The following is a 144,179-nucleotide window of genomic DNA, read 5'->3' as shown; positions in this document are numbered from 1 at the left end:
CCAGAAACTCCAGGCCAATCAAATCCCAGCAGGCCTTGAAGTCACCACCAATCAGCTGCTGACGTCAAGCCCCATTTTCAGCAGGGATTGGCTCTACTTGGGATCAAGCCCAGCAGGTCTTATACTGGGTGCCAACTTTAATAGGCACTGAAAAGGAGCCCTGCTTGCCGAGGAACAAATAAGAGTGCATTTTAAGGTGACCATTTCTTGGTAACTGTGTCTTTACCTCCATTACCTGGTGGGATATAAAATGGAAATGGCTTGGGGAAAACAGTCTCGTGGTGGTCTAAATCAGTGTTTCCCAACCTTTTTTGGGCAAAGGCACACTTGTTTCATGAAAAAAATCTCGAGGCACACCACCATTACAGCCCCGTGACGTCAGCGCGCAGCGTCACGCCGGGAGGGATGCAGGAAAGTGTAAGATTCAATTTTTTCCCCTCCCCCTTGCCTTCCTTCTGTGCCAACCGCCAAAAAGCCAAGAATCGCGGGACCGCCGGCGGAGGGGGGGAGGGCGAGCGGAGGCAGCGGCGAGCCCCGTTCCTCCCCATCCGCCCCATTCCGTGCAAGGAGCGCGAACAGGTGTGAGAAGGGGGTCAAACCTGCGGGTCGGCGCCGGGGAACCTCCAAGCTTTGGGGGTGGGGGGGAGGAGGCAGCAAAGCGAGGCAGGAAGGAGAGCGCGGCTTGGCGAAGTACTCGGCGGCGAAGGCCAGCAGGTCCGGCGGCCGGTGCCGCAGCACCTCCACCGTGTAGCCCTGCAGCAGCTCAGTCAGACCCGGTGGGATCTCGATGCTCATCTTGTAGCCGAGGCGCGTGGGAGACTCAACGGACGGGCCCGGGAGAGAGAGAGAGACAGAGAGAGACACACGACGGAGAGAGAGCGGGAGTCCCTGCTCGCCGTCGCCACCGCTACAACTACTGTGGCGGTTGGTCGTGGTCGTCGCCGCTGCCGCCGCCGCCCACCTCTATCTATCTCTCCCCCTCAGCTTTCTACGCGGGCCTCGAGCCGGAGGTGGGGGGTGGCCGCCGCCGCTTTCTCCGCCTCCACGTCCTGCCTCCTCCTCCTCGAGCCCTCCGTCAGCCCTGAGGGAACCGCCGCGCTCGCGCCGCCGCTCTCTGACACGCGAGAAAGAGAAAGGAACGGAGCGGCGGGGTAGTCGGGGGAAGGAGGGGCCGGAATGGAAGCGCAAGGCGAGCTGCGCATGCCCAGCAGGAAGCGGCGGAGAACGCCACAGAGAGAGAGAGAGAAGCAAGGGAGGGTGGGGAGTGGGCGGGAACACGCTTCATGCGTCACAATAACGGACAAGAGGCGCTCGAGGGATAGATTAGGACCTAATTTGACTTTTACAAAAAAAAAAAAAAATCTTTCGAATTTTCCCCGCGGCACACCAGGCAACGTCTCGCGGCACACTGGTGTGCCGCGGAACACCGGTTGGGAAACACTGGTCTAAATTAGGACTCCTGTCCTAGCCCAATTTGGCATGTGGGCCAGAGAATCCACGCCGCTGAATTATGAGGTGGGGGTGGGAGCTCAAAAATATAAAGAATGAAACAGAGTGAACTGAAGGCATACCACTAATCTTATTTCTCCACTGCCATCAATATTTCTACAAACAAAAATACCAGAAAATTATGCCCCTCCAAAAGCTATCAAATCCGCTTAGAAAGCATGAAATTGCTTAGTACTGTAGAATGTTCACAAACTCCTTGCAAACTAGTTTCCAGAAGTCTTGCATGCATAAAATGCATTGACAGGTCTTTAATTCAGGGACATTTTATTAAAGTCGTTACTTATGCCTTGCTGAAAAAGTGGAAATTTAATTACCCCCCCCCCCAAAGAGAACCAACTGAGGACAAAGATGTGCATAGAACCTTTGTATGATAATTTCTATGTCTAGATGCAAATTTAGCAATAATATTTATTTATTGAGAGCATTTGGACCATACTCTTCGGCCTCAAAAGGCTCCCAGAGTGGCTTACCATCTAAAAAGTCCCCATGCACACAAGAACGGAAATGGAGGGAAGGGGGGGATTAAACTCAGGCACCATCTGGCACAGTTGAGGGGGTAGGAGATGCTTGATGGAGTTGGGCTTTCAGCAAAGCTGAGGCATTTTTAAAAAATACATTGAATTTTCCATAAGGCTCATCATTGCCATCTAGTGTCACATTGTATATTACATTTAAAACACACTTAAAACGTTTTAATTGGAGCTGTATAGCTGAGTCCCATAATAGCAGACTTGTCTTACTACTCAGTCTGATGTACAGCTGCTAATTGTTGACAGACAGCTTCAAGCCTACTGCTTCCCATTCTTAGACTTTAATAACTCTAATAACTGGATCTGGTCTAGGGAGCTCTTTTCATGGAGAACTTTCCCTGTAAAGCAGTACATATGGCCACCTCATATCTTGTGCTGAATTATTTATGCATAAACATCTGCAATAACAAATAGTCTGTTCCTGTTACTGTGGGCAGGTTCACACACAATGCTAAACCATACTTTAAAGCAAACTTTTTGCTTGCAAGGTTTTCTTTCGTTGTTACTAGAATTCCACAGTCTGCCAAGTGGAGTCAGGTGTGAAAAACATGCTTTCAGAATTAATTGAGAGTCAATCAGTTCTGAGCGCAGGAATACATTTTGAATCCCAGAACTGAGCTGTTACAATTTACAAAATTTACAAATTTTAATGAAAACTTAGCAAAAGAATAATAAAATAAAACCAGCAATTAAAAACTAAATAAATTAAAATGGCATTTTAAAACACATGCTGAATTTCATGTCTGGGTAGGCTTGCCTACACAAAAATTTTTTTAGCAGGCACCAAACACAGTGAAGTTCCAAACGTTTCCCTCTTCCCCCAGCGTAAGAAAAAGACCATATATTTGGTAAATTAAAAAGTGGTTTACTTTCAAACTCTCCAAAGGTTGCACAGTAAAACTTGGTTTAGTTACCAAGTGGTGAAAGCTGCTAAATTATTGGTAGAGGAACTCAAAAGTGGCTTGTGAGAGACATGCTGTTTTAGCTGGGGCAGCTAGCTCAAAACCTCTTCACAAACTCAGCTTCCCAGGTAGACTGGAGAACAATAGGCTTGATTACTCATTTAATCCCAAGGTAAGCTAAGCCTGGCAGGACAGCTTACTCTATCATATTAACCCCTTCATGTCTTCATTAAACTTAAACTTGTTGGTCATATGAGGCTGGCTGTCCCACAGTTTTCTGAGCAATGCTATCAGTTTAGAGTGCTTGCAATCTGCAACTTCAGACACACTTTTAAACTGCATTCCTAACCCCAATTACCCTGAGAGCAAGCCCCATTGAATTCAACAAGGCTTACTTCTGCACAGGCTTGCACTATTTGTCATTGCTATGAATAAAGAAAACTTGCAAACATAAATTGTTACACTTGGCAGAGAAAGTTTATTTTGAAGCCTGGGCAGCTAAGAGGTTCATGGGAATCAGAAAATAAGGAACCAAACTGCTACGTCCCCCCCTTTCCCCCTCCCCTCAAAGAGCAGCATCTGTTTTCCTTCTTTTGTGAAACCCCAAATGGGAAAATCCCAACCATGGCAAACATTTGTCTGTTTCAATAGAGCTTTCAGCTGACGTGAGGCACCCCTGATGACCATTGCAAATGGGAGTTGCATGGCAGCAAATGGCTGACAAATCTGTGCTTGTTTCAGTGTCATGCTAATGAGAAAACAGCAGAGCTTACCACAGAGCTGAGCGGACAAAAGGATGCTACTCAGCGATTGACACTTTAACCTCCCCCCCCGCCCTATAATCTAGTAAAACAACCCAGGTTCTGCGCTGGTGCCTCTGAATGTTCATATATAGAATGTATTCCAGCTTTGCCAGAGCTGGCAGCATAACCGTCTCCTGGGAAACAATAGCAACATTGACCAAATAAAAAGGGAGCGGTTATGTAAGCCCATGGACAGGCTGGTTGTCCTATTTGTCTTTCTCCACTTCTCCCTCCCGTAATATTTTGGATTGCAAAGAGCAGATTTATAGGACCATCTCTATTGCTTTCATTATGCTTAGCTTGTTCTCTCTCTCACTCACTCACTCACTCACTCACTCACACACACACACAGACACACATTTTTGCAAAATCTGAAATAGGGATGGATAAACCTGTCAATTTCAGTTTCTCTGGTTTCCCCCCCATTTTTCCTGTCTTCAGTTCAGTTCTCCACATTTCCACATCACTTTGCAAATCATTTTTTTTCAAAAGTCCTCATGAAAATCCATCAGTGTCTAAGTACAGATTTCTCCTAATAAATACATTTTTTGTATGCAGTTTTGTCTAATATAGACATTTTTGCAAAACAATTTCCTGTAGTATAATGCATTTTGTATGTTATTTTACTAATAGATGTGCTTTACTTTACACTACTTATGCATTTTAGTGCACATTACTTGGTTGGAGACCTGCATTGCATGATTCAGAGCAGTTTTGAAGGATCGCCTTGCGCTGGCTGACGTATTGTTTTGAAAAAATGTTAATTTGGTAGGTTCCTTTATATAAGAACTTAATTTCTCCTCCACAACCTACTCTGAAATGAATAGTATACATGGACTAACTCACATGGTGTAGGATGATTGTATACAATGTTTTCAGCAGCAAAACTACATAATACACATGTGTCAGGCTATCTCCATACAATAAATACACTAAACAAACAAAACTAGAGTGAGTCTAACATATCAGATACATCTGGTGACTGAGTGATGGTGAAGCCTAGACAGACCTGGCTTCTGATAAACCTGTGTTCCAGGCCTACCACTCCATAGTTTCTCATTGGTTAGAACTGCTGCCCATCTGAAGGAGAATTACATGCAAATGATGTATAGGTGGTATATCACACGAGTAAAATTGGCAAAAATGTATAAAACAGAACAAAAGAACTGTTGGAGGTGTAAAGAAGGGGAAGGTACATTTTATCATATGTGGTGGGATTGCAAGATTATCAAAAAAATTGGGAAATGATATACAATGAACTGAAAAGAATGTTTAAAATAACATTTGTTGAAAAACCAGAAGCTTTTTTGTTAGGTGTTTTAGGACAAGAGCTGCTGAAAGAAAAACAGACATTATTTATCTATGCAACAACAGCAGCAAGAATTCTAATAGCACAAAATTGGAAGACTGGAGAAGTACCATCTAAAGAACAATGGCAAGAAAAATGGATGAACTATGCAGAGTTAGCAAAGTTAACGGACAAACTGCGAGAAAAGGACAACAGGGACTTTGAAAAAGAATGGGAACCTTTTACAATATATTTGCAGAAACACCAAAAAAATGGACTCGGCAGGATTTAAATAAACATTTACAATTTTATTTACATAAAACAAGGACTATAACATGGTGATAACATAGTATTGTATATAAACAGCAGAACATATCATTTTATGTAATAAACCAGAAATGGAAGCTGAGGGAAGTCAACGGGGAGGGGGGGGGAAATGAAAAACTAATGTTTAGTATTGATATTGGATATTTGTTTTGAAAATGGAAAATCAATAAAACCTTTAACAAAAAAAAAAGAACTGCGGCCCATCTACGGCAGGGGTGGGGAATCACTTTTGTCTGGTGGGCTGGATCAAACAGTGGCCATTCCTCTGCAGGCTACTTTTGGCAGGTGGAAGGGTCTCTCCATCTATCCATCACTTGGTATCCTACAATGTGAGTTGTATCTAAGGTGGCTAGACAGCAGCTGAGCTTGCCTTTGGTGCTGAATTTAAACAGTGTCTGGTGCAAGCCCCATTGCAAAGGAACAACTGGGAATGTGAATCTGAGCTGTGCATTTGCAATTGTTCCTGGGCAGTGGGGCTTAGCATTTGGTGCTGTTCAACTTCAGCACCAAAGGCAAGTCCTGCTGCTTTTGGCAAGGATTGGCTCCAGTTGGGAGCTCTGAATGGGAGCTTCTGAGTGAAACCAGTTCCAGCAGTTTACAATTAACTTCACACTGCATTTACCTTAAGTAAGCCAACATGCCAGGGTTGTCATACACTATTTAACTATGTCCCTCCACTGCCCACCCACCTGCAAAATGGGTATAGCAACACTAGGTTCTCTTGGGTTTTAGAAGGGCTAAATAATATGAATAATAATCATATTATTATGATTATTTTTAAAATCAGCTGGAGTACCTGATAACTTTTCTTACAACTTTTCTTTGAACTCCAATCAATTTTAATGAAAGTTCTAGATCTCATGGCTGTATTAATGGTGAGAAGACGCTGAAGCAATGTAGACAGCTTCTCCTAAAGGCTTTGCAACCAAAGCAGTTTCAAAGGGACACTTTAGAACCCCCAGAGCAGTGAGAAAGTGGGGTGTATTCACTTCACGGAGCCCCTTCTCACCTTCTATTCCTTGTTCTCAGTATTCTATGAGTTACAGGAGTCCTCTGCAATTTATTACCAAAAGAAAACTGCTTTGGAAAACATACTGCCAATTGTGAAATTATCCCCAGTCTGTACAAAGTACAGTAAATTGATAAAATTTGAAGAATGCATTCAACTTGCAGAAACAGTGTTTCATGAAGGGCTGGTCCTGCTATTGGGCAGAATGTGGTAGTTACTTCAGACAACAGATAATATTGCGGGGGTGGGGTGGAGTGAGGCATGGACAGTAGCCACACCAGTCATTCCTTCTAAGTCCAGTCAGCCAGTCCCCTTGGAAGGAAGACAGAGCTGTCCTAAGCTAGTCTGCAGTCTTCATGTGTGATGAGGATCACTGCATCGTCACCAATGCTGAAATTAGATTCAAATGCCACTCCAGGCAATTTCTGTATAGGGATTTTGAGGGGCACCATCTTCTCCTCTGGTTTATTCAACTATTCTGGTTGCCAAGCCTTTAGTAGAAATGGTCTATAGGACTTCACCTTGTAGCAAACTATGTGGAGCCAGCCTCGGTTTTGAAATCATGTTTAAATACACAAATTGAGAATTTTGGCTCAAGGAATCTCTGTAGGGGCAACATACAAAAATTGTGGCCAATACACTTCTCTCAGCTGTTTGAACCAAAGGAGTTTTACCCTGAGGAAAAAATGTTTCTGAATGGACCGCAGAGACTGGAATGCTACTTACTTAAGATGGTAGGGTGGTGACATTTCAACACAGAGCTAAGTATCCAAATCAATATTGGATAGTGATGTGTTGTGTTAGCAGTTGATATCCCATGCTCCTCCCTGTATAAGTCATGCATATTTTTAACAGAGAAAATGTAGAACAAAATGTTCTAAAGTACAACGTGATAACCGTTCATCAAAATCATGCTTCCAAATGAGAAAACTAATCTTCCAAGTAGATTGTGATCTTTGTATTGTGTTGTTGCCATTAGCAACCTGCTACTGCTCTTTTACTGTTTTAAACAGGCTAGTTTGTACTGCTACCAGTATTTTAAAATTGAATGACTTTTGAATTAACTTGAAAGTTTAGTTTTCTTCCCATGATATATATCATACTATGCGGCAAGTAAGAACCCGCAGTTTGGGGATATGGAATATTCCACAATAAAATGTTTATACCCCTTAATTGCCTTTCATTGTTCCAGATTTCCTTCACTCTCTAATAATTGTTAAAGTCAATAATGCTTCCCCATGCTAGTTTATCAAAGTCCTTCCATTCACATACCTACAATCTAGAACAGCCTTTGCAAATCCAGTGACTTCCATATGTTTTGAATTACTGTATATCCCATCAATCCTAGCCAGCTGGCTGGTGCTGATGGGAATTGTAATCCAAAACATCTAGAGGGCAGCAGGTTAGTAAAGACTGATCTTCTAATAGGCAGAATTAGGCAAAATATACTTTGGCCACCTCATGAGAAGAGAAGATTCCCTGATGTTGGGAAAGATGGAGGGCACAAAGAGAAGGGGACGACAGAGGACGAGATGGTTGGACAGTGTTCTCGAAGCTACGGACATGAGTTTGACCAAACTGTGAGAGGCAGTAGAAGACAGGAGTGCCTGGCGTGCTCTGGTCCATGGGGTCACGAAGAGTCGGACACGACTCAACAACTAAACAACAACAAAGATATTGTTCAAGATGCAAAACACCTGAGAAGGGTACATGTATATTGAGAATCCAGTTCATACTGTTCTTCAACCAATGAAATCCTTGAAAAATATTAGGATGAGCTGGAATACAGAACAAACTTAAAACAGGCTAAGGCAGGTATGCAGGTGATGGAGGAACCTGTGGTTCACATGCATGCATGCTTATCACGATGATTGTAGTTTGTCAGCTAGAAGAGTTCACACATTCAAGAGCTGCAAGTCATCAAGCATTGTGGGCAGAAGTTATGCATCTATAGATAGCTTTTAGGGATGGGGGGGGATTGTTCACACTTCCTGAAGCCATCTATAAGCCAAGCACACAAAACACACATACCATCAGTAGGAGCCTATATGTGCCCCGGCCACTGCTGGGCAATAATCTGCTGGGCAATAATCACTTGGTATCAGTCTGAAGAAAGCCAATAGCTTTACCTGCAAGGGGCTCCCTTTAGACTGATGCTGACTGCACTTCAGCTAGGTTTTGTGTGCATGGGTGAAGCTAGGATTTTTGTTAGAGGCAGGAGCAGGCTTTTGTTAGGGGGGCAGAACGTCAAATTTTTATTGATTTAGGGAGGCAGCTGCCCTCTGCGCTCTGTGTGTGTGTGTCTGGCATGTGCGCCATTGTCTAAATGATGGGGCTGGCCAGGTATATTCTAGAGAGTTCCTTCACAAGTTTGGTACCCACAGATGCTGTGGGCATAGCTTATCACAGACCCAAGTCCACAGACAGAACTTTCACATCACCATTCCACACATTCAACTGCAAGTCGTCAAGAAATGTACCCCCCCAACCAGTTCATGAATTATCAAAACAATCTCACAAGAGGAATAAAACATTTGCCACTTGGATCATTCTTCCTGCTGTACATGCATGTGTAAGGCCTTTGAGGAAGTGAAACACCCAGATCCTACACTGAAAGTGATGCAACATAAAGATAATTCCCCTTCATGAAGTTATTCAGCTCAGTTATTAAAGCTGAGAGGCAAACACTAGTGTTCGTGAGCTTAATAGCATTGGGAATTGTGCCTTACAACTTCTCAAGTTCTTGCAAGCTTTGTCTGACCTCACAGGATTGCATAAGTGGCGAGACTTCTTTTGAAAACGGGCTGGCGAAAGAGTGGCAATATAAAGTGCAGATTCTCCAGATCTTGAAAAACAAATGTGATGGGGTTTCAAGCTCACCTGCATGTTTTTCCTTTACCTTATTCAATTAACCAAATAACATGATTGTTTGTGCGCACATCCACATGTGTGCATGCACATATATGCTTTCCAACAAAGGATAATAACACAGCCTATTAAGTTATGTAGAGCCATTTCCCCCAATATGCTTTCCCTGCTTCTTAAATATTGACTGAGTTTGTGTAACCACAGCACAAAAACATTTGCTTGTTCAAAAACAGTTTCCAGTCATATGTTTCCTTTTAAAGAGGAATCTTGGCTTCACCTTTCCTTTCATTTATCAGATGAATAAATGAAATTGAGATCATTCTCTGTGAGAAAGACAGCTTACGAACTGAGCCTTATTTGGTCTCATCTTGAAACTTCCCATAATAAGGACCTTTTGCTTGGTGATCCGGAACCTTAAGTAGCATTTGGGAGATCCTTTTCTTCTAAATAAAATAAAACATCATTTAAAAGGTGACTTACGTGTCAGTTCCAGTTTTCATCTTAGAACTCGCATGGCTTTGTGACCGTGACGTTACATTTATTTGAACCCGTCGAATCTGTGTATGCCTTAGCTGCAACATTACAGTATCATTCAAAGCAGAGAATGGCAGTTGACAAGGGTAGACAAATCAGTTTTGGAGGCAGGGAACACCTCTGCTGTCTAGCTATGCATTGTTGGCTTCATGTGTTGGGAGGCAAGCCCTACATCAAGCATGCAGGGTGGAGCCATATTGTATTATGAAGAGGGTTGTAGCAACTTCCTAACCCTCCAGAGGGCTGTCAGATATGATAATGTCACAAAATGACCTCATCATGTATGTTATTATAATTATAATTATATATTTATTTATACCCTGAGGTCCAGCTCCGTGGGCCTTCTGGCGGTTCCCTCACTGTGAGAAGTGAAGTTGTGGTGCCCGCCCTGTGGAACGCCCTCCCATCAGATGTCAAGGAAATAAACAACTATCTGACTTTTAGAAGACATCTGAAGGCAGCCCTGTTTAGGGAAGCTTTTAATGTCTGGTGTTTTATTGTTCTTTTAATATTTTGTTGGAAGCTGCCCAGAGTAACTGGGGAAACCCAGCCAGATGGGTGGGGTATAAATAAATTATTATTATTATTATCACTCCACCTTTTTCCCTTACAGGACTCAAGGCAACTAACAAATAAAAGCAAGAATAATTAAAAACAAAACAAAAAATCATTAAGAAATAATTAAGCAATGACAGAATGAAAACTATATACATATATGAAGCTATATACATATATAAAATCTGTTTAAAACATACAGATAATTACAGCACCAGTCCTTTCATTAAAAGCAGTCAATTCCTAAAAGCCTGTTGGAAGAAGAAGGGATTCACCCGCTGGCGGAAGGACAACAGAGAGGGAGCCAGTCTAACTTCTCAGGGGTGGGGGTGGGGAGTTCCAAAGAATGGGAGAACCCACTGAGAAGGTCTTCTCCCAAATGTACCTGTGAGGGTGGCAGGACTGAGAGAAAGGTCTTCCCTGAAGATCTCAAAGCCCAAGGAGATTCATATGAGAGAATGCGGTCTTTCAGATAGCTTGGACCTAAGCTGTGTAGGACTTTATGGGTCATAAGCAGCACTTCTAATTGTGCCTGAAAACAGACAGGTAGCCAGTGGAGCTGTTGTAGCCAGGGAGTTATATGCTCCCAGACCCGGTCAGCAAACAAAGGCTGCAGCTCTTTGAGGCAGTTGAATTTCCTGAACACTTTTCAAAGGCAGCTCCATGTAGAGCACATTACAATAATCCAAACGGGATTGTAATGAAGGCATGTGTCACTGGCCAAACCAGACAGCTCAAGGAACAGGCTTTGAAGGAAGATTAGACAAATTCATTGAGGAAACCATTTAAAAATGAGGTCTTTTCCCCTGCTTCATATGTTACATATTCCAGACCCTTAAACAAAAGGATCTGCTGCCCTCTCGCTTAAGACTGGAACTCTGTATTTGAGTACATGGCAAGACCTGTTTCTTACTGACTAGATCTACTCTCTGTCCATTGATATACATCTGAGATAGCCAATTTGGTGGCCACCAGATGTTGTTGTTGGACTACGGTCATGGGTGAGAACAATCAACAACTGGCTGGCTACCCCTGAAATAGATAATGGATGCAGTGGATGACATAGTCCTGTTGAAATTTGTGAGCATGACTAAGTTAGACCCATCCACCCAGTGTTTTGGGAAGTAAAAAAAAAACATGGAAAAAAGCTAAGTTTCATTTTACTAGAATGCTTCAGCAATTAGAGGAAGGTAACAAAATATCAACTGTCTGTGTGACAGTTGGGACAAAGAGGAAGAGTGACTGGCCTGCGTAACTTTGGTCCGGTGACTGTGGGTTTGACTTTGTGTCTTGTCATGAGTTGCTAAACTAAAGGACAATGGGGGCTTCCTCAGAACTACTATTGTTTTATAGAGAAAAAGTGGCAACGGTTCATACACACACAGCATAATTATAATATGGAATTTGCTCCCATGAGAAGTAGTGATGGCTACCAACTTGGTTTTAAAAGACGAATAGACACATTTATGAGGGATGGGGCTACTAGTGACTGCAAGCCATGATAGCTACGGTATGTTCTGCCCCCACTGTAAGATGAAGTATGCCTCTGAATTCCAGTTTCTGGGAGTCAGAAGGGGAATTGGATGGGTCTCACATCTCCAGTGCCAAAGAGGTCTTCAGCATTGCTGAAAACTGTATAGTGAAGTTGTCAGAAGCATCTCTGTGAGAAGGGAGCTCCACAACATTGGGACAGATACTGAGTATACTTTCATTCTCCAGCTTTGTCCTGGACTGATATAAAGTTTGGTTAGTTCAGAGTTTGACAGGTGGAAGGAGGGAAAAAGCAATTCTTGACAAAACCCAATCCTAGAAATTAACTTACTAAGAAATGCATGCTTGTTCTATAAAGCCAAAAGACTAATGGAATCACATGACCAGTCTGGAGAACTTGGCGTTTTGGCCTTATTTGGTGGTTTCTTGTGGAAGCGTGTACGGCATTTTCTAACAGCCAAGATGAACTCTTCAACTTTTAATCATGCATTGTGAAGAAGCAGCTTTCAAAATTGTCTATGTGGTGTTTCTAAACAGAGTATGCGCCAATTATTCTTTGTTCTGTTCTGACATAGCTTCTGGTTGGCTCTAACAATTTTTAGAAAATTATAAAGGTTCTAGACCCTAGATAAAAGGTTATAATACATGTGTGTAAACAGTGTTAAGCCTCAGGGTACTGAGCTTGCGGCCCAGGCCTGGAGCCTCTGGACTTCTGGGCCTGGGTAGTGTTCCTTCAGCACTTGTAATTGGGCACTGCTAGCAGTAGGATCTGCAGGTGTAGATTTCATAAACATGTGAAAATGAGAGGGGTTGCCTGGAAGTAACAGCCAGAGTGGTGTGCAAATTATTATGATGAAAGTGTTGGAGTTGCAAAAGTGATCATTTAGTTTGTAACTCAAGGCTTAATTCTGTTATCAGTATGTCAGTTTTGCTAACCAAGAGGGTTGAGGACATATTGTTTAGCAACCAGGCAAAGTGGCATGATATATGCTGAGGTAAGCACCTGCCTAATTGGCTGTGTAGTTCTAAGGGGTTTCTCCCCCTGTATGCTTAGTTGGATGTCTCCTTGCTATGTACAAGGTCTAGGCTAAGAAAGACAAAAGCTCTCTGTTCATTTCTCCTCAAAGTATACATTGTTTATGTTCAGTTTTCCCTCAGTAAAAAGTTATCTGGATTTCTGCCTGGATTCCATCAACATTATTTAAGTGATTTTGCTAACTGGATTCAGACCGGGGAGCAGAGGTGGAGCTAGCTGCTCCGGCACCCGGAGCGGTGCACATGCTGTGCACCTGAGGGCGGAGCCATGGGGGCAGGGCGAGCATCCCAGGGGGGTGCGAGTGTCCTGGAGGGTGCCACTCGCGGTGAGTGTTTCAGGGGGCGAGACACCCAGGGGGTGGAGCGAGCCACCCATGGGGGGTGGAGTGAGCCATGGCTGGCTGTTTCCTGGGCAGGGGGGGGGGAGCTGTGCCCCTTTGCCAGCAGCCTTCCTCCCTTTTTCTTTTGACAGCTCGGGGGAGGCTCCCCCCCCCAGGAAGCAGCCCAGGATCGGGGGGGGCAATGGCGCACCACCCACCCGTGACTCCCAAGCCTCCCCCAAGGTGTCAAAATGAAAGGGGAAGGCCACCAGCAAGGCGGCGCAGTTCCACCCCTTCCCCTGACGGCTCGGGGTAGGCTTGGGAGTCATGGGCAGGCAGTGTACCGATTGTCACCCCCTCCGTAATGACACCCCGGGCAAACAGCCCCCGCCCGCCCCTTCCTCTGCCCTTGCCAGGGAGACCTAGCTATAGATGCCTGCTCAGCCAACTAACTCATTGGGTGATCTTGGGTCAGTTGTTATCTCAGAGAAACCAACTTTGTAGGGTTCTTTTGAGGGTAAAGGGTGGAGGGGAACAACCACACATGCCACCCTAAGCTATTTGAAGAAAAGGGTAGACATGTTCTGCTGCTCGAGGTACAAAGAGACACCAGCAGTGAGGAGTGGCAATTTTTTGATTTGCTTAGAGCAGCAGAAAACCTTGGACTGGCTCTGCTCAAACGTTTGCTTTTAAGCATTCTCAACACTAGTCAGTCAAGGAAGGTATTGATCCTTGTGCTATGAAACTAAAGCAGTTATTTTGGCCAAAGTCACACCAGTTGCTTTAACTGCAGTTTTCTCATATCACAACAATTTTCCTTACACCTGATTGTTTAAATATACTCAGAATTGTTTAAATACACTCAGAGTGAAACAGAAAAACTCTGAATGAAACCTGAGCGATCCATCTTGTGAAAGCAAGTCTGTCTGTTTGTTGGAACTTCCCATTTCTGGCAATTTTAGACACAGCAGAGACACATTCTTTCTTACAGTATTTTGGAACTTTTTCTAACTTCAGCTGAAAGGAAGGACTGAACAAGAACAATAATTTACTAGGGAACCTATTAGGGGAATAAACCCCACTGAACTCACTCAACTCATTTTCACCCATTTCTGAGTCGCAATGGGTGAATTTAACAATTTCAGATGCTCATTTTTCCAAACTTAAATTCAGTTCTTCACATTTCTATATCAGTTTGCAATTAAAAAAGAAATTCTAAATATCCACCAACATTTTAGTGCATTCTTATGATAGACACATTTCTCTATGCCATTTTACCTAATACACAATGTACATTTGGATGTTACTTTCACTAATATGCATTTTTGTACAAATTGCTTGGCTGGAGAATTGCTTAATTCAAAGAGCAAATCTTGAATAGTACAGTGGTACCTCGGGTTACAAACACTTCAGGTTACAAACTCCGCTAACCCGGAAGTAGTACCTCGGGTTGAGAACTTTGCCCCAGGATGAGAATGGAAATTGTGCGGTGGCAGTGCGGTGGCAGCGGGAGGCCCCATTAGCGAAAGTGCACCTCAGGTTAAGAACAGTTTCAGGTTAAGAACGGACCTTCGGAATGAATTAAATTCGTAACCCAAGGTACCACTGTACTTATGTTTCAATTTGCTTATTATTTTGGAAAGTGTGATTTAGGTAGATTCGTCTTTAAATGTGAACTAAATCACATTTCTAACCCCATCCCTGCCACTGAGTAAACATGATTAGGATTGCCCAGTTAGTTTTTGAATGTTGATGCCTTCGTGAGTCGCACCTTTAATCATCTGTAAAACAACAATGACATCTCTTTCACCTCAGACGAGTGTGATTGAATCTGCCTTAGGATATTCACTTTCCTGGGAGAAAAAACATTGAATGCAATGGGACCTATTTCTGAGCAGACAGGTATAAGGAAGCCCAGGAGCTGTAAATTTAAGCATATGGCTCTTGTGTCATGTAACATGGGAAACAGCCAGATTTAATTTGAATACTAGCCTAGAGGCTAGTGTAGCTGGTAAATAAGCATCTTCTTGCATCTGTGAAAATGCACATTCTAAAAAAAGTACATTTTGTTTATTTATATTTTTGCCCTAGAGAAACATGCCATCTGGGGACTCCATATAGGGCATGAACTCTCCCACACTGGTATATTTAGATGCATAAAACAGTTCTATTTGAATATTAAGGTCAGATTGTGTGACATCATCAAGCAGATGTGGATCCTTCCAATAGCTATTTAAGTGCCTCTTGTTTAAACAGCCAAAGGAGAACTAGGTGTGTGGGGAAGCCCGACAAGCACCAGAAACACAAATCCACACACCTTAAATACCTTATATAATGGAAATCTCCTCAAACTAAGGCTAAAAAATATATCACAATCAGGAATGGCCCTCACCCCATTTGATGTACAGAAGCTGGCCAGATTGGCAGCTAAATCTTATGTCTACATTTGTGAGGAGATGGCATTCTTCACCAGACCTGAACGCAGCTGGCTAGCCATAGGAGCATATGTCAGACCATGTAGCACACACAGTTCTATCCTGCAAGAGAGGAGAGTGTCTGGGGAAAGGGAGCCAGCGTGGTGTAGTGGTTAGGAGCGGTGGACTCGTAATCTGGTGAACCGGGTTTGCTTCCTCGTTCCTATACATGCAGCTGCTGGGTGACCTTGGGCTAGTCACACTTCTCTGAAGTCTCTCAGCCTCACTCACCTCACAGAGTGTTTGTTGTGGGGGGGAGGGAGGGAAAGGAGACTGTTAGCCACTTTGAGACTCCTTAGGGTAGTGATAAAGCGGGATATCAAGTCCAAACTCCTCCTCCTCTTCTTCTTCTCTGCCGGCACATTTGCACCGTGCCACCCTTACTGCAGTCTCACCTTTATGCCTCTTCATCCTGGTATGCAGCGGTGATACAACTATAGGGAGTTAAGGTGAATGGTGCAGCCCAGCACGTCACCTGCTACTGGTCTGGGGAAGGTGCAGAATAAATGTGGTGTGTGTGTTGCCACTGCATCCCAGCATCAGCCACCTAAGGTGGCTGCCTCACTTTGTCTAATGGCAGGGCAGGTTCTACACAGTCATTAAAAAGAAAAGACAGCAGCTAAAAGTTAATCCCTGCTTTGACCCTCCCTCAGCCTTAAGCAAGCAACTCTCTCTCACCCTCAACAACTTTCTGCAATAAAAATATAATACGATCGGCCTACATTCTACGCTGTAACGGTTACAAGATTGTTATATCTGCTGCATTTTTTGCACAGACTTAAGTATTACAGTGGTACCTCGGGTTAAGTACTTAATTCATTCTGGAGGTCTGTTCTTAACCTGAAACTGTTCTTAACCTGAAGCACCACTTTAGCTAATGGGGCCTCCTCCTCCTGCTGCTGCGCCGCCAGAGCACGATTTCTGTTCTCATCCTGAAGCAAAGTTCTTAACCTGAGGTACTATTTCTGGGTTAGCGGAGTCTGTAACCTGAAGCGTATGTAACCCGAGGCACCACTGTATATAAATGTTACTTCTCCTCAGGGAAGAGAGGCCATAGATACATCAACAGATCTAGCTGGTGGGGCAGTGAAAGGGGGAATGTGTCCTGGGTGGCAAGTTAAGGGAGTGGCAAACAGCCATCAAAGGTGAGAGACCAACCCCAGGTGTGGAAAGCTGGGGAGCGGGCGGCAGTACAAACTTTTCTCCTCTACAGCAAAGTTTGTAGATACCACACTTGAAAAAATTGCTTTAGTTCTCAGTGCCTGCCGTAATATTTCAGTAGGTTTGTCACACTAAAATTAATAGTAGTGATGGGAAACAAATCTCACAATTACTTTTGCAAATACTGAAATCAAGGCTGATTCAGAAAGCTGTTGGTTAGAGCTGTTATTTCCAAAGCATTGAAATGTGATTAAAAAAAGCTTTAATATGAGTAATGCATGAAGTTGTGTTTTTCTGAAGACAACCATTAGAAGAATGTAGGAGGGAAGCTAAAGGTCAACAACAAATTGATGGTTCCCCCACCACTGGCACTACGTGGTACCTACTTGAACAGGCTTAGGGTGTGTTTTTGGAGGAGGAGAAGTTGCTGGGAAGATGAACATTTTGGGGAGTTTTATTTTTGTGCTTGCCGTATAGGATGATAAGAAGAAAAATAGAATTGCTCTCTTGAATTTTCAGAAATACTATGGGTTATGTCTGAAAGCAGATATTTTGTTGCTTCTCTCTCTCTCTCTCTCTCTCTCTCTCTCTCTCTCTCTCTCTCTCTCTGTGTGTGTGTGTGTGTGTGTGTGGTTGTGGTGTTGGTGGCAGCGGCTTACACTGTGAGCACAAGACACAATGGTTCTTGAAAAGGAAGATCCCCGTCAGTAAAATTTCCTTATAGACTGTTGGAAAACTTATTCCCAGTGCACCAATTCATGTCACAGCGACATCATCCAAGTGCAAGAAAGAAGGTCTCAAAACAGATTCTGGAATTTACTTCTGGTTTAATGCAGTTTAACCCACATTATGTGTCATGAATGATTTCATCTGTGCTTGACTTAGGACTGGTTCTCAGTTCAATAATCCTATGACAACTATAACAATGTTCCTGTTAAGTTGTGGGCGAACATATCAGACGACACAGCGATTCTTCAAACAGCTCTTGTTTATTCAGAGGCAGAACAGAACTGAACTGAAGAGCTCAGTCAGCCTGCTTATATAGAGCTCCAGTACAACAGTTACTAAACTTTCTAAAACTATCCAATCACTGAACGTCACTTTCAATCCTTCATTTGCATAACTATAGTATGCTGGCCCAGGGTGAGAACTTCAATACATAACAGTTCCTATAATGAAAAATAGTCAGGACAAACTCGTTCCTACAGGAAAAACTTGACTTTGACAGAGATGTGTTATATTGCTCTAATTATGGATTAGAAAAGGTGGTGAACAGCCATGAAGATTAGAACACTATGCAAAATCTAAATGCCAAATTCATCTCATTCTGTAGATGGGATTTTGTCCTGTTCCCTAAGATAGCAGTGTTATCAGTGCTTTTTTGTGACACTACTAACTAGTACAGAGTACTGACATCTCTCTTTTTTTAATGTACATGACAGCCATTTTGTGCTGGCACCCACAGTTCAAGATATGAGTACTGGCACCTCATTTTTGACACACACATGAGTGTTATACTGTAGTATGGACTCTTGCCTTTTCATCTAAAGCAAATACCGGTACATTAATTGTCTAAGATCATCCGTCCTTTAAGATTAGGGTGAAAAATATGCAGTGGTATTTACTGGGGTCAAACAAATCTGACAGACCTTGAGTTATATACACTGCTTAGTCTACTAATCTGCTTTAGATGCTGAGGCTCCAGTGAATACACAGAATTCTACTACCCACAAGGATCTCTAATTTAAATTCAAGAGGGTCAATTTCTGGACACAAAGTGGATGGGTTAAGTTATCCCAGTTATTTGAGTACATGGGGCAGCTTTCTCACACAGGAGCTAAGTGGAGGTAGAACATAACCGTTGTGGTGAGTAACTGCTGATAGCCTAATACTCTTTTTAAAGCCACCCAGCTCCATGTCTCCAATGAAGCACACGTGAAGATCTGAGCCAAAATAGCTAGGTGTTACCTGCATACAGAGGGACGTGGGTGGCGCTGTGGGTTAAACCACAGAGCCTAGGAGTGGCCGATCAGAAGGTTGGCGGTTCGAATCCCTGCGATGGGGTGAGCTCCAGTTGCTCGGTCCCTGCTCCTGCCAACCCAGCAGTTTGAAAGCATGTCAAAGTGCAAGTAGATAAATAGGTACCGCTCCGGCGGGAAGATAAACGGCATTTCCGTGCGCTGCTCTGGTTCGCCAGAAGCGGCTTAGTCATGCTGGCCACATGACCTGGAAGCTGGACGCCGGGTCCCTCGGCCAATAAAGCGAGATGAGTGCCGCAACCCCAGAGTCGATCATGACTGAACCTAATGGTCAGGGGTCCCTTTACCTTTACCTTACCTGCATACAAGTAGTTAATCGCAAGGAAACATTGTAGCCAAAGTCAGCATAAAAAGATCAGGGCAGCAGTTTACCTTGTTCAAAACAAACCTCTGCATTCAACCTCTGCTTTTTCCATGGGTAATTAAAGCTGAGATGAAATTACTCATAGATGCTTAAAAAATTTTTTTTGGCAGGGCTAAAAAATAAAAATAAGAATCCTCCCCTTCTTTTTGCATTCCATCAAAAAATGCTGACTTACACACTGCGCTGAGCCAAATCCAATTCGCTATTTAGCGTTCACAGTATTATCTCTGATTGGGTGGAATCACCCATGTGACTAATCCAGACTGGATGAAGAAGCTGCCAAAGGAAAAAAAGACAGTAGCAGCTAAGAGAAGCAATGGCACTGAACAGAAGAGAGAAAAGGTGACTATCAACACATTTTAATCATTTCCAGAGGTGTGGGGATCCTACCCCAATGAAACGACAATTTCTACCCCAAATAAAAACCAGTGAATATTCTGTGTAGCAATAACACAAGGTTTCTCTTACTTGTTTCAGCTATGTTCAGGCGCAGGAAATGAGCAAAAACATCTTTGTGTGATTCATTCACACTGTTCCAAATAAAGCAGCAGAAAGTTTCATTTTCAGTTTGACCTTTCTACATCCCTCGAGTGTCAGAACTTTGAGAAAGCCCCCAGAGAGCTTGGTTACAGTTGATTAAGGACAGAATTTCCCCAAATTCTGTTTACAACCAACTGGGGAAATTTGACTTTAAACATATATGAAACAGGTGTGCTATTTGGGGGTTTTCTCTTAGAAATATGATTGTAGGAAACAGGAGCACAATATCAAGAGTCAACATAGTATTTTGAATGACACCAATGCACTGATGGCACTATGTCTGGCAACATTTAGCAAAGGGCTCTGATTTAGGACTTTGTTTTATTATGATTATCAAAGACATAAGTCAGTAACGCCAAATTTAGTTTGTTTTTTTAATATAGCTTTTATTGGGTTTTACAGAAAAAATGCAAATACAAATACAAATAAGCAAACCATGACGCCCTAGCATCATTCATACATGCACAGGATGAAACATGTTAGGTTCGCTATACCTTTACAAATGTTTGGTTCATTATCTGTAGCTAGTGCATTAATATTAATTTAGAAACAGAATTAAAATAAAGAGAACAAAATCAATGGTTAACATTCAACATTATACAGCCAGATGTCCTTGATGTTTCTGATTAATATAATATCTCAACCGGATCAGGTAAGCAACAGTAGCCCTTTCCCTTTTGTGTTGCGGGTTCAAAGTGGAGTATGGAGCAATGTGGATTGGGTGTGTGTGAGAGAGACCATCTATTTAATTCAACCGAATTGAACTAAAGGCTGATGGTGAAGATTGTTTTCTGGAGTGCTGACATATATTATAACATCAAAGCACACCTGGGGTAAAGACATTCTGGATCTGTTCAGACGGCAATAATAATGAATTGGTTAATTACTCTAAAAGCACCATTTCCTAGACTGTTATAGCTTTGAAAATGATTTTCATATTTTTTGGGGGGAGGGAACCCAGCTAGCAGAGTATAAATTATTTAAATCAATGAGGACTATAATATCAGGAAGGACCTCCCATTTCTGCAAGGCATGACATCAACAGATCCATTAATGCGCATGGGCTGCTGCAATCAGCGACTTAAATAATTAAGCCAAGGAAAATGCTACAGAAGAAGGAACAAGCAGTAAGCAAGTGGTTCTAGAGCAGCATAATCAAGCGCCACCAGAGGCCACATGCTACATATGAGAACATGCTTTGATTCTGGGCAATTTTTAAAAATCTGTCCTCTATGCATTTGGGCACCTCTTAAGATATTGTAACCAAAATTTGCATGATAGTTCCTGGAATCATGGGTATCTTCTTGAATCAAGATGGCAGACTGAACATTTCAAAACGGCACTGGTTTTTTTGTTTCTTTCCAAGCCATGTCAGATACAAGGCTGTTTGTGCTATAAAAACCAAACATGCTGCAATTACAATGAGCTGGATTCAGAGGAACTTAGTCATGAATTAGTCCCACTGAAATGAACTGGACAAGTTTAGCCATGACTAACTTGTCTCCCATTCATTTCAGTGGGACTAATGGGTGACTTAATTCCCTCTGTTTCCACCACAATACTAAGAAAATACGAAGAGGTTAGCAGTAGGAATTACAACTTGACAGCTCCAGGCTTAGCTCTATGTGCTCTTTGAAATAAAAAGGTTTCCTACACCAACGTTGAAAGGAAGTAGCAAAAATACATTCCTGCATGGCCCTCAGGGCAAGTGAAGACAAAACCCTGCTTTGCATTTTGATTTTTCTTCTTATGGAAATCCCACATAGAGCTGTCCAAAAAAGATCTTAAGATTACTTGTCCAATCATAACCTTGTGAGTTCCTACCATCTCCTAAGATGCTTGAAGATACAAGGTATGAAAATGCCAAATCTGGACATCTGTGATTGTCAAGCATCCAGAAATGGTTCTGCTGGATCTTCCACATTTCTCCCCATTACTCGCAAAATGTATAATTACAGTGGTACCTCGGGTTACATACGCTTCAGGTTACATACACTTCAGATTACAGACTCCGCTAACCCAGAAATAGTACCTCGGGTTAAGAACTTTGCTTCAGGATGAGAACAGAAATCGTGTGGCGGCAGCGGGAGGCCCCATTAGCTAAAGAGGTACCTCAGGTTAAGAACAGTTTCAGGTTAAGAACGGACCTCTGGAACGGATTTAGTTCTTAACGTGAGGTACCACTGTACATTATCATTCTAATGAAGAAGCAGGTTCCTTCCTGGGAAGTCAGTTTCATTTTATAGAAACAATTTGGGTGCTGATTTCACCAATAAAAAATTCTTCCGTTTTAACTTTACGTTAATTTGATCCTTGTTTTGTTGGCTTCCCTGAACGCAACAGCTCAGTTCTTAGTCAGGAGTTAGCACTCAGTTCTTGACGTTGACTAAGTCAATGACGAAAGGAAAAAAAACTTACACCAAAGTACCATTTGCTTATCAGGCAATTTGCCTACCCAGCCAATGCAGTTCCATTTTATTTGCATGAGCCATGCATGAGATTTCAGTATACAATGGAGGAGGCAGCACTTTCACAAAAACAGAACAACTAAAGCAGAGCCTTTGCTGGATCAGGTCATAAGCCTAGTCCATCATTCTGTTGTTACAGAATAGTAGGATTGCTATATGTCCTCTTTTCCCAGGACACACCCTCTTTTTCATGGGCAGAGTGGTCATAGCGATCCATAGTTAAAAGTAGAAGTCGGCAAATGTGTCCTCTTTTTTGCTCTTCAAAATAAAGCAACCCTAAATAGCCAAGCAGATGCGTCTTGTGCAGGCAGGACACGAGAGCAATAGCTTCCGCTGTTATTTTTCAGCAACTAGTATCGTATTTTTTGCTCTATAAGACTCACTTTTTCCCTCCTAAAAAGTAAGGGGAAATGTGTGTGCGTCTTTTGGAGTGAATGTAGGCTGTGCAGCTATCCCAGAAGCCAGAACAGCAAGAGGGATTGCTGTTCTGTTCCCTCTTGCTGTTCTGGCTTCTGAGATTCAGAATATTTTTTTTCTTTTTTTCCTCCTCCAAAAACTAGGTGCGTCTTGTGGTCTGGTGCGTCTTACAGAGCGAAAAATACAGTAATTTGGGCTATTGGCTTGAAGGGTAGCTAGGCTGCTTCTCCTCACTGTGTTTCAAGATGCTTTATTAAATTATTGTATGCACTGGGGTGGGGAATCTCCCCCCCCCCCAGATGCCCATCACCTGATTTATTTTCTCATGCTGAACTCCAGTTCACTGAAGCTGTCATCTGTGCATGCACTAACATCAGAGCATGCGCAACAGCTGTCTGGAATGTACACATCTCAGCTTCACAAACAGCTTTTATTCTCAAATTGGATGGAACCTGGTCTGAGGGAAAGTGCATCAGACAGGTGTATTTCTCAAAAAGCTGCAGGATGCAGATGGTTTGTAGCTAGCACCATGTGGACTTGGCTTCAAACACCAGAGGTGGGAGTGGGCTGGAGCCAGAATAAAATGGCAATGTGTACACAGCCTCATAATGTAATCCTAGGCAGATGTATTTGGGAGTAAGACCCATTGAACATAATGAGACTTACATCCAAGCAAACATGTATAGCAGGCACCCCCAAACTCAGCCCTCCAGACGTTTTGGGACTACGGTTCCCATCATCCCTGACCACTGGTCTTGTTAGCTAGGGATGATGGGAGTTGTAGTCCCAAAACATCTAGAGGGCCGAGTTTGGGGATGTCTGATGTATAGGATTACACCATCAGAGGCATACTTCCTATGAACTTGGAGCTAGCACATTACCATCATGACTTTTATAGACACTTACAGCCATCATGACTTATAGTCATCCTCCATGAATTCATTCAATTCCCTTTCAAAACCATGCAAGTCAGTGGTTATCAGTCCCCACATATTGTGGCAGTGAATATTATAAGTCAGGAAGTACTTTCCTTGTTTGCCCTGAAACTCTAGCCGATTAGTTCTGCAGCATGGGATCAGATCAGAGCAGATTCTAGTATTATGAGAGAGGGAGAAAACATTTTCAAATTTATCCACATCATGTAAAATTTTAGGCACCTCTGTCACTTCACTTTTTTTTTCTAAACTAAAAAGCCCCACACTTCCAGTTTAGCTAAAAAAATCCCCAAAGCCTTTCCTCTCAGTGAAGAAACTCTAGCTGTTTGGGTCACCCTTTTCTATATTAAGCTTCACCCTTTTTAAAAATAGAGTGGCTGGTATATAAATTTTAAAAATTATATATGCAAACATGGTTCCCAAATTAAAACTTGGTTGTGCCTAGAGTAAATTTCACAAAGTAAAAGACAATTAGTGAAGATATCCTATATAAAGAGAAGGTTGAAGGTATATTAGAAATAGTACTAAAGAAAATGAAAGAAAGAGAGAAGATGAAGCTGTTAAGAGGTAGGGGAAAGTCAGTCATTGTATGAGCATGTATAGAAGAATTAAAAAAAAAAAGACGAAGAAGTAGACTATGTATGTAAATGTAAAGGAAAAGATGCTGTTTACCTATAAATTTGAAATTGCAATAATAAGAAATAAAAAAAATAAAAATAGAGTCGCTGGCTCCAGATCTTCACTGTATGATTTTTAAGTGTATTTCTTCACTGTATGATTTTAAAGTGCATTTTTAAAGATAAACCATGGAAACACATGAATGAAGTACATGAAGCTATTTGGGAACCCCTAGCCTAGAGTGGAAAACCAGAGATAGGCAGGGACCATCTGGAAACAAGGGTGGTCCAGAGAGTAAGATGACTTATTGAAATGAATGCATAGTATTATGTGTATCCTTGCATATACCCTGGACCTGACAAACTTTCTCAGGCCCTACCCACCTGATGAAAAAGAGTTCCTCCAGCCTTTTGGCTTGGAGCCTCCTCTCTGTTATCTATCACTGGGTGCACTGCCTGTAGTGATGAGCAGGATTTCAGATGAGGCTGCTGACGCTTGCTGGGGCATCCGCATTAGGGATCTCTGCCTTAGGAGGTACTTGATGGACTCAGGCTTGATGATTCTTTGCTTCTCTGGCCTGTGTTACTGGCCATTCTGTCTCATCTGGATCCTCTCTCTTTGAGTCATTGTCCAAGACACTGCTGGGAATCTGGGTCACACTCAACAAGTTTCTATCCTAGATACTTGTAAATGTGTCAAATACTGTAATACAGAAGCCTGTGCAAATAAGGATTAAGGTATAGTGGTATTTGATTTTTCAGTAAATGAGAGCCCTGAGGGGTTTTTCTGGGTGTAGGGGGTGTTATTGACTCATGTGTCAGAGCTAAAGTCGCCCACATGGCTTCGTTTCACGACAGAGTGGGCAGATTGCAAGGACTTTTTCTTAATTTGATTAGTAACTTGTATTAAAGAACATATATTTTTGGACCTTGTCTGCTCTGAGATTCTAGTAGCTGTGCCTGTGTGAAGGCAGAACACGACAAACATATGTTGCTCTGCTGCATCTTGACTGATGTAATGCATCCCTATACATATTAGTTATCACTACTACTATCTTCTAGAGGACTTTGCATTGGCCAAGGTCTCTTAGGAGGCTGAAACTTCCTATACAAACCAAGTAGTTTGTTGTTGTTGTATTTGTTTTACAAATATTTACAAATATTACAAATTAAGGCTGTCAGGTGATTAATGCCTGTATCAATTCATTACTTCTAACCAAGTCATTAACCAACAATTCCATTAAGGAACTATGTGGGAAAATCTCAGACTTACTGGTTATTACTATGTTTCAGAATTGGTCATGTGTAAACTCACAGGTTGACAGAATATCAGCTTTTAGAGGTTAAGTTAGGCCTTACTGTGATCATCCTTTAGCCAGGTGAAGTAGGACTTGTGCTTCTTGCTGCATATGTTGCTGAACGTTTTAATAAATTTGTATTGTATTCCATCATTCTAATTTGGCTTTTAAGTTATTTTATTTGTTTGCATTTGTTGTTGCTGCTAAGTCACTTTGAGACATTTGTTTATTGTATAAAGTGACGAAAAATGCTAATGATGCCAATAACAATAACAATAGAGTTTTAAAAGTCAAATAGAATCCTCTGTGAAATGAAGAAGTGGAGCTGTAACATAACATTTGATGAAGAGACGGGCCTTGAGTGACACACAAGAAAGAAGAAGAAGAAGAAGAAGAAGAAGAAGAAGAAGAAGAAGAAGAAGAGGAGGAGGAGGAGTTTGGATTTGATATCCCGCCTTTCACTCCCTTTTTAAGGAGTCTCAAAGCGGCTAACATTCTCCTTTCGCTTCCTCCCCCACAACAAACACTCTGTGAGGTGAGTGGGGCTGAGAGACTTCAAAGAAGTGTGATTGGCCCAAGGTCACCCAGCAGCTGCATGTGGAGGAGCGGAGACGCGAACCCGGTTCCCCAGATTACAAGACTACAGTACCGCTCTTAACCACTACACCACACTGGCTCTCCAGAGAACCAAAAGTAGAGATATAAGACAATTGCCCACACATTTGTCACTTCACGAACCATTCTGACCTTTAACACCCACAAGTCAGTGCAGGCTCAACTAGGGGCTCACCAGATTCATAGCAAGGTTAATGAGGGCTTCTGGGAAACCGCCACTCAGGACCAGGGATGGGCAATAAATTTGATTCTGTTTGCATTTAAAGGGGAATGTCAGGAGGGTTGGAGAGAAGGAACAGAGGACTAGCGAGGAGGAAGAAAGTGCTGTTTTGAATGTGTGGCATATGTCTGGCAAGGGGAGACTGTGATCAAGTGCTGGAAGGGGCTGTGTAAGAAAGAGATGGAAAGGGGCAGCATGAGAGTTGCACCACCTCATGCAACACCCTGATCATCACGTGCAAGACTTGACTGGGGGGGGGGAAAGGACGGCAGCATTCCTTCACAATGCAAGAAATTTTGCAGCCTTCTAAGGGCATCAGATGCTGGAGGAAATTTATACCTTCCCTCAGGGGCGGGGAAGGATTTCCATCATAATTATGGGAGGTGAGCTGTAAAATGTTCTGCTCCTTGACATTCCCTTGATGCTGCCCAGCTGACAGGGGAATAGCTAAAAGTGGGCTTCCCTGCTTGGAGATAGAGCAGAACTGTTGGTAGGATGTGAGCCTTGGGTAACAGATAATGCCAACTGCTGATGCTGTCTCCTCACCTGAGGTTTATGAATCCTTTGGGGAGAGAGATTAAGGGGGAGAGAGGGGGGCAATTGCTGTAAGCTGCCTTGAGCCCAGGGGTAAGGTATAAATATAATAAGCAGATGAAATGGTCCAGCTGAAGAATGGACTACTATTGAAAATAACTCCTTTTAATGGACTGCCTATGCAGTAGAGATGCATCTCTGATGAACAAGGGAAGAGTTAAATGCATTTTCCCTGGTGTTCTTTCCCAGTGGAGCATGTGGCTCATTCATCTCTTGAAACGTGTCTTTTGTCACAGATGCATGCAGTACAACAAACCTATTCATTCCTCACCCTGGCAGCAAAAGAGCTTGTCCTCTCCAATGAACCTCATCTTCTGATTCCCCACAAGGTACCAATCTCCTTTCATTACCCCTGCATTGGTGCTCATGGAAAGACTTCAGAAGAAAATGTACTGACCTCTAGCCAATATGTGTGCCTCTAGCTTCCTTGTTTTTTGCCAGTTCCGGGCCTCATTTACTGGTGAAGAAAAAAGAGGTCAGGAAATTTGCACTAAATGGTTACATCTGAGAAGCAGGAACATTAGGCTGCAATCCTCATGTTGGAGTAAATTCCACGGAATTAAATATGCCTTGCATCTAAGCGGACGTGTTTAGGATCACACTGTTTATGGTCTGTGCTGGTGCCTCCCATTGGGCAGTGAAGATCTGGTGTATCACTGAAAAAGAGACTATTCATCACCCACCAAAAAATAGGGCACAGATCTTTCACGAGCTAATTCTTATGTAGAGATGCAAATTTAGAAATAATTTCTGTAATTGAAATAGAAAAACAACACATCTGGCCATAGTGAGGAAGACGGTGAACAGGTGATCAGGTTGTCAGCCTGCATCCCCAGCGCTAAAGGTTGAGGGGTAACTTTGAGGCCCGTGTTGTTCTTCCTTCCTTTGATACTTTTAGCTTTGAAGCAGACCTGGACCAGCCCTTCAAATAGAGGAATATATCTTGACAGCCCTTGAAACAGACGAGCGTCTGCTGTAAAATAGGGCACATGACCACTCAAAGTGTAGATGCTTCTGCCCCCTGCTATGGATGGCTCCTAGCACTGTGGTACAGCCCACTCCTTCACCACCAGTGAAATCTTTCATAATGCAGGATGGCAAATCAAATTGATGGACTATGCCGAAAAGGCAAAACTAACTGGGAAGCTCAGGAATCAAGAAGACAATAAATTTTAAAAAGAATGGGAAATGTTTATAATGCATATACAAAACCATTGTAAGCAGGTCAAAACATTAGCAGGATTTTAAATACACTTGTAATGTAACAGAACGTATAGATAATTTAAGAAGATGAAAAACTGGAGAAGTACTGATATGCAGTTGAAAATAGAATCAAAAGGACCCATGGATGGAATTGGAGAAAGTCAGGAGATTCAGAGTAATCTGATATTTGGATTTTGTATTGTTTTATGTTGTATGTTTATATTCTTGAAAATAAATTAAAAAGATTATTTTTAAAAAAAACCCATAATGCCTTTGAGCCAGGACCTCCTATCTATGGTGGCGTGTGCACATTTTGCAGTAATCCAGAGGGGGAAAACTGCTTGGCAGAAATAAAAGTTCTCACACTCAGATCTCGTTTGGCTCCCATATTTTGTCTTTTCAAACTGTGTTTGCGCACAAAGAAGCATGCAGTAGCAAAGGAGTATCAAGCCTGATGGAATCTGTGTTTCTTGACAGCAAATCATTACTTAATAGCCACATGACACTTCCTATAATACGTTGGTTTTAAAAGCTACCTGTTGGTTTTTCCTCCGGCTAAAATCCCATGAGACAAGATGCACAAAGGGGTAAGCACCGGAGCCTACAATTCAATGTAGCTATATAATAAGAAAGATGGGGAAAATTGCACCTCTTCATTCGCATTGCAGCAAGTGCAAATGCCAGAAAGACAGGGGATTATCAGCTCATTTATGAGAGTTTGCCTCTGGTGACACATGGGCAAGAGTTCTTACACCATTCTGCACATTGCCTTGGAGTAAAACATGACACCCACAACAATACATTTGAGTGGAAGATGTTTTTCCTGTGTCTGAGCTAAAATGTGGCTTCCTTTCCATATATCCCTTCCCCATTTTGGTGATTGATCACGAATGGGGGTAAAAAAAGGGACCACTTGCCAGACCCATAGAAATTAGTGAACCTAAGTTGAGGTTCATCCACACTTCCATTTGCCCCATGTTCTCTAGGTGTGGGTCTGAGAGGTTTTTCTTTTGTCCTGCCACTTCTTGCTGCTTACTCCTGAATCGGCACAAACATCAATTGGGTCTTGGATGCCTGCAGATTGATGTTTGTTCTGATTCAGCAGTAAACAGTGAGTTTTCCTGGGGAAAGGGGCAGGACAAAATAAATAAGAGGAGAATTGAAAATGTAGATGAGTCCTCAGTCTTATCCATTAACTTAAATGGGTCTACTCTGAGTAGGGCTAGCACTGGACCCTTTGATTAAATGAAATCTGATTACATGAATCAAACTGCAGCGGCATATGATGTAACTCTGACTGCAAAATATAAAAGCAGGTTTTGCAGAGCCCTGGTTGCCTGTATCTCCTGATTCAGGTGAAAAGGTTGTGTTTGAGGAACAATTAGCCATGCAAGATGCTTAACAAAGCAGATCTACCACAAAGTTTCCTGTTTAAAACTAATTGGAATGAAAAAGAAAGTATCACTTTCTTGGACTGAAAAATCTGATGGAATAGACAAATAGACAATTTTTTTAACACAGATGCTTGTGTACTCATTGGTTATTTGTTATTTGTTTTTATATTGCCACCAAAGCTTCCCCTCCACACTTCACTCCGAAACAGTGGATTAGACATAGCTCTGGTGATCTGTGTGAGGAGTCCCATCTTACATGGAAAGCAGTAGCGGGGGTGGGGGTTAACCAACGCCAATCCAAGAGCATTAGCACCAGCAGGTCCAGAATCAGGTAGTTGGTCAATAAAAGAGCCCATGTCTGAGAGCCCATTGGATACAAATTTCCTTTGTATGGTGATGAAGTTCAGTGGTACCTCGGGTTACAGACACTTCAGATTACAGACTCTACTAAACAAGAAATAGTGCATTGGGTTAAGAACTTTGCTTCAGGATGAGAACAGAAATCTTGTGATGGTGGCTCAGCAGCAGCAGCAGCTAAAGTGGTATCTCAGGTTAAGAACGGTTTCAGGTTAAGAACAGACCTCCAGAATGAATTAAGTTCTTAACCCAAGGTACCACTGTAGAAGCGGATTCTGCTGAATTTCTGCATGCAATACATACCGTATTTTTCGCCCTATAGGACGCACTTTTTCCCCTCCAAAAATGAAGGGGAAATGTGTGTGCGTCCTATGGGGTGAATGCAGGCTTTCGCTAGCGCCTGGAGAGCGAGAGGGATCGATGCGCACCGACCCCTCTCGCTCTCCAGGCTTCGCACACCTCTCCGCTGCTTGCGGAAAGTTTTATGCATGCTGAAGCCTGTGCGCGCTGAGCTCAGGCTTTGCGCACCTCTCAGCAAGCAGCGGGAGCCAGCGCTGGGCTCCCATGGCTTGCAGAGAGCTGCCGGGGGAAAAAATAATAATTTCCCCCCTTTATCCCCCCCCCCAAAACTAGGTGCGTCTTATGGGACGAAAATAGGATGAAAATAGTCTTATAGGGCAAAAAATACGGTATTTAAGAAAAGGAGTGCATTCCAGAAAATGTTCGGAACTTCATTTTGATCTTCTTATTAACCATCTTATGTCTGAAGGGCTACAAAAAGGTTGACAATATCCTAGAGGTGCACTGAATATTGGCTATGAGTAAGAAGCAAGTCTCAAGTCCTTAACAGCATGAAAGAAGATCAAGCGATCATCAAAAGCACATTTTTTGCTTTCATTTCTGACACTCTGCTGTTGTTCCAGCTGGAGAAGGGCTGTGCTCCAGGCTAATGTCATAAGAAGGTAGCAACTTGACAAGTCTGCTTCTAATTTTAGAGCCTGAATGGTAAACATACCTCATGTACACTCCCAATTGGAATGGCAGAAAAAAAGGATAAAACTGCTAAGCTTTGACTATGTGGATGCCCTTGCCAAAGATTTGTTGAACTTCAGTTTATTGGCTCTCATCCAGTCCATTGCTGAGGCAAGACAAGGCAGATGTAAATGTTCTGCCTTGGTCAGACCACACCTGGAGTCCTGTATCCAGTTCTGGTCGTTGCAATTTAAGAAGGACATTGACAAGCTGGAATGAGTGCAGAGGAGGGTGAGCAAGATGGTCAAGGCAAGGGTCTGGATACCAAGCCTTTTGAGGAATGGTTGAAGGAGTTGAATATGTTTAGCCTGGAAAAGAGAAGACTAAGAGGAGATATGATAGCCATCTCTAAATATCTCAAGGGCTGTCACATGGAAGCTGGAGCAAGCTTGTTTTCTCCTGCTGCAGAAGGTAGGACCTGAACCAATGGCTTCCAAGTTACCAGAAGGGAGATTACAACTAAACATCAGGAAGAGCTTTCTGATGGTAAGAGCTGTTTGACAGTAGAACAGACTCCCTTCAAAGATGGTAGACTCTCCTTCCATGGAGGTTTTTAAGCAGAGGTTGGATGGCCATCTGTCTTGGATGCTTTAGTTGGGATTCCTGCGTTGGACACTAGGTGATCCTCAGGTTCCCTTCCAACTCTACAATTCTATGATTGTCCTTTTAATGTGTAAATTGTAGCCGCAACAAGAAAACCAGCAGCAGATATCAAAATGTTATTGCTGGAAGATAGAAGAAGACTGTTGCCCATCCCTCTCCAGAGAGTCTGTTATGTCAGTCGCTATCCAGCTGGAAGAGACTGTGCCCCATTATACTATTAAAGCTGCTACTATGAATCCATCCCTGAAGTTGGGAGCAAAAACTCTGATGTCGCTCTAGTAGGTTGCTCTACCTTCTCACCTTTCAAGCATTGCCACCCCCACCCCCTGCCTCAAGAAGACTTGAAAGCGCTGTGTAATATAGATGAATTCCCACTGCTATGTATGAGAGCTATTCTGACAGCTTTTGTGGTTAAGCGAGGCTGACACACACTTCAGAGCTCTCTTGGTGTGCTGGGCACACTTAGGGTTACTGAAATAAAGTGCCCCCAGCACTCCAAGAGCTAAAGATCAATGGGCAGACTGCTTGGAACATGTTAATTTGCTTCCTGGGACAAAGTCTAAATCACTTTCAGACAAAAACAAATAGTCACACGAGGTGTGTTTGCTGTACGCCCTGCCGAGCCCAGGGCAAAGATGTTTTGAAGCCTGTGCCAAGCATCATTTGAGCCTTCCATTGCTTCCTTTGCATCTGGGTTAATTCTGCTGATTCCAGTGTTTCCCAACCTTGTGCCTCCAGCTGTTTTTGGACTACAGTTCCCATCATCCCTTGCCACTGGTCTTGCTAGTCAGGGATGATGGGAGTTGTAGTTCAAAAACAGCTGGAGGCACAAGGTTGGGAAACACTGGATTAAACTATACAATTGAGCCTTGGCTGCCAGCCTTTCCCCTTGATGGAACAATAACACAGCACTGTGGCAAATTCCCCTGAATGGCTCCTGTATTTTAACTGAGGCATGTATGGCTGACCAAATGGACTCCATGACTAGTTAGGAAGGTGCGGTATCAGTTATAACACTGTCACCACCAACCACCACTGGCCTTTCAGACTCAATCAGGCCAAAGCCATCCAAAATAAATAAAAGCGAAACCCAACTGCATGTGCTGTATCCAATTGTTTCTCACTTGTACCAATTGCACGGTACAAGTTAGAAATATGGGACAATAACAAGATTGGTTCAAGTCTATTTGTTTTAGGTTACAAGGCAGAACAAAAACAGAAGTGTGCCCCCAGCTATGAATGAGTCACAGCCTCACTGTTTGTGTCTCGTATCAGATTTGAATCCAGTCCTATAGTCTTCTGTGATCTGCATAGAATTTATTACTTTGATTTATTTACTGAATTTCTCTGCTGCCCTCCATCTGAGGATCACAGGGCGGTTTGCAATATAAAAAAACAAAAGCACAGTACTATGGCCTGCAAACTGCTGCCTCTTGCATTGCTTGATCTTTTGGCCTTCCTTTGTTCATTTTTTCTCTGTAATCAGAGGATATATGCCTAAGCACTTAAGTGGGCACTTCATGCATCTGGTGAAATGGTCCATGAAAGCATATGGCACCATAGGAATCTGGAAAGCTGGCCAATACCAAGTCAGGGTATTTGTCCATGTAGCCTAGTATTGTTAATTTGACTGACAGGAGCTTTTTATCCAAGTTTTTAAGCTTGCACAAGACTTTGGTATTAGGGTTTATTTATGCTGCAGTTTAATAAGAGGTGGTTCCTGCATGCCCTACCAATAATACTATGATTCAACTTTGCTGCCAACTTTGCTGCCACATACACCCAGACAACACCATTACTGGCCCCAACAACATCACACATACCATCTCGGGACTATTTAATTGCTCATCGTCTAACATTGTGTATGCCATCAAATGCCAACAGTGTCCTTCAGCTCTCTATATTGGACAAACAGGCCAGACCTTACGCCAAAGAATAAACGGACATAAATCGGACATCAGGAATCACAAGACAGAGAAACCAGTAGGAGAACACTTCAATCTCCCAGGACATTCTATACAAGATCTCAAAGTAGCTGTTTTACTACAAAGGAATTTCAGAAATAGACTGGAAAGAGAAGCTGCTGAATTGCAACTTATCACCAAACTTAAAACCATGGAGAAACCTGGTCTGAACAAAGACATTGGATTCTTATCTCATTATACATGACAAAGCCACTTTTCACCTTCTCACCCCTTGCTTTTTCCTGTAATACCTATTGCAGTCGTTAAGAGTCGTCAACAGGCTCATCACAGCTATCTGCCCATCACCCATTCCCACCACCCTTCTGAGTAATACCCCTCCCCACCTTCTCACTATATAGAAGGGTCTGGAAACTTCTGTTTCAGTGTATCTGAAGAAGTGTGCATGCACACGAAAGCTCATACCAAGAACTAACTTAGTTGGTCTTTAAGGTGCTACTGGAAGAAAAAAAAATTTGTTTTGACTATGGCAGACCAACACGGCTACCTATCTGTAAATAATACTATGGTCATTGCAGCAGCACCCTAGGAAACAGCATGCAAACTGGGGATCTCCGGTGCCTATCTGTTTTTCCCATGCCTATATATTTCTCTCTCTCTAGGGAATCAGAGGCACACCACAGCTGTAAGGCCAACACTAAGATATTGTTTTGCTTAAAGCAATTGCACTATATTTGTATTTCAATCAATTCTGTCAGTGTGTCAGCTCAGATCATTTGCTTTGTAAACCACACACCACTTTCTGCTTTTACCTTCTGAAGAAGCACCTTGCAATACTCAAAGGCTTGAAGGCTGCTTCACTAGAACACATCAGTCCAATAAAACATATTACTGTAATGTCTTCCTTAGATAGCATGGCCACTGTTCTTCCCACTGCAGTTTTTTATACTTTAGGTCTAGAATTCTTGTGGGCTGTGCTGCCCCCCAGTGACTGAAATGTTGACTTACTCGTTTTGATTTCTTTCAGATACATGTCAGGCAGCTTCTAGCTGCAAGAAGCATTCCAAACTTAAAAATGGAAAGCATAATGCTGGTGGTCAACAAAAGAGGTTTAAAGACTGTCTCAAGGCAAACCTAAAAAAATGTAGTATAAACACTGACAACTGGGAAACACTGGCCTGTGAGCGCTCCAGTTGGAAAACAGCCTTTACCAAAGGTGTCATAGGCTTTGAAGTCACTCGAACTCAGGACGCAAGGGAGAACATGCTAAGAGGAAGGCACGCTTGGCAAATCCACACTGTGATCAACTCCTGCCTGGAAACTAATGTCCCCAGTGTGGAAGGACGTGTGGATCCAGAATTGGCCTCCACAGTCACTTATGGACTCATTGTTAAATGAGTGATCGCCAAAGAAGAAAGAAGACACAGAAAGAGAAATGTGAAAAATACTGAAAATTATTCCTAGTAGGAATAAAGTTATCGCTGTGTGGGAGGATCTCAACGATAAAGATGAGCGTACTGCCAAAATTGCTATTTTTGTTTCAGACAATTCCAATAATCAAAGGGACTGTGACCTTTAAAGAATGGCAAAGAGTAATTTCAAGGTATATCTGGCAGGGTAAGAAGCCAAGAATTCAATTTAAGTTACTAACAGATGCTAAAGAAAGAGGAGGCTTCGCCCTACCAGACGTGAAATTATATTATGAAGCTTCATGTCTCTGTTGGTTAAAGGAATGGGTAAAATTAGAAAATACAGAGTTGTTAGATATAGAAGGATTTGATAATAGATTTGGGTGGCACGCATATTTATGGTCTGAAAAGAAGAAAATCCATAAAGGCTTTGAGAACCACATTTTCCGAAGATTGTTGATAGAAATATGGGGTAGGTATAAAAGCCTACTTGAACCAAAAACTCCGCACTGGTTGTCTCCATTAGAGGTTATGAGTGTTAAAAAAATCAATATGAGAAGGAATTGGATTACATATGGGAATTTGATTGTTAAGGAAGGGAAATGAAACCCTATGAAGAAGTAAAAGAGTTTGTATATGACTGGTTGCATTATTTTCAAATAAACGAAATGTTTAAAAAAGATCTTAAGGAATATGGATTCGTAGAGAAAGATTCAAAATTTCAAATAGAAATAATAAATAATGAATATAAAATTCTATCTAAAATGTATAAGATATTGCTGGAATGGCATACAAAGGATCAAGAAGTTAAATCTGTTATGATACAATGGGCCAGAGATTTTGGTTATAATATACAACTTGATTGGATTAAATTATGATTGGATTGGATTAAATTATGGATTAAATTATGGAACGAAATTGGATTAAATGATTGGATTAAATTATGGAACGAAAACATTAAATTTACTGCATGTACTGCATTAAAGGAAAATGTTATGAGAATGATTTACAGATGGTATATTACACTGGTAAAACTTGCAAAAATGTATAAAACATGCAAGAAATGTTGGAAATGTAAAGAAAAGGATGGTACTTTCTATCATATGTGGTGGGAATGTAAGAAAGTGAAGAGCTTCTGGGAACTGATATATAATGAATTGAAAAAAATGTTGAAATATACATTTGTTAAGAAACCAGAGGCCTTTCTCTTAAGAATTACAGGAAATGAAATAAATAGAAAGGATTGTAAACTTTTCCAATATGCAGTAACAGCGGCTAGAATATTACTGGCCCAGAAATGGAAACAAAAACAAGTACCAACATTGGAGGAGTGGAGAATGAAGCTGATGGACTATGCAGAACTTGATAAACTGACAGGGAAGATTAGATATCTACGAGATCAAAAGTTCATCGAGGACTGGGGAAAGTTAGTAGAGTATTGGGAATGTATAAGTGATAATGAAATAACATTAGTGGCATTTAAAGAAGCTCTGGAAAAACCTAAGAAATATTGCAAAAAAGAAAAACAGATGTGGAAGGGTACGTTAAAAGGCAATAGCAAATTTAGGAAATGTGTAATTAAAAAGTTTAATTCGGGTGATTATCAGAGAGGCTGAAGGAAGTCCAAAAATGAGAAAAAATTTTAAAGTTGTAATGTGGTGCGATATGTATTTTTCTTGATGAAAACCAATAAAAAATATTATTAAAAAAAGAAAATTATTCCTAGTGGGCCACCTGAGGGAAGCTAAGTTGTCACAAAAGGGGATATTAAAGTGGATACAGCTTTTTATCCACAGGAGGGCACAGAGGGGAACCTACCTCCTCAATTTTATTTAGTCATTCATTTCAATGATTCTATTATTGATTCCTGTGATTTCAATGAAAATTGTTTGTCCCTGCTTTTCTCCAAAGGAAATCAAGGTATCTAACAGACGATAATGAAAACAGAGTGAGCAAAACACCAATATATATATTCAAATTAATAAATTAATAATATCCAACCTATTTAACAAATTCCAGTAGCACAAAAGTAGCATAACTGAGCCAGCAAAAATTACACAATGAATAAATGCTTTTTTTTTTAAAGTCAGACCTTCGCCAGTCACCTGAACAGCATAGTGATGAGGCCTGACAGACCTCATTCAGCAAAGTATTCCATAGAATTGGTGCCATCACATAAAATACCGTGTCCAATGTAGTGTCCCTGGGGTGTGTGTGTGTGTACATACACACTACTTTATTTTCATTTCTTACTTTAAAAATTAATTTAAAACCCAAGAGAAAGGCAGGCTACTTTTTCTGCTCACCTTAATAATCACACTACAAATAGTAGACCAGAGACCATTTTTAAAGGTTTTTTTTAAAAAACAGATCTAGGAAAGACTTGGATCACACTGAAGACAACATAAATGAACTCTTAGTAGCACGTCTTCTCGGAAAGAACACCACAGAATTCAATGGGACTTACTCCCAGGTAGGGATGGAAGGATCTTTCCATTTTGATTCTCCCAGTTTCTCATTTCTCAAATCTTAAATTCAGTTCCCTACATTTTTCAGGAGTCTGTGGGTTTTAAAATAAGAATCCTCATGAAAATTCATCGACATCTTAGTGCCAATTTCTCTCAATAAACAGATTTTTACCTGCAGTTTTGACTAATGTACACATTTCTGAAAGCAGTTTCCTCTAATATAATGTATGTTTGTATGTTATTTTCACCAATATATTTGTTTTTATACACACTGTTTCCTAATGCATGCCTTTTTTTTAAAAAAAAGTAAACATTGGCTAGAGAATTACATCACAAAACTCAAGTGTACAAATTTTGAAGGATCTTTGTGTTGTGGTTTGCATAATGTTTTGGAATGTGCAAATTTTATAGAGTCAGCTATTAATGCCTACTGAATCAAATTTCTCCTCTATCCCCACCCTTGGGCATATAGGACTGGCACCTAAAATATCACATCTCTGAGCATTAGTGACTGCTTGTAATGTGCTCTAAAAAGCCATTTATCACATGGAAAGTTGAGTTAGTTCAGAACTCTGGATTTCTGCAGGGATGAATGAATAAAGGAGGGAGAGAGAAGACAGAGCAAACAGGCCTGTGGAAACTCAGTAATATTTTATTTGGAAAATGCATAAGGTTGACAACAGGGCAAGTGAGAAAGGAATGTGAGGAGCATGTTACCAAAAACATTAAGACAAACAATACATATGTCTTGAAGTATATCAAAAGCAGGAAACCAGCCAGAAGGACTTTGGAAGATGTTAGATACATACCCAGTTTTGAAATGCTTTATTTGGGAAGGACCACTGATGGAACTAGTGAAACAGAGAAGGCAAGAGGTGGATTAGTCATGAAAATGTTCAGCTTGTCCCTAAAATCAGCCTTCTTATTGGAGGATTGTAAAGTAGCCAATGCAATGCTTCATAGTGTTTCATAGTGGTTAGAGTGTCAGACTAGGACTTGGGAGACCATGGTTCAGGTTCCCAGACATGAAACTCAGGGACGGCTTTGAGTCTCTCGCTGCTGCTCAGCCTAACCTACCTCACAAGGTTGTTGTGGGGATTAAATGAGGAGGGGGAGTACCATGTATGCCTCCTTGGATTCTGTGGAGGGAAGCTGGGATACAAAGGCAACAAATAAATACAAATAAATAAATAGATATGTTTGGGGTAAATGTGCAGAAATCATTAGTTTTTAAGAGAACAAGCACTGCTGGGAATATCAGAATGGCTTCTGTAAGCCTAAACCCAAGTCCCGCTTTTCCAATATTTTAGAGTTCTTTGAAATTTTCAACAAGCATCTGTTCAGTAGATATTACATATTTGGACTTCCAGAAAGCTTTTGGCAAAGTCCATCACTAAAGATTCCTTAGCAATTATGGATTTGAAAAAGAGGAAGCAGAGAGCCATTCTTTCTGCCTCTATAGTCATTTGCCCAGGTCTAGAAGCTACTCAGAAAAGCAATAACAAACCTAGACAGCATCTTAAAAAGCAGACACATCACCTTGCAAAGATCTGTATAGTTAAAGCTATGGTTTTCCCAGTAGTATGGAAGTGAGAGTTGGACCATAAAGAAGGCTGATCGCCGAAGAATTGATGCTTTTGAATTATGGTGCTGGAGGAGACTCTTGGGAGTCCCATGGACTGCAAGAAGATCAAACCTATCCATTCTTAAGGAAATCAGCCTTGAATGCTCACTGGAAGGACAGATACTGAAACTAAGGCTCCAATACTTTGGCTACCTCATGAGAAGAGAAGACTCTCTGGAAAAGACCCTGATGTTGGGAAAGATAGAGGGCAAAAGGAGAAGGGGGCGATAGAGGATGAGATAGTTGGACAGTGTTCTTGAAGCTGCCAGCATGAATTTGACTAAACTGCGGGAGGCAGTGGAAGACAGGAGTGCCTGGCATGCTCTGGGGTCATGAGGGTCATGGGGTCATGAAGAGTCGGACACAACTAAACGACTAAACAACAACGAGACTCTACTCAAGAAAGACTGGATGCCAGGGTAAATATGCACCAGCCATGGTGTGTCCAGGAAATAGGAAACAAGAATCTGTATCCCCCCCCCAAAAAATCTAGTGGTATCTGCTGGCCATTTTCAGAAGTATTACATTCATGAACATGTTCTTTTTTTCTCCTCAACCCTTCAGCCATACTGCCATGGTACATGGCTTTCCTTTATTGCCTGCCAACTCTAAGAACAAAACATGGATTTATGTGGCATGGATAAATAGTTTGATTAAAGAATCTGTAGTCCTTTTCAGTTCAGCAAATTGCAAACTTCCTGTTGGCATTCAGTTGCTGGTGGAAGAAATGAGTTCTTCTGATCATTCTCTGGAAGCAGAAGGATATGGGTAATGATTCTAACCTCTTGGTCAACTCCATCAAAGACCATTTAGAGCACAGCTATGTTTATCAACCTCCTTTACAAGGACAATGACCTCATTATCATTGCACAAGATAACCAGTTATTTTGTGCTACACACTGCCTTGCTGTTGAGTTGTGCATTTTACCCTTTGACAGCTTAGTTTTAAGCTGTGGCAGATCATTTTCTCAAGAACTAGCAATGGATCGCAGGGCTATTTTCCAAAAGGAGGCCTACCTGACAACGCCATCTTTCCCTGCATGCCACCTCTGTTTATTTCTTTTTAATAAAACTTGAACAAAGAAGCCACATTCTTTTAGCATTAGTACACTGACCCGATTGCTTTCCACATCACTTTCAGGGAACAACTGGTTTGTATCATTCACTCAGAAGAAGAGTAATTTATGGAAGACTCGGAATCAAGCGGAATTCTGTTGTTGTTGCTTGAGCTTGGCAAAAGCTGCAAATGTGAACCATGCATTTGGACTGCAGACCTTCCAAAAAACGATTCCCTTTACACCCTCAGTGGAGTTAATGTAAACACCAGGCAGGCTATTGATGGGATATTTAAATCATTGGCCACTGAGAAGCCATCCATCTTTCTAACCCTGCATTACCAGGGGGTCTGAAATGTATGCTGAGAGATGAAATCCCCATTATCTCAACAGGTTGGAGTTGCCATCTCTACTCTCCAGAGGAAGGGGGAGAAGGAGCAGGTCATTTTTCATTTGCATGTACAGTGGTACCTCAGGTTAAGAACTTAATTTGTTCTGGAGGTCCGTTCTTAACTTGAAACTGTTCTTAACCTGAGGTACCACTTTAGCTAATGGGGCCTCCTCCTGTTGTTGCCACCGCGCAATTTCTGTTCTCATCTGAAGCAAAGTTCTTAACCCAAGGTACTATTTCTGGGTTAGCAGAGTCTGTATCCTGAAGCATCTGTAACCTGAAGTGTCTGTAACCTGAGGTACCACTGTATTAATCCATTCAGGTGATTTTAACAATGTCCTTTCCCTAGTACTGGGATAGAGCATACTTTTCTCTCTCCCCCAAATTAGAAACATACACAACTTTGACAGATTCACTTCAGAAGTTAGGTCACTTCTGATAGCTGGAAGGGAGCTCACCACACAGATAGCACTTCTGTTGAGCTACCATAATTATAATTGTGTGAGGAATAACCCTCATGAGGTGGAGCCATAGCTCAGTAGGGCAAAACATGCTGGGCCTTTAATAGGCCCTGGGCTCAGTTGCTGGTTGCTGACTGCTGAGAGAGATGGGCAAGATTTCTTTCTGCAATGCTGGAGAGGCGCTGCCAGTTAGTGTAGACAGCACTGAGATAGGTGGACCAGTGTGATGCTGTCCTCCAGATGCTGTGGACTACAACTCCCATGATCCCTGACCACTGACCATGCTGATGGGAATTGGCCTGTAATATCTGGAGGTCATCACACAGCAATGGAGATTGTCCCCTTCTCTTGCCTGAACATGTGGACAATGGCACATCAGAAAACCATCTGAATAGGAGCTTCACCCACACTTCCCATTAAAAACAGTGGCAGAATTTTCACTGGCTGTAAAAGGCAGGCAAAATTTGGATAGATGATTGACTTATTTCTTACGTGGTGACAATAATTTTTGCAGCTCTAGCAATGCCAACCATCAGTTCCAATCTGAGGTTTGGGCATGCCTCTTCTTTCTGAATGCTGTGTCTGTTTCTGATGAGCCTTTTAAATTATGGGTGTGCTTTGACACTCCACCCTCCATTACACACCCCACTACTGGCCTAACTAAGGTAACTGAGCAAAACAAATTCCATATAACCATGGAGACAAGCTGGTGCTTATTGAAACGTGGCACCCAGGCAGAGTTCCATTCTGTGAGGAATTCCATTTGTCATCCCCCCACCCAGCCTTCCTTCAGATCTTCTCCGAGGGTAAAAGTTTGTAAAGGTAGACAGGTTCAAAGGTAGACAGCTGTCAGGGAGACTGATCCTTCCACTCCTTTGCTCCACCATTCTTGCACTAGATAGGCTAGCTGTCTCCACAGAGATATATTAAGGAAACGACCACACAGTAATTTTTAGGAATGCCAGCTGATTCTAGAATGCTTATTAACTGCATGCCTTTTAACTGTTTAAGTGCTACAATGTAAATAGCTCTGCACATTGCCAAAACATCAATACACCATAGATTTAAAGAGCACAATTTCCCCCAAAGAATCACGGGAACTGTAATTTAATCCCTCACAGAGCTCTTGACAAATTGCAGTTCCCAGACACATGCATGTCTCCTCTGATTTGAATGCAACAAAATACACATGTGCTGTCATCACTTATGATGTTCTACATACAAGTTTTCATACCTTTCTCCGCTATGTGGAAGTGCTTTCTATATAGGGAAAGTGCAGCATGTGTACAACTTTGAGGATTTTAATGTTTTTGTCAATTTGGCTGTGTCTTTTACTGCTGCCTGGCACAGGACGACACACAGGAGGTGTGGAGTACTGTTATTGTTAGGATTAGCTGAATTTAGCATTGCTAAACTTTGCAATGTTTAGTTTGAGGGGCACTTTTATCTGAGATATGCATTAACAGCTACGCATTGTGTCACTGGATAAAGAGTGATGACCTGTTTCCTGCAGATAACTGTACAGTCTGGTATCCAACTGGATAGGTGCACTGCAAAAAGGATTAAGAAGACCATTAACATTAAAATAATTTTTGGAATGCATCAAATTCAGGAGGGGAGCAGGGAGTAAACAAATCTGCACCTTGAACTTCCTTTTGTTTCATCCATCATTGTGTTGCCCAGAAATATGACAAGGGCATTCCAGGAAGGAAAGGGGGAGAGAAAGAATTCAGTGGGCTTCATCAGGTACATCTTAGGAGAGATTCTGAAAGGAAATAAAGACCTGCCAGGCTAGGGAACCATCACTGTATGTTTTGTGCTTCTTTACTTGACTCTGAGGAACCAGTGGCCCTCAAGATGTTGCTGAACTCCAACTCCCATCAACCCCAGCCATCATGGTCTATGGTCAGGGATGATGGGAGTTGTAGTTCCAGAAACTTCTGGAGGTTCACAGGTCCCACCCCACAGGCCCACCACTTTAGGAGGTGTAGATATCATAAGACAGAGCTGGCACAAACAGTCTTCAGGCTTGCAGGATCCAATTGTGGTCTTTCAATGGAAGCCTGGAGGCAATCAGATAGAGTCAGTTGCAAAGTTGTGACTTGGAGGGCAGAGCCAATTGCCTACTGAGCCCCTGAGTCTTATGCTGGACTGACCAATACCTTACTGGGATGGATCCAGACTTAGTATGCTTTGAGTCAACCCACTGAAATCAAAGGGACTTAACAGTGCAGCCCTAACCATGCCTATGCAGAAATCAATCCTATTGAATTAATTGGACCTGACAGAGGAAGCTGCCTTATGCTGAGTTAGACCTACTGGTCCATCTAGATCACTACTCTCTACACTGTATGGCAGCAGCCCTCCAGGGTTTTCATAGAATTATGAATTACGAGTTGGAAGGGAACTTGAGGGCCATCTAGTCCTACCTCCTGCAGTGCAGGATTCTTTTGCCCAGTGAGGGCCTCAAACCCTTGACCCGACTGGAGATGCTGGGAATTGAACCTGGGATGTTTTGCATGCAAGGCAGATGCTCTACCACTGAGCTACGGAGTTAAGAGTGCAGCCTTAGTCACAACTCATGGTAACAACTTAAGGCCAATTAATTGGATCCATCTTGCTGTGCTACTCCAGACCACCTGTTTTTAATTAGCACCCATCCAGATTTACTTGCACAAAGCTGACACAGAGGTCTGACTATATTCGGTCTTTATTGAGCACTCGTTCTGATGTGTTGGTTGAGTACGGCTGCCATATGTCCGGATTTTCCTGTTAATGGGACTTCAAAGGCACAGTTGACATCTGGGGGGGGGGGGAGATTTCCAAAAGGTGACACTTTATCCTGGATCTTAGGCAAGTCAAAATCACTCCTTTTGGGGGGCATTTTTGTACAAAAACGCTCAACAATGTTGGGGTCTTCCTTAAAAAAAGTTCAACAACTTTCAACAACTTTCCCTTTTGATATACGGCAACCCTATTGGTGGGGAGGTTATACAGCAATAAGTGTCCACCCCACATTTACTCTGGGTGCTTGCTGGGTACATCTTCCTAGTCATCAGTAGTTCACCCCACACTTTTCAGTGCATTTCCCTATGACTTTCCAAACCACAATAAGTTTAAAAAGAAGTAGATTTGTTGTGCTAGGGAGACAGAGTTTTTTTAATATGCTTTAATTGTGCAGGAATACATTTATGGAATGCACATGAATGACACACTGGAAACCACCTGGGTGATATAGCAGTGGCAGAGGTGAGATCGGGAAACCGTAGTTTCAAATCCCTGCTCCCTCCTGCTCACTTGCTAACCTTGTGTCAGCATTTGAGAGTGGGGGAAGGCATTATTATTATTAATAATAATTGAATTTATATACCGCCCCTATACTCGGAGGTCTCAGGGCGGCTCAGCCCTCTTCCGATATACTTCTTTACCAAATGCAAGGCGTCTGTTTGTTCGCTTATTTATTTTTCCACGAGGAACACTCCAGCCTATCCTCTCCTCCCTTGCGGCCTGAGTTGGTACAGCCCAGAATCCTACGACCACCTAGCGGTAATCTTGCTCTTGGCCGCCGCTGCCGTCGTGCTGGCAATATCGCCGTCGGCCAGTAGGGGGAGACATGGGCGCGGGGAGAGCGAGCGCAAGGCAGAGACCCGCGGGAGGCAGCGCAGCCGCGGGAAGGGCGAACTTTCGGGAGATGCAGCAATGAAGAGAAGCGGCGAGCGGCGACGGCGGCACCGACGGAGCGTGCCTTGATCGCTGCCGCTGGGACCCGAGGGGAACTGCGCAGCCATTTCGGCGCGGGCTTGGCACTGCGGAGCCCCCTCCCCGCGCACCCCGGACCCATGGCTGCTGCCGCCGCCGCCGCCGGCCCGGCTCCGCGGATCCTCCTGCTGTCGTCGTGGGCGCTGCTCCTGCTCCTGGCTGCTCTGCTCCACTCCGCCGCACCAGGTACGGCCCCCTCCCATCCCACTTATTTCTCCCCAGTGAGGGGGTCTCCCTCCTCGAAAAGGGGGCGATGAGGGTGCTCTCTGCGTTTTAATGCCAGGGACAGCCCTCCCCATATCCAGCATCAATGGAGAACTTTACCCCCCCCCCGTCTCTATATTTTTTTATCTACTCTCCACCATTGATTTCCCCTTTCCAGATATTGTGAAGCCCTCGGGGCAGGGATCCCCGTCTATATTTCTTCTATCTACTTTCCATCTTCGATTCCCCCTCTTCTGATATTGTGAAGCCCTCGGGGCAGGGATCGCCAACTATATTTCTTTTATCTGCTTTCCATCTTCGATTATTTTCCCTCCTGATATTGGGAAGTCCTCGGGGCAGGGATCCCCGTCTAGCCTGGGCTCCCTGTAAAAGCACCTCGGTGGCGGAGGGGGAAAGGGTTCAGCCGTCGCGCTTGTCTGTGTATTCCGGGAAAGGGGATCTAGTCAGAGCTTCAATTCTCCAGGAAAATATTTTCATTTACAAAACGTGGGGAATGCTGTTGAAAGTCAACCACAGCTTCAGCGCAAAACCAAACGTCCCGCTGGCGAGGCATTTTTCACTCTTGAACCTCAGCCCCACCTGCGCCTCAGATCCCTCCTGCTCCTCTTTAGGGTTCGGGGTTCCCCGCAGCCGCTGATCGCCCAGTGACACAATTAACAAAAACGCTAACTGGAATCTGCTACAGTTTAGCCTTTGCCAAGCTGGCGCCCTCCTGAGGCTTCGGACTACAACTCCCATCAGGGCTGGGGCAGCCCAGTCAGATGGCTGGCATATAAATAATAAAATTATTAATATTATTATTAAAGCGTTTCGGGGGTGGGTGGGTGCCAGGTTCGCAAAGGCTACCGCAGAGCATCCCAGCCTTTCGTCTGGGAAGAGAACTGCCTTGTCCTGGAATGCAAAGATTGCAGTTCTTCGAGAGCAGTTCCCTTTGAGCTCTGGGGAAGGAGCAGGCAGACGACCAGGCAGGCAACGTGGAGCTCAGTGCTGTGGCCTGCAGAAGGTCCCAGGTGGCATGTCCAGGCAGGGCTGGAAGAGAACCCTGCCTGAAATCCCAGAGAAGCGTTGCCCGCGCGTGTAGGGGATGCTGGGCTTGATGCACCAGTGGCGTGACTCTGTAGAAACTCCTGCGTAAACTCACTTTCCCTGCGTTGGCTTCTGTTTGTGTTTGTAATGTGGTTCCTTCCCTCTGTTCCCCGGTACTTTCTCTTCTCCCGGGTCTGCGCATTCTGCTCCCCCACCTTCCTGCCTTACAGGAATGGGAGAAGTAAGCTGTATGTGTTGCTACAAGTTCCACATGCAGCCAAGTGCAGGAATTCCGAGCTCCAAACTTGCCCACGGGGCCAGTAGTTCCTTGACGGCAGGCGTTGATGGTAATTGCAAAGACAAGGGGGCTGAACCTGAAGCCGTGATTACTTGCTTGGAAGCAAGTTTCATCGAAGCACCGAGACATATTCTCAAGAAAATAAGCGCAGGCTCATTATGTCTATGTCAGGAAAGCGGGCGGCGGGGGGGGGGGGGGAGGAACCACCCCAGTTAATTTGCAGGCTTTTCCTCCCTTGCTTTTAATGAACAATAATTCAACGATGCTAACATAATGAGTTACGTGATCTGCACCATGGCTGATTTCCTAAGGCAGAAGTTTGTGTGATTGGCTAGTATTGCTTTCTTTTGACACAATATCCTAAATCATAATGGACCGAATAAATGTGGCAAGGAAAAAAAACCCTCCACAACCTTTCCCTGTGCATTTTTTCAATTCCTTGAGAACTGTTTCTTTTGGAAGTGAGCAACAGGACATTGGTTTCCAGGGAGAGGAGCGCTGGAGAGCCATAATATAATATGGAATGTCCTGTTTGGGGAGCCTATGGCTAAAACACCTGTAACCCTTTCGAAGATATTTTCTTCCTCCCTCCAGGCTCTTGCTGCCTTTCTGGAATCAGGGTTGTTTGCTGTGGCTTGCAAGCTTCTGTTGGGCTTCCCACTGGTGTATCCTCCCCTTTGCCCCTCCCATTCACCCCGTAGCCTATAAATCACTCCAGAGATTGATGGAATGTTTTAGCTGGAGAGCTCTAGCCTGAGAGTCTTGCGCTGAGGCTCAGATCCACCACATTAACACAGGATTTGCAGCGTATGGATGGGCAGATCAAAGATAAAATACTTTTGGATAAACCGGTGGGATTAGCAAGGTGGTGGAGGTGGGGGGAGTGCTCTCCCTTTGCTTTGGATGGATTTAGGAGTCTGATTAATCTGTTCTGTGTAAAATATTTGCTTGCTTCCCAGAACTTTCTGTTCATCCATCAGGCTTGGGAGGTGAATTCAGCTCTGAAGCAAGCAGCCCTTTGCTCTGGTTGGAAAGATGGGCAATTTAGCATTCTCTGCAAAGCAACATGCATGAATCACTGACTTTTATATATTACTGCCTGTTGTATTGGGTGCCTTCCTGGGTAGTCTTGATTGTTCTCAAGGCTGATGTCATATGTTATAATGGATGATGGCTTAAGTGTTTAACAGTACAATTCTATGCATGTCTACTCAGGAGTACATCCCATTGAGTTCAATGTGTATGGAGGGGTCTTTCCAAGTAAATGTCTATAGGTTTGCAACTTTAGCCTCCTTTACTGCAGACCAGCAGTGTTGGGTCCAGAAACACTGAAGGGCCAACTCATAGGATCCGCTCAGCTATGTCATCCTAGAGCTGGCATAATGAAAAATTATAAGAAATTGCAGCCTCATCTTCTACCCAGGCTGGTGCCATGCTGCTCTTTCCTGACCCCACTTAGGATTGCACTGCCTGGTTCCATTCCTTTGCACACTTACTCGGAAGTGCCGGTGTGGCGTAATGGTTAGAGTGTTGGACCAGGACCTGGGAGACCAGGGTTCAAATCCCCACTCAGCCCTGAAGCTCACTGGGTGACCTTGGGCCAGTCACCCTTTCTTAGCCTAACCTACCTCACAGGGTTGTTGTGAGGACGAAATGGGAAGGAGGAGAACCATGGACTCTGCCTTGAGATTATGGGATGATAAAGGTGGTATAGAAATGTATTACATTAAACAATCAAATAAATAAGCTCCATTAAACTTAGTCAAACTTACTTCTGAGCAGATATGCATAGGATCGTGCTGCTAAGTTTGCTCAGCTGGAAGTTAGGTTGTGCCCTTTGCTCACATGCAAACAGCAGATTTTCAGAGCACTGCTTTGCTCATGCAGAGAGTAATTCTTATTATTACGTAACCTCAGTTAATTTATGTAACCCTCCTTCTGCCTAAAATGTTAAAATCTGTAGTTCCTCACACACGGCATTCAAAGCATTTGAGTCGATTCTTACACTAGAACACTTTGCTTTGTGGGGAGGGTTATTGTTTGTTTGTTAAACACTCATGTTGCAATCGTATAATTACAAATTCCCAGATCTCTGCAGAAGTTTCCCTTCTGTGTTGCAGTGCTATAGCTATGGAATTCCTTGCTTGTCTCAGTTCAGGGTTCCTCAGGATGAGGGACAAGAGCTGGAGGCCTGAAGTGAGTGGAAGGATATCCCAGGGGGAAAAGTGTGCACATGTCTTATATATGTAAAGGTCTTGGGTTGGGGAGAAAAGTTCCACTCCATAGTAACTTCATTCCCACTTTTTCTCTCATGCCAGGCGTGAGGAACCTGTTTCAGACCAGGGGCTGCATTCCATTCTGAGCAACTTCCCAGCAGGCCACAGGCCAGTGGTGGGCGGGGTCAGAGGCAAAAGTGGGCAGGGCAATGAACATGAATTGTGTCTTTGCCCAGGATGCTAGTTTCTACACAGACTGGCCCAACCCTCCCCATCTTCCACCCAAATAAGCAAGACTAGGCAAAAACAAAACTCTCAGGGGAAGTGCGCGAAGTAAGGCCAATGAGGGACATGGCCTTGGGAGAGTGCGTGAGTCCTGCAGGCCCATTAGAGAGGATTGGATGGTCACATGTAGACCCCAGGTCTGAGTTTCCGCACCCCAGTCTTACACCTTGCTCAAGTGTAAAGGTTTTTTCCCCCCCAGCACTGGAAAATAATCTTGCCCCAATGCAAGGCTGGTTCATACTTAGCCTGTGTAGGGCTAATTACGTTGTGTAAAGTTAAGGGGATGCTGACCTTGCAAAAACATGACTATTATTTCACATGCGGTTTAAGTTATTTTGATTCCTGTAGGGTCGAGATGAATTTGCAAAAATACAGGGAGACAAATGTCAAAGACCCAGAAGAAATGAACAATTTAGCATTGCACTCAGGCTGCCACTAGGTGTCTCATATCAAACCTCTGCACATCTAAACCCTCTGCTACTAAGCCCTGTCTCCTATTAGAAGCTGTGCTTGTTAGAAAAGGAAGCGCAGGAGTGCTTGCAAAGGGTAATTCTCCCATCTGCCGCAGCATTTCACAGCCATAAACGGGGGATGTTTTAAAAACAGCCTACCTGCGTGTTTATTAAGATTTGTACCCTGCCCTACAAACACAAGATCACAGTTAAAAAACATAAAGTAATCGATGCATAAGAACAGCAAATGTATAAAAGCAGCATACATGTGATATCAAAGTGATCCAATAAAATAGGTCAGCAAAAATAAAAAAGCCAAAGAAAAGCCGACACATTACCACTGAAAAGATCATCTCCATGGTAATAACCACCCACCGTACCGGAGATTGTGGGTCTCTCTCTAAGGGGAGTGGTCAAAGGGAAGCGGTTTCCCTCTCCCCCTATGAGCCGTTGCCAGATTTAACTTTTTGAAAGGACTGGATTGCTGGCATCAGTCTGCAGTCCAGGAGACAATGGAGGCATGTGCCTTTGGGGGTGAGGTCAAGCTGTTGGACAGCTCTAGCTCCTGCTGTGGTTGTAGAGACTGATGCGAGAGAGATGTGTTTTGTTGCAGCTGGGGCAGGTGAGGGTGCCCAGTTGTGCTGCTACAGATGCATCACAATATTTATTCTCTGTGCTCCTCCCAGCGGTCATTCCTCCTTTGGTCACTGCTGTGGATACACGATATAAAAATACTGACGTTCTAGCATTTAAAGAATCTGAGATACGAAGCAAAATGTACAGGAGCAATCCCCCTCCCTCCCTGTGTATGTGTGAATCTAGTTTTCTTCTCCCATCTCCATTAGTGTGTCACATGGCCCCCTGTTGGTGGTGCTGAAGGGGATGATGGGAGGTGCTGAGGTGTTGAAGGGGATGATGGAGTTAAATCCAACAACACCTGAAGTGCTGAAGGCAGGGTTGTCTTAAGTATATGCGGCGTCTGGGTGCAAAGATCCGCCCGGTGCCCCCCCCGGTTGCCCAGTCCCAGGCGTGCATGAGGGTGGAGCTGGCCGGCTGCCTCAGCGTCTCGCTGGCTTGGTCGCCCCCGAACTCGCAGCGCAGAGCCACCTGCAGCAGAAAAGCCCACTGCGGCACTCCGACCGATGGGCGGGCTCTTCCCCAGGCTCAACTCTTGGGCCCCAGACTCTCGGGTGCCCTTGAGAGCTTGGCGCCCGGGTGCCCCGCACCCCTAGTGCCTATGGGTAAGACGGCCCTGGCTGAAGGGCAATAACCGCCACAAAGCCACTCCACCTTTTCTGTGAGCTGCTGGCGCCCATCATCCATGACCGGGCCTTGCAAGCTGCGGCTGACAGGAGCTGGAATTCAACTTTATCTGGAGGGCCACATCCCTGATTATAATTATACCACCCTAACCAGAATCTCTGTGGAGAGGATACTTGAATTGATAATGCATAAATAAAGGTATTGCTTGTGTAATGCATATGAAACTTAATAAGAATGTACCACTGGACAAGTTACTGTAGTTATATGTTGAATTTACATGGAAAACTATAACAATTATACTGGGGGGGGAGGCGTATAATTACGTCCCTTCCAACATTTCTCAGATGAAAATAGGGAAATCCTATTCCATCCCCTCCAACATTTCTCCAATGAAAATAGGGACTCCCAAAGGGAAAGCGAGACAGTCGAGGATCAAATCAGAAACCTAGATGGCTTCTGTAATTCCAAGACTATCCCTGGAAAATCGAGACATTTGGTGGGTCTCTAATTATGACCTATTCAGTAGAACTCTTAGGGCAGTGGATGCTAAAATAACAGCATTTTATTTGTTTGCTTTTGTTTGCCTTTGACCTGTCAGATCTCTTCTTAGGTTCTTCTCTTTGCTGTGAGGTTTATTTTGGGAGATGGGGTAGGGTGGGGTGGGGCAACCTTCCCGGGGTCCTTGGTACCATGCCTGGTGGCAGTGACCAGAGGATGCTTCCCGAAAAATAGCAGATGTGCAAAACGCTATGGAAATGGAACGGCAGAAGCGGCAATTATAAACATGAATGTGACCTGTATTCCAGCCTTTGCCAACCTGGTGCCCTCCAGTTGTTTTAGAGTACAACTCCAGTGTATAGGGCTGGCTGGGCCCAATGGGAATTTTACTCAGAAATAGCTTGATGACACCAGGTTGGCCGAGGCTGCTGTATTCTAACTCTAGTTTCTTCGCTGCAATGAAAACGTCTGAAAAACTGGCAGGCGAAAGTTGTGTTGTTTACATGGAATTAATTAGTCTCACAACATGTGTTTGGAAATAGGCACAGCGCAGAGATGAAATGAATGGCCACAATCCAAGTGAAATCAATGTGTTTTGCTGGCTATTAATTTCCACAGGAAAGTGTTGCACCTGCTTAAATATCTCTTATTGATTCTAAGTGGAGCATTACATTGCTTACCTCTGATTTGTGCCCATCATTCTAAAAGGGTGGGTTTGACACCAGAAATCTAAATAGCGCATGATTAGGACTTTTTTTTCTTTCTAGTCAAAGTGTGCCAATGTAATAATAATTATTGTACCCACGTGTGTGTGGGTTTAATATTCATTTTGATGCAACTGTTTCATCTTTATCTCTTAATAGGTTGTGAAATAATGTTTTCACATAAATCAAAAAGAAATAATAATAATAATAATAATAATAATAATAATAATAATAATAAAGATTTTTTTAACATGGAATCTCCAGATTGGCAGCAAACCAAAACTCCCCTGACCTTGACAGCCAGCTCGCCTGGCCCCATCCATATCCTGGTAGGTGCAGTGCCCCAGCTGGTGGGAGGACTGTATTGCAGCTACTTCACCCACTTTGAGTGCCACTGCTGCTCTCCAGGTACTCACAAAAGGACTTTTTACTTATGATGGTCTTTGATATCCTTCCCACTTGCCACAGCATATAATACTGAATGCAAATTTATATTTGAGCGAGTCTTTCCATTCCTCTGCATGTAGGACTATCCTATTTTAACTTTGCAGGAACACTGCAAAATAGTTTAGACTGAACAATGATGACTTATCCACCCAATAAGTTCCGTATTTTAAATAGGAATTTCAGCCCAGGTCTCCCTGAACCAAAGTCTTTTTACTTTAACCATATAGTAAGTAGAATTCCACAAATATGCTTGGCACTGGCAACTGCCTCTTCTCAATCTGGTGACTGTCCCTTTCTTTCTCTTTGACTCATGTGACAGAAGAGATAGCAAGGGTTTCACAGGCAGGCTCTGTTCAGAAAGTTTCCCAAAATTGTAAAGGTGTGGAGAAAATAGGAAGCCAGATGAGTCATGGAGAAGGAGCGTTTGGGGGTGGGTGGGAACAATTATCTAATCTTTGCTAATCAGAGCTAGTTGGAATTGTGAACTGAATTGAGGGAGGGCATGTTTGTTTCTCTCTCTTTCTCTCTCTCTTAAAGTTCAGAGTGAGCAAATGCTCTGAATTCCAAGTGGTGCAACTACTAGTCTGAATTTTCAGGAGCTGAATCTTTGCTCCCCTCCCAGAGAGGGGGTGGTATACAATAATGCACAGAGGGACTGCATATTCCTCTATCTTTCTTTGACAGGCATTCTGGGGAGGACTGAATGAATGAATGATATAATTGGCATTTGTATCCATCCTTACCCATGACCTTTTTGATCGATCCGGTTTTGATTGTTGTTGTTTAGTCGTTTAGTTGTGTCTGACTCTTCGTGACCCCATGGACCAGAGCACGTCAGGCACTTCTGTCTTCTACTGCCTCCCGCAGTTTAGTCAAACTCATGCTGGTAGCTTCAAGAACACTATCCAACCATCTCGTCCTCTGTCGTCCCCTTCTCCTTGTGCCCTCCATCTTTCCCAACATCAGGGTCTTTTCCAGGGAGTCTTCTCTTCTCATGAGGTGGCCAAAGTATTGGAGTCTCAGCTTCAGGATCTGCCCTTCCAGTGAGCACTCAGGGCTGATTTCCTAAAGAATGGATAAATTTGATCTTCTTGCAGTCCATGGGACTCTCAAGAGTCTCCTCCAGCACCATAATTCAAAAGCATCAATTCTTCGGCGATCAGCCTTCTTTATGGTCCAGCTCTCACTTCCATACGACAAAATATATACTTATAATAAAAGGTTAAAGCAAGGAGAACCCCACTGTATTTAATTGTCCAAGCTATGCTCTACTATTTAGAGAGACAGCTTGCTTGAGATCAATTACCTTTGTGCATCCCAAACATTTGGAGAGTAGTAACACTGCTGGCCTCTAGGGAAAAGCTGTCACTCAGTTAGGCGATCTCTGTCTCTGACAATTGTCTGACTTGAAGATATTCTGCTCTGTGTCCAGAGCCCCCCAAAGCACCATTAATATATTTGTGAAGTTCTATCATCTATATCTATCTATTCATCTATCTATCATCTATCTATATCTATCTATCTATCATCTATATCTATCATCTTTCTACTTTTAAATAAATGAAGCAGCTTGCTTCTTTGCACCTGGAGAAAGCATGTGTGAGAAGGTATGCCTGATTAAAAAAACAAGTGACAAATTTAATTCAAACCAACACGAGTCACGAACGGTATTGATAACATGGATATTAAGGGAAAGCACTTCAGTCTGTGTCTTACAGAAACAGAGAGGAGTTATTTTCCCTTTGCCTGTCTAAGGTGTCAGTTTTGACATTTTCCAGCATGATATTTGACAATTGCTTATAAAGGAAAGTGAATGCCGTTTCCAACACTGTTACCTTTGGCAAAGTTTCACTGGTTGAAGCTCATGGATTTTTGATGATCTGCTGGACATATATTTGCTTTCTTCGCTGAATGCATATTAAAGCTTGAATTTGTGTGCCCTGACTTTTTCTTCAGCCTCCAAGAGAATTTTGGCAGAACCCAGTGGAAAGTTAAACTTGCACTTTAGAGATGGAATGGAAAGACTTTACATAAACATATGAATCTTTCTTGGATTGAAAAAAAAATCTTGTTGTTGTTGCAACACTGGGAGGAAGAATAGTCTTGCAGTCAGGCCTAATCATTGTAACCCAAGACACACGAATGTTTGGGGGAGACCCAATTTAATACCTGCTGCTTTTAGAAGTTCTCGAAAACTTCTGGTTCCTCAGACTGCACCATTTCAAGTCGCAATTGAAGGGTTGCGAGCTTGAAAGCTTCCTTCAGAAACCGAGTGCATTTTAGGGAGATGGACTATATTCAACTTAGGTTGGTGTTGAGTGCTTGTTTTTGGAACTTTAAATCAGGGATGGGGAACCAGGGGTCCTCCAAATGTACAGCTCCCATAAGCCTTTGGCCATGTTAGCTGGGGTTGATGACAGTTGGAGTTCAGCAACATCTGAAGAGCCACAGGCTCCCCAGGCCAGCTTTAAGTAGTGGCTGCAGGTGTCCGAGCATCAGGACTGGAACCATGGTGATGGATAGGTGTTTAAACCATTTACTCCTACCCTGTGTTTGTGGGAGGGGAGTTATTGTTTTGTTTTATCCTGTATTTTTATCTTGTGAACTGCTCTGGGATCTTCAGATGAAGGGCAGTATAATAATAATAATAATAATAATAATAATAATAATAATAATAATACTGATTTAAATCTCCCTGAAGCTACCTTTTCCATCCAGAGAGATGCTCCCTTGCAGTCCACAATGGTATGTTTCTCCTGACACCAATAGCAGTTTTGGGAGAAGAGGGATTTTCATTGGGACAGCGCCATGGATAAAGAGTTTAAAAATCCACCCCCTGCATCAATTCTCCCCTCTACAGCTGCTATTTATAGCTTTAAAATAATGGCATAGTGCTAAACTGTGTTTTTAATGTTATATGTCATTTGACACTCCTTTCCCCAGGCTAGCTTTTACCCAGCCATGCTACAAATGTCAGCATTTGGAGGGTTTTCTTAATTAAAAAAAATTGTGCAGCTAAACATCTCTGCAGTGTGAATTCCAGAACTCTGTACCATTTGATATATCTTCATGTGTAGAGTATTTTAGCTTGGTTCACACATCATGCTAGGGCAAACCATTGTTTAGTGTGGATGGGTTCCTGGAGTGGAGATCACAGCTGCTTTGCTCCTCCCTGGTTGTTTTGCTGAGCTAAACCATGGTTTGGCTTAGTGCAGGCTTCCTCAGCCTTGGCCCTCCAAATGTTTTTGGCCTACAACTCCCATGATCCCTAGCTAGAAGAACCAGTGGTCAGGGATGATGGGAATTGTAGTCTCAAAACATCTGGAGGGCCGAGGTTGAGGAAGCCTGGCTTAGTGTGTTGTTTGAACCTGGGCTCATGGTTTAGTTCAAACCAGACAAACCACGAGCCGTCAGCTATTAGTTACAGCTCGTGGTTAGTCTGGAGAGAGCTAAACCCAGAGCCCACTGAGCAAAAAGAGAATTTCCTCTCATGTAGAGGCAAGATGAGAGAATACCTGGTAAAAACCAGCATGCCTGTCTTTCTCTGGTATCATATTTTAAGAGTTAGGTCATGAATTATAATATATTTCAACAGAGAAGAATTGTAATAGCAGGAGGTGACATTTTCTTGGCATCAGAAGCATATTTTCTGTCATGATACATCTTATCAGGTACATCCGTACTTACCATTCTTCCCCACAGAAGGGTGCACTTTGAGCATAGATGCAGCAGCTGTCGGTAGGTGGTTTGGCATCATTTCACAGGGAGAAGCAGCATTCAGCCCAGCCCAGAGACTGAATGGATCTATCCTGCACAACAGATAAAGCTGGACTACAGCTCCCAACATCCCTGACCATTGGCCAATTGGCTGGGGCTGGTGAGAGTGGGAATCAAACAATACCTGGAGTTCCCCACCTCTGCTGCACACCAAGAACACTGCCATTGGGGCAGCCATGTGGATAATTTTCATTTCACTTATCTTTAGACAAGGAGAAAATTGATTTAATATTCATTTAATGCCAAATCTATCCAAACCAAAACAATACGTGAAGAAGAAAACATAGCTGTCCTCCAACATTTGCACTTATCTGAATGTTGCAATGCAGTTCTCCAACCAAACAATGTTTGCAATAATGCATTTGTTTGGGGGAAATGTGCATAAAAATGACGGTATTAGAGAAAATAGCAAGCAAATACACATTCTATTGATGGGAATTGCTTGCAAAAATGTGTGTGTTGGTCAAAACTCAATATAAAAGTGCTTTTGTTAGGAGAAATTTTCACTAAGTTACTAATGAATATTTGTTGAGGTCCCCCTCCCCAAACAAAAATTCACAATTTGCTGCAATATGTAGAGATTTAAGATGAGGAAAATGAGAAACTGAGAACTGAAGTGGGCAGACCCTTCTATCCCTACTTACAGGGGAATGAATTCTAACTCCCTGCCGCCAACATCAGGGCTCTGGAGAGCGATGGAGCCACCGTCACATCTGTATCCCAGCTCTCAAAGTGGCAGTGGTATAAGGTGGTGGCAGAGAGTGGTAAAGCCTGATGCCAGTCAGCACCAGTTCAGCCCCACCCTTGCACCACTCTGCTGGCAGTGATTGCCAGGAGGCTGTCTGAGTTGGCAGAAGCAAGTGGAAGGAGCTCTTTGCTTAATACACACACCACACACAGCCCAGTGTAAGATAGTTTGGATTGCAGCAGTAAAACTCAACATAAAAATGTGAAAAATGAGTCAGCAAGGCACCATTACAGCTTAGTCAGAAAACCCCTTTGCAATTGGTCTCAAATGTTTAGTCTTGGTCTCATCACTGCAGAGGGTCTTCTTACAAAATCAGTGAAGTAGAAAACCTCAGTAGACTGTCTTAACCTTTGTAAGTAGCTCCAGTGCCGTAGTTGAGAGAGTCCCATGTTCTTAAGACGAGAGCTGAAATGTAATCCAGAAGCACAGATCAACGCTCTGTACTGTGACACCGTTAGATGTTTATGTGCACCTGGGTATCTGTGTGACTGTGGTCCTACCATAAAAACCAGCACATGCTTTCCAGCCCAATGAGGCCTTCATCATCTTAACAACAAAATAAGGCTACTTTTCAATTCTCCCCTGGCAATTTTCTTGCATTCATCGTTGCAATGAAAATGGGAACTTCTGCAAGGGACTTGGAGGAGATTCAGAGTAGTTTGGAAATAGGTTGGCCATTTGAGCATTGCTAAAAAATGAGGAAATGTATCACCAAGCAATGTAAATGAGGGCACAGACTAGCATAAAATTAGCATATAGTAATTTAAATGCATGTATGGAAATTCAGGAGTTATCACTCAAATTGAAATAGAAAGGCATCTCACCACATTAAATAGAAATGTGTCTCACCTGGGACTAGTTAGAACAGAAATGTGTCAAGCTTGCCCCAAGATGCTCTTGAAGAAACATGCATTTAGGGATTAGGTCTCAGGACCATCCTGTGCCCATGGTGATGAAACATTGTCAGCAGATCATCCCTCCCAGTACAATAAGCTTCCTTGTGAAACATAAAAGGAGAAGGCTTCAAGGTGTGTCTCAGTCCATTTAAAAACCTCATGCAACTTGCTAATCAGGAATTGGCTGTGTTTTTAGCATGTTACTGCATGAGAAAGGGGAGGCGGAATGCAAACACAATCTACTACAGTGGAAGAATATAAAACCAATTTAGCAAAGCTTTGGGACTGGGCATTTTAAGATGTTAAACAATACAAATGAATATATTCCATCTATACTGAAAACACTAATGTAAAACCCTTGGCCTGATATATGATGAAATTGGTCAATAGATTAAATCAGTCATTAAGATGTTTGGCAAATGTGGGGTTAAGGACTGTCTTGGGGGAAGCTCTCCCCTTGACCACAATCCTTTTTTAAAAAAAAACATTTTCCCTAGCACCAGGTACGTTTCTGCTACATCTTGAATTTCTGCCTCCCTCAATGCCTTGGGAGTTGGGTCACTCTGGAGCACTGTGAAATCATATTTTTGTGGTAGCAGCTATCTCCCCCACCCAGCCTGCACCAAAGTCCAGGGATAACTCTCCACTTTCTGGAGAGCATACCTATCTATAGCTACGTCTATATGGTTCCTTATTAGAAGTCATAGATCAGCTATACATTGCTGCTGAGTTTCTGTTTTACTCAGTGCTAAATCAAACCATCTACTGAAGTCCCTTGAGAATTGAAACAGTGGCCTGATGCAAACCATATGCTTCAGAGTCTGGGGCCATGTATTTTGAACCGGTTACAGCATAAAACCACAGTGGAGTGAGCTGCCCAGTTGGCGGAGCTGAGAGTTCACCTGGTAAATCTAAATGTTGAAGGCTGTTTAAAGAAGAAAATAAAAATCTTACCTATATATTTCTTATTATGATTGGACTTGAAGGAACAGTGCCTATGATTAAATCTTGCACGCCACATGGGAACCTGCACAGCTTTCAATTAAAACCATGTGTGTAATATTTATGGCATGGGTGACATGAACCAAGTTCCACTTATGGAGTGGAAACAAACAGCTTGATCTGCAAGTCATTTAAGGTTGAGTATTTGTATTATTATTGGCTGACACTCCAGCCCCAAGCACATTTAACTAAGTCTCATTGTTTTAACAGAAAGTCCAAGGAAATGGCTTAGTTGGAAGTCAATGGGATTAAGAACCAATTTACACAAACAGTGACTTTACAGAACTGAAGGAATGTGTTCAGACATAATCCCAAATTGTGGTTTGGCGTTATGTGGAGAGCCCCAAGGAGTCGTGGACTGACACACCCTTACCTTTCACTTCCTCAACCCCTTAATTATGGCAATTACCTTCTTTCAGTCTTTATTTTTTTAAGCAAACAATAGTGTGACCTGTGGAGGGTGCAAAAAGGCAAACTGGTTTGTGCCCTCCTGCAAGCCAAACTGCGACCCAGGTATGTGAATCGAATTTGCAGACAAGCACAAACCATAGTTTGACTGTTCAGGCGTAATGATAAGCTGTGCTTTGCTGCAAACAATCCTGGAGGAATCCTGCATCTGAATGCATTCATAGAATTCAAAGTGATCAGTTGCATCTGATTGTCTGATTATTCGAAGCATTTGTCTTGGATGTAATGGGTCTGTGCCTTCTATTCTCTCTCGGCAGAAGTCAGACGGAGAGGAGTGAGAAAAGATTGAGGAACTGGAGGAGTCCAACCGAGGAGAGTGGCCCAGCAAAGTGGGAGGCAGTGACCAGGGCATGTTGGAAGACTCATACCCTGGGAAGGGGCTCAGCAGATTGGCAGGTGGTGGACCCAGCTGGACCCAGGGGAGGGATTGAGTGGGTTGTCAGAACAACCCATCACAGAATCATTGGATGGCCCTGATATCCCAGCTGGTTGATATGGCTCCAGCCCTGCCCTCTGTGCTGGACCCGGGGGGGGGGGGTTACCGAGAGGCGTGGTCAAAGTCCGGTCCTGGGTCGAGGATCTGGAGACTGTCCACCAAGGGCGAAGTGGGGTCCAAAGCAGGAAGCCGGGCGTGGTCAGGAACTCTGGAAGAAGAGGTCTGAGTACTGGCAGGAACAGGTTTTCAACGATGTTGCTCCTGCAACCTGGGACCGGGCTGACTGGCCTTTATCTTCTCTGAGGCCAGGGGCGGTCCTGGCCCACAGGTGACCCGCCTCTCCTGGCCTTAAGGCGAGCACTCCTCCTGGGAGAACCCAGTTCCCTCCGCCTCTCTGCCCTGAGCCTCTGCAGCTCAGGAGAGGCTGGAGGGTTACTGGACCCAGGGGGAGGCTCACCTTCCCCTGACAGGGCTGGGAGAGGCGCACCTGTAGGCAATGGGAAAATGTCTTACTCTTAGCCATGCACCAGAGCCCTTCTGTGTTTTCTGATTGTATAGCCTGTCACTTGACTTATTTCTGGGCACTGTAGTGAATTTTAGAATAAAGTATTCAATCATAATGGAGTCCTGAGGATCAAGTCTGCAAGTCAGAGCCAGAACAGTGCTGTACCAGTGAGCTGTGGTCTGTCCCAAGGAAATGAAAAGTGATGTGCCTTCAATGTGATTGTCTTGATTGTAGCATTTTGTCACTTTCCATGTTTTATATTGCTCTTCATGTGAGACCTAGTTGTTGCTTTTTGAGGGGGGACCAACGAGACCTTAGTGAATTAGCTGAATAAGCAATACTTGCATTTGTAGAATAATGACTGGAAAAATTAGCAGTGTGGAAGTCTGCATTGAATTGCAAAATGACATGCATCTTACACCAAAAGGTACAGTTAATAAGATTTCCAGTTTTGGCTATGTGTGTGGAAAGTGAGGTGGAAGAGTTCTTTAATCATACACTTTACCATTTCTCCTTCTTTGCCCTGTTTTTATTGTTTGTGCACTCCTGCTTTTGTAGTTTCCCCCGAGAGTGATGGTCAACCTTTGAAATTCTTCTGAGTGAAGTCAGAAGAAACTTGGCTTAGTGCAAGAGCAGCATCTTTACCTTCCCCATATTGGTATAAACTTCACAGTAGTTTGGCCCGCAGAATAACTCAGATAAATTCCCAATCTTCTCCTTGTGGCTGTGCCGGGGGAGGGGGGGAGGTTAGGAGCAACTGCAAAACCTGCCAGGCCCCAAGACATTTCACTGCCTGAGGTGGACAAGATGTCTGCCCCCATTTAATGTCCAGAAGCCAATCGGAATGGCAGCTGATTCTTACTTTAGCACTGATGATGCACTTCAGGAGTGCAGGGTAGGCGCACACTTCTTTCTCCTCACCCCACAGCAGATCCTGCCTGGGCCCTTTCCTGTAACAAAAAAACATGGTTTATCAATATAGTCATACCTCATGTTATGTTTGCTTCATGTTATGTTCTTTCAGGTTACGTCCTGCGGTGACCCGGAAGTACCGGAAAGGGTTACTTCCGGGTTTTGCCACTTGTGCATGCGCAGAAGCACTAAATCGTGCTTTGCGCATGCGCACAAGCTCCAAATCGCGCTGCGCAGATACGGTACTTCAGGTTGTGCTCTTTTCATGTTGCAAATGGGCCTCTGGAACGGATCGCAATCGGAATCAGAGGTACCACTGTATATTCAAAAGTGCATGTCTGATTTGAAGTACTAAGAGAGGAAGCATCTGTAGTTTCCTCTGCTCTGCCTTTCTTGCAGCCACCAGGACTTCCGTCAAAAGAAGAGGAGGGCAGAGGGGTTGATGTGATCATCAGGCAGGAGACTCTGTAGCTGCATTTTCTATCAGTTCCTTGGAACACTTAAAAGGACAGCCAGTCACCATCGCTCCATCTCTGACTGCAGACCTAGTTGCCGTGGAAGTTGGTGGGGCTTCCAAATCAGCACTAACCTAACTTACTTCATTTCACATGGTTGCTGTGAGGATAACATGTCAAAAGGTCCTATGTGCATGGCAGCTCAGGTGCTAACTGTGGAGGAGCAACTTCAAGGCCTCTGTTACCCTCCCCTGAAACCACACTGGGCCAGATAGCCCTTCAAAGAGAACATGCTTTCAAAGAGAGGACAACCTCTGAAAGCCCTTCAGTTCTTGCCTCTCCATTACTACTAGTAGGGATGGGAGAGCAATTCAATTCAGTTTGCATCTATAGGCAAATATACCTAATTTGCACTTTATAAAACAATATGTGAACAATACTGTGATCCTTCACAATTCATACTTTTTTTTTTGAGCTTTTCAGTGTAGTTCTCAAGCCAAGTAATGCATACAAAATTGCTTATACAGTTGTACCTCTACTTACGGACATGATCCGTTCCAGGGTGCCGTTTGCACCCTGAAAAGTCCATAAGTAGAGCACCGCAATAGAGCGCTCCTGCGCATGCCAAACCATGAAAAGTGTCAGGGGAGACCCGGATGTATGGCAACATGATGGGAAAAGCAGTGGAAACAGCTCCAAAAGATTAAAATTACATTTGGGGGGGGGGTGTGAGGAGTTTTCAGGACCCACCCGATTCTTTCAACTCTAATCTGTTGCAAGTCTGAAAAACTCAACAATTTGGGATTGCTCCCATTGAAATATTAAAATGATTGTTAAATTATTGAAATGTATAAAATTGAAAATCATAAACAAAACAAAAAAATTGGGTTTGTTTTCAAAAACTTTGCAGGTGTTTTGAAATATGGCAACCCTATATTATGCAAGGGGAAATCACTTTGTAAAATGTATTAGGCAAAAATTGATACAAAAATGTGTGTTAGGCGAAATTTGCTCTAAAATGTAGCTGAATTTTCATGAGGACTTGTTTGTTTTTAAGTTAATAAACTGATATGGAAATGTAAAGAACTGGACTCATAAGTGGAAAATGAGGAAATGAGATCATGACCAATCCCCAACTAATGGTATAAGGTGTTTTTTTTTTAATCTCTTTAGTAACAGCCATGCTAGACACTGGAATGGGTATGAACTAGATTGTGGAGAAGTTAATTGACTTCCCATTCTGTTCTCTCCTAATTGTTTTTAACTAATATTGGAATGACTGACCACATCTATTATTTGGATGAGAAAAAAAGGTCCGCACTACTGTGCTTAGCTTTAAGAAGCCCCCGCAAAGAGTCTTTTGCATTGGTTTCCAAATCTTTTAATTTTGCAAAAAAACTTTTTAAAAAAGTAATATGGAAAGCCAGGCAACCGGATCTCAAGCTTTATAATGAACAATTACATATAAATCAGGCTTACCGCTGGCCACAGATGTGCTGCCCAAAATTCTTGGCATCAGCACGGTGAATTCTGGCGTGCTTTCCCATTGTCTTATGGCAACCAATGGAAGAATTCCTCTTTCTGTGCAAAAAAAGTAATTGCTCTGCAACAGACAAAGAATTTACACAGAGGTTGGCTTAATCCTTTAAACTGATGGGCTATATTCCAAAAGAGGTCAACTTCCTTAATCATCAGTGGCAGATATAGATATGTATTTTCTTTATGGGGGAGGGCAGTATCTACATAGCAAAACATTAGGACAGTGGGTTCCTGAAGATGGCGTATGGGAGGCAGAGTTTCAATTAATTTGTTCTAGAAAATCTATCTATCTATAAGTTAAAGGCATTTTGCTCATTTGCTTTGGCTGAATGCTTGCTTGTTTATTCCTGTTCAAGCATTTCGCGGCCTTATCATGCCATCGGTCTAGTTCAGGATTGTCTAGTCTGACTGGCAAAGACCTCCCCCCTAGTCTCAGGATAAGGTTTTTCTCAGCCATCCCACCAGAAGCCCCTCCAACTGGGAAGGACCAGGCTGATGATATTTGGACTTAGTTAGAATGCCTGTTAGAATGGCTGAGAGTAATAAGTTCTATTTCCTGGTGAACTTGAAGGGAGTTCTAAATCCTCTGCACACACCTTCTCAGGTATTATTAAAGGTTAGGACAGGGGGTGGGGAACTGAGGCCCAGACTCTTCCTCAGGTTACAACCCTTCCCATCCACATTCTCCCCCTGCAGGCTACATCTATGAAGGGCCTTGTTTCATATCCTCTTTGTGGGTTTTCCCCTGGCTGGAATCTGTCCCCGAACTCTGATGACAACCCTTTCTTGCCTGAAAGGAGGATAGAAGTGTTTGTGTTTAAAAATGGGCCTATTGCACAAAGGTAAAATTTACACTTATTGCCCTGTTGCCTCTGTTGCCCACCGCTGACATGTTGGCTCCCATAAGCTTGCGCAGGAAGGAATACAGCTTTTGGGCTGGAAAATCTTCTCCACTGCTTTGACTCAGATCTGCAGATTTCTTGTTCTGCATTCCCTGACAGTCCAGGCAGGGCCTCTGAAAGACCAGAGACCATCTTCACGACTGCAGGATGCTACATCCACTCTATGCATCCCAGCAGCGCCACCACAACCTATCCCCATTCGCACGCATAGCGAGAATTGTGAAACTATCCCTTGAAAAGATACCTGCATTATCAGTCTTGCCATTATGACTATTTTTTATTAACTATGCAGGGTGGCTTACAACAATTTGAAATTCAGTCTTGAAACAGATTACAGTTGCAAGAATCGGGTGGGTCCTGAAAACTCGCTTGGCTGCTTCCTTGTAAACACATGGTTGCTACATGAGGACAATATCCCCAGCTAAAATGGTTGTGGGAACAGGCTCAAAATGGCTCTATTAAGGACAATCTCCACAGAAATCAGCTGCCAAGATTAATTGTTCTCCAATGCAACTGTTGCCATGGAAAAATAATAGGAACAATAACGGCTGAGTTGAAAGTTCTGCCATGAATATATTTTAAGCAGGCATTGAAAACTGTGTTGTTTTTTGGTGGGCATTTTTGGTTGCTGTTAATTCTCTTGTAGGTTTCTGCTCTTTTTATTGCTTTGCTGCTTGTTTATCTTACCTCACTTTGCTATTATTTATTTTAGGGATTTTTAAAAAAGCTGCCTTGAATTGGCATTTTGCTTAGAAAGGCAGATGTAATACGAATAAATAATTTAAGTAAAAAGGTGTGTGAAAGGGAGGGTGAGAGGAATCAAAACACTTATTCAGAAAGCTAGATTTCATGTCTGTCCACTGATGTTTGCAGTGCTGCTCGTCTGCTGCTTTGGAACTGTGGTTTGTTTTTATAGCACCTTCTTCCTCATAATGTCATTATATAGGCAGGCAGTTTTGGCTATATGCCACCGTCACTAGGACAGGGAGGGCAATGCCTGATCAGGAATCGTTGCCCTAACTCTTGATTAGGGATGGGGGAGAATAATAGAACTGTAGCATTGGAAGGGACCCTGAGGGTCATTCAATCCAACCCCCTGCAATGCAGGAATATCAGCTAAAGCATCCATGACAGATGGCCATCCAACAGAGGTTGCTTTAAAACCTTCAAGGAAGGAGAGACCACCACCATCTGAGGGACTGTGCTCCACTGCCGAGCAGCTCTTACCATCAGAAAGCATAGCTGATATCCTCTTTCTTGTAACTAGAAGTCTCATTTTTTATACTTCTTTTCTTTTATCCCTGCCCCTTAGTCTCTAGAAGGGCAATAGACTCCTAGCAGACTTCTTCTTGGATGAATAACAGACTCATATAAAAACCTTGCACTCTGTAAATTAATGCAAACTTTTATATACTGTGCTCTGCTTTTAAATGTCAGCGTTCTTCTCTTTCAAATGTACCATATTTTCATAGCCGGCACATTTCAAATTCTTGAAAACTTAAGACGGCAAGCCAGAATTAGGGCTCTGTGTAAAACATATGTATGAAATATGTTGCCTCTTGAGAAATATAGAAAACTGAGAAGAACATAATAAACGCCATGGGCCGCAAGCTAAGCATGCTGTAGCTAATTTTGTCCTTCTTCTCAATTTGGCTTTTAAAAGGCTTGATGGTGCCCTTGGTGGAGATATCCTCTCAAGTATATGTACCCTGGCAGGCATCAGGGCCAACCCAGGGTATTTTGCTGCCTGGGACAAAGGACAAAATTGGAACCCCACCCTTCTCATACCTGCCAAGTGCCCCGGAAAAAACAGGACACCCCATTTTTTCTTGTGAGATCACGGCGGCCATTTTGGATGCCATAACCTTGCATGCCCTTGCACTGCAGTCTTGCCCTGAAAAAGTGCTTTTTGGGGGGACATGATACTGCGTGGTGCCAAAAACACATGGTTTTGGGTGCCGCGTGAGATCTCCCGATAAAAAAGTGGTTTTTTTCCAGGGTCATGGGACTCACTGAGGAATGTGCCCTGGATTGTGCATGTCCAAGTTTGGGGTGTGAAAAAGTTGAATGGTAAAATTCCCCAGTAAAGCCTACTGTCATCTGTAATCAATAAGGTTGTGGCCAATTTAATCCCAAGATCTTGCCATGTCGTTTTTGTTGCTGCTACATTACTGCCCCCCTTTCTGGTTCTCAGGGGACACTGTGTGTAGGCCAGCAAATAGCAGATCTGATTGATTTGGCTTCAGATGCAACTGAATCAAATTTCTTCCCCAGCTCTACTTGAGACAGTATATATTTACCATGTACACTACACTCCAGTGTTTTACACATTCATATAACAGCATGACATGTGCATGTAACAAATGTATGCTTGCCACCCTGTGCATGCCAGGGAGCTGCGATAGGTTGCACCTCCACATTACATGTACATGCAGTAGTGGCAGGTTTTCTGCTGTGCAGAACTATTGATCTTTAGATCTGGAAGGAACCTTGAAAGTCAATCTGGTGATGCAGAGACCTTCTGGGTGCAAGGCATGGGTTGCCACTCTGTGAGCATTATTTGCCCTTGTGGACCTGGCACTGAAAGGCAAGCTGCATGTGGAAGATTGTGCTGCTGCCCACAAAATAGATCCGTCTTTCTGGATCAGGGATGGGATACAGAATGTGTTGAAAGAACAAGATGGAATGCTGCTCTTGGCTTCGGAAAGGAGAGTCGCAGCTATCTTCTGGGCTGATATTGGACAGCTGGAATTCTGCAGCTCCTCTCGGTGTTGGCTCATCCTTTCCTTCAAACAAAAAAAGAAAGGTTGAGCAGCAGTTAAAGGCTATGAAGAAAGTTTCAGAAAGTGAGACCAAAGCTTCACTGTTACCCCACCATTTTCAAACGTAGGGTAAAACAAAGGGCACATTTAATGCTGCTGGGAGAGATTTAGCACTAAGCAGGACGAGGATGATGTGTGATTATATATTTCTCTTTATTATTATTTTTTTTTGTAACAAGCATCCAGGGAGGTAGTGATGGAGTTAGATCAGGACTGCAGTGCTGAGGGGTGGATTTGTTAACCCTTTTCACCATGCTTCCCCCCCCCCATGCAAATCCGCCTCCCAAAGTTGCTATAATTTGCCTCAATAGGGAACACAGTCATATCTTACAACTGTTGGAGGCATTTACATCATTAAAAACAGAACAGGAGAAGGCTTAACTCCACCCAGCAACATGGTCTCAATCCAGTTTCTCCTCCCTCCAGAGGCTTGCAAATAAATAAATAAATAAATAAATAAATAAATAAATAAATAGTTGAGAGATCCAATGGCATGGCTTTCATGATTTTTATAGGAGTTAACACTGAGCAGACAGAAAATTTCCATCTGATAGATAGATAGATAGATAGATAGATAGATAGATAGATAGCATTTCCATCTGTATAGTCAGATGGAAAAGAAGACAGAGCTCCAGTGATTTTCGCTGATAATGTAGCTTCAGAGAGGAGATGTAAACACTGTGTTGCTGAGGGTAATCTCTCCCCCTTCATCTGGTATTTATTATTATTATTCTTTAAAACTCACAAGGCTTTAAATCACACCATTAATGTAATGTGTAGTTAGGCCCTGGCTTAAACAAACTTCGGGATCAATCTTAGTGTGAGGGGAGAGTTTTCTTGTTGCTTGGGAATATACTCTAATCTCTTTTATTATGTTTGAGATCTGTTCAAAAGCTTGGTGAATACTTTGATCTGCTACCCAAGTACAAAAAGAGCTTAACTCAGGGATGGGGAACCTGTGGATCTCCAGATGTTGGGAGTCTCACCATCCCTGGCTTAATGTTGCAGGAACTTTTCTAGATAAACACAGAGTTATCAGCGAAAAGTCATTCTCCAAAAGACCTCTTTTGACATATCTATGCTTCAGACTTAACCTGGGATTTGTAAATGCCATCTCTATGCTACAGCAGGTCATGTACATGTGACAGACAGGAGTGCTTAACGGAATTCCCAGAACCAAATGCAATTGCCAGGATTCTTTAGGGGAAGACACGCAGGTTAACCTGGTATAGAAACCACACTGGTCTCTAGCTTCTTAGGCTTGTCTTTTTGCTATTTGTGTGGCATTTACTTGCTTCTCTGTAGGCCTGGACACTTCATAGTTGCATCACTATTTACTGTACTATTTATTTTGTATACATCACATTTTAATGTGTTTCCTTTCCACTCCGATCTTCCTTCCATTCTTCCATTCTTCGCAAGCATAATTCTGCTTTGCTGTCTTATCAGGACACATTTCTGCTTATGCAAACCATTTCTGCCATTGAAAACCTGGTGGTCTTTGCAACTCAGCAGCCACTTTGGAGTGGTTAGGTTGGCTTTCAGACTTGCTAGCTCCACAGTTTTTCTACACAGAATGCATTCTGGGTCCTGGATTCCACTGGTGGAAGTTCTTGGGTTGGCAGACCCTTGGAATATTATAACGGAATAGCTGTGGTGTGACTGCTTGTTTGAGTGGTTTGTTTGTTTTCCTTTTTTAAAAAGAAGAAAAATAATTCTTCTCCTCCAAAATATATGTTTGAACAGTCAGATGCACAGTGTACTCTATAAATAATAGATGAATCAAGTCTGTGCAAAGTTTAGAAAGGCAACAAGATTCAGCCATTCCCCCACCCCTTATTTTTAAGGGATTAGTTGTATATGACTGCGTCTCGTGTTGTGTGTGTGGTCTAGTGAAATGCTTGCTCTCTAGGACTGCTGTGAGTTAGCCTGCCTTCCCTATTTTGAGGTTCTCACATCTGTGCGTAAAAATCCTGTGCATATTTTCTAAAAAGTTAGTCTTGTTATATACAGTTACTCTTGGAAAAGGGTGCATAGGAATCATGCCACATGGCGTTAATTTGAATGCAGTGGTACCTCTGGTTGCGAACAGGATCCGTTCCGGAGGCCTGTTTGCAACATGAAAAGAACACAACCCGCAGTGGCGCCCCAGCGCAGGTTGCAATTCACCGCTTCTGCACATGCCCGCAAGGTTATTTTGCGCTTCTGCGCATGCGCAAGTGGCAAAACCCGGAAGTAACATAACATGAAAGAACGTAACATGAAGCAAACATAACATGAGGCATGACTGTATAATTTCCCAGATAAGCCTTTTTGGCAATATTGTCATAGCTTACTATATAGCCTTTGAGGTTGCAAGCCAGTATAGTGTGGTATAGAGCATTAAATCATGGCTGGGGAGACCCAGGTTCAGAGTGGGAGGCAGCCCCACTTGCAGTCTATTGCCAACTCACAATTATGTGAAGATAAAAGGTGGGGGGGACCACAATGTCCAGCAAGATGCCTACGGGAAGCTCACAACCAGGGCATGAGGCAATAGTCCTTGCTATTTCCTAATGACTGGTGTTCAGAGGTATGGTGTCCATGATCCTCAAGGTAGCATATAGCCACCAAGTCTTGTAGTCTGTGATAAACCTTTTCCTCCATTGATTTGTTTGTAACAGCATAGGTCCTGGATAGATGGGAGGGACCACCTATCACTGACCACAACTGGTGAATACAGCAGGGGAGGCCAATGGAGAGGCAGCAGCTCTCTCAATGGCTCATTTGGGCAAACTGGATCTCTTGGTAGGGTGGCCAGATGCCAAAAAAGAAAAAAAATCAGGCAACATCACTAAAAAAGAGGGCACATATTTGCGTAAAATTTACATATGCTCATGTATGTACCCATGCATATTTAGGAATAATTACCCTAATTTAAATCAAAATAGAATATTCTAGTGAAGAAGTCTATGAGCATTTGACCTGTGTACCTGCTTAATATGCAGTCCAAGCACTAGCTGTTGATGGGCTTCTTCTGCTCTCCCTTATTATGGGTCTATATTTTTCAGCTGAACTTGGACTGGACAGCCCTTCAAATAGAGGAGTGATACCTGTAAAGTAGAACACAATCTATCTCTGGGAGAAGGCGCTGCAGCAGGACTGAATCCCAAGAGCAGCCAATAGTCTTCTGCAGATTTAAGAATGTCTGCTACGACCTACACAGATGGTGTTTGGTTTTGTGTTTTTTTTTTAAAAAAAGGAGAGCCTGCAGTGAAAATCTGAGCAGATAAGCAGTTTCTTGGCTAAAGCCGCATTTGTTTTAAATGCAATGCTTTCCATATGACTTTCTGGCTGATTTGGTTCCTTTTGTATCCTTTGTCCCGTGAAAACTCTTTATACTAATTCCAGTTGGAAAGCTGTGACGTTTATTGGTGGAGGCAAAACTGATCAACTGCAGACTCCCTTCCTGCCAAACCAAGCTAGCAAAAGTTCAGTGATATTATGTGGCCAGTAGGAATGTATTCAGTCTTCGTAAATAAGACTCATTTATTGCAGAATGAAGAGCCAGGAGAGATAGCAGTATGTGGATGTGCAAGGTCTGTAGATCTTGAACGTGATGCATTTAAAGACCTTAGAATAAAACCTGCTACATAATAGAATATTGAACAGCCCTGCGTTGCTGGCAAAATTGCATTATTGTTCATAGGACTCGTGCCTACTGCTGCATTCTTTGTGAGCTGCATTACAAGCCGCAACGCCTGTAATCTAGACTTAACTGGCTGGTAAACCTTGGCCTATAACTACTTCTATGGGTTGCTGGAGGAATACAAAATGAACATACTGCAGTAGTTAGCTGCACTCTTCAAAGACAATTTACAACTTTAAAAAGAAAATACAGGAAATAAAAAAGGCTGACTGAAAGGTTTTTAATTGAAGAAAGGGCAGTGGTTGCTGAAAGGGCGATCTGTTTGCCAGGTACTTTATTGTATGTAATAGCTGCCTAGAACATCAGTTTGTAGTTTTAAAGGGGATAGGGAAAAGGTAGAATGCTTTGGGTAAATATAGGTGAGGCCTGCAGCAAAATGTTGCAGTATGGAGTACTGCCTGATCAGCATTCCACTCGCTCCATTCTATTCCCCTCCTCTCACAGTCAATGAGCATTCTATTGCTATGGAGCATGCTCAGTCTTCATCAGGCTTTGTGTTTGCCCCCCCCCCATCTAGCATTCCATGCATGGCTACATTGGGCTGTTTAAGGGATTTCTCCCCCTCCTTAATTGGGGGGAATTTGCTTCAGTCTATAATTCATTATGTTTTCCTATTATTCCATTTCTTTATGGATGTCTATTTGTGGCTTGAAAGTGAGATTTTCATCTTCTACCCATTCACAGCCTGTGTTGGAGATGCTTCTGCCGCAATTTGTGTGTCTCTGTAGTTCAAAATGCTTGGGAATGTGTGCCAACATTTGTTCTCTTTTTTGTCTCCCCAACCCCCTTTTTCCTGTCTGCACATCACACAACCTATTTGCTTGTTGGAAGTAATGGCTGGTGACTGTATGTTTAACAAATGATGCAAATTTAGCTGGTGTATCCTGAGAGTTGTTGTTGGATATATACCGTATTTTTCCGTGTATAAGACTAGGGTTGTTGTTTTTTTTACCCCCAAAAATAGTTTTCAAATTGGGGCTCGTCTTATACACGGGTAGTGCTGAGGGGTTTTTTCTTAATTTGGAGTCCCCCAAAATAGGGGGCGTCTTATACACGGAAAAATACTGTACTATGTAACTTGTGCCTTCCTAGAACTACAGTACCATGCTTGCAAACATCTTGCAACCATGATTTCAGGGTATCTGTTGTAATATGCCACAATGGGCATATTATTGTCCCTATTTTCCAGGGATAGTCTCAGATTTACAGAAACTGTCCTGGTTTCTGATTTGATCCTGGAATGTCCCACTTTTCCTTAGGATGACCCTATTTTCACTGGAGAAATGTTGATGGGTTTGGAGTTATCTGACCCCGGAGCCATCTGAAGGCAGCCCTATACAGGGAGGTTTTAAAATGTTTAAAGTTTTTATTATGTTTTTGTTTATGTTGGAAGCCGCCCAGAGTGACTGGGGCAACCCAGTCAGATGGGCTGGGTGGGGTATAAATAATAATAATAATAGGACGTCCCTATTTTCATCGGATAAATGTTGGAGGGTATGGTTCTTGTTTTGTTCACCTCTGAACAAATCAGTTTCAGTTCCTTGCCATAAATTGTCAGGGATGTCTCTAAGTGTCATTGGCTCCTGGCATTTCCTTTCTGATATTCCAAACACGTGGAACATCTGGACACCATATCTGAGTATTCATGCCTGGCCAATTTAGTATGTCATTTCCCTCCCCCTGCTTTTTTTGCACACTACAATGCCAAAGCATCCTGTCTGAATCTTCTTTAATATGCCTGGTGTCAGTGGTTTTTGGAATAACGATTCATTCTCCTTAGAGTACAAGTCCCTTTTCTGTTGTTAACTCTGCTTTGATGCTCCAGAAGTCCTTAATTTCCCATTGCTCTTGAGACTTGATTTTGGGCCAATCTCCTTTTATCATCCTAATAAACTTTTTTCATAGTTTCATCTTTGTTTCTTATTTCTTCCATTTTCTCTTCAGTGGCTGGAATGCTTGTGAATATCATGTGTCAAAGAGCGAGTCGGCAGTAAATCACATAGTCAAAGTTGGAGTTAACGCTTTATTAGCAAAAACACAATCTTCACAGACTGGGCTGAGTGTCAGGCCTAATGAGCACAGCAGCTCATCTCTGGTAGGTCTGGCCACATTAATCAGTTGCCGATACTGAAAGTCCTCACCTCCCCACACCACAGCCGTCAAAGTCCCTTCCTCTCCAGGGGTTTCCTAACAATCAAAGACTGCCCCTGCATGTTCAGCCTGCCACTGCTCCACCCATTTCAGCTCTCTTCTGGTTCTGGGAGACAATGGGGGAAGAGAGCTTGTCACAGCAGGATGGGGAGAGACCCATGGCTCTTCACCAGCCTGACTGATCTCTGCCTCTTGGCCTCCCTTCTCCCACTCACCTGTTTCAGCTTCTGCCTCTGATTCTGGACTTCTGCCAGCTCACTAAGCCCTGTTACCCCTTCCCAGTCTTCTCCCTCTTCTATCTCTGACCACTCGTCGTTGTAACACCACTACTCCCCAGGCTCTGAGCCTTCTTCCCTTGGTGGTTCCCCGGCTGATTCCTCCCACCATTCCTCTGTGTCCAACCTGTCCATGACATCAAGTGTACTTGCTGCTCCAGAACATCTTCCTTTGTAGCAGAGGCAGTTAACCTATGGCCCTTCAGCATTTGTTGGACTTCAGCATCCATCAGTCCCAGCTAACTGATGGGAGGTCTATCCTGACAACACCTGGGGGGCTATGAGTTTCCCACCCACTGCTGTATAGCATTCTTTCTTGGTAGAAATGTTTTGGTTGAAAAGTTTGCTTGATGTATTTCTGTCCTTGGTTTACAGCTAGTTTTTCAGACAATATTTCAGAAGCAGGGGAAAACATTGTTTACAATCTGGCTGCACAATCTGGCTCAAGTTGGCACCTCAACTTGAGGCTTCTTCATTATGTTCTCCAGTGGCTTGTGGTCTGTCTTCACCATAACTGTTGTTTCACCATAGATGCATTGATGGATATTTGCACAATCTACCACAATTACAAACATTTCTTCTCATCCCTAAGCCTCCACCACTTGTGTAAAGTTATCACTGCTAACCCTGGAGAAAATCTGACTAAACAGTTAAACATTCCCAATTTAGTAACATTCCATCTCTGACATGGATGTTGAGGTTTCCAGTTGTTATATTGCTGCAGTTTTGCCTTAGATCTGGTTTTATTTCTTTTGGAGCCAGTATAAGGCCAAAAAAGTAATATTGCTGATCTTTATCTGCATTTTATTTTGATTTAGTTTCTGGGTTTTTCTTTCTGCATCTTTGCAGCTGTGTTGTCTGGTTATGTTCCTTCCACATAGAGCCATGCATTAGTGTATCAACAGTAATGATTTTGACACCTGGTAATTCAGGGATGGAGAACCTATGGCCCTCCAGGTGGTGCTGGGCTCCAACTCCCACCAGCCCCAGCCAGCTTAGCCAGTCATCAGGCATGATGGGAGTTGGAGTCCAACAACACCTGGAGTGCAATAAGCTCCCCATCTGTACTGTAACCCTTCTAATAATTAATGGATTTTCCTTTGAAGGATTCTTGGGTGGAGGAAATTCCTAAAGGCACCCTGCTGAAGTTCCATCAGCCTTCAGTGCATTGTCTTGTGTCAGTTGGCTGGTTCTTAATCTAGCATCAGCTGCCAGTATCTTGTTTGTGCATTCAATATATTTAAGTACTTGGCTTGTGACAGCTTGTATGTAAGAAGCTTGTAGTGTGCTGTCAAATTTAAATCTCTTGGATTGAAGACGTTAACTCTGCAGCCACCAAAGAGTTTACCCAATCTGCCACTTCGTCTGCACTCACCAGTACTCCAGTTTGCACCGTGTTCCATTTCAGTTTTTCTCTTTGAGAACAAGATTAATGTTTCCAAGTGCATGAATAATTGGTTATGCATCTGGCTTCAACTCTGTTTGACACTGGTTTGGTACACAGCCTAGATCTGCAAATTCATCTGCAAGCATTCTTTCCATTTTTGCTTTCTTGGGGCCAAACTATACCTTGTGCTTTATGCATAGCATGAAGCTCCATCTCCATTTTTCTTGACTCACTTACAGGCATAGAGGGATTCCAGTTGTTACTGGAGCCACAGTGCACAAGGAGAGAAGGTTTATCACTTCCCTCCCTAGCCATAAGCACCAATCACCCCCCTTGCAGTGCTACAAAGTTTTGTACAAAAGTTCTCATTGGTACAAAAGGGTACTGCCTTTTTTTTTTTACTAGTGCTTTCAAGGCAGACAGATGCCAACAACAATAATAGCCATGATGGTGGGGTTTTTTTTTTTTTGGGGGGGGAGATGTTATGACTAGAGAAGGAAGGGATAAGCCTTCCCCTCCTCATGCAGGCCAAAGGCTCTTCATATTTGGTCTAAAGGAATGTGATTGTTTATCTTGTTCCATATCTTATGATAGGGCAGAGCTACATATTGTATATTGCTCTGACAACAAAAAGTCTGTAGAGACTAACAGGTTGATTACGGAGTAAGACTTTGCAAACTAGAATCCACATCTTCAGCCGGCATGAGATATACATGGGTAGAGAAAAAAATGGGTCGAAATGACTATGAAATGTAAAAATAATAATTGTCTGGGACCATTCTGTGTACAGCTTAAAACAAGCACTGTGACCATTTGCAACAGCAATAATTGGTGTTTCTCAGCTGTTGTTCTGAATAGTCAGTTTACTTACTTTGAGCTTTATATAGAATTGTCACACTCCTTTTGCATTTTGTAGCCATTGCTTCCTGATTTTTTCTCTATACTCCCTTCCTCTAGAGTAACATAGCATGGGTACCCTCCAGAAAATGTAGTTCTATGATTATTATTTTTAAAATCATGTACAACGCCTGTGGTTGACTTCCAGTTGGGAAGGGAAGGGGTAGAAAAGTGAGCGTTCAGTCCTTCCCAACCACTCAAAACCTTACGGTTCTTTATAGACCACCAGGCCTTATCAAAGCTAAGCAACCAAACTTCCAATAATGGGTGGGTGTATGGTAGCTGCTCAGATTCTCAGGGAGTGGAGGAATAAGCTGCTGGCAGTGGTGGAACTTCATGCTCTGGCACCGGGAGGGGGTGGAGAGCAGGTGGGGGCGGGGCTGGCGTGCATCCCGGGGCAGAGTGTGCCACCCACAGGGGCGTGGCGCGGCGCCCATAGGGGTGGGGCGTGCGTCCTGGGGGCGTGGCATGCTGCCCATAGGGGTGTGGCGCCCAGCGATGGCACTCCACTGGGATCGCACTGGTGGGGGCGGTGTGCTCCCCTCCATTCCTCTTCCTCCGCCAATGGCTGCTGGCACCTCCTAATCCCTTCAATGGTTGTCAACCTGGTGAAACCCTAAGCCTGCAGCCTCCTTGGGAGTGGTGTAGAATCGGGAAGCCCCACCGGACCCTTAAAGTGATGAATTGATTATTTATCCCCCTTGCACCACTGCTTCATTTCTCTAGCCTTATCTCAGATTCACCATTTATCAAACTTGTCTGCTCAATTAATAAATTGCGAAGGTTAAAAAAAAGGTGCTGCTTATGTTAAACAGTTAACACATGAAGAGGGCTTAAGAGTAACTCTTGATTTGTGTGTTTGTGTGTTTTTACATTTTTTTGAAGAGAAGGAAGTGCCAAGCAGACCTTTAAGAGTGCGCGGCCGACCATCGTCAGCTGACAGGGCGTTTGTTCGGTGGAGGCCACCCCATTCTTCAGGTTCAAGGAGCCTACGTAGATATCCAGGTTACCTCTTGGGATATGGAGAGAGCAGCAGAAAGATGAGTTATAAGCCACTGCCAAAAGAAGAAAGAAGTCATGAGGTTAAAAGATTAGGTAAGTCAAGGCCAAAGTTTATTTCGCACCAAATAAGGTCTGGCACTTTTGTTTGGGATGATGAAGCATTGGGTTGGGTTCAACTAACCAGGCACCCTAGCAGAAGCCAATGCAAGGGCACCCAATAGTGCAATAGGGCCCCCCCATGTCATCCCCTGTGCCACTCTAGAGGGTCAGGAGAATGCCCAGAACAGTGGGGTGTGAGTGTGTTCTGCTGGGCAAGTGGAGACGTTTGTGCTGATTCCTTCTCCCTAGTAATTTGGTTCAGTGGGTTAATTCACTAATTAAAGCAGATTCCTGAAAGTGTCTAATACACTTATATCTATAATTTGGCTGCATGTGTTATGATCTGCTATGTAAGCAGTTATAGGTGTTTAATTAAGCAAAAGAAAAATCCTGACCAGGACGAAAAAAGCAATGGCTTGTATCCAACTAAGTTCTCCTTAAAGTTGACCCATTGAAATTAATGAGCCCAAATTCATCATGCACATTACTTTCACTGGGTCCACTCTGAGTATGACTACTATTATGTTGAATTACTCAAACTAAGTTGCAGTAACTTCATAGAAGAGGTAGCTTATAATTTTTGTAATGTTTCAGCTAAATTGAGCATTAGCAAGCCAAGTATTACTCCACACTTACAACAGTTTAGTGGAGATAAAACTTGGCAACAGTATTAGAACCGGTAGGTTTTATTGGTTTAATTGTCCCAAGCTTCAGTTAATTAGTCAAGAGGGGTCCAATTTCAACTATTAGGGGTCAATTTTAAGCAAAAGAGCTTCAAATTAAGGGCAAACTTGTACTTTGTTTAAGCCTCATTTGGTTCTGATGTTACATACTCCATATCTTTAGAAGTTTTGTGTGCCACATTTTAAGAAAAACATCAACAAACTGCTCACTGAATCGCCAGACAAAGAGAAGACAGAATCATAGAATTGTAGAGTTGGAAGGGACTGTGAGGATCATCTAGTCCAACCTCCTGCAATGCAGGAATCTTTTGCCCAATGTGGGGTTCGAACCCATGACTCTGAGATTAAGTATCTCATGTTCTTCCAACTGAGCTATCCCAACCAACAGAAGTTATCAAAATTTGTCTGATGGGTTTGCATAGCCCCTTGGTCAGTGTTTCCATATGAGGTAAAATGTAGAGGAATTTCAGAGTAGAACAGCTGGGGAATTTCCTACAGGAAAGTGTACAGGTGTGGAAACCCCAAAGGTGATTCCTCTTTGAGAGAATTGCATGTGAGGTGTGGCATTATGATTCACTACACGCTGCATGACTGCTACTTCATACTCAAATGAGACTCAGAAGAGAAACTGGTTTAATTTCCGTGTAAACAGTGCAGGAAATCCAGCTGTAACTTGTTAGCTCAAGATGGAGCAATGGCAAATGAAGTCACCCTAAGCGGAGGTGGGAAGAGCAACTGGTGGGAAATTAAGGTCAGAGGCTCTTGTCCAAGTTCTAACCTCAAGAAGGCTGTGCTGCCAGTCCGCCAATGCATGTAGGAATATGCGGAGCAAGGTGAAGGAGGTTGCCTTGAAGGAAGGAAATGACAATCAGCTTAATCTTAAAAAGCAAAACTCATATTGGCTGCAGCATAGCCTATGCAGATGTAATGGAATAATCTTATCTTCATGTGGTACAGTCTTAAACTATCTGATCTAATTTGTCCCCGGGGGAAAGAGATGAAATCCTAGTTACTTAGTGATGAATTGGGAACAGGTGGTGCAAGATAGGAAGCAAAGACTTTGGTTTTAGCTGGTTGACTTGTATAGTGTTGGTGTGTGTTGAGTAGTTCATACTGGCTTCAGCCCATGGCCTTGGTCACAGGGAATTGTGCCACATCCGTGGGTGGCTATGGAAACTAAAGAAGGCTGGAGTGGAACTATCATTCAATATTTTTAAAGAAGAAACCTGCTAGGATTCACACTTAATTGGATACTGTGCCCTCTACCAGTCTTGCAGTCTGTTCCCAGATGTGTGGAGGCTAGTTGGGTTCCCTCAGGAGTCCAATAACATCTGGAGGGCCACAGGCTTCTCCATCCCTGCTTCACTGCATTTTAAGATTGATACTGACATTTCTAATTTAGGGTTTGGGGGGGAAACAAATGAATCACAGTATTCTATATTTTTGAGACTATGCCTGCTATAAATTACCAGTATTTAACTCCAGCCATTTGAGCTATTGATCATGGTTTACTAACATGAGTAGCCAGCCTGTAAGTGGCCATAATAGTAAAGAAAGAAGGCTTTGATTGAAGTCACCCATCTGAGGTTGAGTGGGCTAAGGGGCTAATCAGGATAATTATGTAAGCAGGACCATTAAGCCTGGCTCAATATAGAAGCATCATGTAGTTCTGGTGATATAAGAGGCCATTGCTAATAATGATGATGTCCAGAATTCTCATTACTGACACACCATTGTGGTTGCATTTCAGAAGAGGATGAGCTGGAGGAGACAAAAGACATCGCTGTTCGTGTAATGTCTTCTCAGTCCGTGCTTGTTACCTGGACAGATCCCATCTATGAGAAGCAGAAGAAGCCTGTCTCCTCTAGGTACTAGAGATTATTTTGTTTGCATCTAGATATGCCAGAGGTGTTCCAAGTCCAACCTGTATGAAGCTACTGAAAGATGGCATGGTCAGGGGATCACTTCAGGATAAAATAAAGCAAGTGGTTTCATACCTTCCTTTGCACATGAGTAATAAGGCTGACCTGTACCAGTGCCAATCCACAGCATGTCTGGCATAATTTGGTGGGTATCTGACCTCAACAATCAGCAGTGTACTGCCTAGCAGACTGGTGTCCCCTTTTCATTGCAGATAAGGTGTGAAAAGTATTGTTGTGGATGGTCACACCTTCATTTTCCAGAAGTGGTATTGTTTTTCTTCTATTAGGATTGTTTTTAATTCAGAAAATGAAATAGATGAGGACAGGAAGAGAGAGATTTATATAAAAGGCCTTACAGAAGTTGCCTTACCCAGTGCTGGCTCCATATTGGGGGTTCCTTAGATATATTTGCCACACTGAGGGCCCTTTTCTTCAGTGCCCATTTATTGAGGAGTGGCTTGCTTGGTGGGGCAGAGCCACAGCTCTAGGGACAAGGCAGCAGCAATGCCGGGACTAGGCAAGCACCTGTGGAGTCAGTCTGTCACTCCCACTGGTGCACCTGCAACAGCTCTGATCTTGCTACCACCACACCCCTCCCAATAAGCGGCAGTGATGCTGTTGCTGGGAGGCTATTGCTCTGGCTTTGCCCCACTGGGTGAACCACTCTTGCATTTCCATTTAGAAGCATTTTTTCAAACACCTCATGCTGGAGCATTGAGCAAAGACAGTGAAACTTAATTGGAGCTGCTTGTGCAAGCTCTTACAGAAGCACGAGAACCATTAGGGTTGCCATATTTTAAAAAGTGAAGATCTGGACATAAAAGTTGTTGAGCTTTCTTGGGCAAGGTTTGAGCTTTTTTTTGGTCAAAGTTGGTGACCTTTTTTGGCAAAATCACAAAAACGACATTTTTGAGGTATTTTTCAGGAAGATCAACAAAAACAACACTGCCGGCATGGGTATTGCCATGCGTCCAGATTTTCCCAGACATTTCGCTGTTTTCTGCCTGGACACTGCTTCTGACTGCGGTATTCTGGGTATGTCTGGGAAACTCCAGACACTATGATTTAGTGTAGAAGATCATGTGACACACGATTAATTTTAATGACACTCCTATGTTTGAGGAAATGTGATCATGGCCTTATTATTGTGACTGAGAATTACTATGTTCCCCCCCAAAAAAAAACATTTAACTTGTACTTCTGGTGAATATAGCCCAATGGACTTGTGATAAGCTGAACAGTTATAGTTGTGCTTTATATCTTGTGACTGTGGTTAACAATGCATTCTTCCGTATTTTATTCTAAGGCAGTACACTGTCCGTTATCGAGAGAAAGGGGAATCAGCGAGGTGGGATTACAAACAAATACCCAACAGAAGGGTGTTGGTAGATAAACTGATTCCAGACACCATGTATGAATTTGCAGTTCGAATCTCGCAGGGAGAAAGGGAAGGCAAGTGGAGTGCCTCAGTTTATCAGAGAACCCCAGAAGCTGGTATGTATATTTAAGAATGTGATTTATACGAATTAATTACTTGGGGTTGGATCTGCGACTACTTGGGGCTCCTTTACACAGAATTCTATACCATTCAACATCTCATTTCTTAGTGACTCAGCAATTGATTACCCAACTGAAAAGAATTGTGTTTGAGGGCCATATATGATGTTCCACCATACGGGCACATGCTGCCCAGATGGATTTCATGGGAGGAATTCAATGTGTTCCATCAGCACAAGTCTTTCAGCTTGACTGATGGAACAATCCCCCCTCTTCTCCCATTGTGCATGGTTCTGGGAGTTCTCCTGACTCCCCCTGAGCCAATTTGGGGATGGACATGAGGGAGCGCAGGGGGAGGGAAAGGGAGGAGCCCCATTGTACAACTGGAAGTCATTGCTTAGGGCTTCCACTGATGGGACTCGTCAGGTGAATCCTGCCACAATCATTTTGCTCCCCTCTCTTCTACTGTAATATCTAATAGCACATATCTCGTGCTGTGATGTCATTCTTTGTTTCTGTCCCCAACTCACTCTACATCATTGCCCCTTGGAAGTGGTCAGAAAATGTGGAAACGTCATAGCATGGGTAAGTTTTGACAGGCATAATAGAGGATGAGGAGTAGGTAAATGTACTTCTACTATTTTGGGTGTACATTTTACTGTGATGTCTCGTTTGGGCCCTAAACACACATGAACATTTGTGTATGATGGTATTAGTGCCATACACACAAGTAAGAAAAAGAGGCTGGTTTTGTTTGGGTTCTTTTAGTCCAGTCTTTCCCAAATTTGTTTCCTCCAGTAGTTGTGGACTCCAGCTCCCATTATCCCTGACCATGGAACATCCTGGCTCAGGGATCATGGAGTCCAACAACAACTGGAGGGAACCAGGTTGGGGAAGGCTGCTTTAGTCCATTTCCAAAGGGTTTTGCAGAATCTGGATTTTAAAAAAACAACACCAACACCATCCACCAAAAATGTGGTTGCTTTCAATTTGCTTCAGGTGGCACCTACCTCTTTTCAAATGCCTGGATTCCACCGCCCAACTCCATTGCTTATTTTCACTACTCCTTTCCCACTTTTTCTTTTTGGTCTGTTGTATATGTCACAGCTCCCACTGGTGCTCCAGAAAACCTGAATGTTTGGCCAATCAAAGGCAAAACAGCAACTGTTGCTGCTACCTGGGATGCTCTTCCGGAGAGTGAAGGAAAAGTGAAAGGTAGGTGGCAACCACATAGAAATTGCTGTATGTATAGCAGAACAACTGTAAATCACCTTGAAATTAATATGAAAGGCAATTAATACATTAACAAACGAACATGAGAGGTTCTAAGCTCCATCTACTGAGCAAATATGAAGGAAACCATATTCAATCCTGAAAATCCAGTGGCTATAATGTACTCAGCTTCTGTTTGTGGCTTGGAAATCCTGCTGCTCTGCTCTAGGTCCAGGACTGGGGGATCTGTGGCTCTCCATATCTTCTTGAACTCTGACTCCCATCAACCACAGCCAGAATTGCCAAGGATCAATGTTGATTGGGTTATAGTCCAACAACATTTAGAGGGCTGCTAGTTCTCTAGTTCTAGTTAATATGCTTTTATTGCCTGGTGGTCTGCTGGCAGGCTGAAATGTCTTAGGTTGTTCACAGTGCTGCAAACAGAGTTTCAGCTGTGGAACATTTTGACCTTGACTCCTGAGTGCTCAGCTACACCCCAGATCTAAAATGGCCTGGTAGATTTTCCTTCTCTCCCACGGATTTAAGTTTTGTGAGGGACCAATAAGAGAGAATTCCCATAACTTTCACTGAGCCACAATCCCTCAGATTTTCTTTGACTGCTTGATTCTCTTTGCTACCTTTGTTCAAGGCATTTCTAGCCATCAGCATGATCTATGGGCAAGTTCCAAATTCTACACCATAACCCCACATAGAGGGGAAGGTTGTGCAGACAGACCAGCATGGAAGGTGTGGGTCAAGAAGGCTGAACCGGAAGAGACTGGATTATACAGGGTGGTGAAAGCAGCCACAAGAGAGGTCTATTTTTAATTTGCACAGATACTCTGACTCCTTCTGTTAACACTAGATGAATTTTGTTAATCTATCCAAATATTGCCTATTTTGGAAGAACACGTGCCCCGTGTAGCTATTGCTGGCAAGCCGTGATATTATGTGTCCTATAAATGGCTGGCAGAGTCTATATTTTTCATAGATAGTATTATCCACTTGTCTTTATTTTGAATTTTCTGTTGTTTTGCGTTATCACCATAGGCACCACTTTTTATATATACAGAAGCAAATTCTGAATACAGCAGCTCATGCAAAGCAATTGCTCCACTTTTGGTACTGCAGAAAAGGGACTGATGCTTTGGGATCAAGAATTCAGAGTTAAATTCTGCAGAGGAGGCATTTTTACACAGCAAATGAGTTGTGGAGTGGAGGGGTTCATGTGATCTTTCTTTGGGGTGAATGTAGAGTTGGGGGAGGGCATCAATGTCTCTTATAAACTGATTGATTCAATTTGCATCTAAAGGGAAATCTGTCAAATATTCACTTTTTGAAATATGGGAACCAAAATACAGTAATCTTTTGAAATTCACACTTCTCTTAATTTTGCAGTTCTGTCCTCCAAACAAACTAGCATTTACAAAAATGCATATATTGGGGAGGGTGTATAAAAATTAATACACAGGTGAAAATAACATACAAAAACAAATTCTATTAGAAAAAATGGTTTGCTTGCAAAAATGTGTACGTTACTCAAAATTGCATACAGAAATGTGGTTATTATAAGAAATTCACATCAAAATGCTGATGACATTTCATGAGGATTAAAAACAAACACAAATTGTGGCAGAAACCTGGAGAATTTAAGATCGGAAAAATGAGAAACAGAGAGAACCAAAATGACATATCCTTCTGGTGGAAGCCAAACTCCAAAGTGAAGCATTGTGAGCACAAGCTCCAGATGAGTCAAGTGGCAAGTGAGAGGGAAAATACTATCCTAACCTACCTATTGCCTTCCTTCTCCAGTTAGCTGTATCTCTTCTCATTGATTCCTGATCTGAAGCCCTGCTGCTTCCCATGCTGTTGAGGAAGTGCCAATGTCTTGTGTCAGCTGTGCTCCAGTGTCTGAGAGGGATGATGCTGGCATGAGGAGGAGCCAGCAGCTATGGTGTGCACTGCTCTCATGTTGCCTGTAGTTTGTTGCCTTACCTTGGCAGTGCAGAAAGGAGCACATCTTCATTGCTATTGGCACTGGGTTGTATCCAGTGAAGTCATCTCATCTGCACATTGACTTCTGCTTGCAAAACAGAACTTCTCTTCCCTCTCCTCTCCCCTCCCTCCCTCCCTCCCTCCCTCCTGCAAATCTGCTCCAGAGGGTTGGTGGAACCCCTACAACAGATTTGGGAGAGAAGAGTAAAGAGAAGTTCTGTTTTGCAAGCAGAAGTACTTGTGTGAATCGGACGACTTCGTTGGATATAACTCATAATTTTAAAAGGTAATGGTAATATCTAAATGCAACTCTAAAAGTGACATAGAGCTGTTCTTGGTTATCTTTACATTTAGGGCTGGTTGAGGTGTAAGGCTCTAAGATATCAAATGATTAACACTTCAAGCAGTAGCTGGAAGAGTTAAGAGTGCACGTGTGGCTTAAACCTTCCCATATTTGATGGCATATGATGCTGAACCAGGGAAAGGTGGGCATGGTTCACTGAAAATGGCATGGCAGGCCAACCTCAGAGGCCTGGCAAGCCTATCTAAGCCCATGGGCCATAGGTCCATCAGCATTAATATATAGCCATGGACTATGTGCCTTTTACCAACTCTTATTTTTTAATAAACAGCTGATTCACTGTGTTATTTGCAAAATCTTATGATGTCCAAGGTAGGGGTGGTAATATAAATGATAAATAGTGAGTGAGAGAGTTGGGTATTTAAATATATTTGGACATTTGCAATTAAAATGGCTGACGGAATGCTTGCTCAACTAACTATGTATATGATGTCTTTGATGCCCCAGCTGTTGACTTGACGTGCATTGCCAGTGTATTAATTTTAGTAATGCACGTTCTAATTCATCCTACCCATACAGTCTGTCCGCTGGAAACAGGATTGTTTTCAGTTTCCTCCTTCCAACCGTCTGCCAAATCATTTCAGAATACATTCTCTCATACGCCCCCGCTCTCAAGCCCTTCGGAGCAAAGTCCATTTCCTACCCGGGAGATACGACATCCGCCCTAGTGGAAGATCTGCAGCCTGGGGAACGCTATATTTTCAAAATTCGCGCCGCAAACAGGAGGGGCCAAGGGCCTCAGTCTAAAGCCTTCAGTGTTGCGATGCCAGCAAGTAAGTGTGATGTTGTCACAGTTCAACCAGCCAGTTTCCTCTTTGCTATTTTGCCCTATGTTCCATTAAAAGCCATTGGATCGCTCTGGAGTGGTGACTTTGGAGTGGGTGGGCCATGTAAACATTCTACAAGTTGGCTAAAGTATATTAGATTTCAGTGTAGAAATGGACATTCTCATCAGAATTCTACAGTTGCCTTTAGAGTGCAATCCTGTGTTGATGGCTGGTTAGGATGCTGCATAGTCACTTCTACATTGGCCTCCATTAGCAGAGAGGGCTGTTGCCAAATTGGAAGGTGGGGTGACTCCACCCATGGGGGCCCTAGCTTTGGCCAGTTAGGTAGGAAGCTACCACCACTGTTTCTTCTACTGCATCTAAAGCCCTGCAGATTCTGTGAGGGGACTAGCCTGCTACTGGCATAACAATTTTAAAGTATTCCATATGTGTGTGTGTGTGTGTGTGTGTGTGTGTGTGTGCACTTGCTTGCTTGCTTGCTTCCCAATCCTGTTGAATGTTTACCAAGACAGAGGTCCATCTCACTCATTATTGTGTATTGCCTGGCAGTGTCTCTCCAGGCACTGAGCCACAGTCCTTGCACCCTGGCTGGCATGAGATTGCAGGGCTTGGGATGTGGTGGTTGATTGAGAACCTCACTGCTTCCTGGTTTGAATTGTTCTGTTTGTCTCAGAGACGGATAGATTTGATCTGCAGTGGCATTTAATTTTTGACATTTCACAACTGATTCCTGCAAGAAGCAAAACAAATGGAAAAGCTTACAAGTCTTAGGCCCTCACATTTCAAACTAAAATTTTATCTTAAAATGCAATCTCATAACATTTCAAATTGTCCATTTTTGACTATTTATGATTATTCATTACTGTGTTTCTTCCATGGCTATGTGAATGAGAACCGTAGATTTAGGACAAGGGCTTTGAATCACCATAATTTAAAACATGGTTTGGGATTGCTGCCAGAATGTTTCATTAGGCAAGCTATTTTCATTTTCTTTTAATAACAGTTGGTTACTTTTATAGATTTCTATGTTTAATCTCTTTCCCTCCCCCTGCCCCTCTCTTCTGTTGTAGCCAATATAGGTGAATCAAATATTGATCAACAAACAAATATCGAAGCGGATTTGGAACCGAAAGCATCTAAGAATTCTGCACCTTCTTCCTCTGTTCACACCTCTTCTGCCTCATCACCGTCCTCTTCCTCTAAGCAAACTTTGGGTCATTCATCCACTTTTCTTGGTGGCAGAGATTCAAAAAGTTCTGCTTCTGACTTAAAGAATAAACTCCTAGCTGGGAGCAGAGTCCCTACCAAGTCTCAGGTGTCTTCTAGAAAGGGAGCAGAGCTAGAAACTGATTCTCTCTCCAGAGAAGAATCTGACCACAATCCCTCCAAAGAAGCTGCAACAGTGCAGCCACAAAATCAGGATGTTAAGAGCAGTGTGAAGTCACACTCCCCAATTAAACCTCCACACTCTGTCATTTCCTCAGGTAAAACACCTCATAGGTCACGCACACCTGTAAGAACAGGGCAGGCAAGCACTGATAAGCGTCGGTCATCACCACCCTCCCTCTCACCACACCCTTCATTATCTTCCATTCCTAACTATCCCAAAATTGAAACAAAAAATCTAAGACAGAGCAGCTCTAAACTACCTTCTTCCCATGAAGTCACGCTGGATAATCTGCCGGTTGATAATGAAAGTAATGATCAAGTTGACAGTTCAGAGGAAAAACCTAAACCTCCAGAAGTTAAGCATTCAGTTTCACATTCAAATCAGCAGCCATCTGGATCTCGGAAGGTAGTTCAGAATCTCCCCTCAAAACCATTCGTTCCTTCTGTATCATCTGCAGCCTCAAATTCTCAAAGTCATTCACACCATCCCTCTTATAAACTAGATCCCCCTGATACCAGTGATGCTTTTGACACTGATAAAAGCAAAGAAACCGAAAAAAGAGAGCAAAGACCAGGTTCTAGGCTCTCTTCTCCTCAGGGCAGTTCATCTGCATCTGTGCAAACGAGGCCTCTCCTGCACTCTAACCGCCATGTGCCACGAGATCCGAGAGTTTCTGCGGTTGCTGCTGCTGCTACTCATACTTTACCTCACTCACATAGCTCATCTGCTAAACGTAAGGCTGAGGGAAAAGAAGGTTCTGATGCTAATAATGGTGAAAATGATGACGGAGAAGATGAAGAGAACAGAAGAAGGCCTTCTTCTAGATTCAGTTCTAGGTCCTCTTCAAGTTTGTCTGCATCTGAACGCTTTAATTTGTTCAAATATAGATCAGCCCTTACTGCCAACAGATTTGCCAACAAAGGCAGTAATATATATGGTACCAGGACTCCACCCCCGAAAAGCCCCTCTACTACACAGTCCTCAAAGGTTCAACCTCAGTCCAGTTTACGTTTGGCATCAGGCAGTAATCATAGGTCCAATTCCAATAAAGACAAAGAACTGGAGGATGAAGATGAAAGTCCTCTGCCTTCAACTCTTCCTAATGCTTATTCACCATCCTTTTCTAAACAATCTTCTTCAGTGGACTATACCAAAAGGAGGAGTTCTCTGGCTGAATCTAAGAATCATCACAGAGTTATACAAGAAAACTATAGCAAAGAACGAGAAGCTACAGATATAGATTCTTCACTTAAAGTTCAACACTCTGATGCTGTGTCTTCAGTGTCTAGCCAATCCCCTTCATTAAGCAGAACAAACCATCATTCCGGTGTTTCTTCTCAGTTAACAAATGGCCATAGTTCAAGGTCCAGAGGCTCATCTCCATCTTCTGATTCTTTATTAAGGACATCTATGGAAAAGTCAGTTCCTTTACAGCCTCCTGCGTCTAAATATCAACCTGACCATCTTGAGAGCAAAGATACACCTCCTAAGTCGAAGCAAACCTCACCTTTGTCTAAAAAACCATTGATGGGAAGGTCACATGCTTTATCCCGTAAAACTCTTCATCCAGAAACCAGCTATTCCTCAAAAGCATCAACGGATCAGACGCAACATTCAAGAAGCCACCTTACACTATCATCCCACCAGAGTAATGAAAAACTTGAAGACAGAGATGATGACACTTTGGAGGGAAACTATTATAAAGAGGCAAGTGATAAAGAGGAACAGAAGGGTTCTTATTCAATACCTGCCAAAGAAGTCTCTCCATCTAGGAGAATATCTCAGGGAAGAACCAGCTCTCTTGCAAAGCATTCTGAGTCTCAGACCAGTAAATCTGGGCAAAGATCTTCAACTCAGCGAGAGTCTTTAACCTCCTCCAGAGGTTTAGGTCTGTCACCAGGAAAACATACTGGGTCAAAGATTATTGCATCTAGTGAAGATACATCTGATGCCTATAAATTGCCTGCATCTCCTCATCAATCCAAATCTGTTCAGCCAGCATCTACCTCTAACAGAGACCTAGACAAAGACCATCACTACAGCAGAGAAACTTCTTTATTTTCAAAATCATCCTCAACTTCTCTGAGACAAACTCATCCTTCAGTGCCCCGTTATCCATCTGGCTCCAGAGTCCCAACTAGGACAGGATCTCAAACAGACAAAAAATATGGACTCCTGCAGCCAGCCCCAACAAAAGTCGAACTTTCTCCCAAAATGCCATCCTCTAAAACACATCAGTTGATAAACAGGGATGATGATTATGAGGATTATGACCAGTCAGAAATGGAGGAAAATCCAACATCTCCAGCAGCGAAGTGGCCATCATCTTCGGTTTCTAGGGGCAGTCAAAGCCTAAATAACAATGTTGCTGGTGATAAAAGTAAATCACCAAGCCCTGCATTGCCCCCCAAAGCAAAATTTGCTGATGAGGAAGTGTACAAACAAGATGAGGAGGAGGAACATGAACAGCCCACTTCTAAAACATCGAACACTGCATTGAGTAGATCTACTGCTTTAACTTCTAGGTCTTCCCAGTCTTCTAACAAACTGAATACATTGCCTAAAGTGAACTTGGCTTCACCACGTTCCTCTGGTTCTACTTCTGGATCTTCTCAGCTTCATCCCTCTCACTCTGCTTCTCCAACACATTCTTCATCCTCAGTGTCCTCTAATCAACGAACACAAAACTCAAGGTTATCCAACCCTTCTCAACGACAGCAGCATAGGCTTCCTAACAGGCAAGGTAATGTGTTGGTGATGCTTGTATTAATGCTTGTTAACTGGGTGTTCCTCCCATCCTAATCCTATTATGGAGAATATGTGTTATTATAAGATGCTCCCAAACGTTGTGCTTTGAGATCTCATCAGTGGAAATTGTTTTGTTCTGAAACTGTCTATCAGTTCACCTACTTCGCTAAGGGGCTCTTTAATTCCTTGCCTCATTTTGGCCCATCCTCAAATCTCACTGCTCCCAGCTGGCCATTTCTCTCAGAACGTCTCACTAGTGTGTCCTAATTCACTATTTCTGCAGAAGATTATTCAATTCAAACCTAATATTAGGTAGACCTGATCACTAGTGGGTGAGTATTCAGAGACTTTCATAGTTTTATTCAGGGTATGTCCTGATAGGTCAACTGAATTTTATTCCTTAAATTGATTTATTAGTGGTCACACAAATCCTGTATATCTAGCTAGTATGTAGAATTTTGATGAAAAACAGACAAAAAAATCCACAGGTGACATCTACTATGACATAAGAATATCCCATGCCTAAATATAATGTGTAAAGAAGCCCATAGTAAAATCATAGTGGTCCCTAATGTCAGACCATAAAAATCACAAATCTGTACCAGTGTGTTGGACATATATCCAGTTTATTCCCACTGAATATAATATAATTAGAATCACTGCAAGTTGCTTTTTAAACCTGCATCCCAATGGAATACCTGCATTATTTCATAAATGAATATATTGTACAAGTATGTATATAAAATACATTTATATGTTAACATGTTTTATTAAACAGCTTTGGGGTTTTATAGTTTTATAGCATACCAATTTTATTAAATAAATATATATTGTGTTATTATAAATATTTGGAACTATAATTTTACCGAATGGACAGAGTATAGACAAAGTAATGGATAATGCATGCTTTGTGTTGTTTATATTTCAGGAAATGGTGGCAGGCCCAATCTAACCACAAAACCAGATCAAAATAACAAAGTAGTCCCTGGTACTAATGGAAAGCGAAATGGACAGAAAATAATAAATGGTCCACAAGGAATAAAGTGGGTAGGGTGACCTTATTTGAAAATACAAAATACTTTTAAGATTTAACGTTATATTATTTCATGTTGGAGAGCCTTTCAATCTACACATTGCTTTTAGATTGTAGATCTTGACCGAGGGCTGGTGCTGAATGTTGAAGGAAGGTACCTCCAAGATTCCCAGGGGAAACCTCTCCGAGTGAAATTAGGAGGAGATGGCCGGACTATTGTTGGTAAGCAGCAATATGAACACGGGGGGGAATGTGGGTTATTCAGAGTATGGGTTCTTGTAACACAGGAGGGGAGACCTGTGGCTCTGCAGGTGTCACTGGACTTCAAACCCCTCATTATCCATGACCATTGACTATGCTGGCCAGGACTGCTGGGAGTTCAACAACATTTGAAAGGCTGCATCTTCCCCATCCCTGTTCTACTGAGTTACTTGATACTTTTTTTATCAGATGAGCTGAAGAGAACCCATTGGCATAGCAATCTATACAATACAAAACTATGGAAAAGATGGGAGATTGTGTGTGTGTGTTTGGTATTCTCTAGATACCAATGCAGCATGCCTATGAATATCATTTGCTGGGAGCTGCAGGTGAGGAGGGTGCATTCAGGTCATGCTTATGGGCTTCCCATGAGAATATGGTTTGCCCATGTGAGAACAAGATGTTGAACTAAATGGCCTTTGGCCTGATTCAGCGTGTCTCTTCTTAAGTTACAGGGCAGCCCCTACATGTTGCTAGCTTTGTTGCAACAGAAGTATGTACCTATTCTTCCTAACAATCCCTCTGCCCCCGCCCCAGTAGTCCCTCAAAGGCCATGAAGCAAAACTTCATGGTATCAACTGTATCTGAGGTAAATTTTTGACTTCTTTTGTTCTTTTAGATTCCAAAGGAGCTCCTGTAGTAAGCCCAGATGGTTTGCCGTTGTTTGGGCATGGGAGATTTAGCAAACCTGTAGCAAATGCACAAGATAAACCAATCATCAGCCTTGGAGGGAAGCCCCTGATAGGCCTTGAAATGGTTAAAAAAACAACCACTCCTTCCACCACCACAACAACCGTGAGGACAACTACTGCAACTACTACTACCACTCCTGAACCAACCACTCCTGAACCAACGACTACTGAGCCACCAACTGAGAAACCACAGCCTACCTGCCTGCCTGGGACTTACGCAGAATATGATGAAGAGGGGAATATTGTGTTAGGATTTGACGGTCTGCCTGAATGCAATTCCGAAGGTACTGACTTTTATGCTAGTTTATGTGTATATGTATGTGGCATTTCTATTTAAATAGTTCAGGTACCTTATATGAACACTGGTCATGGATGAAGCAACAAACCAAGATGTGCCCCCTCCCATTTCCTACCATTTTCTGTTGTGATGAATCATCATGTTGCTTGAGTTAGCAGAGATGGAAGAATATTGCATACCATCCTTTAAAACCAGGAGGAGAAGCACATCCTGGTCTTTATTTGTGTAAAACTAAATCTCATCCCTAATGAGTATTGGTTGGGTATGCCAAAATAGCACACAAACCTGCCGGCTGCTTTGTTGATAAGACATTAGGGTCATGGTTCCCAACGTGGGGCACACGCTCCACAGGGGGGCAATTTGATTTTTAAGGGGGCAATTTGAGAATGAGTTTTTAACAGTGAATGGCCTTTGAGGCTTCCTCCACGTGAACAGGAGTTCACTTTTGAATAATAAGACTTATATGCCATGGGGATCAGGATTTTAGAGGTGCGTAGGTGGGGCCTGGCCAAGGAAAAAGGTTGGGAACCACTGCATTAGGGTGAAGACTTGACCTAAATGATGCGTTTATCATATAGAACAGGGAAGGGGAGCCTATGGTTGCAAGCTGTTCTTGGACTACAGCTCCCATTATCCCTGACCAATGCTGGTTGAAGCAGATGGTTGTTGAAGTCTAACAACATCTGGAGGGCCACAGATTCCCCAGGCCTGATATCAAGGTCAGCATCCTCTGCTTTATATCGTATCCTTGCCACTGCCATCATGGAGCCCACCATTTACGTTGTGGTAAATGCATGCCACAACTTGCCAAATGGTAAGAAGTTTGGTGAATCCCATTTCTTGCTGAGGGGAGTGGAGGGAAGTATGGTAAGATTTGGCAAGTCTGTACAGATGACTGATTTACCAAGTGGTCACTTGATCATTTTTAGTGTTGCTAATCTAGTTTTGACTGTTTTTGTACTATGCACTGAAATTTTATTTTTGCAAGTCACTTTGAGACTTCAAGGGAAATGACCAATGAATCAAATCAATGATTGTAAAGATGCCCTATGGTAGGTTAACCACTCCATAAATATCAAGGCAGTCAGGACACTGAATGTGTATTATCTTGTCAGCATCCGTGTTATACCCATTCGAATTTCAATGCCTTCGCCATGGAACACCACATCATGAAATGGCTTTCTGCATTTAGCCAGATAATAAAATCCTCTTAAGGAATTACTTAGAAAAATGGCCACTAAATGGATTTAATCAAGGAACAAGAGCGGCATGAGGATGGAGCACTTGGGGTAACAAAGAAGAGGTTACAAGAAAATAACTGACCATGAACCTGAAAGAGGAAGCAGAATCTCAGCAAGAAAAACAAGAAGGAAATTCTCTTCAAATTTGTACTAGGTGAGTAATCTCTGCCTGAGGGTGTTTTAAAAATAAATAGATCTGAATGAAATTATTATTGTTCGCTTGCACTATTGGGCAGGCTCTCTGGAGGAGAGATGAGGGAGCCAGCTGTGAACTACTTGCCTGGTGAGAAGATCCAGCCCCCTGCCCCTTGGTGTGCAGGAAAAATATTTATTAATTTTCTACCTTTCCTCCCAAACGAGCCCAGGTACTTTGTTTTGTTCTTTTGCCTGTTAGGGGCTATCTGCACTATACATTTTAAGCAGTATCATACCACTTTAAACAGTAATGGCTTCCCCCCCTCAAAGAATTGTGGGAACTGTAGTTCCTTAAGGATGCTGAGAGTTGTTAGATCCCCTATTCTGCTCAGAGGGCTATAATTCCCACAGTGGTTTAACAATCAATTCCTCTTCTCCAGGAACTAAATAACATCCAACTATCCGGCACCAAGGGATACCTTTAGTATTTCAAATGTAATGCTTTGCATAAGCCCTTGTACATATTGTATCTGAACCAAACCAAGTTATAGTAAATACCTTTGTGATTTTCTCTGCACATTGCAATATTATAAAATTGAATTGTTGGTTTTGTCTTATTTTAGTTTGTTGGAATTGGATTTTTTTTACATGTTATGTATTCTGATGTATATTGGTGTGTGTTGAGAGCTGCTTTTGGCACTGTGGAAAGATGGCATATAAATAAACTAAAACTTAAACTTAAACAAAATTTAAATCAGTAACTGCCGCCACTGCCTTTGTAGCTGGAGTCAGTCAGAGCCCCATTTTAACAGGCCAGGCGGGAATGAGCAAGACAGAAAACAGGGACCAGGTCATACAGGACTTGCAGCTAAATGTTATCCAAGTCTATGTCATTATTTTTTCTCTCTTGTTTGTGTCCCTTATCTCAAGCCCCATGGGAACTGTGAGGCATATATGGAGCTCCAATATCAGTGAGGGGCTTTCCACATATATTGCTTTGTTAGAGTCTGCTCTGTGGAACACAATGTTTGTGCAAGTGCACATATGTGATCAGAGCTGCTCCTCAAACCAAAATTAATGAATAAGCATGCAAAGCCTTCTTGCTTTGGATATGTACGTGCTTAGGGTGATATCTGCCTAAGTAATATTTTGGAATTTGATTTCTCTCTCTGTGTGTATTCTTTTCAGCTACCACTTCTCCAGCTGGCCTGGCCCTAGCATTGCTAACCACACAATATCATTTATGGAGTAAAGCAAAACTATTGAGGGACTGATGCTCTGCAAAATAAACAGCTGTCCCTGTTGAGATGTCCAATATTTCAAGGGCTCTTCTTCCTGTAATTCAGATGGAAGTGTGGAAAAACAGAATGCTGCCTGAGCTATTTTTGCTTCTTACACACTGAAACACCTGAGCAGTGTAGCAATGCACCTGGAGTGTATGAACATTTCCATGAAGGATAAATGTACGAGCTCTGCTGAACTTAGGCTGGCTGGGTTGACAGAAGCAATAATGGAGAGAGCGTTGCAAAAAAAGACCACTACTCAAGAACCACATCTGAGGATGGATGCAGTCTTACATTACAAATATTGCTACCAAGTGCAGTAAAAATTAGCCTGCTAAGAAAGTTCCAGAATGTTCTCTCAAGATGGAAAAACAAAGCAGCATACTCAATAGAATACACTGTCATTTCTCAGGAATCCGATATATTGACATGTTTCCAAACAGGCTAAGAAAATGTGGTGTGAAAAATGCTGCTGTGGGTTCTACTAACCCTTTGGTCCAATTTCCTGCTCAGGATTTATAAAGATGACTTTACCAGATATGATTCTGTTTTATAGTCAGAGAATACACGAGGAGCCCAAGCTTATGTGGCACTGAAACTCCAGACGGCTCAACTTCTTTGAGGAACTTTAGTCAACAAAGCCATTAAAAGCCACTTTTATAACTGCTGCTATCACATTACTGGAAAATATAGGCCTATAAACTTGAAGAACAGTAATAAGCATGAAAGTATTAAAGGACCAGTCTTTTCATATTTCCTGCATATCTGAGTTTCAGTAATTTGCTGGCTGTGTTAATTTTTCTTTTTTCTTTTAAAGATGCTTGGTAAAGCTAGTGTTTTTCTCAATTAGCTTTGTTCAGTGCATTCAGAATTCACTGGATTGGTGCCCAATAGACTTTCTGTAAGCTTGTTGTGGTGGGGTAGGGGGTAAGTGAGATGTACCGTCAGGGGACAAGCTTCAAGTGAAAATGATGTGGTTAATATGCTCATAAGCAGAAATGCTGGCAACACTTTTGTAGAAGAATGAACCATTTTTCTGTTACTCCCTGCTCCCCAGGGTTTGCTTTGACATGGAAACAACAGTTATATTAATTAAACTGCTTTTGAAATATATAAAATGTAAGGGCAGAACCAGGAAATAAAATACTGGTTATGCTTCAAAAACAATGCTATTGCTCAGATATCGTTTACAACTGCTTGTTTGCTACTGAAAATTGAACTTGATCAGCCAGGCATTAACCATTTGCTTTACCATGAATCAGATTAATATTAACATTTTTTTAGCAGTGGATTAGAGTCTATTTTATGAAGAGTTGCCATAAATAGGTAATACAAGGCTTTTTTAAAAAGTGAAATATTTGGGAATCTGGTTGACATCAAAAAATATTAACTTGTTTAAGGATAACTATAAAATGTATTATGATAGCACTGGATAGAAAAATATATGGCAAATATTACTAGGCTGTTATAGTCATAGGTTTAAATCTAATTGTTTGCACAGTTGCGGTTCTTACAGATTAGTATCTGTAATTAATGTTTTAAAGGAAGGCATACATTTAACAATAATCTATATGTAAAAGCCCCAGTGCCCAACATTCTGTCACTTTCTAACATGACCAAGGGACAGAATATACCAGAATAGAACTATGCAGATAGGAGCAAGCTTGCTCATGAGCATAGCTCCTTTACTAGCTCCCATACAAGTGATTATCTGTCATCCATTTGTATAGGAAAAATAAAGCTTTGCACTGGGTGCACTGTTGTTAGGAAATCTCTAGGGCAAAGGGGGACCTGCTTCATCATTCCGATGTCTTCTTCTTTCCATAGATACATTCTCAGGGCTTGATGCAGATGTGGCGGGAACTACAGAGTCATATGTGATATATGATGGAGGTAAAAGTCCTTTTCTGAAGTGCTTTGAATCCCTTTCCTTTCTGCACTGTGATCTGATAGCATAGGGCCTAAATACATCTGAACAAGAAAATGTAGCTTGCTGTTCTGTTTTTAGTACTCTCAGGCTCTCAGAACAACAATCACATTATTATTATTATTATTATTATTATTATTATTATTATTATTATTATACCACCGGCCTTCATCAGTAGATCTCACAACATAAAAATAAAAGATAAAAAACACAAAATATGTAATAAAAAAGAATAAAAACAAACCAATAATTCCCACTCCCACAACACATTTTAAAGTGTATTGGATAGATGTCAATCAGCCAAAGGCCTGGTTGAGAGGAATGTTTTGCCCAGCGCCTAAAGGTGTATAATGAAGACACCAGCCAAACCTCCCTGGGGAAAGCATCCAACAAATGGGGAGCCACTGCAGAAAAGGCCTGTTTTCATGTTGCCACTCTCCAGACCTCTCGTGGAGGAGGCACATGATGAAGGTCCTCAGAAGATGATTTCAGGGTCCAGGTAGATGCATATGGAGAAAGGTGGTCCTAGAGGTACTGGGGTCCTGAGCCATTTAAGGTTTTATAGGTCAAAACCAGCACTTTGAATTGGTCTCAGAAACTAATTTGCAGCCAGTGCGATTGGGCGAGGATTGGAGGAATATGTTCAAATTGTCTTGCCTCGGTGAGTACCATCAGAAGTGATGGTGGCAGGTCCACTTGTGTAATGAGGAGCTTTTATTTAAAAACAAACAAACCTGAAATTGATTGATGGATTTCATGTTGAAACAAGGATCTGCTCTGATGTAGAAAGGACTGGGCTTATTCCAACAGCCAAAGGAATGCATGACTGAGGGTTACTGAAGTCTATCTCCATCCACTGCTTTACTCTTCTGTAACCTTGTGTACAAGTGCTTTTCTTTCGACCCAGCTCACTTCATATATTAGAGCTTGGCCAAAGAGGAAAGGGAGGCAGGGAGACAGACTGCAAGAAAGTAAGTCTTAGGCTTGGGGGTAGCAGGTGGGTAGTTTAGTTAGCTAGCTAATTCATAGAATTTCTGAATTGCTACCCACAACAGACAGTCCTGAAGCAATTTACAAGAATTGTTGTCAACTTTTGACCTACGTCTTCTTTCTGCATAAGGGGGAAAGATCCAGGTTGTTGTTGTTTTAAATAAAAAACCTGATCTTATGATTTATCTGTTTCTCAGTTTAGTCTTATTTACCAAATCCTAGTTCTTTCAGAGTTTTTGTAGCAGGTATTCAGTTAAACATTGCCAAATAGAGGGCATGCATCACCCAAAGGAAGTGTGAAAAAGACACACATTTGCGTAAAGTGTGCATATACTAATATAGAAGTACTATAATATGAATAAAAGTACAGTACATCTCACCACAAGACTATGGCCATGTGTACTTGCTCAGTGTGTTGTCCACATGCTAAATGTGGATGGGCAATTTCAAGGCTCCTTCTTTTCTCCCTTCGACTGGGCCTCATGCAGAGGATGTCTTCAAATAGAGGACTGCCCTCTGTAAAGTAGGGCACATGGTTACCCTGTTTCAGAAAAGTATCCTTGGGCATGACCCAATTTTATTTATTTCATTGCAACATATGTACACTGCCTACCTCCCCACGAACAACATTTGAAGTAACCAACAACAAGTGCTTAAGACAAGCCATTCAAACAAGCACAAAGGAAAAAGTGGATTAAGAGATGCAAAACAAAGCAGCAGGAAAGTAATGTTGCCAATAAAGCAAGTCACCACAAATTAAAACAGTCCCAGCTGCCCAGCTGCCAAACCTAAGCAGACACAACTTGGGCAGAACGAGAAAGGAAATGCCAAAAGCCCAGGTACACAGGACAGCCTTTGTTTGGCATCTAAAGGAAAATAGAGAGAGGACCAGGGTAGGGAGGCAGCAGAAACTTGATTCAGTTCACATTTGCGGACCCAGTTGTAGTGCCATCCACCCCTTGCTGATAACTAGATAACTAAACTCAGGCAAACACTGGGCTGCAGAAGCCATGCACGGCTAACCTTTTATGTGTTGCTATCTGGCTTGGGGTGGCAGTGGGCAGTAGCTGGCTGGCCAGCAAGGAATTCCCTCACAACCTGGGTCCTGATTAGCCCATTTGAACCTGGCTTACTGTGCAGGAAGTTACACCCCCATAACTGTGCTGGCAGTGGAGGGAAATCTCCACCAGCCAGTGACCATGTGCCTTCCAGCTGCTGAGAAAGAGGTGGAGAGAGAGGGTCTGCAACCGACACCCGGCAGGAAAGCGGTGAGCGCCTGTTACAGGAGAACTTACCTGATTTGCACTTTCAGAAACAATATGCGAACTGAAACACAGTTGGCTCTTCTCCAAATTTTGCAGCGCAGTTCTCCAGCCAAGTATGCATAAAAGTCCACATATTAGTGTAGAAAAGATTAACATGCATTATATTAGGGGAAATGCTTTGCAAAAATGATCACATAATACAAACATGTATGTTGGGAAAAATTCACTGAGGAATTTTCATAAGGATGTTCCTTTGATGCCCCTCATCCTCTTTCTTATGTAGATTATGAGCTTTTTGAAACCACTTTGGCGCCCACAACCACCACAACCACTGCCGCGACCACCACCACCACAGAAGCATTGCCCGAGTTCAGTGTGGTGGGCTCGGATCCTCTGTTAGAATATGACGCTGCTGGAAAGAGGCGTTTCACTGGTAAGCAATCAGTAAGATTCAAAGAATCACGTGTTATCATGTTACTACTGTATCCTGTATGTTGTCACTAAGCAATGTGTTTTAGGAGGGAAGTGGCTATGAGTTATTTATTGCTTAGGATCTAGTAGCTAAATTATGGAAGCAGTCCCCCTTCTCAAAAGATAAGCAAACCCTCAGTTAAAAAACCTTTGAAGGGGAAAAGACACATTATGTTCACAAGCCGACTGACACATGGTAAAAGATTTTGATGACGATTAACCTTTCTTTATAAGGGTGTTGCTCTCACCCCTTGATCATTTGGTCAGTATGCCAAATTCTAACAGTACTTGGAAGAGAAATCAGCTGAAGAAATGCTGTCTTTAAGAAGAAGGAAACACATAATGCAGAAGATCTATTCTCGAATGGTCCAAATAGGGACACTTAAGTTAGAAATAGTGAGTGTGTGCATGTGTGCATGTTCCCACATTCTGATAGGGAAATATTTTCCTAAAATCAATATTCACACCAGATGCAAGTGCAGAAACTATTGACTTATAGGAAAAGAGATGGTCTATGCAGAAAGAAAGGTATGAATGATTCTCAGTCCTACATTTGCACTTCACCAGGCAAGTCATTTTCCCTCTTTTGAAACTGATTCAGCTTCATCTGGACTTAAATAGGTTTTATTGCTACACTTCTGCTCCAAAGTCAACCTTCCTGGAAGGGAGAAGCTAGAAAGTAATGAACTGAGTTTCATAGGATTTTCTTAACAGAAAGCAAACCATACTCACAAGAGAAAGAGAGAGAGAGAGAGAGAGAGAGAGAGAGAGAGAGAGAGAGAGAGAGAGAGAGAGAGAGAGAACAAACATAGAGTCAGAGATATTAAGATATTAAGACACTCTGCGTCTTGGTGTAATTGCAAACATCTGATACCCTGTTGTTTGAAATAATGTGTATTTGTTTCATTAAAGTTTGCTACATAATGTGGAATGAAGCACTCCTTTGAATTTCTAGTTTAGGCCTATAAGGAAAAGCCTTTTTTAAGGTGGGGGAGGAGAGAGAAATATTAAGATTTTGCAACAGTGGTTAGGACAAATCTTATCTCTGGGTTAAAAGTCCCATTGTACAAAAAGGAAAGGGGAGCAGCACCAAAAGTAGCTGAAGAAACAAAGAAGGAAGTAAACATTGGGGTGACAATAAAATTTCTCAACAGGGGTAACAGTTACAGATTCCTCAGAGTTCTCAATTGTGAGAAGGCATTGCTTTATTTTTATTTCATAAAATTTGTATACCACTTGATTGTAAAAACAAAAAGAAGCATTTTACACAAAGCTCAATGTACTTTTTTTATGGGCAGGTGCTTGCAAAGTATGCACTTTGTCTCCTTTCCTCCTCACCCGCTTCGGAAATAGCCAATGGAGGCCTCTGTGTCCTTGAAGGCCCAACTGGGCATTCTGCTTTGGGCTATCAATCTGTTTCTATTGTAAATTTTGGCAATTCACAACTGAACTGAGCAGCAGTGAGGCTTGCTTCTGGTGTGCTGTTCACAGAAATGGAAATGTTCACAGAAATGTTATGGTTAGGCTTTGAAGTGTTGCTCCTCCTCAAACTGATGACCGACATTCTGCAGCCCCTGATTCTTCCTGACAGTGGTGATTGATGAGGGCTCTGCAGGGACAATGATGTAAAATGTCCACCCCAGAGTCCTTAGATGTCACTTGGCAGAGTTAGTGACCTAATTAGTATTTATATATATATATATAAAGTCATAAAATGGTTTTATACCAATCAAGACTTTGACTAGCTGTTCAGCTAATCTCTTTTGAGCAGTTGACTGGCCTCCCTCTCCTCTCCTGGACAGGGTTTCTCAGTCATTTGGGAATAGAGAGCCCTTGGAGTGTCTAAAGATAAATACATGACACATTCTGGAAAATAGCTCCCTGGAGGGCATGAAATCTAACAAGATAAACTAAGAACATTGCTCTTATATAAACATTTCAAGGCATTTAAGGGGAGAAAGAGGAAAAAATTACCCATCTAGCAAAATCTGTAAACTGTCGCTGAATAAACATTTCCAGTGACTACAGTAAAACATCTTTCAACTTGAAGATGACCTTTGAGGGAATAAATGTGCCTATTAATTCCTGAGCAACGTTGGAGTGAGCATCATGTTGTTATAAAATAGAAATACAATTTATAGATTGTACGCCAAATGTTCATTCACACGTGTGTGGTTTTTTTGGGGGGGGAGACATTAATAGGCTTTGAGGGGGGCCAATATGGTTCTCCTTCATACCAGTTTGTATTCCTTTTCTCTCTTTCTTTCTTTTTAGTGTGGCTAATGTCTGTTTGCTACCACTGTTTCTCCCTGACTTCTGCATTTTCAGTGCCATTTTATGCCCTCCTTTCCTTGAAATGATCCCAGCCAATCAGTAAGTGCAGCGGTGTTACTGAATGCAGACAAAGCTGAGGCAGAGCGAAGTCAGTGCACCCTACAGAGGTCACTTGGCTGATCCAAATGACACAGGAACAGGTTGCTTATCCTCTAAGTTAGCAGGCCACTTTAGAAGGTGCAGAGTCTTACCCCCACTACTATTCCCCAAACAGGGATTATGGCATGATCACGCTCATTTCATACAGCCTCTTGCTTCTAGGTTGGCAACTGCCAGGGGAGCAAATAGAGTCCCTAAAGCAGCCAGAATTATCCCAGGGGCCACCAGTTGCTGATCCTTCGTATAAAGCAGTAGTGCAACATCCCACATTGCTGCTGAGCATCAGAAGCAAACCCTAATATGCACCAGTTCCTTGTTGCTCTCCATCTATTGCCATCAGAATGTGGCTTAGTCACAATGAATATTTGCCATGCTGGTGGTTTCCTCAGCACTAGGTTTATGTGCCTTCTCATACCGCTCTAGGAGCTTTCCAGATGGCATCACTCTGTATCCTTGAAAATTTTAGCAAATGGTAGGAAAATACACAAATTCTAAATCCAGGAAATGAATGTCTAATTTACAGTGTTTAAAAAACAAATGTATACTTTATCTGGTTTGCAGTTTCAATACACTGGAAAAAATTCTTTTGAACGTCGGGAATTCTTTTTTTAATAATCCATCTGTCTGTACAGACTTTTGGAGTGAATATTCTCTTTCTCTGTCTCTTCCAGCTCCTTATGTGACTTATCTAAACAAAGACCCAGCAGCTCCTTGCTCTTTGACAGAGGCACTAGAACACTTCCAAGTGGAGAGCCTGGCCGAGCTCATACCCAGGGACCTAAAAGGCATAGAGATGCGTCCTCAGAATGCCCCTCACAATATCACCATAGTAGCGGTGGAAGGCTGCCATTCCTTTGTGATTGTCGACTGGGCTAAGCCTACTCAGGGGGATCTGGTCACAGGTACAGTTATTCCATTTCTTGGCTATTAATATTGGACTGGAAACTGATGGTTGTTTTGTCTTGCACTGCCTACCCAGCGCAAAGTCATTTTGCCCAGTGTAAAAGGCAGTAGTGGTAGATGAGGCAACTCTAAGCACCACTTCTGATCAGGTTTAAGGTACAGGGAGGTCAACACAGTGTGGGTTTGAAGCAGTATTTGGAATCAAACATGTTTCTAGCTGTTAATACTACAGTTGAATGAAACAGCAACCAATGTTCTGTTTCAGTTTTGGATTTATCCAGTGGCTGCAAAAAGAAATCGCAAACTAAAAACACCAACGTTATATTATTTGGTGTTTTAAAACTTGCTAACATATTAAAGACCACATGCCAATGTCTCTGAAAATAGATTGATCTAGTTTAAGATTAGGTTAGCGGGTTGGTGCTTTCCAGCTTTGTGAAAGCTCAAGAAAAGACTACCAGGTGCATTGGTTCAAAGCCAGCCGAAGAGAAAATAACATATCACAAATGCAATGTGGAATGTAAACAACTAATCCCAATGAAGTGAATAAAGAGCGTATTGTAAGCTGTGAAGGTTGCTGCTGGACATGGACAGGTGGAACACCTACAAGGTAATTCTGATAACCTGTGTGAAGGTGTGTCTGTTTGGGAGTTGCCAATAGGCTTAGCTTTCTGCTTCAGTGCAGAAGTAGAAGAAGTGTCAAAGAGTGTACTGTTGAAAGAAGTTGGGATGGGGTGTGAATTTTCCTATGCTGACATCACTCCTCTCCTACAAAGAGCAGAAAGAAAGAAAGAAAGAAAGAAAGAAAGAAAGAAAGAAAGAAAGAAAGAAAGAAGCTGCCAGAAGTTAAAGGAGAGGCTAAAAAACGCCCTCTCCTTTCTTTTCACACCTTTTTCACCTCCCTGCCCCAATTCTGTAACTGAAAGTCCTTTTCAAATAAAATTTTGGCTGAGTGATATTTTTCAAATAGTTGAGAAAAGAAGGAAAGTCTTGATGGGCCTTTCTTGGCTCCAGAGGAACTGTCTCCTCTAACAGATTCTTTTTGTCCCTTGGGGATGGAGACAAAGAGCAGGCAGGGGAGTAAATAAGTGTACAAATGGATGATGGACATATTATCTCCTTTCCTTGGCAGGATACTTAGTTTACAGTGCATCTTACGACGACTTCATCAGGAACAAGTGGTCAACTAAGACTGCAGGAAGCACTAATTTGCCCATTGAAAACCTGAAGCCAAATACAAGGTACCGATAGGTTTTTGGAATGTAGTTTGAAATTGTTTGTGGCCTAATGATAAAATAGGTACATACCATACTTTTCCATGTATAAGACTATGGTTTTTTACTGTAAAATAATGTTAAAAATATGGGCTCATCTTGTACACGGAGAGTATCTTCCCCCTGTTTTCTTAAATTGGAGTCCCCCCAAATAGGGGGTGTCTTATACATGGGGGCGTCTTATAGATGGAAAAATATGATATGTTAGTGTTACGGTATGTTAGTGTTAGAATGTCATGAAAATAGAGTTCAGAAGTCACCAAACCATTGAAAAACCAGGCTTATTGACCTCAAATTTCACCTTGGCTTGTAATGGCTCAACACCAACTCTCTCATCTGCCAGTTCCTCTCCTCCCCTTTCCTTTAATGTACCAAATTGTTGGAGATATATGCATGTGGGGTGGAGGGGAAGCAGTCTATGCTAAAGCTGAAGGCTGCTCATAAACCATTCCACCATTTCTTCCAATGCGAACTCTGGAAACATATTTTAAAATCCTTCTAATTCATTTAGTGGGGTGGATTCTATGATTTCCAGAGTTCCTGTTGAGTGTGGAGGGTCCAAGCATGCTCAGAAACCTTCATTGCTGAGAGCAGAAAAGTTATGGAGGGCCTCACAACTGCTCTTTTCCCATGCTTTCCCAGACTTACAAGTTGGATAAGAGGAAGAAATAAAACTGGCAGATGAGAGGCCTACTAATGCAACAAAGCTGGAGAGGCTTTCACCTGCCTTGCTGTCAATTATGTGTGTGTGTGTGTGGCTTTTTCTACCTGCCATAACCAATTTCTCCATATGCATCTCCCTAGATGCTAAGATCATTAGAGGCAGTCCTTCTTTGGGTGTTGTTGCCATTTGAGGAGAAGGACCTTGCCTATTGTGATACCCATCTTACCTTTTCTTTCAGTATGCCTTTCCTTGAGAGGTCCATTTTTTTGAATCCTTTAGGTGGTTAAAATGATTTTTAAAAACTTTTGAAGTATCTGGTGGCTGCTACTGAGTTTAATTGGTAACTCAACTACCCAAATCACATTTTTTAAAATCAAGCTCTCAGTACAGCTGGGGCAGATTTATTGTGTTCAGTCTTGAAATTGTATTGGAATTGCCTCCTTTCGGCACTTCTGAATTAATAATAATAATAATAATAATAATAATAATAATAATAATAATAATATCTTTATTGCCATTGCCCCCTCTCAGGGACAACGAAATTACTTGACTGCTCCATAAAAACACTAATTAAAACAATACAGTATAGTACAGCAAGGAAGATTAGATGACTTTCAAAGTCCAGGCTTCCCATTCAGGGCCGAGATCGCTCTGGAGAAGAAGCTGTTCTTAAGATGGCTCGTTCTTGTCTTCATCGTCCTGTATCTCCGTCCCGACGGCAGGAGCTCGAAGAGACAGTGACCAGGATGCGATGGATCTTTTACTATGTCCAGTGCCTTCCTATGGCACCTTGTGGCATAAATCTGCTCTAAGGTGGAGAGTGGGCAGCCAACAATGCTCTCTGCTGCCTTAACAACTCTGCACAACCCCATCCTGCCCTGGGTAGTACAGCTTCCGTACCACACACATAAGCCATAAGTGAGCACGCTCTCAATGGCACAGTGATAGAAGGCAAGCAGCAGTTTCTGCGGAAGATGGTTTTCCCTTAGAATTCTCAAAAAGTACAGTCTATGCTGCGCCTTCTTCACAAGCCCCCTTGTGTTGACACTCCAGGACAGATCCTCTTGTAATTCAATGCCCAAAAATCTGAACGTTGTTACCCTCTCCACACAGACCCCATCTATCAAAAGTTATAGCAATAACACATCTGTACTGGGAGGAGATACAACCAAAGATCTTGGCAGAGCAACTCCCACTTCATTAACCTGTTCAAACAAAAGCAGTGACACCCAATATAGGGAAATGGGGCTTTATATGATAGTCGACTGGGTTTATTAAAGTCTCCATTAAAGTGAGTGTATCATCGCTTCAGTCAGAGATTACTGATGTCAAGCTGTTCCTTACGAACCAAGTGGCTTTTAATAGAGAAGCATGGGCATAGGAATACATAGGGGTGGGATGATTAATTTTCTTTGGCACCACCAGCCAATATCATTTGTGTTTTCTCTGAACTCCACAGGCTGAAATAAATACATATCATAAAAATAGCTCCTCAACCACTGGCAACATTTCTGTAATTGAGCAAACACGAACTGGAAGATGGAGCTCAACTAAAACCATGTGTTCATGATTATGACCATATTGTGAGGGGACTCTGATTTGGGGAAAGCAAGTTACTAAGGCAGGTTGCAGCACTGAATAACAAGCATTTAGGATTGGGCATATGTATACCTCTCCAAAGTGGATTTCCAAGCTATTGTTTAGGTGAAAGTAAAGCTAAGAAAACTAGGATAGATATTTCAATGCATTCAAATGCTGATGATTTAGTGAAATATATGCTAAAAGGAATACAACAACAATAGGTAGATGCATGGATTTCCATTGCTTTAATGTAAGATTTAAATGCTTATTATTGTCCTGCATTTGTAAATCCTAATCTGTTTGCGAGACCTTATCTCTGAGGAACTGAACAATTCTGCAAGTCTTGCAAAGCCATTTGCACAGGACTCTGCAGGTGCCTGCACATCGCTTTTGGCTGAGCCATATATTTACCTGCTCCATACCTGGGAACATATATCACATCATGGGGAGATGTAGGGGCAGAGTTAGGCTCTTGGGCTGGAGGTTCCTCACCTCTGAAACATAGGTGTGATCCTATATTGTGAGCAAGACAACGACATCATTCAGTCTTCCTGTTGATGAGAGGGAAGGGATGAGCACTTACTTGGAATTTAACAGGGTAACTGTCATATTGGCAGCCGTTTCTGTAACAGCATCCAGGCTATGGAGCACCTTCCCCTTATCTATTTACTGGGCACGAAATTTAATATATTTTAGGCACCAAGTGAAAGCTGTTTTCTTTAGTTGAGCTTTGGGTGGGGCTTAACGGTGGGTAGTTCTTTAATTATACCATTTATTCTGGTGGTTTCTGTTTGAGGTGGGTTTTGATTATTTTCTGTTTCATATTTGTATTTGGTTTGAAATATTGGGAATGTTATGTCTGAATGGAATATCAATTGAACTCACCAGGGAGTGAACTTAATGGAAGTGAACTTCTGAGTAGACATATATAGGATTATGCTGTTAGATCCTTTGTACCTAAGCTACTTTGACTACCATTTGATAGCAAGGTGAGATAGAAGCAAAGAATCATAAATTTGGAATGAACCCAAGGGTCCTCTAGTCCAACCCCCTCCAATGCAGAAATCTTTTTTAAAAAAAGAAATCAAGGCCATATATCCAACTATATAAATCAGCATTATTACACAGTGGTACCTTGGGTTACATACGCTTCAGGTTACACACTTTGCTAGCCCAGAAATATTACCTCAGGTTAAGAACTTTGCTTCAGGATGAGAACAGAATCGCGCAGCAGCGGTGCGGCGGCAGTGGGAGGCCCCATTAGCTAAAGTGGTGCTTCAGGTTAAGAACAGTTTCAGGTTAAGAAAGGACCTCCGGAACAAATCCAGTTCTTAACCCAAGGTACCACTGTAATATGTTTAGTACCTGATTCAACTCTCACCAACTAAAATTAAGGGCTCCTTTTGTGTCCAGTTCCTAGTTTCTCTCTGGTGCTAAGAAATCACTTTTAAAAATGTGTTTTTAGAGACAGTAATTAAACTGAGTGATGTTTTTAACATCTTGACTCTGGAGGGAGCCATGGTAGAACATTGCTGTTTGGAATAAATTCAAGCAGTTGCAGTTAAATTAAGCACTTGTTTTACACAGTTGTGTGGTGATGTATTTTCATAGGAGAATTAATTATATTACCACTTGCGTGTTCACATTCAAACTCAACATTGCCTTGCCTTTCCAACATTCTGGTCTACGACAGAAAGCTTCGAAGGGAAGATTTGTGATGGTGTCTTCTCTGACTTTCCCAGAAAATAATTCATTTCCAGTTGTTGGAATTGGAAAGTGTATACAAATAGAATGCGATTTGCCAAATATGACAGTAAATCATTCAGCGTTTCATTGGCTGCTTAAATTAACCCACAGCTCTAAGCCACAATATCTACATTGATTCTGGTGGTTTTTTTGTCCAGCCTCTGTCTGCATCAGAAGAGCCCTTGAATTCCCATTTTCCTATAAGGACCCCTGAGATAAAATAGTGCACATGTCTATCGTCACACATGAAAATGTGCAAAACTTTTGATTACAGGAGTGTATGAAATGTATGAAATGTTGCATGTGTGAAATGGTTGTCAGGGTGGAATTGGATGCTATGAGACCTGCCACCACTATGTGTGTCTCTCCCTTCTATCTAAATTACTTAAAACATTAGCAGAAGGTGCCATGAGTCGTCAGCACATTGTGCACTGCTTGTTCTCCCACCAACAGCCAATGGAGTAGCATGTGGGGCAATGATGTTACCTGCGTCACGCATTGCATCAAACTTGATGGTAAAAGGGAAAGAGGTACAGCAGTAGCAGTCAGCTCTGTGTCTCTTGTGACATCTAGTTCCTCCTTCAAGCAAAGATTTTAAAGCAGCAATATAAATAAGTGCATGGCTGGGTGCCTAGAAAGCAGCATGGGATTGCTATTTGTTTGCCATTTCAAAAAAAGAAAGAAAGTCCATTGGCAGTTCAGACTCCTGTTTTGTTGTGGGCAAGTCATAGGACTTGGATGTTAAGAGCTCCTGGCAAGCCTGAAGACTTCTAGCGTACGAGCCACTTGGAGCTCTCTTCTAGGATTTAAGCAGACCCAAATGTTTGCATAATCACACCACTTAATTTTGTGCTCTCATGCATGAAAATTAAGCAGCTGTGCAGCTGCCAAGCAGCTTTCTCATCAACTCAGTCTCTGGTCTCACAAAGCTCTGTGGCCCATCTTCACATCCATTTAGAACACCATGAGGAAGTATTTGTGGCCCATAGTGATTCCCATTGGGCATGGCTAAACTGCTCAGTCAAATAAACCTCACTTGGCTTTTTGTAAATAAAATTTGGGGGCACTCTTTTCCTAGGTATTGTCCTCACTGACCGGCAGCAGCTCTCCAGGGTTTCAAATTTTCCTTATCCCCACCTGGAACTCCCAAGGATTGACTTTCCGCATGCAAGGCAGACACTTTGCCTCTGAGTTATCATATCAGAATCAACTGAAATATACTCTGAGTCGAGAGTGGATTTCATGCTTTTTATTCAGCTCATAGTGGTGAGGAGGAATGAAAGTTTCCCCAAAATATCTGCTTTATATACATTATTTACACAATGGGCTGCACGTGATTGACTAATTCCGGGATTCTCCTATAGGCCAATCAGGTTGTGGATTCACTTCCACCTGGAGCTGGATTGGGTGGCTCCTGTGGACCAATCATACTGCTGCATTGTTCTAGGACCAATCAGACTGCTGCATTCTGAATGCTATTGTTCTAGGACCAATCAGACTGCTGCATTTTGGACCCTATTCAACTCAGTACATAACATCAACCATCCTGGCTCTGTCTTGTACCAGAGCCTGAGATTCTTGCAGTAAATATGTCATAATTTAGACCAGGAGCAGGCAACCTGTGGCCTTCCAGATGTGGCTGAATTCCCATCAACTTTAGCTGTTGGCCATGCTTTCTGGAGCTGATAGGAAGTGTGGCTCTGCAGCAACTGGTTGGCGACATCATCCCCGCCCCCGGCATAGACATTCATCATGGTGGACAATCATTTGGCAAAAGCTGCTGCTAGAGAGAGGCTGTCAGCGGTGGTGCTGGGTGGACAGGCAGTCGCACCTGCTCCTTCCACTCTGAGCAAAAAGTATCCTCCTAGGTATTCTCCTTGGTAGCTTTTGAATTCAAAGTGCACAGAGCCATAACGCCATCCGTCATCACTTCCCCAGATTTGGGGAGCATGAAAGGTGGCGCTAGAGGCCTTGGGCAACTTTTCCTCTCTTGCCGTATACTACTTCAAAGGGATATGGTGGAGATAACATGAGATAATCCCCTATATAACACTCTGAGTTCCTTGGGGGCAAGGCAGCCTAGGAATCTGATAGACAGAGAAATGAAATGTGGTGGGCTCCCATCCCAACGTTAAGGGGATATAGCTGGTTGCTTTGAGTCCCAGCTTGCACTCCTTGAGCTGCGGAAAGCCTGTTCAGCCGCAGAAAAGAATGAGGGTCTATGCTTAAACCGCTGGTGAATGTTTCCACATTGCAATGGACTGTGTCAGGGAAACAAAGGGGAAGAAAAGAAAACATAGCTCTCCTCCGTTCCAAGCTTTTATGTGGTTTTCGTCTGCCACAGCTAGGATTACATGGAGAAGAAAGTTATGAGGGGGTTGTTTTTATTTTCCCTGCAGGCATCACACGGCCCTTAATTACATTCAGATCAGTTTGCAGACAAGTGGAAAAAATAATTAAACGTTGGTCATGAGAAAAGGAGTTAGAAAGACTCGTGGCATAAAGATCTATAACTCTGTTGATGTTCACTGCGTGCCAGATAGGGACAGGGGAATAATTCAGATGACACCATCTACTAAAAAACAAACAAACAAACCTTTAAGCAATCCCTTCTTTGTGAGAACATAAGAAGAATCCTGCTCGATCAGTACAAAGGTGTCATCCTGTTCTCGCAGTGGCCACCCAGATGCCTATGGGAAGTTAGCAAGCAGGACATGGGTGCAAGAGCACTCTCCCACTCTTGATCCCTAGCGACAGATATTCAAAGCCATGCTGCTTCTGACACTGGAAATCCTATCTATCCTTGATTAGTAGCCAATGATAGCCTTGTCCTCTATGAATTTGTCTACCCTCTTTTCAAGCCTTGGTGGACCCAACTACTAGATTCTAGTACATTGGCTTCAACTTGGCTTCATCTGAAGTGGTTCTCACCACGTTAGAAATGCATAATGAAAAAAATGGAGTGGGTCCCAAAATACTGTACGTGTTAGAGCTAAAGCTGGGTTTCAGGTCTGAAAAGGTTGAAGGCTACTGATCCTTTGCAGGTAGGTCAGAGTTTGATGATGAAGAAGAAAACAAATAGCTTGTTTTTCATTATTTTACAATACCCATAGGCATATGTAATAAATTAATACAGTGGAACGTCGGTTTTAGAATGTAATCTGTTCCAAAAGACCGTACAACTTCCAAAATGTTCAAAAACCAAGGATCAATGGGCGGTTGGCAAAATCGATTGAAAAAATGAAGAAATGTGCCTCAAAAGCCGTTTGACTTCCAAGGTGCATTAGAAAACGGAAGCAACTACCGGGTTTTGGGCATTTGGGTTCCAAATTGTTCGGCTTCTGAGACACTCAGAAACCGAGGTTCCACTGTACAGCAATATTTTTAAAAATCAAATAAACCAGAACTATGTACTGAGAGGAATCCAAAGTACTGGTTGGTCCTGGGTACCTGAAGATTTGCCTATCTTCTCCAGGTACCCTTGCTGAGTGGAATATGGCAGGTGCTTTCTTAAGGAAGGGCATCTGTAGGAAGAATATTCCACACTTGGTGCTCCATCACCAAGAAGGATAGCATCCCTGTCACCACATGCCAGGACTATAACTCAGTGGCTATGAGGCTAATAAATAAAGGGCGCAGGCATGTACAGAACACCTATGCCTTCCCAGTGAGGAAGCTCTGTGTTTAATACAACAGTATTCATTAGTTTTTGCATTATATGATTCCTAGTAATGGTGATGGATGATTAATAAATGTAGATTATATCTTGATTTTTTAAAATTTTATTTCATTTACATTCCTAAGAAGTGGGGTATGGGCCGATGACAACTTTATATGCTCAACAAGGGATCATTGAATGCAGAAGCTTGTGAAACCCTGATGTAGACGATGCTGAGCTTTTTGGGCCAATGACTTAACTCAGCATAAGTCAACTTTCTACGTTCCTAACCTCTAGAAGGGCAAAGACACTCAGAACAGGGTTATGAAGACCCTAAAGTATGGGCAGGTTCCTGAGAGGAAAGAGGAAATATACGTCAATAGGAAAGGAGCATGTCTATAAGACACACACAGCAAGGATGATCCTTGTGTGAGACCACCAAACGTCGCCCTCCCAGGGTTTGCATAACCACTTCTAACCCCATGGATTTTCTGTCATATTTCCATTGGCACTAGAAGCAACACAATGGAATTTTTGGTTATTATAGCAAGTTAGTCCTTTTCTTTGGGGATATAAGAATAGGCAGGGGATTAGCTTTTCAGATGGTTGAGGGTGGCATGATAGGACCACTATAGCATACTTCTACACATTCATTTCATAAAGAATCATATATTTTGTATTTTTACTGGGTTGTTGTTGTTTTTTGCAGCACATGCCATAAGCATTGTCTCCTCTATCGTACCACCTTCAGCTCTCTGAAAAATGCCTTGTCTTAGTAATAGCCTGGAGGCCTAGCACTTGGAATGGTAATTGTCTTAGGTTTTTCTAGGCAATGCAGCATTTAACCTAGTTAGAAGCCGAAAGGAATATTGCCAAGGGAAATAATCCAAGTTTTGGTGGCATTTTCCCTGCCTGAGCCAGTCAGTTAGGAAGGTCATGTGGTTTGAAGCCTTCAGGGGATGCTGTTCTTTTGGCAAGACTTGCATTTGGATAAGAAGCAAATGAAGTGGCCAAATCGATGCTGGTAATTAGAGAATGCCAGTGGTTTTTTCTTGTTGGGAAGTGTGTATGTGTCTGCAAGTGCAGGATCCAGCAAGACTTGTTTTAATAGCACCCAGTGACCTGAACTCATAGTATCCAGGTCTCTGTTGAATATGCAGCAGAAAGTGGTTCCTGCGCTGCTACTCTGACTCCTCCCTCAATTCTCTGACCTATCACCTGGAGTTGCAAATCGAGTTCCTTGATGCATGTCAGGTGATAGATCTTCCGCAGCCTCCCCCTATTGGATCAGAGGGCCATTTATCATAGCACCCCCAATGCTCTATTCATATTAAAAAATGCAATATAAATTAAACAGTTCTCCAAGCAATATGTGCTTTGAGTAATTAGGGTTGGGTTTTTTTTTAACTATTGACATTTTGGTTATGGTACAATAATAAAAAGAGCAGATCATCTGGCCCATTGCCTTTGTACCATTCACAGGGTTTCATATGGCTAGTAGTATACGCAACACAGTGGAAACTCTTGTTTCCATTGTCATTTTCTTCGAGTGGTTCCTTGTGGGTGGGGAATTCTGCACACTGCTTAATCTTCTCTTGCCCTGTGTGAGGTGGAAGCTTTATCAGAGTGGTAGAAGGAACCAGGATCATATTCTGCCCCAGCTAAAGTGTTTCTGATTCCTTTGCTGTTTGATTGGATGAATCAATCAATCTGTGATTCTTGTCAGTTATGTGCACCCATTTACATTAGCACAACATGGGGTTCACCTGCCTTGTGTTAGTTCCAATTGTTAAAATTCATGTTCTGAGGAAATCCAGCTTCTCCAGTGTGGTTGTTGTGGTTGGCTTTAGCTTGTACCTTTTGTGTTTCTGGTTATCTGTGAATCATTCTTCTGCACTGAGCATGTGTTTACAGCTACAGTTGAAGTATTTCTCCACTCCAGGATAACAAGTTACATGCTGTAGTGTATTTTCTGATGTTTTCTTTTTAAGCTCCTTTGTAATTTTGACAGCAGATTCAGCTCCATTGAAATTGACTGTTGTACAGGGAAGTAGTCGTGTTGCAAAATTCCTAATCTTTGGTAAACTGGCGGTTTATTAAATGGATAGCTTGTAGTCCACTATTCAGAATCTCAGCCTGGACTGAGAAGTGTTTCAGTTAAACACGTTTTAAATTTAAACAGGGAAAACAGGTAGAGAAAAATGGGACTTTATGTCGCCATCTGGTAGTGGGAAGTTCTACCGCATATAAAAAAGGTAAAGGTAAAGGACCCCTGACAGTTAAGTCCAGTCGCAAACGACTCTGGGGTTGCGATGCTCATCTTGCTTTACTGGCCGAAGGAGCCAACGTTTCTCCGCAAACAGTTTTTCCGGGTCATGTGGCCAGCATGACTAAGCTGCTTCTGGCGAAACCAGAGCAGCGCATGGAAACACCATTTACCTTCCCGCCGGACCAGTACCTATTTATCTACTTGCACTTTGATGTGCTTTTGAACTGCTAGGCTGGCAAGAGCTGGGACCGAGCAATGGGAGTTCACTCCGTTGCGGGGATTCGAACCGCTGATCTTCCAATCACCAAGCCCTAGGCCAAGTGGTTTAGACCACAGTGCCACCCATGTCCCACTCTATCGCATATAAAACACATATAAATTGCTTTTTCTTTAGCAGTCTAGCTGAGTCCAAAGTCTGCCAAGTCTGTACACATGCCTTAGTCTCTCTCTGGTTACCTTTAGTATCTGATAGTCTACCCAGTTCTCCAGAACCTGGTATGAAGCAATTACTGCTACATTTTGGAAAGAAATGCATTCTGACCTTCCTTCAAGCCCAATGGCCCAGCTAGCTACAAATTCTGACCTGCACTATTGGATAGCTATAGGGTGCAGTAGGATAGTTTCCTCATCAGAATTGTGGACTTAGATCTAGATAAGCTACCTTACTACAATGTAAATTCTGACATTTCCTTGTACGGTGAACCACAAGGGCCAATGCACTTTAGATACAATGTCACACAGCGACTATCTGTTTGACATTTCGCTAACTTCATTATCATAAATGGATTTAGTGCCATTTTCATGGATGGTTGTGTTCTCTCTGCCCTTCTCTTTCTCTTCTTTAGGTATTACTTTAGAGTCCAAGCAAAGAATCCCTATGGTTACGGACCTATAAGCTCCTCAATCTCCTACATCACAGAATCAGGTATGCTTTCACAAATGTGAACATTTTACCTCCATGCTACGGAATTATGTTCTTGCTTTTAAAAACTTCCATTGATTTCAGAAAACCCCAGACTTTCTCTAATTATATTTGTAAAGAACAAGACCTGACATTCTTGTAGTGTTCCTCCCTGCTAATGTTTTCCCAACTCTGCCTGAAGCTACAGGGCAGGTTGCCATAGTTGAAAATCTAAAAATACTCCATGAAATGTATAGAATAATATTGTTTAAGCCCCTTGAATATAACCAAGTGAGTAGAAAGAGTGCAGGAATCATTGTGATTTTTGGAACGAATGAAGGAAGACTAGGTTTTGATGGAAGAAAGTGGTTAAGGAACAGGTTACTATAGGACCCAATATACAGTATAGGCCCCAATAGTAGAGCGTAGGTGAAGAGAGAATTGAAGAAAAGAAAATTAGCCCCAAAGAAGACAACTGGAGGTGGGATGTATTGTAAACAACGTTGCATTTCAAGGTCATGTTGAGAGTTAACTAAATCTAGCACCAAAGTTAAAGGAATTAAAGAAGGGTCAGCCATCATGGTGCCTTCCAGTTGTTTTGGACTGTACTCCCATAATTCCTGACCACTCGAAATGCTGTCTGGGACTGATGGGCACCATGTTGGCTACCCCCAAATTAAACCATGCATGTGTTTGGAATTTCTGCCAAAGAATCAAAACTCAAGAGTCAACCTTTATGGTAGATATGGGTCAGTCAGTACATTTGATGGTTGCCATTATACCACCTCTGTGCTAATCCCACAGACAGGAAGTGCTCACATTAGGTTGCTGGATGTGTGAACCAGCTCTGCCTTTTGAAATAGAAAAGATGGAGACAGGGTGGATGGAGACAGGCTTGTTGGGCAGGCAATAAAGCAGAGAACAGGGACAAAGAAGACCCAGGAGCAAGATAATTTGGTGGTATGGGGAATCAGAACAGAAGGGAATCTCCCAGGATCATTCAAAAGCATGTGGCTAATTCATAGATTCCTCCTGATTGCATGCTGACAAATGGTCTAAACATGCATAGAAAAGTAAAGCATGGTTTTCAGCAGGTGATAGAAGCAGTAGCTGGTACAATCCAGAGGTTCAGCATGAACCTTGCAGAATCAAGATGACATGTCAGGGTTCCAAGCATCCTCTGCCAAATGAGAGGAAGTAGGTCATGGAGCTTTATCCATTTCTAGTAGAGGAAGCCAACTCTTAACTAACATTTCTGACTAGTTCCTTGTGCAGGCCAATTGTCTTCAGAGCTGCCTGGTGTGAACTTGGATATCATTGCCCTGAGAATTGGGAGGTTAATTTAAAAAAAAATAAAAAAGGATGTTGAGTGTGCCTTTGCTAAATTGGCGAGACACTTAAAATTAGTTTTTTAATTGTGAGCAGCTGAGCAGCTGGAGGTAATTGTCTGGAAGGAATATGGGAAACAATTTTCCATTTCAGTTTTTTACTCTTTTGGTTGAAGCTTGTTCCCGTTTCATAATGGCGATATTTCTTTGACAAGGCTTTTTAAAGAGGTTTTTTTCTTCTTTTAAAGCATAGTTAAATATTTTATTTCTTTTATTTTTGCTGAGATGGTTGCTTAAAGGCCAGCCAGCACAGTTAAACATCAAAATACAATGTGTTGACCCCTTAACAAACTCAGGATAATCACTGGCCATTACTGCCACAGACTTGGGCCCTCCAATAAGTTGTTTTTTATTCCCGTTCACCCCTAAACCTGATTCTAGAGTTCTTGCCATAGAAGTTATAGGCACTTTTAGCTATCAAAATGGTATTCCTGAAAGTTAAAAACTTCAAAATCAAGTAAAGCATTTTATATAATGGATTTATAGGAGGGCTGTAACATTTAAACGATTAATAGTTCAGTCCTGTACTTGTCTACTTAGAAGAAGGTCTTATTGAGTTCAGTGGGACTTACCCCCCAGGTAGGTGAATTGCTGCCTTAATCAGGTAGAATTAAAAAAACAACAACTAAAACTAGGCAGTATATTTTTTATACTGATTAACTAGGCAGTATATTTTTTAAAGCACATAATTTTTAATACAAGTTGGTATAAAAACTGAAGGTGGCAAGCACACCCTTAAAAAAGACGTCCCTCCTTTTCTCTTACATTGGAGGGAATGTCTATTCTTAGATAGTGTCCACTGCAACACATGTATGCAGCAGCCAAAAGCAAAGCTTCTTGCTTCAGAATCACTCATTTTGCTCATGCAGGCTTAATAGAGCAACTACCGTATTTTTCTGCGTATAAGACAATATTTCCCCCCAAATTTTTTAAGTTTAGAATTGGGGGTCATCTTATACAGGGAATGTTGCAATTAAATATATAAATAAATAAATACATGCTGCCATCCATATTCTCCCCCTCTCCCCCAGCCTCCCGTCACTATTGGCCTCACGACAAACCCTGGCCTGGTACTCCCCCCCCAGCAGCCCCCACTCTGGACATTGTCCTTTCCACCTGGTTCCCTGGCTACCCAGACCCCCCCCCCATTCCCCAAGCGCACTCACTCAGGCAGCTCTGGCAGTCGCAGCTCCTCGATCAGCATTTGCATCTGCCGGCGCTTGTGGAGTAAATACGGTACATACCGTAAATACTGAGATGAAAGTGCAACACACAGTCTGGAGAGCTGGAGCTGCAGCTACAGTGGAGTTGCACTGAGCTGACAGGAGCAGCCGCCATTACACAGCTTGCCTCACTGTTTGATGTTTAAATATATGGTACTAAATATACCAGTGTTTTGAATATTTAATAAAATATCAAAGTTGTTCTGTTTGGTGTTTAAAATATTTATTTCTTAATTTTGGGCTCAAAAAAATAGGGGTTGTCTTATACATGGGGGCGTCTTATGCACAGAAAAATATGGTAACTGATTAATGGACTAGAATTCTTACAATGAACAGACTTGAGAGTTATGAAATTGGGCAACAGCCAGGTTAGTGTTTTGTTAGTAAGTAAGGAATGTGTTGCATTACTTTTAAAAGTGTATCATGGGAATGGATGAAAGCATTCCCCTTAGTCCTAAGAATAATTTTGTCTTGCTGAAAAGCAGTAGCTAATCACACCACGTATGTGTGGGGGTGTTTGTGTGTTACAGGGCAGCATGATCTAGCCTTGCTATGCCACCTGCTGAATCTGGCAGGCTTGACCCACCACTGCCATCTGCAGATTCGGAAAGGGCTTTATGCACATGGCAATCTATGCGCAAGAGCTCCTCCCTGCAAGGGGAGAAGGAACCCTGACTGTCTATCCAATCTAGTGCTCACAACACATGGCTAGCAACCAGGAGTGATGGCAAAAAGCAAGCCTAGCCCTCTTTGCACATTCTTTCACATTTTCATGAGAGTAGAGTTTTCTGAATGGTTAATTTGGAGCACCACCTTTCCCTGTTCCATATTGTAATTGTGTTTCTCTTCCTTGATCCCCATTCAGCTCTTTACAGCTTGCTATCGTTGCAGATGATGCAAGAGTTATTTGCCAACATCATCCCCTGTTGAAATGGTTGGCTTATTATTCAAATGACTAGCTTGACATGTCATGGTTGCCAAGCTACTGCTCAACACAACATGGTTTTCTCTACCTTCCCCATGCCGTGCAATTGAAACATTGCCACGTTTCAAAAAAACAAATCCATAATAAACAAATATGCTAATTTTACTCACATAAATGAAAAAAAGATGGTTATAAAGGCAAACATAATGTAAATACTTTTTGTAAAAAATAAGGAATATTGCATACTCAACTATTTTTTTGTAGACTGACTTGCGTGGGAGTATTTTTGCTTTCAAAATAAACAGGAATAAGAAAATTAACTTTTGCAACCCACCATTTTTGATGTAGCATTTTGGTTTTTATTTTGGCTTCAGGGGATATAAATCTTCAGTATAAGCCACTCATGCATTTTCTTGTTCCCTCTTTATAGATAATCCTCTACTTATTGTCAGACCACCGGGTAAGTCTCCTTGCTGTTTTCAGATATTATCTTGTCCTGAGTACTGCAAAAAATAAGGTTGTGACATTGGGCAGCTGACAGAGAAATTTAAAATTATTGACTTCCTTTGAAAGGGAGAGAGGGATATAAGCTTTACGAATAAACAAGAGTGCGGAAAACTGCCCTTTCACCTGATTCTGTTATCTGCTTCCTTTATGCTTTCTGGGGCAGTCAAGTTCTGGAGACAGGATACTGAGTTTTAAAGTTTGGATAGTGCATTGCTGTATGTCCATTTTTAACTGTCTTATATATCCATTTACATTTATTTATTTAGAACAGCCTTGCATTTATGCACTGGCCTGGTAAGCACAAGTGACAAGGAATTGCATGTGGTTGGGTGGAGAAGGGACAGAGCTCTCTACAGGAGTGGTTTGCATACTAGGGCAGGACCACCCACCCAGTACTCAGATCTTTGCTGTTTACCTGGATCAGCCTGGGATGGGATGGCGTGTCCTCTGAGCCCAGACATTGCTGCTGCCCCAGCCTGCTCTAGGTAAGCAGCAACAGGGAGTGCAGATCCATCGAACCACACATGCCACTACCAGTGTCCTCTCTCTCCTCTGCACCCAGCATAGAAACCAGGGAGGTTGCTGGAGGTAGGAAGCTTCCTCTCTGACACCTTGCAATGATGTGCATTAGTAATAAGAGAAGTTCAGGGGGCTGCTGAAGATGATCTGGAGTTCTGTTCCCCTCCTCTGCCTGCTCCTGGCAGGCTACTAAAAGATTTTGCAGGCTAGTAACTTTCATGGGATATTTTCAAGGCTGATTAAAAACATATATACCCCACTTTTCACCACACAGTTTGAAGCATTTTGAAAGCTGCTAGATATCGAAAACATCTTTTTGCATAAAAATGGGAAACCTTTTTGAGCTTGAGGGACACCTTCCCTTCTGGGAAACCTTCCAAGAGCCACATGCCAGGGTGAGCAGGGCTGGAGGTGAAAGTGGGCAGAGGAACAAACGTAGTTTACTGTCAGGGAACTGACATCTAAAGCGCCGGAGGCGCAAAGGCTCACTGAGGGTGAGAGAGCAGTAGCAGCGGAAGAGGGAACCAGTAGAGGGCGAGCAAGAACTCCAAGGGAAAGTGAGTCGGAGGGATGGCTCAGAGACGCTTCAAGCGAAACCAGTGGGGAGGTCTCAGGACCTCCTATAGGGACACCCACACCTCGACGGAAACTGTCACGCCGAGAGGCCAGACGACGTGTTTCCGTTAAGGAGCTTTTATGTTGGAAACGTTTCCGAAAGCAGCCACTTTCGGATTCTACTAGTGATTGACGCAGCCATGCTGGAGGGGCTCCGTCACAGGCAGAGGTTTGAAAGCCTGATCAAACTCTGAGGGACTTGCATTTTACGCACAAGCAGCTCATCGTCCCATCACAGCAATCCGAAAGACTCCGAAAGCCAGCTTGTGCAGGGAGAAGCATCATGAGCAATCCAGCCGGAACCGGGGAAGCAGGAGCAGCTGGAGGAGGTCCAAGCCTGGAAGAAAGGTACAGGGCGTTGGAGATCCAGTTGGCGCTGCAAACGGCGAGGCTTGAGGAGAGGAGGGCTCAGGATGCAGAAAAGGGAAAGGAGAAAACCACCCCGCTCGCCAGAAAGGTGCCAGGATTGGTGCAGAAATTCGGGGGGGATCCCAGGAACTATCATGCCTTTAGAACAGAGATGCAATACGCTCTAAACTTGCAGTTTGATGACTTCCCCGATGAGGAATCGCGAGTGGCGTATGTGATTGGCCATCTCGAATCCGGGGCGAAAGATTGGGTTAGACCCCTGATGGCAGCGAATAATGAGATCTTAAAGGACACGAGGAAGTTTTTTCGTGCCATGGACCTGATGTTTTCCAGCGATATTGAGCAGGGGGTGGTGCGAAGGCAGTTAATGGCTTGCCAGCAAGGAAGCAGATCTGTCCGTGAGTACTGGACTGAATTTACCATGTTGATTCACAAATTGGGGTGGGACCTATCGGCGGAGCCCATCCAAATGCTTTTCGAAGAGGGGCTTTCTTCAACCGTCAAAGATGAGCTTTCCCGGGGCCCCAGGGCGGAGTCTATGGACCAGTTAACCAAATCTGCGCTGGCCATAGGAGCGCGCCAGGAGGCGAGGGCTATGGAAAAGCGGGAAGGGAAAGGAGACCGTTGGAGGGAGTTCCGCATTCCAGACATTCCAGAGCCACCTTTCCCGCCGGCAGAGCCGATGGAAGTTGGAACAGCGCGGGCGCGCGCAGTTTCAAATCCCAGTGAAGGGCGGAAAAAGGAGGGAAAGAGCGCCAAGAGATGTTATCTCTGCCAACAGCCAGGGCACTTTGCCAGAGTTTGCCCACAAAGAAAGGAATGGCAAGGGATGGCAGGAGCTGTTGGGGGAAAGGAAGAGGAAGGCAAGGAGCAAGTAAAAGCCAACGCCTGGCTGCCACCGTTGGGGCACAGCAGCCAGGCCAAAGAGCAATGAAAGTGCCCATGCCAGAACCCCCCAGACCCACTTTAGTGATAGAGGTGTTACTAGAACTGCCAAACGGACACCCACTAAAGGTCAAGGCGCTTTTGGATTCAGGCAGCTCCTGTAATTTCATGAGTAAGGAGTTTGCAGCTGAGCACCAGATACAGACTATCCCTTTAAGTAACCCCTTGCAGGTGACTACGATTGACGGCAGAGAGCTGTTGGGGGGAGAAGTTAGCCAACAGACTGTCCCGATGATAATGAGAGTGGCAAGGCACACCGAACAGATAGCGTTTAATGTGGCCATCCTGGGAGGAGCGCCCATCATTTTGGGGATGAGCTGGCTGGCGCTACACGATCCGCTAGTGGGCTGGCATCAGAGGGTGGTCTCCTTTGGGTCAGCGCATTGCCTAGAACACTGCAAGGAGGGGAAGGTTTCGGGAGGAGACAGAGTCACCCTAGCGGGGATGGAAGTGATGGACAAAGGGAAGGTGCCCCCGCAATACGCAGATCTGAGCAACGTATTCAGCGAAAGGGAAGCAGACAAACTGCCACCGCATAGACCCTTTGACTGTCAAATCAACCTACTCCCAGGGGCCCAACTCCCAGTAGGCAAGCTGTACGCCATGTCAGACAGGGAGATGCAGGAGCTGAGGGAGTTCATTGACAAAAACTTGAAGCGAGGTTTCATCAGAGAGTCCCGAGCGGTGGGGGGCAGCCCAGTGTTCTTTGTGGACAAAAAGAACACAGACAAACCGAGACTGGTGTGTGACTTCAGGGCCCTCAATGCAGTGTCGGAGCCCCTGGCTTTCCCTATGCCCCGAATTGATGACATTTTGACCAGAGTAAGGAAGGGAAAGATTTTTACAAAACTGGACCTGCGGGGGGCGTACAATCTGATACGCATAAGGAAGGGAGATGAATGGAAGACCACCATGTTTACCCCGTTGGGAGCCTTTGAATACCTCGTTATGCCCTTCGGTCTACAAGGGGGCTCCGCGTGTTTTCAAGCTTTTATAAACCACGTTCTGGGACCTTTGCTCTACAAGAATTGTGTGGCCTTTTTAGACGACGTGTTGGTGTATTCGGAAAATGAGGAACAGCATGTGAGGGACGTTCGAGAAGTGTTGGGCAGGCTGCAAGCCAACCAGCTGTGGGTGAAACTGGAGAAGTGCCAGTTTCATACCAAGGAGGTGGAATTCCTGGGGTACCGCTTGTCAGACAAGGGATTGGCCATGGATCCAGGCAAGGTCCAAGCGGTACTGGAATGGAAGACACCGAAGACCAAGAAGGACGTGCAAAGATTCTTGGGATTTGGGAACTTTTATCGGAAGTTCATCAAGAACTTTGCCCACTTGACGGCGCCCATCACCGACTGTCTCAGCAGCAAGAAGAAATTTGTTTGGACGGCAGAGGCGGATCGAGCCTTTGAAGAACTGAAAAGGGCTTTCGCCTCGGAAGAACAACTTCTGCATGTGGATTTACGAAAACCCATGAGAGTGGAAACAGATGCATCCGACCGGGCGGTAGGGGCGGTCCTTCTTCAACCGGGGAGGAGTGCGTCGGAGTGGAGACCGTGTGCCTTCTTCTCGCGGAAGCTGAATAAGTCCGAGAGGAATTACACGGTGTATGACAGGGAACTACTTGCCATTCACGAAGCATTCCGGAGGTGGAGACATTTATTAATTGGGGCACAACACAAGGTGCAAGTGTGCACCGACCACAAAAATTTAGAGTATTGGAGAACAGCTCGAGTGCTCAACCAACGACAAGTGAGATGGGCACAGGAATTCTCCAAATTTAACTTTGAGATTTGTTATGTGCCAGGCCCAGAAAACGTCAGGGCGGACGCGCTCTCACGCAAACCAGAATATTGGGAAGGGGAGGGGGTGATCGAAGAGAGACATGTCATCCCGGAGGACCGCTGGGTGTGTGGGGCGGCGATGGTGGGGCAACGAGAACTGGTGGAGGAAACGGAAAATGATGAATATGCCCAGGATAAGCTCAGAGGTCTCAGGGGGGAGGGCGAGAGCCCCGGAGGTTTTGAGGAAAGAAATGGGGCATTGTATTACAAAGGGGCACTGTATATACCCGAAGGTGAATTGAGGGGGAGAGTACTCAAGCAGTTGCATGATAGCCCCACGGCGGGACATTTTGGGCAACACAAGACCATGTGGTTGGTTACCAGGGAATTTTGGTGGCCTAAGGTGAGGGAAGATGTAAGGGAGTATGTAAGAGGGTGTGACCAATGTCAGCGAGCCAAAGGGGAAAGAAGGGCGCCGGCAGGGTTATTAGAACCTTTACCCACACCAGAACGGCCTTGGGAAGCGATATCAATAGATTTTATGACGGATCTGCCAAGGTCCAAGGGGAAAACAGCCATCATGGTAGTAGTAGACCTGTTAACTAAGATGTGCCACTTTGTAGCATGCTCACATGCAGTCACAGCGGAAGAAACGGCGAAGTTGTTTGTGGAACATATCTTTAGGTTGCACGGGGCTCCCTCGAGGGTGATCTCAGATCGAGGCAAACAATTTACTTCCAGGTTCTGGAGGAAGCTCATGAGCTTGTTACACGTGGAAGTCAATTTTTCAACTGCCCGGCACCCTGAAACCAACGGGCAGGCGGAAAGGGCAAATGGCATTCTTCAACAATATCTTAGGTGTTATGTCAATGACAGAGAGAACGATTGGGTCGAAAAGTTGGCGTTGGCAGAATTTGCCTACAATAATGCGGAGAATGTGTCCACAGGGATGAGTCCCTTTTTGGCTAATTACGGGTGTCACCCCAGGGCATTTCCAGGGGAAGGAGGGGAGAGATGGAGCGTCCCAGCGGCTGAACATTTTGTAGAAGAGATGGAAGCCATCCATCAGCAGCTCCAGCTCAACTTAGAAAGGGCTAAGGCACAATATAAGAAGCAGGCAGACAAGAACAGAAGGGAAGGTGAAACCATAAGGGTGGGGGATCAAGTGTGGTTGTCAACCCAAGGGTTGCCGTTCAAAGGGGGTTGTAAGAAACTGAGGCCCAGAAGATTGGGACCCTTTGAGGTGATTCAGCAGGTCAACCCGGTAGCTTTCAAACTCCGATTACCCAATCACATGAAATTGCACCCAGTGTTCCACAGGTCGTTACTGTCACCATACAGGGGAGGAGGTGAAGGGGAGCACGTCAGGGGACCAGCCTTGGAAGAGAGGGAACGCCGCAACCATGTAGCGGAAATCCTCGATTCCAGGTGGAAGGGAAATCAGGTGGAGTATTTAGTGGCGTGGGAAGGGGAACCGGAGTCAGAAAACACCTGGGTAAGTGCGCAGGAAGTCAATGACGAGGTTTTAACAGAAACGTTCCATCAAAGGTTCCCGAGGAAACCTCAGCCGATAGCAAGGTTTAGGAGGGAGTATTTCGGCACCACCGATGAGGAAGAGGAAATGGAAGGGTTCGCGGAGTCGGAGTTGGAAGAGGGAGTGGACTCTGATGACGAAGAGTACCTAGAGAGTAGGAACAGCAACAAGTGGAAGGAAGTGTTTGCGACGTCGGAAGATGAGGGAGGTTCTTTCAAGGGTTTTACCTCCTCACCGCCAGTAGGAGAGGAGACGGGAGGGGGTGAAGGGGGCCCTGGAGGGGAGGTGGATGTCAGGGAACTGACATCTAAAGCGCCGGAGGCGCAAAGGCTCACTGAGGGTGAGAGAGCAGTAGCAGCGGAAGAGGGAACCAGTAGAGGGCGAGCAAGAACTCCAAGGGAAAGTGAGTCGGAGGGATGGCTCAGAGACGCTTCAAGCGAAACCAGTGGGGAGGTCTCAGGACCTCCTATAGGGACACCCACACCTCGACGGAAACTGTCACGCCGAGAGGCCAGACGACGTGTTTCCGTTAAGGAGCTTTTATGTTGGAAACGTTTCCGAAAGCAGCCACTTTCGGATTCTACTAGTGATTGACGCAGCCATGCTGGAGGGGCTCCGTCACAGGCAGAGGTTTGAAAGCCTGATCAAACTCTGAGGGACTTGCATTTTACGCACAAGCAGCTCATCGTCCCATCACATTTACCTTTGTAGACTAGGCTAGTTTCTACATACCCTCTTTCTCCTCTGCCCTGACAAGAAAGTGGCAGTCTCAGAGCTCAAGGACACAATCCAGCTAGGCAAAAATACTCAGGGTTTGAAGCAGGCCACTGAGGGGGTGTGGCCTGGAGAGAATAGGTGTTCTGAGGGCCACATAGATAGGTCTGGAGGGCCACATCCAGCCTCTGACGTTCCCCACACTATCTCTATCTTTTAAGGAACTTTAATGGGAAATGTGAACTAAGATATATTTACATGCAATTATCTGCTACTATTAAGGCTTATTATTGGAATGATAATTTACCCCAGAGTTTTGTGCCTGATAACTCAGAGGTGCCAAATAACTCTTCCAAGCAGAACTGAACGTATAATGAAAACCACATGGCATGCTTCACAGCACCAACTATGGCAAAGGATAGCCAGTTTCACTGAGATTTGTTCATGGGGAGACACTATGCTGATGAATAGCAAGGGAATGTTGAGTGCTCTGATTCACATTCATTGTGTAGTTTTCTTTCCACGAACAGTTCATTGTTTTGTCCGCACTGAGAATATTCTGGCTGAAATGCTGGAAAGAATGGCACATGTGAAAAAACTTTTTGGGTACAAAAGAAGTCCCGTTAAACTCAAGTCAGTTGTACTGAAGCCCGTCTCAGCCAAACTCAATGAGACTACTCCTGCGTGTTATTCACGAATTTATGTGTGTTTACAGGATTATGGTGTGCTTCTTTTGGAGTCAAAAGAATCGATTAAAGAAAAGACCAAATGTTGCTTTGTCTTTTCTCCTTTAAAAAATGTGGTTCCCATCCCATGGAACAGTTGCCAACAGCATAAGGGAGACAGAGCACAGGGGGAATGCCGTGAAAACAAGGAAACAACAACTTTCACATTGTAACCTTCCCTTGTCCCGTTCGTGGGTAGAGTAGCAGTTATTATAGAAGCAACATAGATTTTACTGTTTGATCTATTTACAGCTTGTAGCCGAGAATTCTTTTATGTGTTCAGTCTGTGCTGATATTTTTATAGTCTGATCCAACACTTAGGAAGTCCAAGTATTTAGTGCTTATCGCCCGATCAAATGATTTACTGCAGGCATGGGGGCTCAGGGGCAGGCACAGGACTCTACCCCCCACATGGACACTGCCCTATTTATTTCAGTCAATGGGGCAGCTCCCTATGTATTCACAAAACTACGATTTACATCTGAAATGATCCGGTTGGCGCTCTGCTGCCTATGTTTACACACCAGAGCTCATGGGACTTTGAATCAGGACAACTGATGTCGGCTTGAGTCCTTACAGATTCTCACAAGCTTCCCAAGAGGTGGTGAACATTAACCCTTTTCAGGCATGCTGGGACAGGAAGGGATGTGGTGGCAAGGCTGGCTAGGTACCAATGGCACAGTGGAGCCAGTCAGGCACTCCTGCTGGTAAGCTTCCACCATGCCACTACTGCGCCCCTTCCAATCCCAGTGGGCTGCAGCAACTCAGCCAGGTGGCGGTCAGGTGAGCAATGCATTCCCACCATGCCAGCCACCACAGCTCGTCGCCACTCAGATCACTTTGAGACCTTTTGCTGTGGTGTAGACTATAGACAGCCACGGGAAAGGAACCAGGGACCCACTCCCTCATTTGGAAGCATCATCATAATACAAGGGTCGTGTGAGTTTGCTTTTTTAAATCCAATTGCTTCTGTATAACTAGATAGTGGATTGGGCTGTCAATAAGTGGCAGCATTTACTTATTGCCGCCACATAGTTTGAAATGGCTAACAACAGTTGCTGTTCAGAAAAGACCTACTTGGCTTTCTTGCTTTTGTGCAGTCTGTTTTGATTTAATGTTAGCTTTAGGGGAGGGGGAACAAAACAGAATTTCAGTTCAAGAAAAAAACCCCTCAAAAGTGGTTATGTTTCTAGTCTCATTTTAAAATATCAAGTTAACACCGAATAACAATGCACACCGAAGTCAGTAACCCTTTTATGATTTGTTGGCTTTAGCTCTCTTCATTTTCTTTTTCCTTTTAAAAGAAATACAGAACCACAAAAATAAAGTTGTGCTTAAATCATTGTTTTGACAAGAAACCATCTTTAAAATGCCCATTACTGCAACTATCCTAACAGGATCATTTTACAGCTGTCCTGGATTTCAAACACATTAAACTGTATTAAGATTATAATGTTAATATACTTTAAAAAGTTAAAAGCATTGGGTGGTAATGTTGGACACACTATTCTGTTAAGTACCAAGGAAACAAAGCACATCTCAATTTCACTAACACAATGACATGATGCTATATTACATTATATTATTAATTCATTCTAAGATATTGACAACTGCCCTGAAGGCTCAGTGGAGAATATGAGGTTTATGCCATTTGTGACTTGGGCTACAGTCCTAAACATATTTAATTGTAAGTCAGCTCCATTAGATAAAATCAAGAGACTTCCAAGAAAATGTCTTTAGGAATGGATTCATATGTTGGTTATGAAGACTTTTTATGGCCTCTGAAAATAGAACATCAATTAAGATATGATGGTTAAGATAAACAAGCTAAGAAACTTGATAACTGAACTTTTAAGTCTGTTACTTTAACTCTTTTCTTAGGTGGTGAACCAATCTGGATCCCATTCAGTTTTAAATATGACCCCACATATTCCGAATGCAGTGGCAAGCAATATGTGAAACGGACGTGGTACAGAAAATTCGTAGGTGTTGTTCTTTGCAATTCATTGAGATACAAGATTTACCTCAGCGATGACCTAAGAGGTATGTATCTGGGTCAACAGAATTATGGCTGAGCCAAAATTCCGTATTTAGTGCGAACATAGCTGCTGGTAAACCCCAATCCCCCTAACATAACAAGAATCTATCCTTTCTTAGAAATTGGTAGGGAAATACTGCCCCACTTTTGCAGGGGAGGGTGATTTTTAGGTTATTGGAGGAATTGAGTGTGGTAAAAAGAAGCTATGCTTAAGACTTTCTCAAATGGGGTCTGGCATATAATCACATGAAGTGTGGCTGGCCATTCTTTCTCTGTGTGTGCTTACATTCGAGTAACTGTGGCTGATGATCTGGGGTCTTACTTAAAAGTGAAATAGTGTCTAGGCTTGTGGATGTTGTAACTTCTGCCCCCAGCCTGATTTAGAGCCTTCCATTTGCATCCTATGGAGCCTTAGCTGTAACCTAAAAGATATAAAGTACTGCCCAAGTTGGTTGATTGGGTGTTTCTAGCCCAAAATCTCTGCCCTCAGGTTTACAACCCAAAAGATGTGACACAAGAGGAAAAGGGAGGAAGTGGTGGGGAAACAAGCTCAGGCACCAGTTTGCAAAGTTTAGACATGTGTAGCATGAGAGAAAATACTAAAAATGCATATTTTGAGAGGGAAATGCGATTAAAATGCACATTTGAATGTGCTTCTTGTGCAGTTTTAAAATATTTATAGCAGAAATAAAAAGACTTATGAGGGAACACATGCAAAAATGACTGGGGCCAGAAATTCATAGTTTCATCCAATCCTAGTTGAGTTGCTAAAGCTCAGTTCAATTTTCTAAGCCAGCTTCAGTATTGCTCCCCCTGCTCTGAAGTGTGTGCTTCCCTCTTCTGATGAGAATATGCTGCTACTTCATAATAATGTGCATTCTTAATTGTTGGTGTCTGTCTGTCTTGGGAGACAATGGAGGAGTGGTCCTTTGGGGGTGAAGTCAAGCTGTTGGACAATTGCAACGCCTGCTGTGGCTGTAGAGACTGGTATGGGAGAGACATGTTTTGTTGTAGCTGGGGCAGATGGAGATGCCCAGTTGTGCTGCTGCAGATGCACCATGGCGTTTCTTCTTTCTGCGCTACTCCCAGCGGACATTCCTTCTCTGGTCACTGCATTCTTAATTACACTTTTTAAATTACTCCTTCTTTAGTTCATTCTACCACTGTGCTGGTAGCTGCTTTAAGAGGCAAAGCTTTCCCATTGCATTAAGTGCAATTAGTTGATGTGCATTCTTAATTGTACATCAACTAATTGCACTTAATGCAATGAGAAGGGAGTCTTTGCCTCTGAAAGCAGCTAGCAGCACAGTGGCAAAATGAACTAAAAAAGGAGAAGACACGAGATCTTCAAGTGGGATTCTCAGCCAATAGCAGACATAAAAATCTGTTTTACTGACTTCAGGAATGTTGGCGAGGACCACTGGCTTCCTTTCATACTGTGCCAGTGGATTCTTTTACCATAACGCTCCTATTATTTCAGCTATATTCAAAAATAGCCAATAAGCCCACTTTCGAGACCTGCACCCTTCATTTCTAGATTAGCATTACTTCTGTCTGAGCCCTTCCTTGCCCTCTCATTAGACCGAAAATTCAACTGTAATCTGTTGCTTAGGCAAACTATTTAAACCAGAGACATTCTAAAACCCTTAAATGTCTGGATGGGGGTGCCTGGATGAGGATGTATGGACTTTTGGACTGACATTTTAAAGCACTTCCTCACCTTTAATTTTTGAGTGCAGATAGAATTTTTGTCTTTGCTAAATTTAAACAGAGCTGGCCCCTAACTTGAAAGTCTGATGCCTCTGCCAGCCTCAGCAGAGTCTGCTGATATTTCATCTTTACAACCCAGAGATACTCAGGTTTGAGTATCCTGGTGAAGTATACGGCTCCAATCTAAAAGAGCTCAACAGGGAACAACCCCCATCCATTTTCAAATGTTTTCAGATGCCTATTCTTGCGCATGACCCTCTGCCCTTGCTGAGTTGCAGCAGTTGCAAGCTCTAACCCCATGTGCAACTTTTTCAGATACATTTTACAGCATCGGAGATAGCTGGGGAAGAGGTGAAGATCATTGCCAGTTTGTGGATTCGCACTTGGATGGAAGAACAGGGCCACAGTCATATGTAGAAGCCCTGCCTCCAATTCAAGGTAAAAAAGAAAGCAACATTGGTAGTATGGAGTACCAGAAATCTACACTACACAGCAGTGGTGGAATGGACTGTAGGCAGATTGCAGATTGCAGGTGCTCAGCATTTATGATTCTCAACAAGCTCACATATTGCAGTTGCAAGCAAAGCAATCATCAGACAAATGCATTGAATTGATTCTGCGCTATAAATTGTCTGCTCACCTTTGATGGGTTTTGAGGCACAGGTTATGAGAATGGTGGTGTTCTTATAACCCTTTTGTTCTGAGGGCAGAAAATGCAGGAGTCACAGGATCATGCTGTGCTTTGCAATCTAAGCAAGGGCAGCTAATCCAGATGTGCCTGGTCTAAAAAGCAGAAATATGAGACACAAGGAAAGTATGGAACTGGCACAGTGATCAGATAGAACACCACATATGTGGAAAACAATGTTGGGAAGTCTGTTAATGCTTTAAGCAGCCACTTTTTCTCTACAAATAGCATTTTTGATGTTGCTTTTACCCTGATACCTTTGACTTCTGTTTTGATTGTGACTGCTGATATTCCAGCCTCCCTCATTTTCCTTACTCCTCTATGGGAAACTAAAGTCCTTTCCTAGGTAAGCATATTTTGGGGAGCTTAATTATCCAAATTACCGAATTATTCTGGGGCATCCTTACACCTTGCCACAAAGAGATGCATTTGCTGTAGGGAAATCTCATTTTTCCAACACTCAAATTGCATGGACAAAAAGTTATTTTTTTCTCCTGCTAGCACACTCATAGCTACGCAGAATGCAGTTAGCATCATCACAAGTAACTGAACTCCTTCATGCCTGTCAAATTCAGTAAGCTACATGGCTGGATCTTCCCATGCCACTCTTGTTTTTGCTTTGTGAAGTGTGAAGTACCAGTTTCTGTGCCACAGCACTGGGAGATGCAGGAAACCTGAAATATGGAGCAATATGTGCAGAACAAAGTTGGGTATTGGGTGTGAATGAATTGTAGGTCTAGAAACAGTACTGATTACCCAAGAGGGTTTCTGTTGGGCATCTAAGGTGCTTCTTGGAACAGTTGCATATCCTTTTCTATGCAACTGTTCCAAGAATGCCCAACAGTTGTGTGCCATGTGCAATAACACAATGGCAATCCAGTGAGGAAGGATATGGCATTTGAGGTGATTTCCCAGACAGCAGGATTAGACCACACTTTACCGTAACATTCCCATGTCATGAAATTCTACTCAATATTGATCCAGAGCAGAACTCCAATGTATAGTTAGCAGAGCAAAAACTTAAGCACATTGCAGGATCCCCCAAAATAGAACAGAGGCAATTATATTTCATCCAGCAGAGCTTTACTGCTACTGAAGGCAAATGAACATAATGGTCACAAATCCAATACATTCAGGATTAGCACAGTTGATAAGAAATCCAGTTGCAGCAGACTCAGCTTAAACTTACAATAACTTATAATAAGTCTAAACCTTAACACTATATGCCGAACACCACACCAGAGGGAAAGAGAGCTAGAAAGAGAAAGTGAGACCCACGATCCTTTTGGCCTCACTATTATAGTCAGCATGACCTTGACTGAAAGAGATAACAGAACCAGTTTAAGCCAGCTGTACTCAGCTTCTCTGAAGGAATAACCCAAACACCATGAACCTTCGGCTTGTTTCTTTCAGACAGTGAAGCTTCCGGAACCCTCTTGAATTAATTAGAATAGGAAAGATCTCTACACATCAGATCAATACTTTCTGCATTAAGAAATGCAAACCGACATCCTATGATGATGATGATGCTAAGATACTAAATGCCGTTATTTTGACTCCTACAGGTTATTATCGCCAGTATCGGCAAGAGCCTGTATCGTTTGGACGCATTGGATACATGACACCTTACTACTATGTGGGCTGGTATGAGTGTGGTGTGCCTATTCCAGGGAAATGGTAACCGTGCCAAGGTCTTCCTGCAATGATTCAGCGCAGTCCAGCCAGCAGTGCCTTTTGAATGACTGTCATTGGAGGACTCTAAGCAGTTGGTTTGGCAAAGAAAGGAAAAAACTGAAACACAGAAAGGATGGAACTAGTGAAGAGTCGACAATAGACGCGGATGAAACTCCATGTTGTGTAGACTTTTGTAAACCTAAGTCTATGGTGCTGCTTGATTACTCTGCTTTAGAGCACAGACAGGAGTCCTGCCTTCCTTCTCCTTGCCTCTAAAAGGCATGGAGATGTATCTACAATGGGTGCTACCTGTGCTCACTGAAACCTCATATATTCGGCTAGCCACGAAAAATCGGAATGGTGATGTATCTTGCAAGGAATGACTTAAGCATGCTTTGCTTGCATTACGGAATGCTAACCACTTTCCACTGCTATTAACCGGATTCTCTGCTGCCTTCCACTGGCAGAGTCTTATGCTTCAGAATGTTGCTGTGCAGCCATGCCGTGTTACTTAAATGCCCATGAGAACCCATCAATGTTACTCAAGACTTCTCCTGTGGGTTTGCACATTGCTGCACGATATACCGGGTCACTATGTAAATTCAACTTATAAAAAGCAGCCAACAACCACCAGTACTGTATGCTTGCAGAAGTATTTCTTAGAACTGAGGTTTTCTTGTTGATTTAGATGACTATGTGTATGGGAAGGTTTTATGTAAAAGGTGCTATTAATTAACAAGTCTTCTAAAAAAAAATCTGTGAAAAATATACTATGCACAATACATTAACCATGTAAAGAAACAGGCTTCTCTTCTTGTGAGTATTGTTGAACTGTAATGATGTTGATGTTTGTATAAAATAGAAGAATTCAGCACCGGACTCCGAGCAAGTGATGTTTCAATGGGGGTGATTTATTTGGTACATTTATCAGTGTGACTAATATCCCAATTTGGATGCAGCCCAGCAATATAACAGTGTGAGAGCCAGTGTGGTGTAGTGTTTAAGAGCGGTAGTCTTGTAATCTGGGGAACCGGGTTCGTGTCTCCGCTCCTCCACATGCAGCTGTTGAGTGACCTTGGGCCAGTCACACTTCTCTGAAGTCTCTCAGCCCCACTCACCTCACAGAGTGTTTGTTGTGGGGGAGGAAGAGAAAGGAGAATGTTAGCCACTTTGAGACTCCTTAAAGGGAGTGAAAGGCGGGATATCAAATCCAAACTCTTCTTCTTCTGTGCGAATTAAAGCCACGCCCAATGGTCTTTAGAGCTTAAGAGGCAGCGTCACAAATGACTTAAGCTGAAATACAGAGAAAAGCTGGTCTTACTGGAACCATATGTGATTTCAGGTGCAATTCCACATTTGCTCAGTTGTATCCAGTGGAAAGCTGCCATTGACAAATGCCTCAGAGTGGGGCAATGTTCATTAGGGTTGCAGGGGGTGGGGAATGGTTCAGTTCACTCTCCCTGAACACTGTGGCCCCAATCATGCCCCAATCCATTTTTAGAAGTGCATATTAAATACAACACATCGTTTAACATAGGGCCCTTCCAGACTTGGGAGTGGCTATAGGCATTATTGCCATCTGGAGCAGTATTCTTGCACTGTAACACAGCAAATGAGGGATTAAAAAAACCCCAAAAACCAAACTGGAACATTTGTGGAATAAAAAGTTACAGGATTTCAGCAGGGTTGTGCACTGGTTGGGAAAGAAGCAGGATGTCCACCCTGAAACTGTTGCAGGCACAGACAAGCATTGAAAGCAGGATTGCAAATAACTTCCCCAATACCAACTTGAGCACAAATCTTTCACAATAAAAAGGATGCCTGGAGGGGTCTGTAATGACCAGTGTAGCTCTCAATGTTTCCTGCATGTTTCCTTAAATCCAAGAACGTGGTTTTAGCTAGGTTGAAACGTTTTATTCAGCACAGCTCCAGATGACTCCAACATATAATTGCTCTCCTAAAGCACGTAATAGTATTTGTTAATTGCATTGATTTTGGTTATATCTCTCTGGATAATGTCTATAGAGCATGAGGTCATGCAACCCATACGTCAGAAATGCTTGCACATGAAACTAGTATTTAAATGTTTTGTGTGGAACAGGAAAGTGGGTCGGTCATATTTTATTTGAGTACTCAAAAAGAAGGTGCACTGATTTACTGAAACAAAAGGAGATAAAGCATCCCCTAAGGAAATATATACAATCTCTGCAATGTTGTTATAGTGAAAGCAGCATATACCTCTGCCCTCTGCGGACTATGAAATGAAAAGACAGCCCACTCAGTGAGTGGAAAGTTAAATAAGGAACATGCCTTCATGTTATTTTTATTCATCCCAATATAACCTGCTCTATACAGTAAAATCTATGCAGTAAAAACAAACAAACAAATGGACAACGTATGTTCCCAATACTTTCTTTTCCAAAATAAACTTTATAAGTGTTGACTTCCCACCACACCAAAACAATACAAACATGTCCTTAAGCTTGTATATACCATCTTCTCCTTCAGGGTTGTGCCTATTGCCTGCAATAGTGTTCCTCAACCTTGGGTCCCCAGATCTTTCACCATCTCCAGCAGGACCTCCCTATGAGCTATGTATGCAAAACCTGAACTTGCTGGTATTTGATTGAATGTCACTGGAAAATAGCAACAATTGGGAAGCACCCAAAGAGTTTTAGTAGCTGAAGCCAATGCTACGGGCTCTTTCAGGTCTGGCATCTTCAAGCAACTGCCAAAGACCTACTGATACCCTGGGCCCCCTTTCCCAACAGTTTGATGAGCACTGGGTGGCTGTCATTGTGTTGTCCAAAATAATCCACAGAAACCTTATGATCTGTGTGGTAGGACTTACAAATATTCCGTCCCCCACCCTGCATTTCCACCTCTTCTGCTTTCCTTCTCTACCGTTTTAAAGAGTTGGACTCTTTCATTTTAGTTTCCTTGAAATGTGGCTTTATCCAAACTGTGACTGAAATGTGAAACTAATTTCTCCAAATATTCGTAATAAACTAAAAGGCAAAGTTAATAGACCTCTCCCATAAACATTTTTCCACTTTGAATTGCTCTAATATGTAATCTGAGATTGTTTTACAAGCTCATGAAGGAATGTTTTTTGATTGTATGTTCTTATTTGTATCCAAGAATCTTTCAGAGTTGGATAGTCAAGCTCTTTGTGTGGGAGTGTTCATTATAATATATTGTCCCCTTTAGGCCAAATTTCATTAGCTGTTGCGCCAGGAAATACATGTTCAGGATCCGACATGATCACTGTGCTAGCATAATGTCCACCACCTGTGGCCTAGCTCAGATGTAAATAACTCAGAACAGCTTTCTGCCATTTATAGAATCATTACAATTATTTACACCCCACCTTTCAGAATACAACTTCTTCAAAGATTTCCCACAGAGCACTTGATGGTATACATTGTCCTGGCTAGGGCAGGCATGGAGTTCGAGTGGCAGAAACCTTGAGGTGGTCTTCTCCATCTCTTTTTCTTGGAATCCTTGTAATAACTTGATATGAATGTTTACCCCCAACAAGACTGCAGCTGTGTAAGGGGTGGGGAGTGGGTCCATGCATGTTGACCTCATTTCCACTATTGCATCCTTTTCAGCCTGCCCACTCCCCAGTCCACATGTTGGCATGCAGAGGTCTGAAGAAGGAGGCCTATGTTGGTAGTGGGGCATGTAGTAGAGCACACTCAATTTCCTGACACCAGCATCACTGCTACTTACCTGGATGTGGGAGGGGCAGTAGGAGGTCCACCATCACAAATGTGGTGCTCCCATCAGTGCGCCCACATTGCTCCAACCTCACTGCTGTTCTGCCCCAGGTAAGCAGCAGTGATACAAGTGTTGGAAGGATGTCTCTGCCCCACCACTGGCTGGTAGGCTTCCTATATGATTTAGGACCCGGGGGACATCCTACCCAGTTAGTGCCACCACCAAAAATGCCCTGCTGTTGGTAGGCTTCTACTGAACTTCAAACAGTGAGGACACCTGTGAAATTGAACGGAAGGCAATTGTTGATGTACCCAGGTCCCAATTCATCTATGGCTTCATAGGGGCGGACAAACACCTTCAACTGTACCTAGAAGTGAATAGGCAACCAGTGCAGGTTAGATAGCAGTGGAATAATATGCTCCAACTGTCTAGTCCTAGACAGCAACTTGGCACCAATATTTTGCACCAGTTAAATTTTTCATTTTCATTTTTATTTTGGTTCTGCCCTCAAAGAACATGTTACAATAATCAATACAGTTTGAACCATGCTGCGTGTCGAGGTGCATGTACTTCATCAGCAGTATTGGATGTATTTCCTAGAGCTGAAAGACTAAACATGTTTCCAAAAAAACCCACAGGTCCAACTGAATAATGACAACAGGGGAAGCTACACTGCTTCACCGGTAGGAAAATAACATGATTGAAAACAATAGGAACAGCTGTTGGCATTTAAGAAATTCATCTGGAAACCTTGGAAAACTCATTTTAAGAGGGGTTTTTTATTTTTTTAAAACAGGCTGGAAATATTTTACTGGATGTACCTGACTCAGCTATCTCAAGAGGTTAGTCCATAAGTTTGATGTGGTAACTGTCAACAGAGTATAGTGGTTGAAGCTCATCAAATGAGCATCCAAAAGGTGATGTTCTTCTTCAAGTGTTTTGAGTTCCCTCCAAAACAGTTTTCCAGAGGCACCTCCCTATTCTTCTAGAATCCATGTCCCTGGGATGTGGTCCAGCTTTTTAAGAAAAAGGGACATTTTTGAAGAGTGTTCTCATTATCCTGTATCTGAATCAAAGCTTTATTTCCACCATTTATATCCAAATTTGTAGAGCGCCTCCAGCAGAAGCCTTGGCAGTTAAATCTTTTCATAGTACACAATTATTTCTTTGAGTAGCTCCTAAATGATGTTTTCATCAGGGTCTTGCTCTTATAATAGAACACAGAAAGCTGCTTGATACTGAGTCAAACCAATAGTGGATCTAGCTCAGTATTGTCTAGAGAGCAGTGGTGGATAATCTGCTACTCTCCACACATTGTTGAACTCCAGTTCTCATCAGTCCCAGGTATCATAGCCAACAGGGGTGATGGGAGCTGTAGGCCAACAACTTCTAGAAGGTTGTCCACCCCGAACTAGGATCTCTCTGGGGTTTTAGACAGGAGTTTCTCCCAACCCCACATGGAAATGCCAGGAATGAAATTCTTGACAGAAACAATGGCCTGTTCCTTCCAGTTCTCTTAGCCTTTTGCTTCCTTTATCTACCCATATGAACTAACAGTTTCAGTCAGCATTAACTGATAAGGCATTTTCCGGAAGACAATTTTCTCAGAAAAGCTGTTCAAGAATTTAATCTCCCCACCTTTCTAAATATTCAGCATAATGTTTCCTCAGTTTCACTGCCCATCAGCAAATCACTGAAGATTCCATGCACGGACAGTAGGAGTGTGTATAAGTCCCAAACTCATTTCCACATTGTGCCACATGTACAATCTACTTTCAGATTGTAACCATGAATTTAAGAGAAGACGGAAAAATGTGGTGATTGACAAGTTGAACACAACAGATGACAAATATAGAATTATCCCATTTATCATTATATTAAAATGTATGTATAATGCTTGGCTGTGGTGTTTTTCTTTATGCAGAGTTTCACAAGGAATCTGATACATAGCGTTGATTGTGAAAGTCTCTGCATTTATTAAATGGAAGACTTGGGCCCACACGCACTGCTTTTTCTTTTTTTAAAAGGAAAAAGTGTGCCTGTACTTATCATTAAATGTTACAGAAAGTGCCACACTTTTAACATTTGAAGAAGAAGAAAAAAGGTACTGGTACTGCATAGCCCAGAAAAAAACACTGCCTACATGGTCATTGAAATATACATACATGTAATGTCTACACACATTATTCAGAAGACATAAATTCAGTTCCTTCTGTGGCTATACTTCCTTTCACAACAGCCTCCAGCTATATTTCCTGACCTGTGAGCTGCTGCTCCCATAATGCACCACTGCTGTTTTCTTCCCCTCCTTGGGGAAGTTGTGGAAGGCATTCCACATATTCAAAAGAAATCACACAGATTTATATCAAGCAAACTGCATTTGCATAAACACTGCAGATTTTATTTTGGGAACAGAAGTAGTACACAGTAATCTGAACTTTCTTGGAGCAGAATTGGGACTTCTTTTTGGCAGGGCACGTGTAGCCCTAATAATGTCTTCTAAACAAATAGCACATGTTACAATGATGCAAGGATTTTCCCCATAAATCTGCACTTCCAACCTCCTCTATTCGTTCATTCTAATCTGATGGCAAAGCTTATAAGGATGCATTTAGTGATCTAAATACAGGAATCACTGTAGACTGGCAGTTCCTTCGAAGGCATTATGCAGAAACCACTGGGTTTTTTCCAGTGCCCATGAAATGTATCCTGGCACATCAGTACTGCAGCATTAGATAGTCTTCTGTGAGATTCCTGCATTTCAGGGGGTTGGACTAGATGAACCTCTACAGTTATGATTCTATGATTTTATAACTAAAGCTGTGCACACTCACCAATCAAGGATACACTCAAATGGAAGATTCTCACACTCCAACTTGGAAGTAATTTGAGAATGAAGCACTGGAGACATGGGGGGGGGGGGATACAATATTGAGTAAGATCCATTAGATCTCTCTTCAATATGAACTCTGTTACATGACCAGTACTGCTCCAACATAGCCTACGCAGACCTGCCTGTTTACATTCTCCATTCTCATATTGTAAGAAAAGGGAACAAGCCAAGCTGTTATCAAACTGCTATCTTACCCTGTGCACACAACACTTTAAAAATATGGTTTGTGGAGTAGGGCTTTCTAAAAGGGAAATTTAGAACTGCCCTATGGTACATGATTATAATTTGTGTGCAAAGCATGCTTCACCATTATGCACCTGTACATTTTCCTTATGTGCGCATACATGCTTTCTTTAATGTCACACTCAATGACATTTAGAAGCATACATAGAGTGGGGGAAAACCCACCTATTGTTCTTATTTGTGGTGGCCCTGGTTGTATAATCAACAGATAAAATGTTCATTTTTGTGCACTCTTGAGTGTCTCCTTTTGGTTTTCCTTATTCAATCCATTTGACATCTTATAATTTGGAGAAGACAAATGCCCCAAGTTCAGATATGAACCAATGAATGGTGACAATAATAACCGGTGTCTCTTTTTTCATTACTTCTTCAGATACTGTTGAATGACAGCCAGGCTTGACTTTCTCCAAGATAACACCAAGTTGGTGGGGGGGTGGGGAGATTATCAAAAATTAACAAAAGTGAAGAAAGCAACAGCCAAAAATTAACTAATGTTATTGACCTCAAGGCCTGTTTCTGAATACCATTTACAAGTTATGAAAAAGGCTGCCTCCATTTGGCATTGCAGTGGGAGGGGGGCTGCCACATTCCCATTTGTAACTGCTGAATGCCATTTCCCCACCTCTCTACCTCCACAATATGAAGCGTAAAGACTGAAAATCTAATGCCCTCCCTCAGATTTGACTTCATGACTACACCACATAGCCAGAGAGTGAGACAGGTTAAGCTGACAGTTCCCGACTCAGGGTCACCCACGGAGATTCATGAGTGAGCAGAAATCTGAACTTGGGTCCCACTGCTATTTTTCTAGGAAAAGAGGTGCCGGAACTCAACACAAACACCTCCTTCATTCTCTTAGAATGGTGCCCACTTGAGAGCTGCCGGAACTCACCTGAGCAATGTCGGAACTGAGTTCCTGTGAGTTCCCCCTGAAAAAAACCAACAACCACCCTGTGTCTCCCCATTTAAGTTCAAAACTCTAGCCGCTGCACTGCACTGATTCTCTGGATTATTTTTGCTGTAGATGCCTTAAAAACAGGATGAAAGTAAATGAAACAAGTTATTCATGCAGGAAAGCTCTCCCTCCCCCATGAATGGAGCTTTTATCAGAATTAATACTTCCTCGTTCTCTCCATAACCCATTTGTGTCAACTGCCATCCCAATATTCATAGGAACACAGTTGTGACTGCTAATTCTTGTGGAAATCAAAGTAGTTACCATTGCTGGCTGCTTTTCACCTCAAGCAGGAATCACTGTTGAGCAAAAGTTAAATCTCTCTTGGCCTAACTCCCACTACGCTTAGGTCAAGCATTCAGTGTTTTTCATACTTAATGGAAATAGTAAATGGCTTAGTGCAACAGGTGTTATTAATATCCAACCAGGCAGCTGTCAACACCTTTGTTCTGAGCTCGCTGGATCACCTTATATCTGCTTGTTAACACCTTGAGAGTACAAGGTCTTGAAGCATGACCGGAAAATATTCATCAGGAAGTGGCCTCTCCACCTTTTCTACCCTTCGTAATGCCAGCAGTGATCTAACCTTTGTTTGTTTGCCACCTCCATCCTTGCCTTTGAATAGATGCCAGTCTTTGCCCTTTCCGTACTGTAAATGAGGAGAACAATACGAGGAAGCGCAATTCATTGGCATTTCCTCTTCCCTTTCTTTACTGCACTGTGTGAAGCTACCTACACTAACCACCTGCAGCTTTGCAAGGCTTTGCAAGGTGGGCATCCTAACATAACCCAGATCTTTGCTCATGGATTTATGATGGCCTGTTTGGGTTGCATGGCTCTGCCATAGGGCAGGTGGCTGGAGCAGAAGATTCCTTCTGGTGCTGTGAATCAGCCTAAATGAGAATCCTTGAATGAAGTCCCATCAGTGATGGTGTCAAGAAGCATCTGGTATCTATAAAAAAACCTCCCTCAGAAATATCTTCATTTAATTAGGGTTTAATCAAAATCATTTCTCTCTTGGGAAAAAAGCAAGAGAGGAACATAGGGAACTATAGAAGGAAAATAAATTAATAAGGCCTCTCCAAAGTACACATTATGTCATCTTTGTATCTGGGTTTGATAGGCCATGAGCAGTCACTGCCTGTCTTACACCTTAAATTTCCATCCAGAAAAATGCAAAATGCAGGCTTACTTATTAGCAATTAATGAATTGTAAGGTCTTGCTTGCAGGCTTTCTTTGCACACCTGTTTGGCCACTGTGAATCAAGGAGGCTGGCCTAGATGAGAGACACTGAAATGAATTAAAATAAAATTGATACACACACACACACCAGTATGCACAGTGTATATTTTTGAATTGGCAGAGAAGAACAACAGGTATGAGCTATACCAAATAATAAACTAATATATTAAGACCCATGGATATCAATGAAAGAAATTCCACCACTTGTTTCAACTCTCCCATTGAAATAAATGGCTCCCAAACAGGGGTGGAGGAAGAGGGCGGTGGGGGGCAGGCTCCCCTGAGTTGTCAAAAGGAAGAAGGAAGGGAGGGAGGCTGCTGACATAGCGGTACGGCTCCCTCCCGGCAGGGGACCAGGTAGGAGCCAGCCATGGGCAGCTTGCTCCACCCCCCATGGGAGGCTCACTCTTTTCCCATGGGCGTCTCGCCCCCTGGGACCCTTGCCGCAGGCAGCGCACCCCTGTGATGCTGCCCCCGCCCCCTGGTACACTGGCCCCGCCCCCATGGCCCCGCCCCCAGGTACACAGCATGCCATGGCAGCTAGTTCCACCTCTGCTCCCCAAAAGTGTTTCACTTTGACTGGATCATACCTTGCAGATGACAGCTATAGCCCCAAGATGAACCTTATGTGAAATGTCTGAGAAAGTGCTTCCTTGCTGGGCAAATAAGCTGGGAATTTGGTAACCTTCATATTAACAGGAATAAGCTGAAATATTTGTTATGACTTGGTTTCATTAAAACTTGGGATACACAGTGAGAAGCAGCACAATGGCAGAGAGCCAGCGTTAGCTGCTAGCAACCTGAACCAGTCATTGTATAGTTTTGATTTCCATCCTAGCTAAGCCATATCCTTCCTTTTCCCTCCCCACAAGGTCATGAAAGGGCATCAGCTATTTGCCTTACTCATTCCTTGTTTTCGGCGGATTTGCTTGTAACACAGTTACTTAAAGCATAAAGCTAAGTGAAGTAAGTATATTATGAGCAAAGGACCAAAAAAACCCCTAAACAAAACAAAAAAACAGTTCTGTGTCTCAGACATGCAGTAATTCCTCTGTCTTGAAGCCCAGATGTCATAAGGTTTGTTTCCAGTCTTGAGACTTATGAACAATGAAAAAATGATGAAAAAAGAAGAAGAAATATGGATAATCTATAACATGTGCTTGGCAAATAACTACTTTGCTTTTTTCTTCTTAAAGCACTAATGAATTTCATTGGTAGGGCTTCCTCAAATATGCCGTGGAGCTTAAATTGTATTTTTTAAAACATCAAAATATATAATACAAAGTAGAAGAGGTTAAATATTTTGACTATCCCTCTAGCTGTCCAAACACTGGACAAAATGAAGTGGTATGGTTCCAAAAGGGATTTCCCCCATCTTCTTCTGCATGGTATCATTTATTTTATTCGTATACATTAAAATGAATGACGCTCATTAAGTAGGGCGGAATCCAAGCATGTAAAAAGGGCGAATAAAGGAAATTGATGCTATGAGAAAGGCAATAAAACAATGGCAGCCCCATCTCACAGTCACTTCCTTCTATAATTCCCCCACTATCCCTAAGCTCTGGCCTTGGCTAACCAAAGTCTTTGCCTGTGAACAGACATTTCCAGTGATGGTCATGTTCATGGTGCCTGACATATGCAGGCTGTTCCACATTCTCTTTGGTGAGCAGCAAAACACTGAGCATGCGCAATAGGAAATGCCCGTGGGGGTGATCTGGCTGCGACATCTGTCACCCCATTGACCGCCAGGGTTGATTCAGCTGATCTAGCTGGCTAGGCGGATGTCCCCTCCCTCCCACACCACTCCATGTGCGTCCCTCCCAAAGTTGCGTGCTCGGCGGAAGAAGACAATTGTACCGTCCCTGTGCATGACTTCCCACCATCTTATTATTTACACTCTTCTTAAACCACTTCTTACCACTGCCTAAGTGGTAAGAAAGAAGCTAAACCCTGCCTACAGGCTTACGATAAACAGAAACAATTAAAAAAAAGGGAAGGAATAAACACAGGGCTAAGAATAAGAACACAGGGCTAAGAATAAGAAAAGCCCTGTTGGATCAGGCCAGAGGCTACCAAGCATCCTGTTCTCACAATGGTCAGCTACATGCCCACAAGCAGGACCCGAGTCAGAAGGGTACTGCCTCCAACAGTGGAGACAGAACATGGCCATCCTGGCTAGCAATAGAAGCACCAACTCCAGGGGCCAAACCCTTTTGCCTCCCTCCATATTTGTTTGGGGAGGCGCAGCCCTTCCAATGTTAAAAAAAGTGAAGTCAGAGGAGTCGGGAATCCAGTGGCAGTGTGGCTTCACTGGCTGCCGGCTCCGACTCCTCATCCTCCACCACTGACCAGGGGCTGCTTCTTCCCCTCCTTCCCTTCTGCAGCAAGAGGAGGAGGAGGTGCCGGCCATTGAATCTGCCCTGCCACAGCATCCCTAGCTCCTCTGACCTGAGGCAACGTCAGTGTGTCACGTGCATTATGTCCTGACGTGACACACACCGTCCTCATGCAACGTCCCCCCCAAAAAAAATCTCCCTCGCAAATTGGGACATCTGGCTAGCAGTCACTGATAGCCTTTATCTTCTATGAATTTGTCTTTTAAAGCCATCCAAGTTGGGAGCCATGACGTCATCTTATGGAAGAGCATCTATGGACTGTATGAAGAAGTATTTATTTTGATTGCCCTGAATCTTCCAACATTCACTTTCATTGGATGGGCCTCATTTCTGGTATTATGAGTTCTGCTATTATTATTCACCCTCTTAAACACTTCTATTATGTACCTTATTTCTAAAATAAAGGGCCCCAAAGATCTGAATAACATATACTATTATCTCATCTAATTTGGAGGTGAGGTTTGTCACCTGGGAGGTGATGGTGTATGTAGCCTTGCTTTCTGCATTAGCTGCTTCCCCTTCCACCATTACGGTATTATCATTCAGTTATGGAGTTCCTCTTGGATTTGAAATTGCTGCTGTTTCAAAGAAGAACTGAGTGACTTTGGCAAGGCCAATGTCAACTTCACTGCATATTTTGCCTGGAAACTTTAGGGAATTTATCGCAGAAGCAAGCCTTGTGTATTGGGCTTCAGCTGAGGAGGGTGGGATATAAATAAAAATTTATTATTATTATTTATTATTAATTGGTGGGACACAATGATTGAAGTAGGACGAATCTGGGTAACAGCTAGACTTAACTTTTTTAAAAAATGGGGGAAATGAGGACCAGCCATTGCTTCATTATCCTAGAATCCTAGGTGTATCTTGATACCTGAAGCACCTAGCTGAGATTAATTCAAACTCTATTTTGAGACTGAATCTAAATGCAGGCTTCATGGCAAGAACATCTAGCCTATTTTTTGTTTTCCTTATTTCCTGTTTTCCATACACACACCTTATTTTGTGTAACAACTAGCCTGATAAATAAGACTTCTGGAGAATCCAAAAGCTAGTTCAGTATTTTGTGATAGTTTGGTTATCCCCGATAATAGCATTGCCCAACTGCTGGTTTTAAAGTACAGTACAATGAACATCAAAATTGCATATAAATACTATGAGAAAACATCAGTGGGCTGACATAACCAGGCTTAATGAAGAAAGAGGAGGTCTGTTTCCACAGTGTTATTTTTTATAGATGAAGCTCTGTCTTATGAAAATGAATGGTACAATAACACAAAGTTGCATCCAGGCATGGAAAAAAAGATAGGAAGGAAATTCCCAGTGCTTCAGGGCATTTAATACTGGCAGTTCTGGATACCTGTATAAAAAGGCTAAGAGGGCAGCAAAGCTGCACAGAGACACCTGCATCAGACAGTCATGTGCATTCCAGATGTGGGCATTTTTCCATCTTCCATCTGTTGTCAGAGCTTTGAGCCTAGTCAGGTGGGGCATGATGGATCACAGGACAGGGTATTCATCTCAGCTAGACAAAGTACATAAGCCTATCTGTCTGCTGAGGAAGCTGTATATCCCTCCTGTTTAATACACTGATAATAATTCTGCGAAGGGAAATTTTCTACAGCATTACCACTGCCCTCATGGGGCTTGGTATATTGCATAGCCAAGATGGCTCGTTCCAGGAGTAGAAGCAAAACGAAGGGCGGAGAAGAGGGGAAACAGGCAGAGAAGTGCAGCGGGAAGGGCAAAATCTAGATTTCAGAAAGGACTCAACTGCATGT

The 144,179-nt window shown here is 42.9% G+C and overlaps 1 protein-coding gene across 1 annotated transcript; it reads left to right on the top strand.

Annotated features, from left to right (window-relative positions):
- Positions 1–44,523: 44,523 nt before the first annotated feature.
- Positions 44,524–131,821, top strand: FNDC1 (fibronectin type III domain containing 1). Its single transcript, XM_081906761.1, has 19 exons — positions 44,524–44,777; positions 75,751–75,960; positions 78,400–78,517; positions 79,878–80,065; positions 81,176–81,283; positions 84,221–84,409; positions 85,495–88,557; positions 89,491–89,609; positions 89,706–89,817; positions 90,476–90,832; positions 95,333–95,398; positions 97,971–98,120; positions 101,263–101,493; positions 102,627–102,735; positions 113,532–113,611; positions 117,554–117,583; positions 126,714–126,875; positions 128,896–129,018; positions 130,834–131,821. The coding sequence occupies exons 1-19, from the start codon at positions 44,672–44,674 to the stop codon at positions 130,947–130,949; spliced, it is 5,637 nt and encodes a 1,878-aa protein (XP_081762887.1). The 5' UTR covers positions 44,524–44,671; the 3' UTR covers positions 130,950–131,821.
- The last annotated feature ends 12,358 nt before the right edge of the window (positions 131,822–144,179 follow it).

Source organism: Podarcis melisellensis (genome assembly GCF_964234715.1).
Source record: "Podarcis melisellensis genome assembly, chromosome: 3".
Taxonomy (NCBI): domain Eukaryota; kingdom Metazoa; phylum Chordata; class Lepidosauria; order Squamata; family Lacertidae; genus Podarcis; species Podarcis melisellensis.
This window is presented reverse-complemented; position numbering and strand designations above follow the sequence as displayed.

Excerpts from the sequence above, each read along its gene's own strand:
- FNDC1 (XM_081906761.1), top strand. The coding sequence starts at position 44,672 with ATGGCTGCTGCCGCCGCCGCCGCCGGCCCGGCTCCGCGGATCCTCCTG. Across the intron at positions 44,778-75,750 it reads GCTCCACTCCGCCGCACCAG|AGAAGGAAGTGCCAAGCAGA; the intron begins GTACGGCCCCCT and ends ATTTTTTTGAAG. Across the intron at positions 129,019-130,833 it reads AGCCCTGCCTCCAATTCAAG|GTTATTATCGCCAGTATCGG; the intron begins GTAAAAAAGAAA and ends TGACTCCTACAG.